Below are 144,179 nucleotides of genomic sequence, written 5' to 3'. Positions count from 1 at the left end.
TACTAGAAAAATAGTGAATAATTAATTGTTTAAAAGTTTCAAGCAAATTTAAAAAAGATATTTAAACTTTAAAGTAATTAAATAGAGAACAATGGGGAATGAAGAGTGATCACAATCACCCACATAATACAATTAAGTAAAATTATACTTTAATTCTCAAAAAGTGTACAAATAATTATCACTGTAATAATTAAAAAAATGCCTAAAGCACAATTTTTATAATTTTAATAACAATAAAATGATACTTTGCATTTCACATATATTTAAAAAATTTTTTTAATTGATTAAAAGTGATCCCAGGTTACGAACGGAAGATAAATAATAAAATTGGAATTGAAATGATAAGAGGAAATGCAAATGAAATTTACTGTTTGAATTATTAACCATATTGAAACGTGCATTGATTATTGAAATGTAAAATATTAAAATTTCAAATGAAATGCATTATATAAACTTGATTTTTCATCTATTCAAAATGTAGATAATGTAAAATATAATTACTTGCATTTTTCGACAGTTCGTAAATTTTTTATTGAATTCATAATTATTGTATATGATGACAATGATGATGATAATAGAATTTTTATTAACCTTGTTTTAATAAACTTAAATAAATTCTGTATATATAAAACGGAGAATTTTTTTCCCCCTTTTTTTAAAACAAGAGCAAAGAGAGTGCTGATTATGTGGCAAAATACTGCCAACATTACTATTGTATAGGTTTTGTAATGTAGAAATGTGTACGTATATAAAGGTGATGTCAGTTTAATTGAGGAATAAATTCCCGCTTCGTTCGAAATGTTTTCAGTAGTTAAACAATAGCATTACGTTTGTCTGCGCGTTTCAGAATTTTATATATATATATATTTAAAAGTACCATTGAGGGTTGCTAACGCACACAAATTTCTAAACAGATTGATGCTGAATTACTTTATACGTAACGTATTCGTTCGAATTTTCGATAATTCGTTCTCGTTATTCTAATTTTAAAGGGATTTTTATGTCACGTGCGGTATTTTTTTTTTGTCTTTTTATACCCTTTTCAGTACAGATTGCTTTGTCTTCTTAATTATTACCCGTTCAATTTCAATTTATCAACAAGAGCGGAAAAAAAAGTAATTGGCAAATATTTTTTTTTCCATTTATTTCACGATTTAGAAGGAATATTCTGCAAAAGTGTAAATTTTATTTTTTTGTTTTGTTAAACTAAATTTTTTTATATATTATTTTCTCTGCTAAATTTGAATTGTAGTAAAAAATAACTAATTGTTGCTAAAAATCTTCTCTCTAAATTTCAATTAGTAAAAGTTTTTACTAATTTGAATTAGTGATTGACTTTTTGTAATTAGTAAAAATTAACTAGTAACTGGTAGAAAAAAAGTGATTATTACTCTATAAAATTGAATTATAATTAATTAGCAGAATTATTTTATTCAGAAGGTGGAATTTATTCTTCTGTAAAGTTTTAAAGAAAAATTACTGAAATTCAAATTAATAGTTAAATTGTATTGCTTATAATTTTTGAGAGAAAAATGACTAAAATTAGAAAAACTTATTTGAATTAATGGCAAAAGTTTTTTTTTATACTTTTTTAGAGAACAATGACTGAAATTAGGAAAAGTTTTATAACTAATTTAAGTAAGTGAATTCAAAAGTCTTTTCTCCTGCATTTTTATGGAGAATAATTACTAAAAATAGTTTTGTTAAATTTTTAAAGAAATATTACTAAAAGCAGAAGAAATTTGAACTAATAGTTGAAAATTTTCGATTTCATAAATTTTTAGAGAAAAGTTACTAAAAGTAGTCAAAAATTGTATAACTAATTTGAATTAGTAGTTATAAAATTTTTCTTTTCTAAATTTTTAGACGAAAATTACTGAAAGTAGAAGAAATTTGACAACTAATTTGAAATAGTAGTGAAAATTTTTCTTTGGTAAATTTTTAGAGAAAAGTAACTAAAATTAGGAGAATTTTTATAACAAATTTCAATTAGTAGTCCAAAATTCTTTTTTGAAAAATTTTGAAAGAAAAATTACTAGAAAGTAGAAAAAACTTTAGAATTTATTTAAAATAGTAGTGGTATTATTTTGATTAACTTTGAGAGAAAAATTACTAAAATTAGAAAAAGTTTTATAACTTATTTGAATTAATAGCTAATCAAAAAGGAACTTTAACTAATTACTCTGCTAATGAAAATTTCTTAATACCATTTCATCTTTATTGAGAAAATATGCAAATATTAATTTAAAAATCTAAAAATTTTCTGAAAATAAAATTAATTAGAGTGAAATCGTAAAAAGTTGAGTTTTAAAATTAAAAGTTTATAAAGATATTTCTTTCTAAGATCCTTTAAAAAAAAGTCATTATTAGATTCACCAAAGGAATTTTTAAAAATTCTTTCCCTCAATTTTTACAGGAAAAAAAAACAATTAAGAGAAGGGAAAAATCAGCTAAAGAAAACCATCAAAGAAATATATTTCTAGGACTTCGCTTTTCTTTGCCTCTTAATTTTTTATGGAAGTTAATAAAAAAAATTCTAGTAGAATTTCCAACTATGAAGAAATTTGAAGACCGAAGGAAATAAGGTCCTTATAGAGCAGTAATTAGATGAAAGAGTGGTTCGAAATGGTAAATGCACAATTTCAAAGTCACTCTTTTTTTTAATCCCATTCTATTTATTGATGTTTATATGTATATAGATATAAATATATGCACCATGATGTTAAAAATACCGCGCACTTTTTTCACAGAAAAAAAAATCCAATTTATTTACACAATATGCACTTTTTTGTATTATATTTCCCCCATTTTTTTAGGGGGGAGGGGAAAATTATTAATTTCGAGCACTTGTCACATGTATATGGTAGTTTTTTTAAATTTACACTCACACATAGTCGGTAAAACAGATTCACAACTATATTCACACTGGATCACTTTATCGTTAATACACAGGAAACCCTTTCTGTAAGTACGTTCGAATTTGTAAATTAAAAAAAAAATTTATGTAGAATATTACAAAAAAATGAGAATGTAATAGAATTGAGGAAATTCGTTTTGGAATATTAATAATACGAAAAAAATGGAGAATTATAAAATACAATAATGAAAAAAACAATAATAAACAACAAACTAGTAAAAATAATAGAAACTACAAAAAAATAGTAAATAATAATAATAACAATAAAGAAAAAACCAAAAAAAAAAAGAAAATGAGAATAATAAGAATAATGAAAAACTATAATTGAAATTAAGATTAATAAAAAAATAGTGTAATAATAAAAAAACATAATAGACAATAAAATAATAGAAAAAAGACTAAATAATTTTTTTTTTTAATTATTCAGTATCAAATAATAATAAAAGATAATAGCAATAAAAAATAAAAAAACAAACTAAAAATAAAAGTTTGTTTTTTATTATTTTTTATTGCGATTATTTATTTGCTATTATAAATATAAAAAAATAATGAATAATAATGAATAATAATGAATAATAATGAATAATAATGAATAATAATGAATAATAATGAATAATAATAAATTAATAAATAATGATAAAAGTTAATACAATAGTAAAAAAAAATTAAAAAGGACCAAAAAGTTACATTTTTTTAACAAAAAATAATAAAAAAAAACAATGGAATTACAAAGAATGGAAAAGGAACAAGTTAATAAATAAACAATAATACAAAAATGATTAATAATAATTGCATTAATAACATTAGAAAAAAAATAACTCCAAAAAAAATCATTAATAACAAAAGCAAAAAAAAAAGGGAAAAAAATTAGTTGAATCGGAAGAAGATTAATGGGAGAATTTGATTTCTCGATCATTGAATCGGATGGAATAATAATTGAGTTTGTAATGATGAAATTGCGAAAATTGTATAAAAGGGGATTGAACGGTAAATATGAGGGATGAATTGGGGAAACGTACTTTTTTTCTTTTCTTTTTTTTCTCTCTTTCTCTCTCTCGAAAGGGTTCCTTACCTTCCGGACGAGATTATCCATTTGTTATTGAAGACGATTGACCGTGTCACTGAGAACGAATACAGAGGCTGAAATGTAGTGATTCTCAAGACCTTCGCTGTTCTTATATAGGAGCGAGTATTACTTGCGCAGCGGCTCGACTTCCTGTGTGAGAATATCTGGCAGTAGGTGAACTATACAGATATGGTTGGGATCATGAAGAAGATCGCGAGGGAGGCGCGGAAGCCGTAACTACATTCGAAACGATTGCAATTCACCAGAGGTACATTGTATACACTTGTATACATATATAAATTTTTTTTTTAATGTATACTACTATATATATATTTATGTATACATATATATTATATATACAGTGTATAAACATAAGCACCGCGCGGAAAGCCTACGCTTTATTCCCCATTGTCTTTTCTTGACGTGATTTTGGATTGAGGGAGAGAGAAGGAGAGATAAGTTGTGGAGGGAGAAAGAGAGAGAGAAAAAAAATTCATGGAGAGACAAAAACAGAGAGAGAGAGAGAGAAAAAAAAGAGACAAATAACAAAAGAGAAAAAATATAGAGAGACAAATAAAGAGAGAGAAAAAAATATATAGAGACAAATAAAGAGAGAAAAAAAATTCATAGAGAAAAAAAATTCATAGAGAGAAAAAATTCATGGAGAGACAAAAACAGAGAGAAAAAAAATATATAGAGGGCCAAAAAAAGAAAGAGAAAAAATATAGAGAGACAAATAAAGAGAGAGAAAAAAGTCATGGAGAGACAAAAACAGAGAGAGAGAGAGAGAGAGAGAGAAAATATGTAGAGAGACAAGTAAAGAAAGAGAAAAAATATAGAGAGAGGAGAGACAAATAAAGAGAGAGAAAAAATATAGAGAGAGGAGAGACAAATAAAGAGAGAGAAAAAATTCATAGAGAGACAAAAACAGAAAGAGAAAGAATATATGGAGAGACAAATAAAGAGAGAGAAAAAAAATATAGTGACAAATAAAGAAAAAGAAAAAATATATAGAGACAAATGAAGAGAGGGAAAAAAATATAGAGACAAGTAAAGAGAGATAAAAAATACATAGAGAGAGAGAGAGAGAGAGAGAGAAATAAAGAGAGAGAAAAAATACACAGAGAGAGAAATAAAGAGAGAAAAATATACAAAGAGAGTAAGGGAGTAAGACAGTAAAAGTAATAGAGTAAAAGAGTAAGAGTAAGAGCGAGAGAGAGAAAGAGAGTAAAAACTAGAGAGAGAGATGGTAAGAGAGTAAGAGCCAGATAGAGAGAGAGAGAGGAGCATGTGAGGGAGCATCCAAAGAGCGCTAACAGAGAAAGCTGATTACCTCACGTCGTGGGATAATTTTGTGCTCTGCACGCCTTTTTCGAGCGGACTAATTAGGTAATTGAGGCTTAATTAAACTATGTTCGGTTGCCTCTCGAGTCAAAGTGTTTGTTTCTATATATAGGTGTGTGAAATCAACGCAGAGAATGTGCATGCACAAGGGTTGAAGTGAATCAAGAGCAGATGCGTTCACGCAACAAACAGTGTCACAATGTCGATTATTGATACTGGAAAAATGTGTTTGAGGAAAAAGAAAATTGTTTTAAATTGTACTTTACTTCTTTTTTTTTCTACATCCAAAATCCAATATACTACAATTTGTGATAAAATTAGTTTTAATTTTTAAATTTTTATTGTTTATATTGTCAGAGCCATTTTTTTTTTTTATTGAATTAAAATTAATTATTATGGTAGTCCTAGTTATTTCTGAGATAATTATACCTTTATTTAACTCAAATAAAATATATTTGGATTGAATACAATTTTTCTCTATGGTGTAGTCAGGGTTGGACCACATTTTTAAATATGTAGATGTGTGTGTGTGTGTGACAATGTTTATTTGTATATTAATTTATAAACTGTGTGTCAAATTTATAATTAAAGGGGGTCCAACCCTGACTACAAATAAATTTTCTTTTTATATTGTAGTGTTATTCACAAGAAACTATACTTAGCTTGTCGACCTTAAATAAGGTCCAACCCTGACTATATGTTTCCTTACTAATTCATTTAATAAACGGTAATAATTAAAATAGCAACTTTACCAAACAAATTAATAGTTTTCTACTGTCAATTAGTAATTTTTATACTCAAAAGTATAGTCAAAACGTTTATTAATTTTATTTAATGAACGAATCGGTCTTGTTTCATTAGTCAAAAGTGATTAATTTAGATTTAGAAAGTAAATTATTTAGTTATTAGTAGTTATGTAGTATTACTATTTAATGGTTGGGGTGGAATTTTTCTAAAACGTATTTTCTAATTTTTTATTTCCTAAAAGTTTTTTTTTCTAATAAAGGTAATTTTCTAATTTTCTTTTTCTTTTCTAATTTTTAGTACTACTAATTTAATTTGTGAAAAATTAAATTATAGATCTTTCAAAATGTTAACTGACGCATTTAATGGACTTTTTTTTATTATTTTGCTATTTACTGGCAATTCACTAATTGACTAACTGATAAATTAGTTTATAAAGTGTTTACTTAGTAAAATTTCTCCTACTTACACGAATATTCAGTAACTTTTGTAATTATTTTCAACAATAAGAATTATTATTTTTAAGTTTATATAATATAGAAACATTAAAAAAAAATTTTTTTTAAATAAAATAATAAAAGTAAAAAATAATAAAAATAAAAAAATGCAAAAAAAATAAATGAAAATTATTAGTATTTAGTGTTTTTTTAAAACATTTTTTTCTACTTATAATTAGTTATCTTTCTATTAATAATTACATATATAGTTAAATTTTTCTAATGCAGATATAAACATAATTTTTTGGTCGTTTTTAAAAAACTTTTTTTATAAAAAAATACTACATGCAGAAGTTAAAAAAAATTGTTTGTAAGTTAAATTATATTCATTACTGAATCACTAAAAAAAATTCCAGTAAAAATTGATTTTATAATGCTCTCCAAAAAAGAATGTACTGAAAAAAGTATCATAAACGATTCTGAGATTCTATCTCGAATTGACTAACAACTAAATCCGATAATCATTTGTTTGAACAGTATATTAAATTCTTTTTCTTTATATTTTATTGTAGTTTACGTTTGAAAATGTACACAAGAAGAAAATTTAATTGAATATTTCTCCTCAGAATTTATTATTTTCTCTTGTTTTTTTTCCGCCAAAGTAAATATAAATTCTCTTATGTTTTTTCTCTCTGTTACAAATAACTAATGGAGGATGATGAGATTCTGCATCAGAAAATGGTTTTTTTTCTCTCCACAATTTTACGAAATAATGTGTATCTTTTATGTAATAAAGAAATTGGTTTAAATTCAACTTTCTAAACGTGTCTATCGTTTTACATCATATTTCTTTTTTTTTTTTGACCAAGTGAAGATGATATCACACAATAATAAAATTTTTTGGAATATAATTGTCTTGTTTTTGTTACACAGTTCGTTGAAATTGTCCCTTTTTAGTTTTGTTTGCGAAAAGAGATGAAAAAAGAGAAACAAAAAAAAAAGAAAGGAAAGTTTCAGAATATCTAAATAAATTTTCATGAAAGTGTTTTGTAATATTTTTGTAAATTTACAAAATCTTGGAATTAAACATACGCGCGGTCATTCATTGCGAAATGTGTAATACACTTAAAAGAGACTTGTGAAATTTGCGTATATAATTGCAAGTAAATAGGGAGTCAAATTTCAATTCAGATTTTATCTTGCGCGGGATTCCAGTTTACTCGGTGAGTTAATTTTTTCACGTTCCGCATCACACTAAAAAAGATTGGTGTGAAGCAAAAACACCCAGTGAGTTTCGAATCAAGAACGAAATGCTTTCACTTTTTACAACTTCCCTATTATTCTTATCGTCCGTCAAATTATCTATGATAATTTTTAAAAAGCGTTTTTTTATTGCTAGGTTATTTTTATTTTGTAAATATAAAAGAAGGTAACTTTTTAATCAGTGTAGAGATATTAATTAGAAATAATTTCTTACATTTAATTCAATTATTTTATAAAATTTTAATAAATTCTTGTAAACAATTCAATTATTTTTTTAAATAGTAAAATCTTTATAAAAATTTAAAATTATTTTCAAAACAATTTTAATTAATTTCCTCGGAAGAATTCAATTTTTAAAAAAAAATTTGACACATCTCGAAAAAATTCAATTTTTTTTTAAATTTTAATAAATCCTTCGAAAAAATTCAATTATTTTTATAAATAGTAAAATTCTTTACAGGAATTCAATTATTTTCAAAATTCTTCGCAAGAAATTCAATTAATTTTATAAATAGTTTACTATTTATAAAGAATTTGAATTTTTTCCAGGAATTCAATTATTTTAAATATACTTAATTTTAATAAAATTCTTTAAAGAAATTTAATAATTTTCAAAACAACTATAATTTGAATTTTTCGAAAAAATTTCATTATTTTCAAATATTTATACAAAATTCTTCATAAAAATTTAATTATTTCTTAAAATTTTAATAAATTCTTCAAAACATTTCTATTATTTAATTATAAATAGTAAAATTCTTCGCAATAATTGAATTATTTTTATAAATAGTAAAATCCTTTGCAGAAATTCAATTCTTTTCAAAATAATTTTAATAGAATTCCTCGAAACAATTAAAATTTTCAAATATTAACATAAAATTAATTTATTTTCTAAAATTTTAATAAATCCTTCAGAACAATTCAATTATTTTTTTAAATAGTACAATTCTTCGCAAGATTTCATTTAATTTTCAATACAATTTTAATAAAATTCTTCTTCATAAAATTTTCAATTAAAATTATTAAAGAAACTCTATTAATTTAAAAAAAATTCAAAGAAATTCTTTAGAATAATTTAATTAGAATTTTTCTGATAACAAATATTTCGCTCATTTGAACGTTCAAAATTTTAAAAGCATAATTTTTATTTAAATGAAATAAATTATATTTAAAACAATAATTTCAGTATATAATTCAAATATCATTTAATTGATTTAAACAAAAATTTTTTGATTAAAGGAAATATTTATTTGATAATACATAAATAATTAGTTAGTTCAATAAAAAAAAATTTTGTTTGGTTTATTTTATTGTATTTACGTATTTTTTCTGACATTTTTTACATTTTTCATTTATTTTTTTTTTAATTTTATGAAATTTGAAATTATTCTTTTGTTTATTTGATTGATTTTAATTTTTTACTTTTCTAAAAATTTGTGTATAAAAATTTTAATTCTTTATTTAAATTTTTCTTTATTTCAATTGCTCGAAAAAAATGTTTTGAACCATAAGAACATGGCTTTTTTATTTCTTCTTAAGACGAATTTTTTTTAAATAAAGAAATAAAATAGACAAAAAATAATAATTTAAAAAATTTTTTTTTTCGTTTTTTATTATCAGACTTTTTGTAAATAAAAAAGAAGATATTTTATTATGAATTTTTTTTAATCAGTACATTTATTATTAAAAAATAGTTTGTTACATTCAATCCTATCTTACTTATAAATTAATTAACAAAATTAAAATTATTCTTATTCTATTTTTTTTATCTCTTATTTTATTACCCGTATTTTTTCTGACTTTCTTCTCACTTTTTCGAAAATAATTTAATTTAAAATTATGTTTTTTTGTTTATTTGATTGACATTAATAGAAAACAAAATTTTTATTCATAACAATATTGGTATAAAATGTTAGTTTTATTATTAAAAATTTAATTTTAATATTTCGAATTCAATTTTAATCAGGATTTTAATTTAATTCTAATTTCAAAATTGATTTTAATATTTCTTTAATTTTAATTTTTCAATTATTCATTTAATTTATAAGAATTATTTTTCGAATCGGTAAGAAAAGTAGCTTTTTGATTTTCTTTTCTCGCATTTAAAAAAAAAGAGAAGCATTAGTTATATAAACTTTGGGAGAACACAGAGACGTCGTCGTCATTCTCCTCCGCAGATATACTAATTTTGTCTAGTAGGAATAATTATAGAAATTAATATGGAAAATGTCGGGGGATAGGGATATACCAAAGATGGCTTCACGATTCGCATCTTATAAGTTAAGGTCAATTAAAACTTTGCCAGGTGGCAGTCGACAGTTTACAAATCGGATAAGTTTCCCCTCGTCTTAGTCAGGGAGTGATATATCCACTTAACTAACAATAATTAACTGAGACGTTTAAGCTTTAATTAATCTTTGTTGCTAGTTATATCACCCGACTTTGACTCAACTCGATTCTCGTTAATACTTCTTATCAACCCTTTTTCCTTTTATATTTATCACTATAGACACTGACTAAACTTTTTTCTCTTCTACAATATATATAAATTCCTCCTCACACAGTTTTTGCTGTCACTATAGTGAAAATTTGTTCTTAGGATTTTTCTTTTTTTTTTTTTTTTGAGCGCAAAACTTTTGTTAAAACTTTTTTAGTTTTTTTTTGCTTTTTAACCAAATTTTTTAACTGAATTTAGAAACTAAATTTTGTAACTGAAATTAGGAACTAAATTTTGTAACTAAATTTAGGAACTAAGTTTTTTAATTCGGAACCAAATTTTTTAACTGAATTTAGAAACTAAATTTTGTAAGTAACTTTTGTAACTAAATTTAGGAACTAAATGAACTGAATTTTGTAACTAGGAACAAAATTTTTTAGCTGTTAAGAACCAAAGTTTTTAACTAAATTTTCTAATGAAATGTTTTAGCAATTTATAGAACAGTTATAAAACAGTCATTTCAATAAATGCCAATAAAATGGCACTGATTCAATATTAGATATATGCGAACCTTTTGCAAATTGATAGCAAAAATTTAAAAATAAATCCAATTCGTAAATGCATTATTAAACGTTACATGTACTACAATATAATGAATAAAACTGGCATAGAAGAATATCACAGAATCTTTTTCTGCCTTTCTCTCTTAAAAATACATAATCGCAGGTACAAAATTGCATGATTGATTGATTCATTCGGAAATCGATGACTTCCGCAATAATTAATGAACTCTATTAGTCTGCTATTATCATAAATACACTCAAAGATGAATTCCTTGTTGTCAAATTCATTTTTTTTATTTTCATTTCTTTTTCTTTTCTTTCTCTTCGTCTTGTGTTCACATTTTAAAGACGTCTCGTGACCGAGATATAAAAAAGTGTTTCTCACGACACAGTGATTGCGACATGATAGCATTTCTTTGTTAACTGCGTGTCGACTCGTCTACTTTATACAATTTTTTTTTATGTGAAATTTTACTAACAGCGATGATGATTCGACGGAGGAAAAAAAAGGAGAATCAGATCGCTCCAAATTATAATGCGTGTATACAATGATTACATGATTTAACAACAACACACTTTGAAAAAATTACACTTTGTAATTAAATAATGTGAATTTAATGAGCAAAATGCCTTGTGTGTTTCGAGAGATGATCGCGTTAAATAACATATATAATTATTGTAATTTTCAATTTGAAAAGAAAAATTTTTGTATTAAGAATATAATATTAATTGTAAAATAAATTATAATGTAATAAATTATATTCGCAAACAATTGCTCGATTATGGTGCTTTGTTAACACATTTTTACTGGCATTTTCACTTTCATTTTCACTTTGAGAAAATTTTTATTATTACTTCCATTTTAACAGTATTTTTGTATTTATTATATTTTTTTAACTTTTATTTTTACTTTCATAAATTTTCTTCAATTCCATTTGTAAGTGAGAATAAAATTGAAAATAAAATCAAAATTTCAATTATCTTTAGAAATAATTAAATTAGCCTTCGAAATTCAATTATTTTCAAAAATTTTCCTCAATTCAATGATTTTCAATATCTATTATTTTCATACAATTTTCCAAAAGAATTTAATTTATTGCAAAAACAAATTTAATAAAATTCTACGCAAACCTTAAATTATTTTTATAAAATAATAAAAATTTTACAGGAATTCAATTATTTATAAATTTTTGATAAATTTCTTCGCAATCATTCAATTATTTTCATGAAAAATAAAACTCATCGCAGAATTTCAATTATTTTTAATTCAATTTTAATGGAATTCCTCAAAAAGTGTAATTATTCTTAAAACTTTTATTAAATTTTGTCGAAAGAATTCAATTATTCAATAAGTTATTTTTTGTATTTATATAATTGAATTCTCGTAGAATTTTCTATAATAAAAATTGATTAAAAAATTAATTTCACTTAAAATTTTAGATTATAATTGAATATTAAAAGGATTATATCGTAAATTTTTTGAAAAAATTGAATTTTAAAAAAGTTTCATATTAAAATCTTTGAAAATTTTAATTTTTATACTAGTAACTAAAAATCCTCCAAAAATGTAATTATTTAAAAAATTTTTGTTAAAATTCGTCAAAAGAATTCAATTATTTAAAAATTTATTGATAAAATTAATTTAGAAATTAATTTAAAGAAATTTACAATTATTCAATAAATTGTTTATTTGTGTTTAAATAATTTAATTCTAATAGAATTTTCTAATAAAAATTGATTTAGGAATAGATTTGAGTTAAAATTTTAAATTGTAATTAAATATTAAAATGATTATAGCGTCAATTTTTAGAAATAATTGAATTTTGAAAAGGTTTCATATTAAAATCTTTTAAAATTTTAATTTTTCATACTTGTAACTAAAAATTCTGTAGAAGAATTAATTTTATTGAAAAATTTTATTTCAATTTTACTTGAAACAATTTTTTTGAAGTTTTTATTTTCTAAAAAATATTTAATTGAAGAATTTTCGAATAATTCAAATTTGGTAAAATTTACTTGAAAATAAATGAATTTGAAAATTCTCAAAGAACTTTTTTAAAAATTATTAAAAATAATTTATTTATAGAAGAATTTTAGTTTAAAATACTAAAAAAATTTAATTTTAAAGAAATTACAAATTAGCAGAAATTCAATTACTTTCAAGAGTAATAAAATTCTTTGCAGAAATTAAATTATGTTAAAAAATAATAAAATTCTTCTTAAGGGAATTTGAACCATTATGACGTCACGTATTTAGAACAAATGCTTTGAACAAACTGTGACGTCATAATGGTTCAAATGCCCTTAAGGATTCAATTATTTTCACAAATAATAAAATTCATATCAGAATTTCAATTATTTTTAATACAACTTTAATCAAATTTCTCGAAAAATGTAATTATTCTTAAAAATTTTATTAAAAGTCGTCAAAAAAAATTCAATTACTTAAAAGTTTGTTGATAAAATTTTTTATGAGAATTCAACTTTAAGGAATATTCAATTATTCAATAAATTATTTATTTTTGTATTTAAATAATTGAATTCTCATAGAATTTTCTATAATAAAAATTGATTAAAAAATTAATTTCAGTTAAAATTTTAGATAATAATTAAATATTAAAAGCAATATAGCGTGAATTTTTAGAAATAATTGAATTTTGAAATTAATTTTTTTGAAAAAGTGTAATTGAATTTTTTTTATATTATTTGAAGTATTTATTTTCTAATGTTTATTTAATTGAAGAATTTACGAATAATTGAAATTTCGTAAAGTTGAATCCTAAAATACAAAAATGTAAAGCCATGAAAACGAAAACAAAATTAAAAGTAAAAATACAATAGAAAATAGATGCGAAAATTTTTTTTTTTAAATAAAAATCTTTCAAAGTGAATTTGAAAGTGAAAGTCAAAATAAAATTTCGTAATCGACTCCCTGATAGTGAATAACTTTTTTCTTTGTTATTATTCAATTTAATTTTCGTATTTACTCTTTTTTCCTTTTTTTGGGAATATTTTCACCGGAAGTAGAGGTTTATTTTCATAAAAAAATCGATAGTGAATATTTTTTTCTAATTAATATTTAATTTAAATTTCGTCTTCACTATTTTTTTCTTGTTTCCTCTTTTGGTGTGAATTTAATTTTTATTTTCGAATATTTTTACCGGAAGTAAAGGCATAATTTGCATAAAAAAATAAAAACCGGTAGTGAATAATTTTTTTTTTCTTGTAATCAACGGAAGAGTGTTTATCAATGATCGTAATGATAGGATACTTTGGCGTGATATCCTTGATTATCAACGTGATACTTGACGTTTTGTATTCTTCCGTCAGGAAGCAACACGTGGTATCGTCCTCGGGTTAAATCGCCGTCCCGTTGCTCCTCATGCCCAAAGTCATTTCCTGTCTCGTGGTCACTCACTCTATAACCGAAATTGTACTTGCCGGCGTTCACTCCTGGCTGAAATAAAATCAGTAAATTTATATTCTCTCCTTCTCTTTTTGTTTGCGCCTCTAAAATGTCAAGATAAATAATTTACTTATAAATGTCAAGTTTCTTGAATATAATACAAAAATTTTATATATGTATAGAAATGTTTGTGTGTGTGTGTGTGTAAGAAATGAGATCTCTTTTTATCCCCCCGAGCCAACCATTTATTGTTAAACTTGACTCATTCATCATTTCAACTTCGCATTGCGTATAAAAACTCATACACACACAATGTTTAAATTCCTCGTTGCAAAATTTATTATTGTTTTCTTGAAAAATATTTTTTTAATATCACCCACAGAGAAAGAGTTTACTGATTTTTAATAGAAAATATTTTTTTGATTTTTCTTACTTTTTCTTGAAACAATTTTTTATTTAAAGATAAAATAAAATTTATAATAAATAAAATAAAAAAATTAAATTTATTAATTATTAATTAATAAATAGTGAAATTTAACGATCACTTCGAGTTTAATTATTAATTAAATCATAAATTTGATAATTATTAGAACTTAAAATTGATACTGAAAGAAATGTAGATATTTGAATTTTGAAATTGAAAAATTTGAAGAATATATTTATTTATCCTGTTGGGCTTTGTAATTTCAAATAAATAAATAAATTTTTTCTTCATTTTATTCCATTTTTTGTAAATCAAATAAAAAAAATATTTTTCAGTGTACCTCTTTTCGTCTCTCCTATAATCTTTACTTTGGTGTATTTTTTATAAAAAGAATTCAATTTTTAATCACAATTTTTAAAAGAATTTATTTATTTATATGAACTTACATTTTATATAAATTTATATAAAATTTATGTATTCAGAATTTATTTATAAAGAAGATTACAGAATCAACTAAAGAAATGAACGCTACTGAAATCAGAGAAAAAAGCTTTCGATTTGAAATGAAAATTTATATTTTAAAATTTTTATTTGTTACAAATAAAGTTCTGCATTTTAAATATTAATAATAATCATACATACGTATTATAGTCATGAATAAAAAATATTTTTTGAATTTGTTAAAAAGTACATTCGTAGCAAGTAAATAATATATTTGATTCCAGAGAAAATTTACTGGACTTAAAAGAAGTCAAATAAGGAAAAAAGAGACAATAAATAAATTTCTAAAAAAAATTAATAAATTTCTAGTAAATAAATATAAACTTTGAAAAAGTAAAACAAGAAATTTTTATTTATTCTTTTTATTTATTTAATAGAAATGAATCATTTTTTTGAGTGTATCTACTTTTTTGTCATCTATAATCTTTCCGGCAGTGTATTTTCTTTTTAAAAACTATTCAACTTCAATTAGAAGTTCAACAAAAAAGCAAAAAAAAAAAAAAAAAATAGTATAATAATATATTAATAAAAATAATTAGAATAAAACAGTAAAAATTATTAAATCCATTTAAATTAACAATAATCAATCACGGGGTCGATTATGTAATTTCATTTCTAGTATGACATTCATTTTCACTTTCACTTTAAAAGATTTTTTCACTTTTGTTCTCACTTTCATTTTCACTTTTATTTTTACTTTTAGATTTTTATTTTCACATTTATTTTCATTTTTAGATTTTTATTTTCAATTTCATTTTCATTTTGAAAGATTTCTATTTTTACTTTCATTTTCAGTGTTACTTTGAAAGATTTTTTGTTATTTTCACTTTTATTTTCACTTTGCATCAAAGTTGAAGTGAATAAAAAATTTATATAGCTGAAAGTGAAAGTAAAAATGAAACAAAAATAAAAGTCTATCAAAAATTGACTGGACAAATAAAAAGTTAATAGAAAAATCTATTAAAATGAAAACAAAAGTAAAAGAAAAAAATTCTCTCAAAGTGAAAGTAAAAATAAAAGTGAAAATAAAAATTTGTCAAAGTAAAAGTAAAAGTGAAAATTGAAAGTGAAAATTGAAAGTGAAAATTGAAAGTGAAAATAAAAGTCAAAGTAAAACAGAAATTACACAATCGATCCTCATAATTGCCTATTTTTAAAAATTTTTAATTCAAGATTCAAGATTGTTTTACTTACTTGGAATTTAAAAAATTCTTTTCTCAATTTTTTATTTTGAAAAAATTGATATTATATGACCAGATTATTTATATTTATGAATAGGGGGGGGATAAAGGAGAATAAAAGAAATAAAGTGCGTTAAAGACTATTTGTGTTTGCTTTTGAGTTATTACTGTGGACGTGAAGTTAGTCGAATCTCATCAGGCTCTGTCAATTTGTATAAATCGTGCAGTGACTCGTATTAGAAACCTTCTCTGGAATTCAGAGGAATTTCAGTGGCTGATGTTTCAGCAGCGTCCCAAGGGCGCTAGTGCAAATCTGGGTGAACCACAAATCCAGGATTTGAGAAAAGCTGATATATATATGTATATATGTATATATTGTACTCTCAGTTACATGACGTTATTCGATGCCAATATTACGTTTACCATACGCAACCCCCTATTGGATTTAATATATATATATACATACATATATATATGTATTTGTAAAAATAAAATTCTCTCACATAGATAGCGATAATACCCCTTTTTTAAGAGCTTAATATTTGTTCTTCTATTCCTTATTTATGTTAAGGAATTTTGTAAATTTTGCAAATTTCCCGTAAACATGATTTTTAAATTTAATTCTTAAAAATTCGATCACAAAATAGATAGAATTAAAATAAAATTTATGTTTACCATCATTTACGTCGATGCAAAAAGTATTCTTTTTTTAAGATCAAGAAGCAAATAATTATTGATAGAAAATGAAAATTAATATCCCCCATTACTTGCTTAAATCTTTTTAATTTAATCGAAAATGTACAATTTGATTTTAATTTTAATGTTGAAGAAAAAAAAGAACCTTTCAAGAAATAATCGAGTAGCAAAATTTTGTTGCAATTGCAAAGAAAAAAATTGTTGCAGATTTATAATTGCTTCTCTGCAATTCTATTATTTTTCGAAGGGTTTTTTTTGGATTTAAAAATAAGTAGTAAAAATAAGATTTCGTCAGACGTGTTTAAAATTTTTTAAATGAATATTTTACCAGTAGTAAAGAACAGATTACATTGTTTGCATAAAGTAGAACGAAATTTTAGTCAAAAAAAAGCAATTTTTAATGTTTTAAATTTACTATCAGTAGTAAAGTATAGATTTAGTCAGACAAAATATTGTTTGAATTTCTATGCTTATTGTATTAGTAATAAAAAACAGTTTATATCTTGATTTTTTTGTAGTCGATAACAATTTAAGTCAATCAAAGACTCTATAATTATTTTGAATTTAGTATCAGTAGTATAAAATATATTTAGTCGTACAACAACTAAGAACATTGTTTGTAGTATCAGTAGTAAAAAGTAAATTTAGTCAATCAAAACTATTCTTAAGTCTCATGTATATTTTACTAGTAGTTAAGAATAATTGAATTTGTTATCAGTAGTAAAACATAGATGTAGTCAGACAAAATAGCAATGCAAGTTAGCCAAAGAATTTAAAATTAGTTTGAATTAATATTTAGTAGTAAAAAACATATTTAGTCAGACGTAAATTTTCTCTATTTTTAAAAATACTGTAGCAGTAGTAAAAGACAGTTTAGGTCAGACATTAAAAAAATGTTCTAGTTTACTAAATTTATTTATTAAATTTATTAGCAAATGATTTGAGGACTAAAAATAATTCTAAGAGTGCCAGAGCATTATTAAATATTTTGAATTTAGTATCAGTAGTATAAAGTATATTTAGTCAGACAAAAAATGTTCTTAATTCTTGTACATATTATACTCGTAGTATAGAACAGTTTAATCTTTTTAAGTAGTAGAAGTCAATGTAAGTCAGACAAAAAGTTTAAAATTAGTTTGATTTTAATATTAGTAGTAAAAAATAGGTTTAGTCAGGCATCTTCTAAATTCTTGTAAATATTGTTCCAGTTGTAAAGAACAGTTAAAAATTAAAATCTTTTGTTAGTAGTATAAGTCATTGTGAGTCAGCCAAAGCATTTATTATTATTTTTAATTTAATATCAGTAGTATAAAATTGATTTTGTCAGGCAAAGCTATTCTCAAATCTTGTTCATTAATGATTAAATTATTCAAATGTTTTATTTAGTGTTCAGTTTTGTCACACGTAAATAATTTTTAATTGTTAATTTTAAGAATTCTTTATTTTTAATTTAATTATTTTAATTAATTTTCAATTAATTTAATTAATTTAATTAATTAAATTAATTAAATTCTCAACTTGATAATTCAATGAGTGTTGATAATTGGATGTCAGTTTTATCTTCTAAATAATTCATTAAATTAACAATTAATGAAGAAAGAATGAATAATTAAAGTGATGAAATTGAATATTTCAAGAGAATAATATCAATTACGCTTCTATTATTTTTCGGAAGGGTTTTCTCATTTTTTGTTTTGAAATTAAAATTAAATGCAAATTTTACTATAGTTATATGAAATAAATATTCATGCGGTGTATCAACTTACATAGGTGTTTCCACTGTTGGAATTGTGTATATATTCCTTTTGACTAAACTCCGATGTAACCCCGGTATACTCTAATTGAGCTGGAGTACCTTCCGTTTCGTCTACATTTTCATTGTGCAACTTGTGATTCAAAGGAACACTTTTGATAATCGGCAACGCTGCTTCATATCTATGATTGCTAATTTCGTTAGCGATAGACGGTAATGAGACTTGGAATGATGGTCCAGTTGTAAATGAACTCTCCATTTCGGGTGATTTTTCAGTAACTGGAATCTCATCTGTTAAAGAATAATTATTATTGCAAATAATCATTGAGATGAATTTTTTTTTCCTTAAAAAATCAGACTTCAAAATAGTAAATTTTTTTTCGAGATAATAAAAAGTAGTAGAAAATAGTTTTGGTCAGACTAAATTTTTTAGACTATTTTACTTTGAATAGTAGCTTAGCGAAAGTTAATTACAGTAAATCGGATCATAAAGTCGAAGGTGTAGCATAAATTATAGTAGTTAAGGACAGTTTTAGTCAGACAAAGAATTTCCAATATTGAATTTAGTATAAAGGCGGAGAAGTCCCTGTTGGTCAGATAGTTCTAAATTATTAGAAAATTTATTATAGTAGTTAAATATTCAGTTATAGTCAGTAAGAAAAATTTTTCTACATTATTTAACAAATTATTATATAGTAGTAAAAAGCAATTTTAGTTCATTATTAAAATATTGAATTCTTAAAGAAATTTCCAGTAGTAAAAGACAAATTGAGTCAGACAAATATAAATACTGATCATGTATATATTTTTTTTGCTTTCAGTATTAAAAAAAATTTTCTAATAGTAAAAAATTATTTTAGTCGCAAAGTGAATTTTTGGTCAATAAATTTAGTGGTAAAAGACAGTAACAGCCAGACAACGTATTTGAAGATACTAAATTTAGTATAAGTAGTAAAAGTCAATATAAGTAAAAAATACTTTAAAAAAATGTATTTTTAAAATTTCCACTAATTTTTAAAAATTAATAAGTATAACAGTAGTAAAAGTCAGCTTTGGTCAGACATTAAAAAAAAATTTTACATTCTTAAATTTATTTATTAAATTTATTGTCAAGTAATTTAAGTACTAAAAACTATTCTAGACTGAAAAAGCATTAAAGAATATTTTGAATTTAGTATCAGTAGTATAAAGTGAATTCAGTCAGACAAAAAATATTCTTAATTCTCATACATATTATATTCGTAGTATAGAACAGTTTAATCTTTTTCAGTAGTAGAAGTCGATGTAAGTCAGACAAAAAATTCAAAATTAGTTTAAACTTAGTATTTTCAGTAGTAGAAGTCAATGTAAGTCAGATAAAAAATTCAAAATTAGTTTAAATTTAGTATTAGTAGTAAAAAATAGGTTTAGTCAGACAGTTTGAATTTAGTATTTTTAGTAGTAGAAGTCAATGTAAGTCAGACAAAAAATTCAAAATTAGTTTAAATTTAGTGTTTTCAGTAGTAGAAGTCAATGTAAGTCAGACAAAAAATTCAAAATTAGTTTAAATTTAGTATTTTCAGTAGAAGAAGTCAATGTAAGTCAGACAAAATTTAAATTTAGTAAATAAATTTAAATTTAGTATTTTCAGTAGTGGAAGTCAATGTAAGTCAGACAAAAAATTCCAAATTAGTTTATATTGAGTATTTTTAGTAGTAGAAGTCAATGTAAGTCAGACAAAAAATTCAAAATTAGTTTAAATTTAGTATTTTCAGTAGTAGAAGTCAATGTAAGTCAGACTAAAAATTCAAAATTAGTTTAAATTTAGTATTAGTAGTAAAAAGTAGGTTTAGTCAGACAGTTTGAATTTAGTATTTTTAGTAGTAGAAGTCAATGTAAGTCAGACAAAAAATTCAAAATTAGTTTAAATTTAGTATTTTCAGTAGTAGAAGTCAATGTAAGTCAGACAAAAAATTCAAAATTAGTTTAAATTTAGTATTTTTAGTAGTAGAAGTCAATGTAAGTCAGATAAAAAATTGAAAATTAGTTTAAATTTGGTATTAGTAGTAAAAAATAGGTTTAGTCAGACAAAAATGTTTATAAGGCTTGTGATTATGAAAATTTATAATTATTTTGAATTTTGTGTTGTTAGTTGACAGTGTAAAGTAAATTTAGTCAGACAAAACTGTTTATAAAACTTGTGCGTATGTAACTAGTAGTAAGGAATATTTTAAGTATATTTTAAGTAGTAGAAGAGTAAAGTAGTAAAGAAGAATTTTTTAATTTATGTCAGTAGTAAGAAATAGATTCAGTCAGACAGAATATGTTCCAAATAATTCAGAGTACTGTACCAGTAGTAAAGAACAATCAAAGTCAGACGGAATTTTCACATTTTCCCTACAGTTTTAAAATTACTAAAAAACAAAAAAAAACGAATTACCTTTTATCGAACTCAGTGTACTCTGCTGACCATCAGAATTCACAAAATCAAAATCTCTCCCCAATTCTGGAAATTGTGTGAAAAAATTGGAAAATTCACCATAATTTTTTTTTTGCCCTTGATCATCAGTCATAAATGGCGCTGGTAATATTCGTGTCTCATAAATTATTTTCGGTGGAATAAATGCAACTTGTTTGTTTGGTATTTTTTGGAAATTTTCCTCTATCACAGAATCAATGTGACTTCCCTCTCTGATGTGATTAATTGGATTTGAATTAAAATTCAATTGTCGTTGATGATTGGGAACAAAGAATGATGGTATTTTAGTTGAATGATCGTCAATTTGTAATGATCTCAGTAGTCCTCTTTGATAGGCAATTGCCGCTGAATTTTGTCTCGAGAAACGTGATTTTCTCCTTTTCACTGATAATGGAGTCAGTAAATGTTTAGATTGTTGTCGTCGTGAATTAGATCGATAAAGGGGCAGAGCTTCCGGTGGACCGTTACTACTATTTTCTTCCCTTGAACTTTGTAAATGTTGAGTGCGAATTGGCTTTGAGTTTGTCGTTTGTTGATGCAATTCGAACAAATCGTTTGTTTGTTGTCTATTTTCCTTGATGTTTTTTTGACTCATTGTTTCTGGAAAAGTTGGTTTTTAATTTTAATTACTTATTGAAATATAAATAAAATTTTACCTTTTTAATAAATTTTTGTGGTGGCAGTAATTGTTGCTTCGTCTTTTTTTTCTATTAATTAACACTTATTGAAAAACTTTTTTCGTTTTTTTTTTTATTAACTTTCGTTGATAAACATTGTTGTGGACTTCAACTTCGTTTAATAAATTCAGTTTTTAGAAAGAAAGTTTTTCGACTTGTAAAAGTATTTATTTGACATATAATAAAAATTTTGATATTCTTCTTTTTTTCCTTATCGAGATGACTTAATCGAAATCTTGAAGGGATAACAAACAAAACGTTTCTTTTGAAAGAAAAAACGATTGAGAGAGAGAGTGAGCACGCGAGAGAGAGAGAGTGTAGGGTGAGGGGGGGGGGAGGGGAGATTCTTTAGAAATGTTACCTTTATCTTGAAGATCAGGAGTGCTGTGCGATCGAACGTCAATCTTCCGATTGAGTATTTCCGTCGTCTCCTTTCTACTGGAACTCTCTGGAGTAGAATTTCCGGTTGCTCTCTTTTTCAAGGACAGAGCTTCAGAGTGAAGAAGCTCTTTTCTATTTTCAGTGACGCTTCTCTCGTCGAGAGAAGACGTCAAGGGTCGTTCCTCATTCCTTTCGCGTTCGAGCATCTGGTTAACGAAGAATCTCGAACGACGATCATCAGTCTTTCTGTAGTTGGTATCGACTGTCGTCGTCGTCGTTGTCGTCGTGATTTCCTGCTTTTTCCCCTGATAATCAAACGAACTATTCGCGTTTTGCCTCTCAATTAGCAGTCGCTCCAGGGTCATCGAAATTGATCGTTGTTCAGGATTCATTTCTTCATTCCAGGACGATTCGATTATATTTTTACGTTTTTCCTTCGGATTTATGTAATCAAGAAACTCTAGGTCGCCGCCAACGCCGCCGGATCGGTTCGAGTGTTCGTTAACGAATCGCTGATTAGGATTCCCGTTAACAACCATCGTATTTAGTCGGATGGCAGCAGGTGTTGACGCCATCACGAGAACAATGATAAACTGGCACCCCAGCAGAAAATACATCGTTATCTGTAATAAGAGAAATTAACGTTAATTGATTGTTAAAAATAAAAAGGTTGGATTAAAAAAAAAAAAATTATAACGATTCTCTATACGTAATTGATTTTCATCCTTTAATTTCATCTTACTTTCTCTCTAATTTTTCTTTATGTGCAAAATTTTCCTCCATACAATTTATAAAATTTTATAAATTTTCTTATTACTCGAATAATTTTTATTGGGTTAGATTAAGTTTCATTTGGTTCAAGTAATTTTTATATTTACTCGGACAGCTTTTAAAGTAGTTTAACAATTTTTTATTTGGTTCGAATAATTTTTATTTAACCCAAAAGCTTTGTAATTAGTTTAAAAATTTTTTATTTGATTCAAATAAAAACTCTTGGTTCAAATAATGTTCATTTGCTTAAAATAATTTTTTATTTTGTTCGAATAATTTTTATTTAGTAAAATGAAAATAATTATTTGAATTAAATAACACTTTTTTGGTTCACATAATATTTAGTCGGTTTAAGAAAAAAGTTTTATTTGGTTCGAAAAATATTTTTTGGTTGAATTAAATGTTTATTTGGTTCAAATAATTTTCATTTGGTGAAAATAATTTTTTATTTGATTCGAATAATATTTTTTGGTTGAATTATATTTTTATTTTTCGTTGTTAAAAAAACGAAAATTTATAACGATCTTTTTACGTGATTAAGATTTTTGTCCTCTAATATCATCTTCCTATTTTCTCTCTAAGTTTTCTTTATTTGTCCCCATTTATTATTGTATTTGCAAAATATGGAAAAATAATTGATTTGTCTCCAGACAAGTTATAAAATTTTATGCAAATTATTTCTGGTATTTTGAGATCACTTTTTTATAAAATTTGACATCTTTCCGATAAAATGTTATAATTTACCTTTTCAAAAATATCCTTATAATGAAAATTCACTATTGGATAAAGAAATTTAATTTCTGCTTGTTTTAATATTGTTAACCTTAATTCTCCTCTTATTAAGAATTTTGTTTTGTATTTTTGCTTTCGATTATTTACTTTTTATAATGTAAAAAATTTTAATTAGTTAATTCAATAAATTATAATTATTCTCTTAACACAAACAATAAATTTGTAATTTAAAAAAAACTTTTAATCAGAAATAATTTAATAAAATGAATAAAAGAAAAATTATAAAGTAAAATTAAATTTTATTCAAATATTTTCAATGAAAAATAATAAAATAATATTTTGGGGTATTTAGTGTTTTGCTCGTCTGTATTTATTAAATAAGTAAATAAAATAAAAATTGTAAAATAGAAATTATAAAGTAGATAAAATTTCATTAAATAAAATTGAGAATATAGTGAAAATTTTTTGAAACTATTTTTAATGAGAAATAGAGATTATATATATATATATATATATATATATATATATATATACACACAATATTTAATTAAATTCAGCTAATTTTCCAATATATTAACTGCTGGTCTTCTTATATATTTTATTAATAGCAATTAGCAAATTCTAACGTGACAAGAGAAATCATTGTGTCACAATAAATAATATATTTTGAAATTAATTATGTAATTAATTTTACTTTATAATTTTATCAATAAAGGAAAATTATAAGTGATCCTTAAATAACTTAAATTGTCCTGTTATAAAATAAATAGAATCTGACAAGACCCGTTTAGTATTCAAGTTACAATTAGTCATTTTTTATTTATAATCACTGCAATACTGTCTATTGTCAAAATTATATATTTTCTATTTTCAGAAGAAACAGAAAATGTATTTTTGTCTATAACAATGTTACAAATAAATTTTATTTGGCTCAAATATTTTAGACTATTTAAAAAAAATTTATTTCGTTATATTAATTATTTCTAGATACAGATTTTTTTATATCGTTCAAATAGTTTTTATTTTCGTGAATAAAATTTTTATTTTGCTTGAATAATTTTTGCTTGGTTAAAACAAAAATTTTGTTAAATTAAATTTTATTTGGTTAAAATAAATTTTGATTTGGTTCCTGTAATTATTATTTGGTTCGAATAAAAACAATTGGTTTAAATAATGTCCATTTGCCAAAAAGTACTTTTTTTGTTTTGTTCGAATAATTTTTATTTAGTCCGAAAGATTTTTAATTTATTTAAAAACTTTTTATTTATGTACTTTAAAATTTAAATAATTATTTTTTTATTCAAATAATATTTATTCGGTTGCAAAAAAATTTATAATGTTTTCTGGTTGAATAAAATTTTTATTTGGCTGAATAATTATTTTTTTGGTTCACATAATGTTTATTCGGTTAAAATAAATTTTTATTTTCTTCGAAAAGTGTCTTTTGGTTGAATTACATTTTTATTTGGTTCAAATAATTTTGTATTTGATTGAATAGAGTTTTTATTGTGTTCGAATAATGTTTATCTCGTCGAATTAAATTTTCTTTTGCGTTGAATAATTTCCATTGGGTTAAATTTAATTTTTTTTCGTTTGAGTAATTTTCATTTGGTTTGAAATCATTTTTTTATTTTGAATAATTTTTATTTGGTTCGAATAATTTTGTATTTGGTTGAATAGAATATTTATTTTGTTCGAATAATGTTTATTTCGTTGAATTAAATTTTCTTCTGTCTTGAATAATTTTCATTGGGTTAATTTAAATTTTTTTTTGTTTTAGTAATTTTTTTTTGGTTTGAAAGCTTTTTTAATTTGTTCAAAAACTTTTTATTTGTTTGAAAAAATTCTATTGGTTTAAACTATTCTTGTATTTTATTCAGTATTTTATTCTTGTATTTTATTCAGTATTTTATTTAAAGAAATTTTATTCAGTCAAACAAAATTTCAATTGATCGAACTAATTTTTTTTTTTGTAGAAATATATTTTATATCGAACAAATAAGTTTCATTTGGGGTTTAAATAAAAATTCGTATTATTGGAAATAAGTTGAATTAGAAAAAAATTGGTCGTGTGATCAAATTTCCAAGTTTTCTCAACTTAATAATCATAATAATGCAATAACTGTTTTGTCTCTCTTCTTCCTCTTCATGCATATCCAGAATAAGTTATATGAGCTTATGATAGTTTTCCACAGCAGACCTCTTGCTGGTATAATTTCTGCATGTCTCTTGCACTTTACTTGCTTTAAGGCGAAATCTTGATGACAGTTTAAGAGCTTTACTCACGGGTACAGTTAGCACTGAGCATTCGAGATAAGACCGTTATGCTCACTTTTTTTTTTGTCTACACGTGTATATATATTACAAACATTCAGTTGATGATTTTTCTATTCAAATTTTCTTTCTTCTTTATTTTTTCTATTTTTATTCGAAAGATAAAAATTTCAGAGTTCATTCACTATTTTTCATATAATATTAGATAATAAAAAATTATATTTTCATTTTCAAATGGTTTGTATACAAAATATTTAAATTAAATATAAACATATTTAATTGAAATATAAACATATTTAATATAAATATATATTTTTATTTTTAAATAGTAAATAAATAAAAAAAGTGGATTTTAATGTTTAGGAAGAGAATTCTCTAAAATAAGGAGTAGCGAAAAAATAGGACACTTTCTGAAAATTTTCTTTTGGAAATATTCTCCCTTCTATTATCCACTTACATTATTAGTAAATAAATACAAACAAAATTTATTTGTAAATAAAATATTTCAAAGTAGAAAAACATCTATATTTCAAATTTTTTCAAAACGAAACGTAAACAAATGAAATGGGAGAAAATTTTCCCTTTTCATTATTATTATTATTATTAATATTGTTTTCAGTGATAAAAGAAAAATGAGTGCAATAACAAAAATGTGTTACTGTTATCTCCATGTCAGCTATATGTTTACATATGAAAATTATTTTGTAACTTTTGAAAAAAAATATTATACACAATGTATTATTTTTTTACCTCAATGTGTAAATAATATATATGAACTCATTTTCTCTTTGTGTTTTTTTTTTGTTCGTTCATTTTTTCGTTTGAAAAAAACTGTCATTATTCTCGACGTGGTGTCCTTAAGTTATTATCTGAATAACACTTTTATCAATAAACTGCAACAGCTGGAGTTTATGTACGTGCTTTTAGCAATGAACGTGCATTGCCTCGTTTACAGTGTTCGCAGAACGTGTCTATGGAAATAACTATCCCAGTTGTTGACCATTGTCGGTATGCTTGAGAACCACCTTTACTCAGGAAATTTGGTATTATTACACCTTCTGGACTGTGTTTCAGTCTTCGTATATATATAAAGCGTTGTTGCAAGGTGTCATCCTCAATTTTCAATATTAGCTTGTACTAGTTTCCGTCTATTATAGATTTATGGAAAATATGCGAGGGCACGTAGATTTACACAATTTATTATCATATTTGACAAAAAAAACCATTTTTTTTTGCCTCTCATTTTAATTTGTTAAAATAAATATTAATAAATTTTATATGATTTTTGTTTTTTTTAATAAATTAATAATTATATTAATAAATGTTAATAAATATTAAGATTTATTGATAATTATAAACACTTAATTATAAGTGTCTAAGAAAATTTCAATTTGTCAATATATAGAAGAAAAATATATTCGTAAAATGGAGAAAAATAAAAGTTGGTTAAATAAATTTATAAAAAAGATTTTCCGTTTATAAACTAATTCTCTAAGAAATGATATAGGTATATATAGAAATGATTAGAATTATTGATTCACGTAATGTGACAGATTATAACAATAATCTATGTTATTAATTCGATAAATTATACACAAATTACTAATGTTTCTATGGAAAGTGGGACTTTGGTGGAAATTACTTTACTGTACGTTAGCAGTTAATCATAGAATATAGTTGCTAATCGAGTAACAATACTACTTCATTACTGCACTTCGTATCCTGTTCAACTAGCTTTTAGCTTTATTGAAATTTTGTTTTGTAACTGCATTTGCAAGCGTTTTCTCAGTTCTTTGATCAGTAAAATTTACAAAAAAAAAAAAAAATTTATGTACTGTAGAGCGTAATTTTAGTGGAACAATTAAAATCTAGAGTTTCATGTCCCGATCACTAGATTATTTTATTTTTGTGAAAAAAAATTTGTATTAAAAACTTTTAAATTCTATTATTTTAATTAATTTATATTAATTATTTTAATTTAATTCTATTATTTTAAAATTGCTAATTTTATGTAAAAAAAAAGTAGGGAAGAAGTTAAGGAATTGTTGCTAGTTAATAAGAGTAGTGTAATAATTAATAATAATAATAATAATTAACCTTAAAAGAAATAAATAATGTCAATATAATCAATATATGAAAATTTTACTGTTAAATATTTTAGGACAAACTGAATTTTAATTCAAGAGTTGTATATTGTTTGAGAAGTAGAGAAATATTTTTGTAGGACAAATATTCCCTGATGGTATAAATTTCAAACAGAAAGAAAATGAGAATGTTGGGGAGAGAGGGAGAACAAGGAAATTCGTCCCATTTCAAAGTTAAAATTTTCTTGTTTCAAGTTGGATCTGGTGAGATAAGTCCAGTTAAATCAAGAAGTTGTCAGGTATAGGGGAGAGCATCACCCGAAAATGCACATTCGAACTTTCAGCACTTTGGCATGCTTCTCTTCTACCTATCTTTTCGTGAAAATCGTTTTCCTTCTCACACTCTCTTTCTCTCTCTTACTCTCTTTTCTTTACCTATCTATTGGACGTCAACTTAGATGCATTGACGGTTTACTCGACTCACCTCAGGCTGCATCAACGTCAGCCTTTGCTTCTCTATCTCTCTTCTCTAATATATATACGTCTAGAATTTGTAGCAAGTTCAATTTCAGGTGCAAGTCAAAAAGAACTTTAACATTGTTTCGATATATAGAGAAATATTTCCTGAGAAAATGAGAATTTATATTTAAAACACGTTCTTGAATTATTGTGTTAGATGGGAAAGTATTAGGAGTTATTTCTTTTTTATATTATATGTTATTTCTTTCAGGGATTTCTATTCTGGAAAATAAATTTAATTAAATAAAAATAATTAAAGGTAAAATAAAGTTAAACGAAATTCCCTTTTGTAGTACTCCTGAATCTCGATTTCCTCTCAAGATATACTCAATTTTAGTTCTATTTAATTTATCTTTTTTTTTTCTTTTCTCCCTAGCTGAAAAAGTTGTATAGAATTTCACAATTAAAAAAAAAAAAAAAAATTTTTCACAATTAATTTTTTAATTCTATATAAATTCTAGTGAATATTCTAAAGAATTTCACTAGAATGATTCTATAGAATTTCTACATGAATTCTACTAACATTTAGTAATTTTTAATTAGAAAGAATTGAAATAATATTTTTCAACTTTATATTATTGTGTAATTGAATTTTACATTTGATTTCTATGACAAATTTAAGGCAAAAATTGTTTATATCTTTTAAATATATATAATCCATTTAAAATTAGTAACAGAACTCGAACCAGTGAAAGTATTTAAAAATACGGATTTTACGGACCAAAAATGAAAAATTACGGACCAATTATTACTGACAAAAATATAACCAGTCCGAGTCAAATAAGAGAACATTTTACTTAAAACGTTAAAAGTATAAATTATATTTTTTCATAACTATAAAACATGAAGAAATCGATCACTCTGAGTCTTCGACTCGGAGTAATCCATTTCCCCATTTATACACTGTAAAAAAAGGGAAAAAATAATAATTAGTTACCATTATAGCTATTTTAGTAGGAAAATATTACTATTTGAATCAGTGATTGACTTTTTGTTATCAAATTAGTTATTTTAACCAATTCAAATGCAGAGAAGAATATTTATCAATTTGTAGTACTTTAATTAATGTATTAAAAAAATTAAATTTTCCATACAGTTTTTGGAGTTATAGTAGAGTCTAATTGGAACTAATTGTATCGCAAGTAGACCCTACGTTACGACTGCTAAAACCTAACATAAGACCTAAATTTTAGGCTGAAAGTAGGGCTTAAATTTTGACTCGGGTCTGTTTTCATAAATATTATACATCAATAAAAATTGAAGTAAAAAGCAATTTTTTAAAAGCGAATTAATATAATGAAACTTTTTCTTAATTTGATAGGAAAATTCCCGGTTCGGCATATTCCCAGCTTTTTACAGTTTTTCCCGTTTGGTAGATACCCAGTTAAATGTATTAGTATAAACAGAAAACTGTACGACAGCAAGTAATACAATCTATATTTATATGAACTTAAGAAACAGTATTTTCATAAAATAAGTAAATTTTTATAGCCATTTGTAGATTTATTTATGGATAAAATCAAGTAAATTTAAATTTGACAAAAAAGAGATAAACCGTGAAAAGTTTGGACAAAGCAGGGAATTTTGTTAAACAAAAATAGACACCGTGTTAACTTTTGTCTTTACATTGCTCAAAACATCTCTTAAAGTTAAATCTAGAGTTAAAATGAAAAAACGTTTTAACATGTAAGTTTTTGCCTAGTGGCATAATATGCTTGTATTGTATCACAGGTGACTTACAATTCTTGACATCCTGCGAAATCATTTTAATCATAAAAAATTTCCATTTTCAATATTTCTGAACTTCTTGAAAATATTAGATTGATTTGATAAATAATTTTGAATTGCACTATTTTGACATCAAAATATTAATCAGAGACTCCAAAAATACTACTGAATTATACTTCATATAGTAATTAGTATCGATTTTTTGATATATTGAAAATTTTTTTATATTTCTTGTAGGATAGTATTTTTTGCAAAATTATCATAAAATCTGACTAAATAACATATAATATTCATTTTTAGAAAGTTTAAAAGCTATCCATTAAAAATTGTGAAATTTGGAAATTTTCCATTTTTCAAGTTTTTGAAAATATTTTTATATTTACATCTTAGTTGTAGAATAGTATTTTTTGAAAAATTATGCTAAAATGTGACCAAATAACATGTAATACTCAAATATAGAAAGTTTAAAAGCAATCCATAAAAAAATGTAAAATTTTGAAATTTTCGATTTTTTGAAAACATTTTTATACTTACATATTAGTTATAGGACTTTATTTTTTGCAAAGTTATGCTAAAATGTGACTAAATAACATATAATACTCAAGTATATAAACTTCAAAAGCAATCCATGAAAAATAAAAAATTTTGAAATTTTCGATTTTTTGAATTTTTTGAAAAAATTGAATATCTCCCGTTCTAATTAATATTTTTTAAATCTGTAAATTTATAAACCTTCCTTGGGTCAATACCTAATAACCTACCAAGTTGGACTTAAATCGATTCACATGTTTTTGTGTGATTGGGGTACAAAGTTTTTGTGACAGACAAACATACATACATACATACATACATACATACATACATACATTAAATTTTTTAAGAACATTTTTGGAATCTCTGATGTCCATAATAACTAATCATGTTAACATTTTGAAGTTTTAAGCAATGTACAGACAGACATCTGATTTTATTAATAAGGATTTTAAATACAAAAAAGTAATTTATTGAATGTTTAAATGTTGCTTAAAATTAAATCTTCGACTCGGAGTGATCGATTTCTTCATGTTTTATAATAATTAAAAATGGCAAATTAATATTATCATTACTTTATATTATAAAAATATTGTACTTCTTCGAAATTATTTACGTCATTTCAATTTAATTATTATTTTTAAGAATTTTTCAATAAAATTTTCCTTTAAATCAATTAATTTTCGAAAAAGTTCTTCGTCAAAAATAAAAACTTCAAATAATATAAAAAAAAATTAAATTACACTTTTTCAAAAAAATTGATTTCAAAATTCAATTATTTTTTAAAATCCACGCTATGTTGCTTTTAATATTCACATAAAAGATCTAAAATTTTAACTGAAATTCATATTTAAATCAATTTTTATTAGAAAATTCTACTAGAATTCAATTATTTAAATACAAAAAAGTAATTTATTCAATGTGTAAATGTTGCTTAAAATTAAATTCTTATAAAGAATTTTATCAACATATTTTTAAATAATTGAATTCCTAAGAAGAATTTTGCTATTTTTGAACATAATTAAATTTTTGCGAAGGATTTTATTACTCTTGAAAACAATTGAATTTCGGCACTAATTTGTAACTTCTCCAAAATTAAGTTTTTAATTTAATTTTTTTAATTTTAGTGTTAATTAAAATTTTTCTATAAATCCATTATTTTTAATAATTTTTAAAATAGTTTTTTGAGAATTTTCAAATTCATTTGTTTTTAACTGAAATTCATTTTTTAATCAATTTTTATTAGAAAATTCTACTAGAATTTAATTATTTAAATACAAAAAAATAATTCTCGTAAAGAATTTTGTCAACAAATTTTTAAATAAATGAATTTGTTTGACAAATTTTAATGATAATATTATTTTAATAATATAATAATTACCTACTTTTATTGAGGAATTCGGTTAGAATTATATTAAAAATAATTGAAATTCTGAGATGAGTGTTACTATTTATTAAAATAATTGAATCCCTGTAAAAATTTTATTATTTCGAAAAATAATTGAATTATATTGCGAAGAAATATATAAAAAATTTGTAAATAATTGAATTTTTGTGAAATTTTAATTTTTTTATGAAAATAATTAAATGTTTTTGTAGAATTTTATTAAACTCATTGAATTGAGGAAAATTGTTGAAAATAATTGAAATTTTGCTAAGAATTTTATTAAAATTTTTGAAAATAATTTGGGGAAATTAATTTTAAAATTCAATTATTTCTAAAAATTCACGCTATATTGCTTTTAATATTGAATTATTATTATCTAAAATTTTAACTAAAATTCACTTTTAAATTAATTTTTATTAGAAAATTCTACTAGAATTCAATTATTTAAAATTTAAATAAATTTAAAATTAAATACAAAAATAAATAATTTATTGAATAATTGAATGTTTCTTAAAATTCAATTCTCATAAAGAATTTTATCATCATATTTTTAAATAATTGCATTCTTTCGACAATGTTTAATGAAATTTTTAAGAATAATTATATTTTCCAAAAAATTTAATTATATTGCGAAGAAATTTATAGATATAATTTGTAAATAATTGAATTTCTGTGAAATTTTTATTATTATATGAAAATAATTAAATGTTTGCGTAGAATTTTATTAAATATTTTTTTAAAAACTTGAATTCTTTTGAAAAATTTTATTAAAATAATAGATATTAAAAATCATTGAATTGAGGAAAATTTTTGAAAATAATTGAAATTTTACCAAGATTTTTATTAAAATTTTTTGAAAATAATTGAATTTTTGATAAGAATTTTATTATTTTTAAAGATAATTGAAATTTAAAAGAGAATTAAATTTTTAAAAATTTTTGAACATAATTGGATTTTTGTGAAGAATTTTATTACTTTTCAAAATAATTGATTTCTGCAATCATTTGTAATTTCTCAAAAATTCTCCCAATTATATAGTATAATTTTTTTTCGAAAATTCCCACTTGGAAATTGAATGAATATTAAAGTCGATTTCAAAAAAAAGAGAGATAAAATTTAATTGAAAGTATATTTTTTCTTTTACGATTTAATTTTGAATTTAACCTCAATCAAAGTGTTCAACGTGTTCACGAAATTAATATTATTTTCAAAACTAATAGTTGCGGTGAATACAGCGTGTAACAAGATCATTATATGCACGATGAACATGAAATATCCCCGGGGTATATTCTGTAACATTATCTAAATACTGCTTTGTATTTTTCTCCATTCAAAACCAAGAGATAAATAAATAATTTTCTTTTAATTAAATTTTACCACATTTATATAGAAAAAAAATATGCATTTTAAACTTTTGTGAAGTTTTAGTTCAAAAAAACATACATTGTAAAAAAATTATTTTAAATACAATTTCAGTAACGAAAAATGTATACAGAATTTAATTATTCGACTGAAATAAAATTAGGAAAAATGGATATTATATAATTTTCACTCAGTAATGATTTTTTATAAAATTATATTTAATTTATAAAAAACGATTTGAATTATTTAAGTTTCTCACAATAATTGCTTTATACTAGTAATGTAATTTATTAATCTTTAGATAAATTTTTTATGTTTAAACAATTTGTTATTGTTAATTAAATAACAATTTCAAATTTTTTAAATGAAACCAGAAATTAGTATTTTTATATAAAAATATCAACTTTTATTAATACTGCACTTATAGTAATAAATTAATAATTTATAAATAAGAGATTAAATTAAATTTATTACAATTACAAATATAGGTGACAATTGATTATAAAAAATTATTAATAAACAGACATTTATTTCTCAATGATTACGTGTATTTAAAGTCAGAATCGGAAAATTCAAAATGGCGGAACCAATATGGCGGCCGAATTTATAAAAACTCAACGGATTCGCTTGTACAGCCCAAATTTTTTTAATTTTATTACTTACGTGTATTATTTTCATTCTGTGTGTCACATAAACTTTAATAAAATTAACAGAAACTAAAATAAATAAAATTAACTGAAACTAATAAATAAATAAAATGAACTGAAACTAATGAATAAATAAAATTAACTGAAACTAATGAATAAATAAAATTAACTGAAACTAATAATTAAATAAAATTAACTGAAACTAAAAAATAAAACAAAAGTTCACTAAAAATGATAAACAAATAAAATATTAAAATTAATAAATAAAATTAACACTCGATCTTGTTAAATACGCAATGTTCTCATGCGACATTAGAACAAAATTCGCGACATTACAATTCCGCGTTTCCTGTGAAACTGAGATTTACGAAACAATCTTCTCCGTATAGATGCGAGAAGATGAGATGCAGTGTGTGACCTTGTAAAGATTTTTTTCTACTTTCATTTAAAAGAGAGGCACGCGATTCGATAAGAAATTTTTTTTTCTTAAAAACAAATGTCCACTCGATCATTGGTCGCGTTACACGCTTTCACGTAACCACGTGACAAAACGAATCATCAGAAAAAAAAATGAATAAGAAGAAAAGAAAAAAAAAACAACAAATGAAGATTCATTCGGTAAATGGACAAAATGTGTTAAAAAGATTTCTCCTTTTCTCTTTCGGGGATATAAGTCGAAGGAAGGAGCCAGACGCTAAGGTAAGGTTGAAGACCTTGGAGAGGAAACAGACCTTCATTAATATTTATGCCCCTCCTGCTTATTCTATTTGCAATGGTAATACCGGGAAATGAATGCGAGTGTGTCTGTAATAATATACTCTATATATGCAGATGCAGACTCCTTGGTTTTGTTTTATCACTTGGTTCATTTGCCCTGATGAATATTTCGTTAGTCCGTGGCTCTCTCTGTTTCATTTCGTGTCGGTCATATATACATGAAAAACGTTTACACTTTCATTCCCATATTTCTATTTTGTTATTAAACAGAATTTAGAAAAGTCAACTTCTACCCTTGTGAGAAAAAATACCACAATATTACTGCGTTGAGAAAAAAATAGTTGAGAGAATATCTATTCTTTTTTCTGTTTTTATTTTTTTTAATTTTAATTTTTAATTTTATTAATTTTTCATTTTTTTCATTTCTTTATTTTTTTAAAATTATTTTACAATTATTGTAGTTCTTATTTTCTTTAATTTCATTTTTGTACATGGAAAAAATATAAAGTAGGTAACTTCTACTATTTAATATTCTTTTTTATTTTTCTTTGCTTTTATTTTTGGCCTCGAAAAAAAATGTAAAGTCACTTGTACAAACTAGAGAATATTCTTTATATTTTTCTTCAGCTTAATTTTGTTAATATTTATTTCTATTTCTGTTAACGAAAAAAATAGTCATATAGGAAATTAACTATATTTTTTTTATTTGATTTTTTTTTCAATTGTATTCTTTATTTTCTAAATCCTTTAATAGTAAAAAAAATATAGGACAAATTTTAATATTAGCTATTACTTATGTTTATTATTTCTATTTTTATTTTATTTTTATATTTTTTGTTTATTTTCGTGCACGTAAAAAATTAAGAGTTAAAAAGTACAATAAGAATAAAGGAACAATTATTATAAAGAATAAAAATAAGAAAATAATTCTGAAATTGTTTTTCATTTCAAGTTTAACAGTAAATTATATAATTATTACTACTAAAGTATTTGCAATTGATATTTATTGCCAGTGTGGACATTTTTTATTTATTTATTTTTTTTTTAATAAACCTTGATAACAATTTGTCAACGGATAATTTACTTTTCTCGACAAAAATTTTCTATTCTGTCAATCATTAATATAAATCATTTAAATTGTAAATTTTGCAATATATATACATATAGTATAAATATAATAGGACAAGATAATTCCTTGCATTGTTTTCAGGGCAACATTGAACATTGATCTGGATTATTAATCTTGATAATTCACCCTAAATCGATCCATTGTTTTTGTCAGGAGCATTATATGTACGTATATACTGGTCAATGCTTATAGTGCGAACCTGAATGAGAATAATATTTGCATCCAATTAACTCTAACCGTGGTAGCATTTGGCGAGAGTATATTTGTTGAATGAGTATAGAGAGAGCGTGTGCTGCACAAATATTGTGAATGTTATTGAAAAATTATGTATTTTCAAAAAATTTAATGTTCTCTCGCACGCGGAAATTATGTGAGAGTTTGGAAAAAAAATTTTTTTTTTACAATTTTTTTGATATAAAATTATTTTAATTATAAATTTATGACGAATTTTATGATAGGTGAAAAATTCGCATCTACTGTTTGTGATAATTTAGTTTAGAACATTTTTTATCTGCGTTTCTAATTTAAATTTAAAATTCAAAATTTAAAATTCAAAATTTAAAATTCAAGATGAAAAATTTTAATTTTTGAATTTTTAATTGTGAAGTATTAAAATTCTACCACAAGGATGACCTAGTTCAGCCTGTTTACAAACAGGGTTTAATTAAGGCTCAGTTTGATTTTTTTTTTACTTTTTATTTTTAATTTGACAAATTTTCATTTTCACATTGATGGTTTTTTCTTAATTTTCAATTTGTCAAACAATTAAGTTTTTCATATTAAAAAAAAGGATAATATTTTGCAGGATTTACATTTGTTAATTACCTAAAAGGTTTGTTACAAAATGTCAATTTTTTTAGCTACAAAGAAATAATGAATAATAACATTAATAACTTTTTTAGATTTATAAAAATACCTTTGAATTATTTGAATAATAAAGATAATATTATTAAATTAAAAAATAGTAAAAAAAAATAAAGAAATAGGTATAATATTCTCTAACAAAACATATTAAGAAAACAAAAGCATGCACAAAAGTTTTGGGCCCAGTTTGTTCCCACTTTACCCCGATTGGTCCCAAAGAAAAATTTTCCCTCGGGATTTTCACAAAATCTACATAAATATTCACTATTGAATATGATAAATCATTTTAGTTTTCTCCTGAAGAATATTCTTAAAGAAAGGAGAGAATTTTTCTGCTCTTATTCAGTGAAAAAAAAAAAGATGGATACCGGATTAGACAAGCAAGTCATGTTCTGAATTCAGTTGAAGTCTTTTTTTTCTGTTTTTCCTTTTTTTTTTAAGAGGAAAAAGCAAGATATCTCTGAACGACGCATGGGGTATGTGTGTATAGTAACTATGGTGTAGTGAACATTTTGCATTGTACTAGTACCGACTTAGTTTTCCACCGAAACGTAGATTCCATTTCGTAGAGACGTGAAAATTGGAAAACGTGCTCACGATTCCATTAGGACGAAGGAGAAATGGGAATGAAATGAAACGGAGCAAGCGCAAGATGAGTAGTTCTTTTTTTTTTCTTTATTTTCGAATTTTCCAAGTCTACTTTTTAATATTGCGCTCGATAAGTCATTTTTGAATATGTGTTAATTTAATTATCACCATTACTTTTATTTTCGTACAAACGTTACATAATTACATCTATGATTGACGATATTAACTATCGTCATTTTTTTTGCGTTTCATATTTTTTTCTTCTTTATATTTTAATCAGTAACCAATTTTATTACAAAAAAAAACGAGGATACAATCTGAAATCTTTTTTTTTTGGCGATATTTAGAGAAAGTGATGTAAAATTAAATTTCGGGGAAAGTGAAGATTTCTCAAAGTGGTCTTTCTCTCGCTCTTATTGAAACAATAATGTCTTCAAACATCAAATGACCATCATTTGTCACCATCATTTATCGTTTTCAAAACATTTTATAGATACGTTTTTGTAAATTCTAAAATAATCGTTCATTCTTGTATTGTTTATCTATCTTTTTATGCAAAAATGTGCTTCAAAAGAACGAGTCTATAAAAAAAAATCGTAACAGTAATAAAGTGAAAGTACGATAGAACATAAAAAATTTCGACATTCATTATTTCCTTAAAAATGTCTTTGACTTCTGGTCTAATTTCCTTAATATGCGAAAAATATTTAATATTTTTTTTATAAATTAATAGTTATCAAATATAAATTTTTAACGTTATTATTTTTATTATTATTATTATTATTATTATTATTATTATTAATTAGTTTCTGCTGCTGTTATTAATTATTTTTATTGTTACCAATTAAATACTATTATTGGTCATTGAAAGGTATTAATATTAATTAGTTTAACTCTACTCAATTACTAATATTAATTAGTATTAATAATTATTACCAATATTAGTTCTGATTACTACTGTTAATTTTTACGAAAAATAATTATTACTAATAATAGTTATTTTACCACTATTAATTTTCATGATTCATAATTATTGTTGAGATTAATTATTACTGGTTACTACTAATTATTATTTTTATTAGTAATTATTACTAATAAGAATGATGCTTATTATGAACTAGCATAAACTATATATGTGCATAAATTTTTAGAGCCAATTGTTAGCTGAAAAAAATTTCTTTTTGAAAATTTATGAAAATATTTTAATTTTTTAAAAAGTACAATATTTTCGAAATATTATTCTTCAAAAATACGATTATTTTTTAAACTAGTTTTTAAAAGTAATAAAGTTACCTAAATTCTTTCAAATATAAAATTTATTTAAATTAAATAATTAATTAATTAATTATTTATTTAAATATGGCAAAAAAGTTTTGATTGTATCAATTATGAAAATTATTTTTGAAAATTTAATTTAAAAAAAAAAAAAATTATAATTACAATTTTTAAAAACCAAATTTTTTTTGGGATAAATTATTCAAAACTTCAATAATTTTTGTTAAAAAAGTATTTAAAAACTTATTGTTATTTATTTTAATAAATGAAATTTAAATTAATTTTAATGCAAATTTTGAAATTTAATTATTTTTAAAAAATACAAATGCAATTTTATCAAAAGTCAATTATTTTTAAAGGAATATAATATATTAATAATTCTTTTTTAAATAAACATTTAACTATTATTATATTTTTAAGAAGATTAAAATGTTAAAAATTTAAATTAAATTTTTTTAAAAAATTTTAAGAACCTTTAAAATTTTCATTATTTTTTAAAATTCTGTCGTAACGCTTCTAATATTCAATTATTTTTCAAAATTTTAACGATTATGACGTCACAGTTTGTTTAAAGCATGTATTCTAAAATTCATTTTAATAAAATTTGAGAATCCTATTTTCCAATTTTTTAAAACTATTTTCGAGAATTCAACTATTTTCAAAAAAATGTTAATTACTTTTTTTAGAAACCTTATTTTTTCAGAATCTCTAAATTAAATTAATCAAATTTGATTGATTTGATTGATTTTTGTTTAATTAATATTTGAACACTTATTGTTATTTATTTTTCCACCAGGAATTAGAATTTCAAAATACTTTTAATCGTAAAACTTTTTGAAAATTAATTATTTCTGAAAAATAGAACTTCAATTTTTTGAATTCTTCAAATATTTTCGAAAATTTTAACTGAAATTCTTTTTCAAATAAATTCTTATGAAATAGTTGTACGAAAATTCAATTATTTAAATACAAAAATAAATAATCAAATAATTGGTTATTCCTAAAAAAATATTGCAACTGTAACTATACTTATGGATTTTTGTTTAATTTGAGAAAAAAAAATTCATAGACTATTTTTAATATTAAATATTATTATATGTAATAATTATTACCATTTTAAATTATTACGTTGTAAACTACTCATTATTCCTATTATTAGTTATTGCAAGGTCCTATTAACGATTAAGTATTATTTTTCTTAGTAATTATTATTGATAGTAATTCCAAAATTTTCCATATATTTTGCAGTGATTTTTCCTGATATTAATTATTATTATTAATAAAAATTATTACTGTTGTTAGTAATTATTAATAGACGAACATAGTCAGGGTTGGACCGATTTTTTGATCTCATAACTTTTTTTGAAAAATAAATTTAGGTAATTAAGTTATATTGTTGAAAATATCTGGAGAAGAGGAACTTGATAAACATCGTAAAAATTGAGTTTTCTAAAATTAAAAAAGTTATAAACATTTAGAAAAAAAATGTGTTCAAAGTACAACCCCCAATATGTTTCCCTGATATTAATTTTTTTATTAGGTAATTTTGATTATTAATTTTTGTTTTTAATATTGATTATTAATTTTGACTATTAATTTTCATTATTAATTTTTAGGAATACTTGTGATTATAAAATTATAATAATTTTTTAATTATTATTCATTATTATTATTATTAATAAAACCATTCTGTAAATATTCTAATCATCGGTATTTATTTAAATATCAATTACAATTATGAAATATCATATTCAAATGAATTTTATCGAATACATCAACTTCTTAAGCGGACGTTCTCGAATGATATAAAATTTAAATGAGCTGAACGATGTTGAGTAGGGAGGATACAATTTTTTTTCCTGGTGAATTTTCTCTGGTAAAAAGGAGGAGAGAATCCATTTGGCGAATGACCCCCAGCGTAAAAGACTGATATTAGAGACGGTTTAACGACCTGAATAGGATCGATATGTGATAACATTAATCGAGAAAATGGCTCCAAACGATCCTGCCTCTTCTATTTCTTCATTTTTTTTTTCGGTGCTCAGCTATTTTTTTTCCGCCGACATTAATAATTCGTGATGAATCAAGATGACTCTCTTTCTCTCTCTCCCTCTTTCACTCACTCTCTGGGTTTCTTTAGAACGCAGGTATTTTTTTTTCCTTATACCCCATCCTATGAGAAACTCGCCCTTTTTATTTTTTGGAATGAGTATGCAAGGAGTCGTCTGAAAAATCAAGAAAGAATAGTGGAAAAGAATATGATCGAGAGCTTTGAGATGAAAGAGAAAAAGAAATGGAGACGCGAGTCTGCAATCAAAGTCCAATGAAATTTATATCCGGGTGGCGTATTTGAACAGAGGCAGGCAACTTAACTTGGAATTTATGATAATTTCATCCGCATCACTATCAGGCTACCATCCTCTAACCTCTTTTCAACTCTAACGCTCCCCCCCCTTCTCTCTTCCCCTCAAGACCCAAAGAGCTTTCGAAATTAAGTTTCAACCGCATCTTACCTGTCAGTCCTGCAAGCTCTAAATTCACTTGATCTTGTCTAAATCGATTTAGATGTTTGAGCAACCGCGAAATCCTTCTCTCTAAACTGCTGTTTAATCGCAAAATTTGAGTTTTTATATTTTTTTTAGGTTTTTTTTTTAATAAACTATTCTTTAAATACTTTTTAAATTAATAATAAAGTGAAAGAACGATGGAACATAAAAAATTTCGACATTAATTATTTCCTTAAAAATTTCTTTCACTTCTGGTCTAATTTTCTTATTATCTGAAAAATATTTACTATTCTTTATATAAATTAACAATTATCAACTACAAATATTTAATGGACCAAAAATGAAAAATTACGGACCAATTACTGACAAAAATATAACCAATCATAACATGATTTCTTCATGTTTTATAATAATTAAAAATGTCAAATTAATAAAATCATTATTTTATATTATAAGAATATTGTACTTTTTTCAAAATTATTTTCATTTCAATTCAATTATTATTTTCAAGAATTTTTCACTAAAATTTTTCTTTAAATCAATTAATTTTCAAAAAAAGTTCTTCTACAATTTTCAAAATTCATTTATTTACAAATTTCAATTATTCGTAAATTCTTCAATTAAAAATATATATTAGAAAATAAAAACTTCAAATAATATTAAAAATTTACGCTACATTGCTTTCAATATTCAATTATTATCTAAAATTTCAACTGAAATTAATTTTTAAATTAATTTTTATTAGACAATTCTACTAGAATTTAATTATTTAAATACAAAAATAAATAATTTATTGAACAATTGAATGTTTCTTAAAATTCAAATTCTCATAAAGAATTTTATCAACATATTTTTAAATAATTGAATTCTTTCGACTATTTTTAATAAAATTTTTAAGAATAATTACATTTTCCGAGAAATTTTATTAAAATTCTATTAAAAATTAAAAAATAATTAAAATTCTGCATTGAGCGTTTTATTATTTATGAAAATAATTGAAATCCAAAGAAAATTTTTTACTATTTTTGAACATAATTAAATTTCTGCGAAGGATTTTATTACTCTTAAAAACAATTGAATTTCTGCAATAATTTGTAACTTCTCCAAAATTAAATTTTTATTTAGTTTTAATTAAAATTTTTCTATAAATACATTATTTTCAATAATTTTTTAAATAGTTTTTTGAGAATTTTCAAATTCATTTGTTTTTAACTGAAATTCATTGTTAAATCAATGTTTTTTTTATAAAATTCTACCAGAATTCAATTTTATTTAAATACAAAAAATAATTTATTGTATATTTGAATGTTTCTTAAAATTGGATTCTCGTAAAGAATTTTATCAAAAAATTTTTCAATAATTGAATTTGTATGACAAATTTTAATAAAATTTTAATAATAATTACATTTATCGAGAAAATCGATTAAAATTTTATTAAAAATAATTGAAATTCTGCGATGAGTTTTAGGTACTATCTATGAAAATAATTAAATTCCTAAAGAGAATTTTATTATTTATAAAAATAATTAAATCTCTTGTGAAAATTTTATTATTTAAGAAAATAATTTAATTATATTGCGAAGAAATTTATAAAAAAAATTGTAAATAATTGAATTTCTGTGATATTTTTATTATTTTATGGAAATAATAGATATTGAAAATCATTAAATTAAGGAAAATTTTTAAAAATAATTGAAATTTTGGAGAAGAATTTTATTATTGAAATATTTATAAAGATAATGGAAATTTTGATAAGAATTTACAAAAATTTTTGAACATAATTGAATTTCTGCGAAGAATTTTATTACTTATCAAAATAATTGAATTTTGCAATCATTTGTAATTATTTTTGGGAATTCAATTAAATTAAAAAAAATTATAGTTAATTTTAACCTTCGCGCTACCGGATGGCCACCCAGGGTGGCCAAGCAATAAATAATGTTGTAAATCTGCTCGATTTTTGCATCAATCGAATCGCGACTTTAAGTCACTGAACAAAATTTTATCTACTTTCGAAAAATAAAAAAAATAAATTTTTTTTACATTTCTTCTTGTTTATTTATAACAATTAAAAAACTATGTTCAACACTACTGAAAAACGTTCGGATGTTATTTTGTATATTGCAAAAAAATAAAAATGAAATCATGAAAGTTTCACAATAAAATTGTTTTATGTCAATAAATACAACATATTTTGATGTTACAATGAATTTTCTATTTGTTTAAACAAATTATTGTTGTTATTTACCAACTTTTTACAGAATGCACTTAGAAAGTTGCGGTTTTTTTCTAATTTTGCAATTTATTAATCTTATATGATCACAAATAAAGAGTAAAAATTGAATTATTATTTAAACAATTTTTAAACAAATTATTGTTGCTATTTACCAACTTTTTACAGAATACACCTAGAAAGTTGCAGTTTTTTCCTAATTTTGCAATTTACTAAACCTTATATGATTATAAATAAAAAAATCAAAATTGAATTGTTATTTAAACCATTTTTAAACAAATTAATAATTCGTTTATAAATTGTAATATGTAATAATATAAGGTTTAGTAAATTGCAAAATTAGGAAAAAACTGCAACTTTCTAGGTGTGTTCTGTAAAAAGTTGGTAAATGGCAACAATAATTTGTTTTAAAATTGTTTAAATATTAATTCAATTTTTACTCTTTATTTGTGATCATATAAGATTTAGTAAATTGCAAAATTAGGAAAAAACTGCAACTTTCTGGGTGTATTCTGTAAAAAGTTGGTAAATAACAACAATAATTTGTTTAAATAATTTTTTCTAATATTTATGATTCGTTTCAATAAATATTTTCTTTAATTTATTGATTTAATACTAAGTAACGTTAAAAAAAGAAAAGTTTTCAAAAATTTTCTAATCTCTTTGTTTATTTGAAAATTATATGTTTTTGCAATAACAAATTTTTTAAACAATTGCAATATGCATAAAACCTTTATTAAAATAAAGCAATTGTATCAACACATAGTTATTTACAAAAAGTTTGATGAATTTTAATCGTTTTTGGAATATAAAAGTAAAAAAGCGTTTGGCCACCCCGGGTGGCCATCCGGTAGCCCGCGTATACAAAAATCTTTGGTAGCGCGAAGGTTAATTACATTAATAAATAGTATGTTATAATATAAATAATAATAAATAATTATTTATTACAAAAATTTTCTAAATTAGTGAGTTTAAAAAATTTTTTTTCGGTATTTTTTTATAAACTATTCTTCAAATATTTTTCTAAATAGTTAAAATCTGGACGAAAATTAATTCTGTTTAATATTTACATTTTGTATAAATTTTTTACAAAAATGTTTATGTTTTGTTTTATTAAAATTTTGATTTTTCTGTTTAAAAAATTTTGTTTTTTTGTTTTTCATGTTTTAGATTTTTTTATATAAATTGTTTTATATGGATTCTAATATAATTTTAGTGTGTGAGAATATTTATTGAAATCGAAGAAAATCGAGTTTAAAGTTATACGATGAATTGAATATTGTTCATTCAGTGGTGATTAATTTATTCGATAACTTTGCATTTTTGCTACTGAAATCTTTTTACAGACATTTCGAGATGAAGGGAATGTCGATGCTCTCTTTTAATAAAAAATATTCGATTGAATGACCTACGAAATTTTTATTGCGATTTGATCTTGACGAACACGTTATAATATTGAATTGAAAGAGGGTAAAATTTTTTTTTTTGACGTACAAATAAAATCTTTAAGAAAACTTTAGGAATTACTATATTTTAAAAAAATTATAGGTACTTAAAAACATTCTTTTTTGTGTTCGTTCTTATGATTGAAATGTAAATTGATAAAAAGCGGGTAGGAAATTATTTATTTATTTAAAAAAAATAAGTTCCTAGGACCTCAAAAAAAAAAAAAGTTAAATTTGATTAAAATTGTAAATATTGTGAATTTGTTTTCGATTTCAATTCAAATTGAGAATAATGTTTTACTATAATCAATTTTCGATTGTTGTGATCGTAAAAAAAATTTTTCCAACGCGCCTTACACTTTCGCTAATGATTTATATATTGTTGTTCAATTAGTTTATTATTTATTGACAGTGAAAATAAGGATACACAGAACTTTCCTTTGTTCTCAATGCATAAGAAAACAGTTATTATACGCACGTCGTGTTATAAATCAAAGAATGTGCTACAAAAAAGAAACAGAGGAAAAAAAGAAGGTAAAAATTTACAAAAGATAAAACCTCTGAATTAATCCACAAAAAAAATATTATTTTTACAATAAAGAGTATTTTCTTTATACACAGTATTTTCTGTGAGTATTTTCTGTGACTATTTTTTGTGAGTATTTTCTATATACAGACAGAGTGTATTTTACGTTTATTTAAAAGTAGATAAAAAAGACAAAGAGTAAATCTCCCTCTGGAAAAAAGAGTAAATTGTTTCATTTGCTCGACAAATTTTTGTAAAGCTCGGCAGATTTTCAGTGGAAAGCGCATGAAAAACAATAAGTTTTATTTTTTTTCTCTCTCTCTCTCTCTTGCTTGGTTGTCTTATGTAGTAAAAGAGGGTGACTTATCGTTATGGGCGGAAAACTGGGATAGAGTCAGGAAAAAGAGAGTAAGTTTAGTAGTTCGCTTGCGGCGAAGAATTCCCTGGTTACAGTATCGGTTATTTGGAAGTTTGGCTGCGATTTCTTTATAACCCACTTTCATTTCTTCAAGAGAACCACATTTTCGGCTATAAATTTCTCCTGCTACTCATTTGCTGACACGTGATCACTTTAGTTTAAGAGATATACTCTTCACACTTGAATATAGTCCATCGTGAGTCTTTCTCTTTTCTCTTTACTCCAAAACCTATTTTATTCATCTGTGTCCCTCAAAATTTCATTTCGATTCTAAAGGTGAACATTTTTTTTCTATTATTTTTACTGGTATTATTACTACTACTACTGCAAGTGCTACTCTACTACTACTGCTATTATTATTTTTATTATTATTTTTATTATTATTACTATTTTTATTACTATTATTATTATTATTATTATAACTATTATTATTTTTATTATTATTTTATTATTTTTATTATTTATTATAAGTTTATTTTAAACTCGAAAATATAATGCACAGTATTATTAGTAATTAAGAAGAAAAAATCCGGTCACAAGGAATCGAACCCTGGACCTTGTTACTACAAGTACAGTAAGAAAGCCACTGAGCCAACTAACATGCTCAATATCAAATCATTCGTCGACTGTACTTTTCATTTCTAAATCCTTTTTTTTCAAAGAATCATAATGAATCAGTTAATGATGATAACTGATAATGATCATAATTAATTATTAAGGAATTAATTTTAAGAAACAGTTTGAAATAGTACAAAACATTTTTTTTTTAAATTACATATTTACAATCTATACGTAAATTGAAAAAATACTAAATAAATAATTTTAAATAATTATTGATTAATACTAATTAAAAAAAATAATATTGAGAATTTGTTAAAAAATTGTGCTAAAGAAATAGAAATTATGCAAAAAATACCAAAAAATGTTGTGAAAACAATGTAATTGACAAATCAAAATTGTGAAAAAATTTTTTTCTTTTGTTAAAAAACACTTAAAATTCTCAATTTTATTTTAAATTAAAAAATAGAGATTATACACATTTTTAACTCTTTAAAAAAATACACTTTTGAGATTCTGTTAAAAATATTGGTGATAAAAAAATTGAAATTACGCAAAAAATGTAAAAAAATTTGTAAAAACAATGTGATTGACAAATCAAAATTGTAAAAACTTTTTCTGCTGATCTTAAAAATTAATTAAAATTCTCAATTTTATTTTCAATTGAAAAATAGAAATTTTACAAATTTTTTAACTCTTTTTAAAGAAATATACTGGAGCTTTTGTTAAAAATTGGTGATGAAGAAATATAATTTATGCACATTTTCTTTTATTTTTAAGTTATAACTAAAAAATTAAAGTTTTGATAAAAAAAAATGTGATGGATAATTATAAATGGCCCAGATTTATACTTTTCCTCTTTTTCAAAAAGAAGAATGAAATACAAGATTTTATATGAAAATTGTAATGATTAAATAGAAATTCTGCACATTTTTTTTTATTTATTTCTAAATAAATGATAATTTTGTTAAAAATTGCGATTAAACAATAGAAATTACAAATTTTTTTTCCAAAAGAAACTAAAAATTTTGTAAACAAAAAATATTGCAGACAAATCAGCATTATGGACATTTTTTATTTATATTTTAAAAATCTTTGAAATTTCTGTTTTATTTTCCAATAGAAAATATATTTTTTCCCTTTTTCAAAAAGAAAAATGAAAAACAAGATTTTGTATAAAAATTGTCATTATAAAATAGAAATTCTGCAAATTTTTTTTTATTTATTTCTAAATAAATGATAATTTTGTTAAAAATTGCGATTAAACAATAGAAATTACAAATTTTTTTTCCAAAAGAAACTAAAAATTTTGTAAACAAATATTTGTTTGCTGACAAATCAACATTATGGACATTTTTTACTTATATTTTATAAAAATCTTTGAAATTTTTCAGTTTTATTTTTCTATATAGAAAATATAAAATTGTTATTGACAAATTGGAAAACTATAATTTTGATCTGCCAAGCAAAATGGTTTAGAAAAAAAAATACTCAAAGACTAACTGCAAACTGCGAACAGAATGAATGAACGAATATTATTATACTCTGAAAAAAACTTTATTTGATTCAAATAACCGGTTACTTACCTATTATCAAATAAATATTTATTTAAAACTTAAAAATAAATTAAATAAATAATAATAATTAATTATTAATTATTGTCAATTAATATTACAAATTAATTAATAATTTATTAAACATCAAATTAAAATCATTATTAATCAAAATTATTTGATTATTATTATTATTATTATATTATTTATATTATTAATTATTATTAATCAAATCAAATTAAAAAATAATATTATTTTGACAAACTGCAAATTTTGTTTGTATTAAAATAAAAAATCTGTTAACACATTTTTTTTTCTTAAAAAAAATATTGTCCATGTATATAGAGAATAAAAGAACAAAGTTATCGATTTATTAAACGAAATAAAAGTGAAAGAGTGAAACAAATATATTTGGACACTGATATTTTGAAAACATGGAGAATTTAGAATAGAATTTGAAATAGAAATTTTTCCTTTTTTTCTGCGCTCGCGCGCGCGCATTCTTCAAATTGTTAACTTTTACGGCGGATGAAATGTGTCTCGAAAATTTGTGGGATTGTGCTTGACAAGTGACTCGAAAAACAGAGCTCTGGGTTTTTGATCTGAGGAAAAGAATTCCCAGGGAGTTGGAGACTCTCCTCTCGTTGAAAAGTAAAGCTCCATAAAAATCCATTGACCGCATTCAGTGTGAAGTTTTTTTTTTCTTTCTATTTTTTTTTTTTTTTTTGCTTTTTGCGAAATAAAAGGAAGCCAACCGGGTAAATATGCGTCCAGTGTAAAATAATCCGGGTAAAAATTCTTTTTTTCTTTTAGAGAGACAAAGTTCATGAGAGTCAAGTACTACGATATAGTTGGTTGTCTTTATTCACAAAGTTGGGTGCAAATGCTCTCAAAAGCGACTTCGTGCCATTGGCATATATGCTCAGATGGAGAGAGAGAGAGAGAGAGAGAGAAATTTAATGGCAACTCGACCCTCGAACATTCGTCACTCTTCGTCTTTCAACGCTGACATCGTATTGATTCGATTGTGTGCTTTGTATTTCTTTCACTGAAAATCTTCTGTTCCAATAAAGTCAACTTGACTTTTTTTTCTCCCCTTCAACTCCCTCTTTTTCTTCATCTTCACTATTTTTTTTCGAACCAAATAAAAAGTTTTTTTTCACCTATAAGCGTAGTGTTATACTGAAAAAATTTACGGAATTTATTAATTTATAATTTTCAATATAAGAAATTAAATTTCATAAATTTCATAAATTTAATAAATTTTATAAATTTCATAAATTTTATAAATTTCATAAATTTTATAAATTTTATAAATTTTTTAAATATCATATTATAGTAGATTGAAAATTGTTTCCTTATTGCGAATCTTTACTCTGACATGAATATTAAAATAGATATTGGAGTGGGGAGAGAAAAAAAAATCTTTTTTAATACGTCTCGAGTAATTTTATTCATGGAAGAGTTGATTGGAATAATAAAATCACGAAGAAATGGATAAGAATGCTTTCTTTTCTAATAAACTTAACGGGTCAAAAAACGCTTTAGTTAGACGTGGATAATAGGAAACGGAAATCCATTGTTCGGGTTTTTTTTCAATCTTGATTCTTTTTTCGTATACGAATTTTTTTTTTTAATGCTTCAAGTATTTGATTTAAGAAACGTTTACATGCTTTATTTTTAAATGCTGGAAAGAAATTACTTTCACTGAAATTTATATTTATTTCAAGATGTTCACTATAAACGAGTAGAAAAGAGGAAGTGTTAGTTTTTTGCGAATTTTATTGAGGCTGATCGGTCATGCTCGAATTGGAATCAACTCATGGGAATTCAGATATTGATTTGGGTGACTAGACTATGTGGACGGAGATGAATTGGTGGCCTTTACCCGCTCACCATTCAGATGATCCCATATACAGAGTTATGCATTTAATTATTCAATAAGGTTTCCACTTTGCTTTTCAATTTCCCGCAAACCTAGAAAAAAAGAGAAAGAAATTAGCAAAAAAAGGAATCGTACAAAATGAGACTGTCCTTTAGTGTTCTTTTTTTAATAACTTTGTTTTCTCTTCGAATTACGTGATTTTTTTGTATATATCATATCGTGTTTTGTATCATAATTTAGAATTAAATTTAATTTTAAACTGAAATGAAAATTTCGAACGACTTTTACTGCTGAAATAAAGTGTAAAAAAATAGTTTGTTTTATTTCAGGAGTAAAAGACAGTTTTAGTCAGACAATTTAAGAATTCTTTCCAATTTTCTATTAGTAGTAAAAAAGAAACAGTTGCGTTCATTTTTGAATTCTGGTAAAATTTCCTTAAGTGGAAACAGCAATTTTTAGTCAGACAACGAATTTTTGGATTTTTAAAACTAATTAGCAGTAGTAAAAATCAGTTTTGGTCAGACAGCAAATAATTCTATTAGTAGTAACAAACAAACAAATTCTATTAGTAGTAAAAAACAATTGTAATGAAACATTTCAGAGCTTTCAATAATTTCTTATGTAGTAAAAGAGATTTTTAGTCAAACGAAGCAGTTTTGTATTTTTAAAACTTGTTAGCAGTAGTAAAAGTGAGTTTTAGTCAGACAAAAACTTAAAAATGCTATCAGTAGTAAAAGACAATAAGAGTTGGACGTTTAAAAACTTTTAATAATTTCTGAAGTAGTAAAAGCCATAATTAGTCAGACAAAGCATTTTCTATTTTAAAAACTTATTAGTAGTGACAAAAGTGAATTTTAGTTAGAAAACAACTTAAAAATTCAATGAGTAGTAAAAACAATTGCAATTAAACATTTTAAAGCTTTTAATACTTTCTTAAGTAGTAAAAGTCATAATTAGACAGACAAAGCATTTTTTGATTTTAAAATACTTATTGGTAGTAGTGAAAGTAAATTTTAGTTTGACAACAACTTAAAAATGCTATCAGTAGTAAAAGACAATATCAGTTGGACATTTACAAGCTTTTCATATTTTCTTAAGTAGTAAAAGCGATTACTGTCCAGACAAAATATTTTTAATTTTTAAAACTAATTAATAGTAGTAAAAGTCAGTTTTGTATTAAGTGTTTAAAGCTTAAGTATTTAAAGCGACAATTAAGTCAGATAAATCATTTTTGGATTTTAAAAACTTATTAGCAGTAGTTAAAGTCAGGTTTCGGTCAGACAAGTAATAAAAAAATTCAATGAGTAGTCAAAACAATTGCAATCTAACATTTCATTGCTTTTAATACTTTCTTGAATAGTAAAATCCATAATTATTCAGACGAAGCAGTTTTAGATTTTAAAAACCTATTAGTAGTAGTAAAAGTCAGTTTCGGTCAGACAACTAATCAAAAATTCAATGAGTAGTAAAAACAATTGCAATTAAACATTTTAAAGGTTTTAGTACTTTCTTGAGTATTAAAATTCATAATTATTCAGACGAAGCATTTTTGGATTTTAAAAAATTATTGTCAGTAGTAAAAGTAAATTTTTGTCAGACAAAAACTTAAAAATGCTATGAGTTGTAAAAAGAAATAGTAGACGTTTAAAAGCTTTTAATATTTTTGTAAGTAGTAAGAGCGATTTGTAGCCAGACAAAGTATTTTTCGTTTTTTAAACATATTAGCAACTTTTAATATTTACCTAAGTAGTAAAAGTGACTATTAGTCAGACAAATCATTTTTCCATTTGTAAAACTTATTAGCAGTAGTAAAAGTCAGTTTTGGTCAGACGACTAATAAAAAATGCTATTAGTAATAAAAAAACAATTGCAAGTATACATTTCAAAGCTTTTAATATTTTGATAAGTAGATAAAGCGATTTTTAGTCCGACAAAGCATTTTTAATTATTTTAAAACTTAGTAGCCGTAGAAAAAAATTTTCCCTATTTGAAAAAAAACCCTTTTTTGAAATATATCCTCAATTAGAGAATATATTTTGGAATCAAGCGTTTCCAAAATCTAAAGATATTATACTAAATTATATTGAAGTTGAGTGTAATTTACAAGAATTTTTATCGTCGCGACTAACGACTCCTCATGCGATTTGCATGCCTCTAAGAGAGTCTCCTTTTTTTTAATACAAATTTTGTGAATTCACGTTTATAGTGAAAATTTTCTTATGTTAACTGTGCACTGGAGAGAAAGGAAGTTTTGTTGTGTCTCACATTTTGCTGTTATGTTTTACGTCACGCTTAATGAACTAAATGGGCGAGTGAGAAAGAGAGAGATAGAGATAGAGAGACTTGGCTACGCAAGTAAGTGTACAATGTAAATAAATCTTATAGATAATACAGATGTTTGCGGATTCTCACTCGCTATAAGCATTTCCGAGGAAACTTGCCTTAATAAGGAAAATGTCTGCCATGAACTGTGCAATTTGCACGAACACGATTTCCTCTCTTCTTCTTCTTCTTCTTCTTCTTCTTCTTCTTCTTCTTCTTCTTATTCTTATTCTTCTCATTCTTCTCAACGAAAAGTTAAAAGGCCATCTGGAAATTCTTATACATTCTTTTCGAATTTCTTTTTAAATTTTTGTTTTCTTTAAATAGGGGAAAATTGGGTGCGGTTGATACAAATATCTCAGAAATAGTCTCTGACTTTACGGACCCTTTTTTAAAAAAACTGACTTTTACTATTGTAGTCAGGGTCCAACCTTGACTACAATTATCATCTTCGAATTGTGCTATTTAAAAATATTTAGTTAAATTTTTTTATATTAAATTTAAAAATATTTAATATAAAAACTGAAGTAAGTTCTCTTTTCATCTCAATTACTATCATTATTATTATTATTATTTTTTTATCAAGAGAGAGAGAGAGAGAGAGAGACAGAAAGAAAAGAAACCTTTTCCTTTTCGTTTTAATATAATATCGACTTAGTCATTGCAGTGCATTAATCGTTTTATGAAAGCCGCATTTCATAAGTAAGTTTAAGTGCCAGAGCGGCGGTTTCATTCAAAACAAACGACTTGAAGCGAGAAAAGGAAGGAAATTCAACGGAAGGATCCGTAGATACGGGATGGTCTATGTAAGAAGACAGGGATGGAGTGCACGAGGGTGAAAGGTCGAGTAAGATGAGAGGGGGGGGGGTGAAAAGAGTGAGAGGAAGAGGATGAAATGGGTGGAGTATTATGAGTGCGGACAAAGAGGGAAGATAGGACTCTCAACCCTTTTTGCAAAGATAGGAAAAGATGTGAAAAGAGAGAAAGAGAGATGAAAAAAAAGAAAGAGAGACAGGGAGGGGAAACATGTTACTGCATTATTCAGACCAACAGTTTTCTCATGAATTTATAAAAACGGAAAAAAGAAATTTTTCCTCCGGATATAATAGTCAGCCACGTTTTAAGTTACATTTCATATAGTTTTTCACTATAAAACTATCACTATATACTGTATTTTTACTATGATTCTCTCCACTGATTATTTTTTACTAAGATAACTTTTTTAAAAATGTTTAATTTTTCTTAAATTCTCTATCTTTTTAATAAAAAGCTTGAAATTATTTCGCTAATATTTGAGCTAATTTTTTTTTTTAATCTCAAATTTAAATTTCAAATTTTTTAGTTTAGAAGCTGAATAATAAGTTTTAAAAAATCAATGTTTGTTCATTAATAATAGAAATAATGTAAAAAGACAAATAAAGTTTATTCTAATCAAGCTATTAATTACATTACGTTACAATTAAGTAAGAAAAAATATTTAAACACAAATCAATTTTTAACGATGTAGAAAAAATAAATTTTCTAATAAACATTAACACTTTTAGAGAAAATAGTAAATAATTTTCAAAACTCACTTTAATTGATATAAAAGAATTTTTTCCGCTTTTTAAAAAAACAGTGAAGATTAATTCTGTAAAATTTTGAAGCAGATTTGAAAATAATTTTTAAATTTCAAATAATGAACAGGGATGGAAAAGTGACCACTGAATTCATCCACATATTTTATATTTTGATCAAGTTTTTATTTTCTCTTCTTTAATAGAAAAATAAATTCAGAACAAATTGTCCAGAGGGTGGAGAAAAAGGGGGTGGGTATAGGGAAAAAATCCAAGTGTGCAACAAACTATGCAAATCACATTTTACTAAGCTTTTGCAGTAAACAACAATGTGCACTTTGTGAGAAAGACGAGAAACTATTTTTTTCTTCTTCTATGTGTATATATATATATATATATATATATATATATATATATTATTCTTCTTTTAGAAAACGTCTAGATGGCTTTTCTCTCATAGTACTCCTGTTTTATGTGGAAGCACGCCTGCTAAAAGCTCAAGAAAAGGTCTAAATAAAATAGAAATTTAGCGATTTTATAAAAATACCCCCGACAACGAGAAGATTTAAATGTTTTTCTTTTCTGTTTAAAATTATTATCACGTTGTTGCAAATATTTTGAAGAAAAATTGACATGTTTTTTTTCTCACATTCTCTAATATTTATAATATTGTATTTATATTATATTAATTATATTAATTTCCAATATTATAATAATGGTATTATTTTTATAATCTGTATACAATTATTTATTTATTTATTTGAAATTTCGTATCAGCTGAACGTCGTAAATGTTAATATATTTTATTTCAGTACTTAAAGCTGTTGTTTGTCAGACAAAGCATTATTGGATTCTTGAAAATTTGTCAGAAGTAGTAAAAGTCAGTTTTAGTAAGACTAGCACATAAAAATTATTATAAGTATCATGTTATTAGTTTTAGACAAACAACATTTTTAAAATTAAGTAGTAAAAGACAATCGCAATTAGCCATTTTGAATACTTAATATTTTTTCAGTAGTAGAAGAAATTATTAATCAGACAAAACATTTTTGTTGTTTTGTAACTATTATTATCAGTAGTAAAAGTAGTTTTTTAGATAACCTGATTTTTTTAATTTTTCTGTTAGTAGTAAAACAAGGTTGTTATCAGACATTTGAAATTCTTTTAATCTTGTCTTAAGTAGTAAAAGAGATTTTTAGTCAGACAAAGATTGTAATTTATTTTAAAATGTTGTGTAAGTAGTAGATCCTTAATTTATTCAGACAACAACTTAAAAATTCTTTTTAATTTTCTATTAGTAGTTAAAGACGATTGAAATCCGACATTTAAAAAAGTTTCAATATTTGTTTCAGTAGTAAAAGCGATATTGAGCCAGACAAAGAATTTTTGTATTTTTAAAGCTTATTATCAGTACTGAAAGTCAGTTTTAGTCAGAAAACAACTAAAAAATTCTATCAGTAGTAAAAGACAATTGGAATTAGACATTTAACAGCTTTTAATATTCTCTTAAGTAGTAAAAGTCATATTTAGCCAGACAAAGTATTTAAAATTTTTTAACCTTTTTTGCAGTACTTTATTGATATTTATTAATTTATTTTAATTTTTAAGCATCTATTTAGAAATTTAATATAATAAGAAAATTTATGATAGTATGTCAATGTCTTATTAATTTTGGTTGCAGTAGTAAAAGCCCTTTTTAGTCAGACAATAATAATAATCCATAGTGTAAATAATTGTAAGTTTCATGTAAGTAGTAAATAACTGTCTTATGGACAGACAATTGATTTTTAATTCTTTCTAAATTTTCTATCAGTAGTAAAAGACAATTATAGTCAGACATTCAAATAATATTTTACTACTTAAAAAAAAAAAAAAATATCTAATTATTCCCAATTATTTTATCCTAAGTTTTGAATAATTTTCCAAATTTTCACATTGAAATTCAATTATATTTATATATTGAAATGAGAATAATTTCTCTGAAAGCAGTTAAATAACGTGTTTTATGAAGAGAAAAAAAAGTAGAAGTTAACATAAACACTTTGAATTACTTTTTCTCAACGTATATTAACTTTATTTTTTCAAACTTTTTTTTTTCTTTAAACACATAAAATAAAATTACATGAAAGTTGTATTAATTTGTCGGATCAAACTTTTTATTTCATTCTATATGTATATATACATATATATATACGTTTAATGCATTTACATGGCTGCCTCGCATGTAAGTTTATGGCAGCCAAAGTCAAAATGGGAAACTATCTCAAAAGAGAATAGAGAAGTAGTATAATTACAAAGTTATACGATTTCAACTTACCCCATCTAATACTTTACATATACATGTATATATATATTTCTACAAAGTGAAAATGTCATAAGTGATTTACGTTAATCGGTGAAAACTCATAACAAAGATTAACAGTTTGTCGTAAGTCATTTTTAATTATCAACAATATCCAATTCATTATAAATATAGGTTGCATATGGCGTTTTCTCATTTGTCATTTTTCAAACAGAAATGAATACATAATTTTTTTATGTCCAATTTAATTTTTATTTTAATTCAATTAAATTTTCAATTTTCAATTTTTTAATTTTAAATTTAAATTTATTTTTATATAACTGTAAAAAATGAAATCATATTTTATTTTTTCCTCTTTGTTTATTATTTTATAGTTATTTATTTATTTATTTCTTATTCAAAAAAATACCAAATGCTTCTTTTCTTATCCTCTTCAAAATTATTTATTTATTTATAAACATAACGAGACAATATTATTGATAAAAAAAAAAGATTTTTTTTCATATTTCATCGAATTAATTTACTTTAAATATTTCTACCCGAAGAGAAAAAATTTTTTGTTTTAAATTTCTATATAGAATTTTATAGACAGAAAACGAGTACGAGACGGTATTTTGTTCATTTATTTTTGTGACTTTTCACATTCCACGTGTTATTGGAATTTAGATCTTAAAGTTTTGAACGTACGAATTATAATTTTAGGTTCAAAATTTTATTGTCGAGAATTTCTTTATACGTATATTGAAGTGAGAAAAATTTATTTGATTCAAATAAAACTGATTATTTGTCTGTTATTAAATAAATATTTAGGTACCTACTTGATTTAAATAACTTTTATTCAAATCAAAGATGCAAATTGTATTTGACACAATTATTTTTGTATTTGAAGCAAATATCATTTAATTGACATAAATTGTTTGATTTCAAAAATATATTGTGATTTCAATAAAAATTATATGATTTTAGTAAAAATTATATGATTTTTATTGTGAAATATAAATTATTATTTATTTGCAATTTATTTGTTTTAAATAAATATATTTTGTTTCTAAAAAAAGTTTTGAGTAAATAAAAACATTAAAATAAATTACAAAAAATAAAAAAATATATTTGGAGCAAATACCTACAGTATTCATTTGGTGAAAATAAAATATTCATTTATTCGAAATAAAATATTTATTCAGTCAAAATAAAATATTCATACGGTGAGAATAAAGGAATTTTTCAGTAAAAATAAATTATTTATTAATTGTCAATAAAATATTTATTCGAAGTAAATAAAATATTACTATAAATTAAATAAAATTGATTTGTTTTAAATAAATTTTCTTCAATTAAATAAAATTTATTTAATTCACATAAATTTTGTTGAGTTAAATAAAATTTATTTATTTTAAATAATTATTGATAAGTTAAATAATTTATTAAGAGGATTCATGATGTAATTTCATTTTTACTTTTATTTTAGTACAATTTTATTTTCACTCTGAAAAAGTGAAAATAAAATTGTATCAAAGTGCAAATTAAAATAAAAATCTATTAAAGTGAGAAGGGAAATAAAATTTTTTAAATCGAAAGTGAAAATGAAAGTAAAAATAGAAATAAAAAAAAAATAAATCCTATATATTAATATTTTTACTCTGATTTAGTTTATGAAATCACTTCACTGAGAAATTTAATATACAGATACATGTATAAGTAGTAGTTTTGGTTTAATGCTGAGTCACTAACATTGCTATGTAATTAATTCAGCGAGAGACAGAGAGAGAAATATATATATGTATAAATGAATTATCTCTCCTGAATTTTCCGAAAATTTCCAGAGGCCAAAGTTAACCGAGTGATGATACCTTTGAAAAGAGCCAACGACTCTAAATGTTTGCTATCGTTTTCAATTGAGAGTTTTACCAACAGATCGTTTTCCCAAAAGCTTATACCTTTATCTAATATTATTACAGCAGGCTTACTCTGCGTTTAAGTTTTGCGTATAAATTATTGCAAAAGGAGTAGAGGGGGTGGAGGGGATTAAAATCTAAATCCCTTTTAAAAGCCTCTGTCTACTGGAATTTATGCTTTTCGAACAATAACTTTAATTTGAGAATTATATCAAACTCAATTTTAATACATATTGACGGGTTCTTATTCGCAAATTTCTCTTGCACACGAAGTAATTTATTTGAATATTGAACAAAATTTAGTAGAATAAAAAAAAAATTATTTAAATTTAGTAAAATCTGTTCGAATCAAGAAAAATTTTAATTGGATTCAAAAAGAATTTATTTGCATATCAAATAAATTTTTTTTTCACCAAATAACTCTAATTATCCTTATGTAAAGACTTTTTCTTAAAATCAATGCTCATTATTTTAATAATTAATTAAATATTTTTTATAAAATTGATTAATTTTTGATGATAATTTATAAATTAGACTCAAATATTCTTAATACTTTATTAATGCGATTTTCACCTTATTTCAAGTCTAAGAATTTAATTTTTTGCATAAATAAATAAATAAACTTTTACTGAAGTCAAATATATAATTTTAGTTACTAGAAATATACTTTTAAACTAAATTCTAATATTTGTTTGTATTTCTGACTGAATAAGTATATGTTTTTAAAATAATTATTATTTTTCATTCATTAATTTAAATAAAAAATTATTTCCTTTATTAAGAATTCGCAAATATAATTTTTCAGTTAAATTCACCAATTTATTTTTGTGGGTGTATAGTTATCACATTTAAAATTAATATACCTTCAGTTCGAATGACAAAAAAATCCATAAATGAATAAAGAAAATCAATTTACAAATTGCCAATTGTGGAGTATATTCAATTTCAATAAATTTAATTCCATGAAATTTAAAAAAATCAGAGAAATAAGCAAATACCGCAAAAATATTTTTTAATATTTTACTTTTTTAATCAAGCTATAGCATTTTTATTTCAAAATTAATAAAATATTGAATGGGAAATATTTTAAAACGTTACATTTTTAATAATCAATCAAATGTACATTCTTTTTAGAAAGTGGAATTTTTTTTTTGTATTTTTATAGAATTCAGAAAAAGAATATTTAAATTTTCCAATTTAAATAAATATTTAATCATTAAGTATTATTTTTCGACAGGAATCAAGATTTTCAAAAATGTCAAATTTAAACCTTTTTGAAGTTTAACAATTTATAAGAATATTTATTATAAAACATGAAGAAAATGATTACTCCGAGTCTTCGACTCGGAGTGATCAATTTCAAAAATATTTTCATCATTTTAATTCAATTATTATTTTCTAGAATTTTAAAATAAAATTCTTCTTTAAATCAATTAATAATTAATAATTAATAATTTTTAAAAAAGTTCTTTGAGAGTTTTCAAATCCATTTGTTTAGAATTCAATTTTACGAAATTTCAATTATTCAGAAATTCTTCAATTGAATACGTATTAAAAAATAAGCACTTGAAATAATTTCAGAAAAAAAATCAATTTAACTTTTTCAAAATAATTAATTCTACAGAATTGTTATTGGTTGGTATGAAAAATTAAGATTTTTAAAGAATTTTATTTGAAACCTTTTCAAAATTCAATTATTTCTTAAAATTTATTTCTATAATGCTTTTAATATTCAAATATTATTTGAATATTTGAATAATTTGAATAATAAATATTCAAAAGTAAAATTTTAACTGAAATTAATTTTTAAATCAATTTTGTATTAGAAAATTTATCATTGTTATTGTTAAAGGAATATATAATATTAAAGGAATAGAAAATCTACGAGAATTCAAAGAATTTTGTAAATAATTGAATTCATATAAAATTGAGGAAAATTTTTGAAAATAATTGAAATTTTGCTAATAAATTTTATTAAAAATTTTTAAAAAATTGAATTTTGCCTAGAATTTTATTAAATATTTGAAAAATAATTGAATTTTGGAAAAGAATTTGATTTTAGCGTTATTTCAGCTAGTTGAATAAATAATTAAAAGGAAAAAAAATATTTTCATATCATTCTTTAGAAAAGAAATATTCCTTCAACAATAACAATGATAAATTTTTAAATTGAATGAAAATATGAGGAAAAATATATATACATTTTTCAAACATACTTTGGATATAGTGTTCGACTTGTCAGCAATAGACAAATTGGAAATTGAATTTTGAAATTGAATTTACGAATTGATAACACAAATTCCCCTCTTCCTTTCTCTCTCGCTCCTTTTTCTCTCATGGGAAAGCAGAGATCATTTCAATGAATATTATTTCTCTTCTTACCGTGGATAAAAATATCTTGAAGATATTTACCTATATTTTCCTGTATTCGCTTCTACCTCTCTTACCCCCCCCCCCCCCTCTTCTCTCCATTCTCATCGTCCTGTGTGTCGAATGAGTCTACGCACGAAACGCTTATATAAACTGGTACCGAGTGTTTTTTTGAATTGGCTCCTCTCCAGACGGTTTTCTATATAACCATGTGGATTCGGAAATTGAAATTTTCATACAACGTTTGCCATCGTTGTCAAATGAAATAAAAGTGTGAAATCAGACCAGGTGATAGCGACGGTTCGAGACAAATTTTACGCGGCTACTTTTGCTCTACCTTTTTTTTCGCGTTTCATTTGAAAATTGAAATCTGCTCTGCTGATATGGCAAAAAAAGGAAAAATGAATAAAATAAAGAAAAAAAAAAATATTGTTGAAGAAATTGACCCCGTTCGAGTACTCTCAATATGATAGTTTATTAATACCTAATCTGAAAAGTCTGCTTCAGTTTATTTTGTATTCTGTGCGAGAAATTTTTATTTTTTTCTGATTGTATTACAGGGTTGCCACAGAGGTCAGTGCATAGTCAGGGATTTTTATTTAAACTACGGGATAAAATTAAATTTTTAGAATTTGTAAAAAAATTCTGAATTTTGGTGACTTTTTTGTTTGACTTATAAATTGTGGAATTATCACAAATTCTAATACAAAAGTTATTTAAAAAGAAATTTTTGTCAAAAATAGAAAAAAAATCTTTATTTTTTTCTTTTTTTGACAAGAATTTCTTTTTAAATAACTTAATTCTATCATAACTGACTTAATTAACTATCATAAAATTATTACTTATACAAATTATAAAATAAATAATTTTACTTCAATATTTCAAAATTAATTGAATTTTAAAAGAGTTTCGTTTACAATTTTCATAAATAGATTAACTTCAGAAGGTTTCAATTTTAAATTTTATAAAATTTCAATTTTCAATGAATTTAATTAAAAATTTTAAATAAATTAGATATTTGAAAAATTTTAATGATTCAAATTTTTCTGAAATTAGTTAAATTTTTTAATGTATATTTAATTAATTATTAAAAATAATGGATTTATAGAAGAATTTTAGTTAAAGAAGCTAAAAAAATTAAATTCGGAGGAGTTACAAATAATTGCAGAATCAATTCAATTATTTTCAAACGTAATAAAATTCATTGCAGAAATTCAATTATGTTCTTCTCCAAAATTCAATTATTTTTAAAAATTTGAATAAAATTTTTCTAAAGAATACCTACAATTAAAAAAAATTTTAATAAAATTCTACGCAGACATTTTTAATTACTTTTATAAATAATAAAAATAAAAGAATTCAATTATTTAAATTTTTTTATAAATTTCTTCGCAACAATTGAATTCTTTTCAAGAATTAATATAATTCTTCTCAAGAATTCAATTATGTTAAAAAATTTTTTTAAATTCTCTTCAAAATTTTAATTATCTTTATAAATAATAAAATTCTTCTCCAAAATTCGATTCTTTTCAAAAATTTGAATAAAATTCTTCGCCAAAAAATTCTCTTCAAAATTCAATTATTTTCAAAAATTTGAATAAAATTCTTCTTAGAAATTCAATTATTTTCAAAAATTTTCTTCAATTCAATCATTTTCAATATCTACTATTTAAATAAAATTTTCCAAAAGAATTTAATAAAATTATACGCAGACATTTGTAATTATTTTCATAAATAATAAAAATTTTAAAGGAATTCAAATATTAAAAATTTTTTTAAAAATTTCTTCGCAATAATTAAATTATTTTTAAAAATTAATAAAATTCTTCTCAGAATTTCCATTATATTGAAGAATTATAAAAAATTCTCTTCAAAAATTCAATTATCTTTATAAATAATAAAATTCTTTTCTGAAATTCAATTATCTTTATAAATAGTAAAATTCTTCTCTGAAATTCAATTATTTTTAATAATTTTAATAAGTATAATTCTAGGCTGACATTTAATTATTTTCATAAATAATAAAAATTCAGGAATTCAATTCTTTATAATTTTTTTTATAAATTTCTTCGCAATCATTCAATTATTTTCATAAATAATAAAATTCTTTTTTGGAATTCAATTAATTTCATAAATAATAAAACTCAATGCATAATTTAAATTTTTTTTATACGATTTCAATTGAGTTCCTTGAAAAATGTAATTATTCTTCAAACTTTTCTTAAAATTTTCAGAAATAATTGAATTTTAAAAGAGTTTCAAGTTAAATCTTTGAAAATTTAAATTTTTCATACTTTTAACTAAGAATTCTGTAGAATTAATTTTTTTGAGAAAGTTTAATTGAATTTTTTTTTTCCTATGGAAAAATAATAATTGATGTTTTATGATTATTGATGTTTTCGAATAATTTTACAATTAAAGAAATTTGTAAAAAAAATGTAACAAAACATTTTTTTTAAGTAAAATATTTTCCTTTATTTTTTAAAAATTAAAAAATTTTTCATAAAAATTTATAAGTGACAAATAGAATTTATAAACATTTTTTTCCATTATTTTTAAAGAACTTTGAATTTTATTAAAACAAATTGCAATTAAGAAAATAGAAATTATGCAAATCAGAATCAGAATATTCTTCACGGTCAGGGAAAAAGTAAAAATTTTCACTAAAAATCAGGGAAAAGTAACTTTTTAAAAAAAAAATTAATTAATTTAATAATAATAATTTTTCGACCACTTTTTTATTAAAATATTAAATAAATTAAGTTAGTTTTTTGTGAACAACTTTAAAATATAATGAGGGGGCAGTGAGACGCAAAAAGTTTAATATTTAAAAAATTAATTATTATAAAACACTTTAAAATTAGTAAAAAAAAACATTAATAAAATGACCGTCACAATTGTTAATTTTCTGGTTTTATAATAATTAATTTTTGAAAATATTAAGACTTTTGTACATCACTGCCTTCGTTCATCATATTTTTAGACATTCACAAAAATTAGCTTTTAATTTATTTTTTAATTTAAGAAAAAAATGGTCGTGAAATTAACATTAAAGATCTAATAATAATCCCATGCTGTTAATGAAAGGAAATTTTTTAGTACTTTAGATATTTTATTTGAAAAAAAATTTATATAAAATCGTTGAACAGTGAGCAGTTAAAACAATTGAAAAATGAAATAAATCTCGGATTTCTTAGGATGGAAAAAAAATTAAAAAAAAAAAAAAATGGAACGAAAAATGTAGAACAAAGCGACGCACAGATTGTCTCATAAAATAAATAATTCAAGATTACAATGTCGGTTAAGAACATAAATTTTCTTAAATTTAAAATATCATTTCAGTTGCGCATCTTAAAATAAAGATTTTTCCCAACACAGTGACTAAAGAGATAAAAATATTTTCAAGATTGGACTCGAAAGTATAAAAGACTAGTACTTTAGATTTTATGTAAAGAGAGTAAATATGAATGGGGGAAAAAAAAAAAAGAAAAACAGTTGCGGAAAATAAGGGAAGAAAAGGAGAAGGGGAACCGCACAGTACGCGTTGCCAATTCGATTAAAGCTTTGGCGGATAAAACCTTAAGGGAGGGTGTGTGTAAAGGTTATTGACGGCAGTATTAGCTGAGTTTCATAGTATAGCGAGATGGCATACGTTTCATAAGATGGGCTTCACTTCCTCTATATGTCCTCTATATCTATATATACATGTGAGATGAGAGTGAGAAGAAATAACGTTGGAACACTAACAGATCTCTCGATATATACGACACAAGAGTAAACTTCCTATAAGCTTTGAGATATATGATACACACAAATACCACACGTTTCCTTTCACAGACAATTTTTTATCTGGACTTTTCTCCGGGGTTATTTCCGCAAATGAAAGTCAGGGCAGTTTATTTCCAAGCAGGTTGTGTCATCGATTCGTATATATATGTCGAAAATTTTCTTTACTTTTTTCTTGCTTGTGTCCTTTATGCGTGTGTTTATCATATCGAAACTAGGGTACGAGGTGAAATTTTTTATTAAAATACACAGAATAATAATATATAACAGTCGTCACATTGATTAAATCTTGTCGGATGAAAAAAATAGGGGTAAAAAAAATTTGATTCTTCATCCAAGTGAAACACTTTTTCTCCCTTCTTTTTTTATAGATAAGGAATAAAATCTGTTTGTAGTTTGTTTTATAAGAGAATATTTATCAAGTCACGAATTTACATATTGAAATCAATGTATTAATCTAGAATTTCAATCAGGAAGAAATATTTTTAACTAGGAGGAAGTTTTATTTTTTATTAACCCCTTAACTGTTTGAGGAAAATACAACATGACTGTCCCAAACTGCTCAGCAGAATTTGATACTTTTACAAATAGTATAATATATTTAAATTATAACTAATTATTCACTTATTGTAAAAAATATCATTAATGACCCTTATAATGTCTTATAATATTGACATAAAAAAAATATCTATCAATTTATATACAAATTATATTTATTTTGAGTGAAAATGAACACGACCCACGTGTTTAAGACTTTTTTCGACTTCTTTTTAAAAATTAAGACTTTTCGAATTTTTTTCCAAACATTGCAACAAAATACAACAACTTTAATAACTTTTTATTAATATTAATTATATATATTATTATAATTAAGCACAAGGGCTTCATGCCCGTATGCTTCCTATAAATATAAAATAAAATATAAAATATAAATAAAAAATAAATACATATTTTAAGTATTTATTTACAATTTTTAAAGAATTTTAATTACAAACTTTAAAAACAATTCTAAACTACCACAAATTTTGATGAAAAATCTTTAAAGCAATTTTTCAAAAACCATTTTTTAAACAATTTTAATTACAAATTTTGATAATAATTTTAAAATATCAAAAATTTTGATGAAAATTCTTTAAAGGTAAATTTAATATCAAAAATTAATGAAAATAAGTTCCTAATTTTTAAAAATTCAATATTTTCAGTATTTTCAATTACATATTTCTAAATATTTAAATAGATACAAAAATAATAACATGAAATGTTATTTTTGTAATTATAATTCTGAAAGAATTATTTTTAACATTTTGAAAAAAATACTCATGTTCAAAATTTTTAATAAAAATTCATCATAAAAATAATTAGTTTTTTTTGCCTTTAGACACTTTTCTGTAGAACAAAAATCAAAAAAGTTATCACAATTTTTGAAAAAAGGTACAAAAATTCGAGATATATTTGCTTTGAAGATTTCAAAGTTTAGTATTTTTCTCAATTTTCAATAAAATGTCTTTTTCTGCTTTTTTTCTTAAATTTTGTGCAAAAACAAACAACTTTGTCTAAACTTTGCCTTTAGACACTTTTCTGTAGAACAAAAATCAAAAAAGTTATCACAATTTTTGGAAAAAGGTACAAAAATTCGAGATATATTTGCTTTGAAGATTTCAAAGTTTGGTATTTTTCTCAATTTTCAATAAAATTTGTTTTTCAGAATTTTTCCTTAAATGTTGTGTAAAAAGAAACAACATTTCCTTTAAATACTTTTCTGTACAACAAAAATCAAAAAAATTATCACAATTTTTCTAAAAAAATACAAAAATTCGATATATAGGGTAAGTGCGGGTATAGTCGGACAGTACTAGTAGTCGGACACTTTCGTGTTTTTTGTCAAATAAATAATAATGCATTGTGATAATTACTTTTAAAAGTATACTAGACGAATGTGTGAAGTTTATATTTTATTAAAATAGTGTTATTTTCGAAAATAATTAAACAAGAAATATTTTATTTAATGTTTTAAAAATCATGGTGTCCGACTATAGATACAACCATTTTCGAGTAGCGCGATGAGTGGCACAAAGTTTTGTTGATAATTAATCATAAATATTAAAACTTATAGGGTTTAAATATTATATTAATAACTTCTAATTTGCTTTAATTCCATTTTCCAGCAGATAGCAATTAAAAAATTATCTGTTTTACTTTATAAATCCAAAATATCTGACAGATGTCCGACTATAGAAACAAGGGGAAAAAGTGTCCGACTACTAAAGCATTCGTAATTTTTTATTAAAATGTTTATATTTTATTAAATACTCAACTATTTGTAACAAATTTATATGATTTTTAATCCTGAAGAACTCCTTTAATTAATAATGTGCTTATAAACACAGTAGATATTTGCTATTTCAAGAAAAAAAGCATAATTTAAGATTGTATCCTTAAGTGTCCGACTACTAGTGCATTTACCCTATTTACTTTGAAGATTTCAGAGTTTAGTATTTTTCTCAATTTTCACCAAAATTTCTTTTTCTATTTTTTTCCTTAAATTTTGTGCAAAAACAATCAACTTTTCCCTTAGACACTTTTCTGTACAACAAAAATCAAAAAAGTTATCATAATTTAACTGTTTGGAAATTTTGCATAATTGAACAACTATTATCTTGAAAAAATTATTTTAAAATAACTTAAGAAAAAACTACGTAGAGTTTTATTTATTACAAAAAAATTGGGTTTTTGTATTTAAATATTTTTCTGGGAATTGTCAGGGAAATTGATAAACTGAAACTTGTGACCACCCAGATTATTATTATTATTATTATTATTAATTTTATTATTATTTTCAAAAATTCATTTTTAATTTAAATAATATTAAAATAATTTCTTTATAATAAACAATAATATTGAGATTAAAATTAGCTAATACTTTTCGTTGAATATGGTGAACTAAGAAAATATCTCTCTTAATAGAAATGGAATTATTAAATAATATTTGGGAATTATTTTTTACTAACTGCAATGGATATTGAAACTTGAAAGTATATTTGAAAAGAAATTTGGTGTAAATTTATTGTTTTTATTAATAACACTTATACAATTTATATATACAATTAAAAAATAGATCGCCCTGTATAATATACGTGTTGTCATAATACGACTCATACAAAAATATTAGTTTTTTCTAAATATTTATACTCACTTTCTTTTGTTTATTATATAACCACTATTATTCATAATTTTGAAATGCAAATGAATTTTTATAACAATATTTTTTTCCTTTTAATTTAACTCTAAATGTAGTTGAATTTTCAATTCAAATGCTTCTTTGCATGGAAAATTTCACATAATTTAAAAAATTTCTATTAATTTGACAATTTGTAAAAATTTGTTCATTAGTTTGTAATTTAATTTGTTAATTGGTTTGTAAATTAATTAATTAATTAATTCATAAACTGATTTATTTATTAATTTGTCAATTAGTTTTTGAACTGATTTATAAATAAATTTTTCAAGTCACTTGTTCCTTAAGTTATTAATTAATATATTAATAAATTTATGTACATAAATTAATGAAAAAATAATGTAAAATTATTATTGCAAATATTATCGAGAATCCAGAAAAAGAGAAAATTGTTTAAAAATTCATTTGTTAATTAGTAAATTTAAATATATGAAGAATAATCATAATTTACAAACTAAATTAATACAAGTTATTGTGTTTTATTGGAAAATTTTATCTCAATGTTAAATATAAATTTACATAACCGAAGAAATTGGCAGTATTTACTGTGACATTAATAGAATACTGTATTGTCTGAGGCGCATATTTTCATTTGCCTTTCAATTAGAAAAATGAAATTATTTGAATAATTGATTCATATTTTGTGATGTCAAGAATATTAAATTGACTCTTGTTTGAAAATATAATTGTAGTATTTCATTTTTAATGAGAGAGAATGTATAAATATTGTTTTATTAAAGGAACTATTATTAAATTAAGAAACAATGGTTTATGAAGTATAATTTTAAAAATTTCATTAATAAGTTAAAATCTTTAAATATATAATTTTTCAGAATATTATTTTTATTCGATGAAAATCCTTTTTTTCAAGAATTTCTTTTTCTTATTTTTAGAATATTTTTTATTATCTAGTTCATTATTTATGACACGCATTTTGCTAGAAATTAGTAAAAGATTTTACTAACGTCTAAATTAAACTTTGCTAAGTTTTTATAGTAAATTTCGTTGCAAAAATTCAGTCAATAATTCTAAATTTAGTTAAAGTTTTTCTTAAATCTGACACTGAACCCTTCAGTAAAAAATACGAACATTAAATGTATAATTAAACATTATTTTCTTTACCAAAAAAAATAGTAGTTCTAATTTTTTTTACTGAACAGTTTAGTGAAAAACTTCCACTAATTTCTAGTTAATTTTCATTAAAACTTTTAGTAAAAATATTGAGTCGTGCAATTTTTACATTATTTCTAGAAATTTTTCACTAAAATACCTTTAGTAAAAAAATTAAACAGTAAAAATAATCAATTACAGAAAATTATTTTCATTATACTGAAAATTATAGAAGAAGCAAAAATTTTCCCCAAATTTCCACATGCGCCTCCATTATTTATTAGAAAAATAAATCTCTTCTAGATAATTAGAAACAACAACAATTAAAATAGAGTATATATAAATTTAACAAACAAAAATAATCTCTCGTTTTCTTAATATCAGTCTCACAATTCCTTGTCCCTATGGAATTTGACGAATCATTTTTAGGAACTGGGACAATAAAACCACTGTTTTGTTCGCATTCAATCTCTACATATAGTATATATATCTTCTCGCTCTATCACTCGTTTTACGAATTCCCCCCTAATACATTACAAATCTCTTTCATATAATTCCAATTTTACTAAAATTTTTAACGTTCAAATGAAAAAAAATATTTCTGTTTTTTGTAGTGTTTTTGCTTTCGTTATTTAACTGTTTCAATATTTTCAAAAATTACTGTTTTTGGGTAATTGAATTTGAATTTAAAGTAAAAATTCAAAATGGCGGCTTTAAGATGGCGACCGAAAAAATTTTGAATTCAATCAGATTAATTGAATTTAAAATTTTTTCGGTTATTATTTTGAATATTTAAATTTTAACCAAAAATTCAGATTCACAGACACTGAAAACCATCGAGCAAGATTTTTTAATAATTGTTTTAATTTTAAACTATTGTTAACTATTATTTATATTCATTAACTTTTGACAACAGATTTGGATCTAATGGAAAAAAAATCCTCAAGAAAGAATTATTATCAATTTTTTAATTTTAAACTATTTTTAGTCGACATTTTGAATTTTTGAATTTTGACTAAAGATTCGGATTTAACGAGAAAAGAATCATTTTTTATAATTTTAAAATAGTTTATCCAACAGGATTTAGACTTTAAAATAAGAATTAATTAACACTTAAATAATTAAAATATTAGTAATAATAGTATTTTCTAGAAAAAATTCTTTTGTTTATACAATTTATTTATCATCCAAATTTCTTATTCTATCGCTTCTTAAAAATTTTTAAAAAATGATTCTATTTTAATTTAATATGACTTTTTAAAAAAAATAGGTTTTTACAACGTCAACGTTCAGATTTTTAAATATTAGAAAATATGCTTATTTGTTTAAAGGAAAATTAATTTTTTTTTCGGTATATTAGAATTTAATTAATATTCTGAATTTCTGATATAATTTTACTAAACTTCACATAAGTTTTTTTATACATATTCCGTTTCCGTGTATATCGATATAATTTCATCTATGTCAAGAAATTAATTTAAATATATAAAATAAAATCTCGTCAGAAAATATTTTGACCATTTTTATTTATTCCTAAAAATTTGTAGATTTTGAAATCCATGCGTAATTTTATAGAAAATATGTATTTGAATACAAAAATAAATTGAAAAAAAAATTTTTTAATGAAAAAATTAATTTTTATCATTTTTTAAGCATTTAAAAAAATCTTTGTTTTTTGGCTGAAAATGCCTTAAAAAAGTACTATAATTATTCAATGTTTTATTTGAAAATTAATTTATTTATTTTTCTACCTAATTTTAGTTCATAATTTTTAATATTTTTTATTTTTTATATATAAAAATTATGATCTGAAATTAGTTAGAAAAATAAACAAATGAATTTTCAAAAAAAAGATTGAATAATTAGTATTTTTTAGCATTTGCATACGAAAAGTAGACTTTTTGTCAAAAAAGGCTTCAAAAAATTAAAATTAAAGGCAGATTAAGCATGGGTTGCAAAAATTAACAAAAAAAAATAAATAAAAATTCAAAAGACGCAGACGGTCACTTAAAGCCTCTTTTGTTAAAACAAATTTTATAAAATATTTATAAGGATTTTTCTAAGGATACCAAATTGAGTCAAAAAACGAATAAAATATGTTGCGAGGCAACACTTTTGATTCATTTATTTGTCTCAATTTGATATCCTTAAAAATACTGTGATTATAAATTTAGAAATTCTTATAAAATCTCAGCACAATTTAAGAAAAATAGTTTAAAAAATAACCATTGTATTAGTCAAATGCTAGAAATTAAAAGTAGTAATACAAAAATATCAGCATTTCATTTCAACGTTAAAAACTTAAAAAACATTAATCACCAAAAAAAGGAATAAAAAAAAACGATAATCAACTCTCGACCTTAGAGGCAGTTTCCTCATCATATTGCACTGACGGTATCATTGGTGGTTTAAATCCATATTCCATTTTTGATTGTCGAAAACTCCCCTTACCAATTGGATGATATAAATCCTGTTGCTTGACTTTTCTCAATGTTGTTATTGGTGAAGGTGAACGAGTTGCGATAGTTGAATGAAAGTTGGACGCTTTACTTTGAAAACCATGCTGTTGACCTTGGCTGTGATGGGGAAGATTCGATGTATGCTGCATTGGAACTGGACCAATGTACCCGTCCATTTCCGCTTTCTCTTTCGTCGTCAGCCGATGCAAAGCGTGCCTCCGGCGATTATTTGGATTGTAGATCGAATACGTTGGTTGGGCGGATATTGTAAAATGTGAGATAATTTGCTTTTTAGGATTGAAATTCTTCATGAAATAAGGATTTGTTGTTAGGGGTAATTTTTGTTCAAGTAGGCCAATGAAGGGTTTTTGGTAGATAAATGTCTGCTGTAGAGGTTGGGTTAAATTATTCTTGATTATAGATAAACCGTAGAGAGGTAGGGAATTTGTAGTTTGCGTTGAGTACAAGTTGTGGTTTTGAGGCTTCATTATCTGTTGGTAACTGACACCGTACTGCACTCCATAAGGTACATGAATCGGTACAGGCTTTTCCAAGTACTTAGCAACCTCAATCGGTATTTTTCTCTCGACTATTTTTTCAATTTCGATTGGATAGGGTATTTTCTTTTCGACTAATTTCTCGACTGGTATTAATGGTACGTGCAGTTGTTTCTCGACAATTTTTTCAATAGCGAATGGTTGTCCCATTATTTTTTGATATAGTGGTATTTTTTTCTCGACTAATTTTTCTAGCGGTAGGGAATACATTTGGTGGGAATGCTGCTTTTCTATTTGTGGCATTTGATAGGGGGACTTCTTTTCGATTTTCGAATAGTGAATTTGTTTTTTGTCGGTAGATTTTTGTGATGGTGGTTGAAAGTCCAAATTTTCGGAGTATGATGGGAGAATTTGTTGGGTATGATGATTAGGGTCTGGGAGTTTATTGCCCGGTGATCGATAGGTTTGAATTGACTCGTCGACTTGTTCATTCCCGGTGCGAATTGCATTTATGGATTGCTCCTTCATTTCGATGTTTGCTTTTAAATCACGACTCTCGAGTTGTTTGGGATAAATGTATAATTTTGGTAGTTGGGATTGAAAAATATTCTCGTTGAATTCTTGATTAATTAGATAGACATGAGACTTGTCCTCGGGGATGTTTTGGTAAATTGTTGCATCGTGATTGATTTCATAAGGAGAGTTGGTGGCAGAGGAAGCATCGGAACGTGGAAGGTGTTTCGAATTCTGTGCATTCTCGGCGATATATCGTTGCCCCCCGTGGAGTTGATCGATGTGAATTACCTGCGAGAACATTTGAGGTGGATAATGTATTTCTTGAATCGGTGCATTATGATAAATCTCAATGGACTTTTGAATTTCAATTCCGGATTTTTCTGTTGTTGTTGTTGTTGTTATTTGTTGATTCGTTTTTTGTGTATCGGCCTCGATATTGTGATCGACTTTTTTCTCGACAATTGGTAAATTATTTGCTGTACGACTTATGAAATGTTCTTTACCAGCATTAACGAGAGCAACTCCGGCTTGTATTGGATTCAATACAATGGAGGATATTGTATCGTAAGGCTTATTTTCAAGATTTGATGGGGCAATTATTTCCGGTGCTCGTAAAGTTGTGGGATATAGGGGCATTGGTGTGCTGGACGTGATATTATCTTCGCATTCAAAGGTTGTGCTGTACTCGAATGGTTTATGATTGGAGACTTCCGCCACTACAATTGGTTTTGAAAAACCGTCGAGTGCTTTTGGTATTGGTGTCATCCATTTTTTGTCGGGGAAAAATTTCGAATCACTAATCGAAGGGGATGATCCATGGGTTTTAAACTGATTTTCACTCGACTGTAATGCATAATTTATTTGCTGTGGATTTGATAATCCGATTTCCGATTCCTTATGTCTGGGATTTTCAGTGCTGGGGTAAACTGTCTTTTGACTAGTTTCAATGGCATTGCTGAAAGCGGGCAAGACGCTTGAGTATTGATTTGTCGCTGTCGTCACTATTGGACTGAGTGTAGTTGAGGGAAATGCATTAAAGGCACTTTGGGACGGTAGTTGTTGAGTTAGGTCCAAGTGACCTGAGAAACCGACATTGTACAAATCGACACGATTCTTTTTTACAATTGGCATGCTCTTGTAGCGTTTTGGTGATAAATTATTGGGTAAAATTTCTTCCTGTTGATGAATCAATGAATGTTGATTCATTGATTGTGGCAAATTTGGTGGGGAATTAATGCCAAGTCTTTGGCCAAAAGTACCGGAATTTTCGTTGAACAATTGTTCTTCAGTGATTTCTGATGATAAATCGTTCTTGTTGTCTCCGGAATCATTGACATATGAGATGTCGACGGGCGACGTTTGGGCTGTTGCAATGGCAGCACTTTGGACGATCACTGGTAATGTTGTGGAATGGCTGCTTGTGAATCCGTCTCCGGAGGGAATTCCATTCGACGAGATTACTTCGAAACTCTGTCGTTGCGGAAGATTTACGTAATTTATGTTACGAGACTCCTCCGAGATGTTTGACTCGAGTAAACTCCCTGGTTTGACATCCCTGTTGTCGCCCAGTATTGACTGATCGTGCTTTACGATTTGCAAAGTTTCCCCCCCGCCACCACCCACTTCGCCCTCCTTATGTAACATGTACGGCTGAATGATCTGAACTGCTTGAATAGTCTGTCCTTCCCTCACAGTTCCCGATGCACCAATCTAAAAGCAATTGTTCATTCAAAAATTTATCATCATCATTTTATTGTTTTAGCATAAAAAAATTTATTTCTTACTAATTTGGATTCGCACAAAAGAAGCGATAAATTTCTTTATCCTTTAAGTGGAGATTTTTTTCTCTTTCAAACACTTGTAGTTAAAAAACAGTAGGCATTAAAAAAAAGAGCCGCAAAATACTTACGACATCGTCATCATTCTGTAGTCTCTTGAATGCCTCTTCGCCAATAGTAAAGAGCGCTCCTCCTGCAGTGCTCTGCTCGTTTGAAGACCTATACTTCACGAGCGGCTGGTAACCTAACTCGTCAGCAAAATATTTGACGTCTGTTTGAGATTGGTCGGAATTCACGTTATACCGACCACTAGCCAATTCGTCATATCTTGCTTCGATTTTTCCCTGACTCTTGCCATCATCATTTCCAATATCATAATTCTGATATTGATAATCTGGAGAATTCTGAAAAAATACGAGAAAATTTATTTTTCACAATAAACAGAAGTATATCATTATTTTGTCGAGGATAAATTTTCATGTTTTAGTTGGGGAAGAGATGCATTAAGGATGTGAGAAAGTGTATCACATTATATCATATTATACACACGATTGTGTGTATGCGTGAATGTAACACTCTTTGACATTGCTCTCGTTCCTTTTCCTCTATATAATTTACAGTGTGTGTCTGTGCAAATGCAGGAAAATTGAGATCATAGTTCTCATATTACAATTTACATTTTAGTACATAAAGTCTACTGCTATACTGGGGCACTATATGATTACATAGAATAATTTCTAGATTAAAAGAACGGATATTTTTAATTTAATTGCTATAGTTTTGTATTTTAATTGAAAACCGGTTATTATTCTAATTATTTTCATTTGATAACATATCATTATTTTTAAATTCATTGTAATTAGTTTTTTTGTACTTCATCACCTTTTGTAGAAACTGCAATTAGAGGATTATCGCACAGATGTGAAGAAAATGTTTTCTTTCTTTTTTTTTTTTGAACGGTTGTGGAAGATTTATTCCATAATCGAACATTTGTCACATATTTTGTATTCCAGCAGTAAAATATGAATTGAATATTATGAATAAAATAAAGACAGAAGAAGAAAGTAGCTACACGATTGGAATATCTGCCTATACAGTTAAAAATGTCTGGGGAAACAATTGCAAAATTTTTTATCGAAATTGGTTTTCTATCGAATATGCTTATCGGAAAATAAACTTCCTAAATCCCATTGTGCTATATCATTGAAAGTCTCCAATGGGAACGCTATTAATGTTCCATGGACTAAGAAGACAGTAAGCCACCGTTAATAATATCTTATAAGTGCACTATTAATCCTCCTTCGGTGTGGCAATAAATCATAACGTTGCGTCGGTTGGAGGTTCGGGTATGAGAAACTCGATCCCCCTCTCCTCTCCTCTCCTTCACTCTCTCTCTCACTCCTTCTTGTAATAAACGTCTTGATAATAAAACTTTGTAGAACTTGCAATAGATAAAAAAAAAAAAAAAATTGCGAATTTCAGAACGTAAATGACGCTTTACGTGTACCGTTTAACAAACAAGTTTCTCGATCGATTTGATCTTTCTGAATGAAAAATAGTTCCGTCTTCCCCTGAGTAAATCAAATTTTTTATGACCTATTTCTATATATTTTTGTATCCTGTGTCAATTTTTAATTAATTTGAAACCATGTCAGGTGTATTTATGTTTCTTTTTTTATTTTTACTGGTTACAATTTTTATTTCGTACTTTAAAACTCGTCGTATTGATTTCGTTTATTTTTATAATTTTCGGTGAGCGGAGGAAGTAAGATATGTATTTTCAATTTTTGAATAACGGGACTTTGGGACAGTTGTTTGTTTACAAAATTTTTGTCTGTAATTTCTTAGTGAATTTTCTAGATGTCTTAAAAGTGGTTTTTGAAATATTTTCCCGGACTGATATTATAAAGAATGTCTTCTTGAGTATTTTCTTTGAGAAAAATGACTTTTTTAAACAGTTTTTGGATAGAAAAATTTTGTAATTTGTTTGAAAGAAAATTTTTTATCTGCACTTTCTTTTAAATTTTGTGTTGCATTTGTTTTTGGACAGAAAATTTTTGTTCTTTCTAGACAAAAATTTTCTTTCCGCGTTTTTTTAATTTTGTAAATTTTAATTTAATACTGAATAGAAAATTTCTACTATTTTTTAAAGACAATTTTCTTCCGGGTACATTTTTACTTTCGTATTTGCATTTGTTATTGGATAAAAGAATTGTAAAATTATTTTAAAACACCAATAAATTTTTTATAAAATAAATATTTAGTCATTATTATAATTCCATATAGGAATTAAGATTTTCAAAAAATTTCAAATTCAAATCTTTATGAAATTCAACAACTTATAAGATTATTATTATAAAACATAAAGATATCAATTACTCCGAGTCTTTGACTCGGAGTGATCGATATCTTTATGTTTCATAATAATTTAAATTTTTATTAAATTTTTCAAAAAAAATTAAATTATTTACAAAAATTTTAATAAAATACTTCCTAAGAATTCAATTATTTTTTACAAATAATAACATTTTTCACATGAATGCAATTATTTGAAAAAAAATTTAATAAAAATTCATTGCAAGAATCCAACTATTTTCATAAATAATAAAATTCTTCACAGGATTTCAATTATTTAAAAAAAATTTAATTAAAATTCTTCACAGGATTTCAATTATTTTCAAAAATATTCAAAATTCAATTATTTTTTTAAATTCATACTACAATGCTTTTAATATTCAATTATTATGTAAAATTTTAACTGAAATTTATTTTTAATTCAATTTTTATTAAAAAATTCGACGAAAATTTAATTATTTAAATACAAAAATGAATAATTTATTGAATAAATAAATGTTTTCTAAAATTAAATCCTCATAAAGAATTTCATCAACAAATTTTTAAATAATTGGATTTTTTCTTCTTTTGAAAAATTTTATTATAAAATAGCAGATATTGAAAATGATTGAATTGAGGAAAATTTTTGAAAATAATTGAAATTTTGACAAGAATTTTATTAAAATTTTTGAAAATAAGTGAATTTTTGAGAAGAATTTTATTACTTTTAAAGATAATTGAAATTTTGACGTGAAATTTTTAAAAAATTTTGAACATAATTACATTTTTACGAAGAATTTTATTACTTTTGAAAATAAATTGCATACTTCAATAAAAGTTTCCAAAAAAAATTAAATTATTTACTAAAATTTTAATAAAATCCTTCCCAAGAATTTAATTATTTAAAAAAATGCAATAAATTTCGTTCTAAAAATTCAATTATTTTCATGAATAATAAAATTTTTCATAGAATTGCAATTATTTTTAATACAAATTTAAATAAATTTCTCAAAAAATGTAATTATTTTCAAAAATTTTTGACAAAAATTCAATTACATTTCACAAATAATGAAATTCATCGCTGAAATTCAAATATTCAAAATTCAATTATTTCTTTAAATTCATACTATACAATGCTTTTAATATTCAATTATTATGTAAAGTTTTAACTGAAATTCATTTTTAATTCAATTTTTATTAAAAAATTCGACGAAAATTCAATTATTTAAATACAAAAATAAATAATTTATTGAATAAATAAATGTTTTCTAAAATTGAATCCTCATAAAGAATTTTATTAACAAATTTTTAAATAATTGAATTTTTTCTTCTTTTAAAAAATTTTATTATAAAATAGTAGATATTGAAAATGATTGAATTTTATGAATTTTAAAGATAATTGAAATTTTGACGTAGTATATTTAAAAATTTTTGAACATAATTGAATTTCTGCGAAGAATTTTATTACTTTTGAAAATAAAATTGAATATTTCTGCAATCACATTTGTAAATTCTTCTAAATTTAATTTTTTTTCAGTACTTTTCTTTTTTTACAGCCTTTTCCCTGATTTTCCTGACCTATGACAACACTGGAAATGTTAAAATATTTTTAAAATAAAAAACTTGCAGAATTTCCATGGAAACTCCACGGAAATTTCATGGAATTTCCAGGGGGTACTTCAATGGAATTTTTTGACGTGGGAAAAGAAAACGAATTTATACATTTCTCCATTTTTACATTTCGAGTAAAAATAAAAATTTACTACGAAAAAAAAGAATAATTCACAATTTAACAAAAGAAAAATTGCAAAAGAAAAATCTACTCTAATTAAATTGACAATTTTGTCTTTTTGCTTTTTATATTTTAACGAAAAGATAAAGTGCATTTAATGAAAGAGTAACTTCCCAATCAAGAAATTGCCGTTCTTTGTAAATGTTTTTGACTAGTAATTGTAAAATTATAGAGCCGACTCTTTCTCCCTGTCTCTCTCTCTCTCTCTATATATATATATAAAAGACGATAAGGTGAGTGTGGTTATTGGTTCTATATAGAATGACCGATTTGTAATTTTCTTACATTTACTCTTGTTTCCGTTACTTTATTGACTTGGGTCAGAATCAAGCCCGATGCAATAAAAGCAAAAGCGAATTGAACATCGGAAAATAAAGGCGTGCCGCGTTCGAGATGAGAGAAAGGTGTATATATAGTTATGGGAGTATCGTTGTTTCGAGTTGAATGACGCAGAAACATATATATATATATATATATAAGAAAAGGACCGAAAGAAGAGAGATGTTCTGAAACTAAGCGAAAAATAAAAAAGAGATAAAAAAAATAAAGAAGTAAATAGAGAAACGGGAGAAGAAAAAATGAAGTTCTATATAAGAATCCTGTCATCTTCAGCAAATTCTATTTGTTTATCTGCCATCTTTTAGAACATATTTTTTTCACAATTTTTTATTTTTGCTTTTTTCTTTCTTTTGGAAATAATGTTTCAAAAAGATACCGAGACTTTAAATGAAAATGTTGAGATTTAATCCAAGTGAGATTATGGGATTTATGGATATAATTGGATATTTTATCGTGATTTGAAAATCTCTCTAAAGTTTATACACACTTAACAAAGAATTTTTATGATAGAGGAAAAAATGAAATTTTAAATAGATCATAAAAAATTGTATTTCATGCTTCTGGATTTTTTTTTTCTCAAGTTTTATTGTCGATTTGAAAAGAAAACAGTGTATATAGAAACGCGGTAAATTGTACTTATGTCAAATTTCCTTTTTGGATAAATTTCAAAATTTTTTAAATTAAAATATAATTTATGCGTGAAATATAATGTAAGAAAGAATTTCATTTCTTCTGTATTATTAATTTCCTAAATGGTGAAAAATGACATATACTTTTGATTTAAATTTTTTTTATTAATTTCCAAAAAAATTGATCAAAATGAATTTTTTTTTACCTTACAATTTAGTTTTATTTATTCAAAATCAATTTTCTTTTTTTTCTCCTTTCTCCAAAAAAAAAAAACCACATTGAACATAAATTTTTCAGTCAAATTACGGTCTGACTCTAAAATGTACGTAACTCACTCCCCTCTAACTCTATTTTATAAGGAAATTGATCTAATAAATCTAATTTATACTTGGGATAGAAAATTATCTACCAGTCGATAGCACTAAAATAGAAAATGACGAAAGGAGAATAGAGCTCTACAAAATTTCGTTATTGACAACCGGATACATTTTATATATTTTAATAATAAATAACCAATAGAGAATAGACTTATTGTGCTGTAAATAGAGAAATTTGTCAAGCAAACCAAGTGGTAAAATTAAACCAATTATTGGCAGTTATTGACTGAAACTTCCATAGAGAAATTTATTTAAAGGGATAGTGAAGGTAAAAAATTGCGCAAACTACCGGAGATAGTGAAAATGAATTTAATTAAAAATTTTATTAGAAAAATGTATGAAAAAAATTTCTAAAAAATAAAAATTAATTATAAAGATAGAATTTAGATTTATTTAAAAAATAATAAACCGCCATTTTGAAATTTAGTTTTATAACTAATATTTCTTGTTCAAAAATTTTTTCCATTTAGCGGGAATTGAACCTCAGACTTTAATGACGTGAGACGTTGAGTATTTCCTCTCAGCTAAATCATTTTTACATTTAAAAAATACTTTTACAGATATTTTTGTCGTATTTCCATGTTTTTCATTAGCCGTTTCTGTATTTTTAACTTTTTTTTCTACATTCGACAAAATTTATCTCTAAATATTAATTAATAGTTTTCTACTAAAAATAGTTTTAAAATTAAAATTTCTTTTCTACTATTAATAAGTGCTAATATGTTTAAAAATTAAATTGTAAAGATTTAACTCACTTCAGTCACTACTAATTAGTAAACTACTAATTTAATAGTAAGAAACCACTAATTCGATAGTAAAATATCTATTAAATAAAATAGTAAAATAGTACTATTTTTATTAATGGATATTTTACTCTCAAATTAGTAGAATCCTTACTATTTAATTGTTAAACGAATCTACACTCTTTTGATTAGTAGAAAATTAATATTTCTTTAGATTTAGAGTTAGAGAATGAGAATATTCAGAAAAGGTGTAAATCTCTAAATTTGAATTAGTTAAAAATAACAAATTTGATTTTTAAAAAAATAAGTCTCTAACTCAATTAGTAATATTCCTACTAATCAAATAGTAGTAACTAATTTTTAGTTAAATTTACTTTTACGATACGTCCAAATAACTAAAAATTTTTATTAACTTTCACTGTCATTTCTATACTAATAGTGAAATGTTTCTTTGTAATTAATTATTTTTTAATTAGTCATTAGTCATTTTCTACTGAAAATTATTTATTTTCTCCCAATAGTTGATTATTTTCTACTAAAAATAAATTTTTTTCTACTAATCATTAGTTATTTTCTACTAACACATTATTTTCTACTAAAAAATATTTAGTTGAAAAATATATTTATTTAGTAGTAGAAAATCGTTAATTTGGTAGTAAAATAATAATTAAAATAGTGAAACTTTACTATTTTAATTAATATATTTTACTGTAAAATTAGTAGTTTTCTACTTCTAAATTAGAAGAATCATTACTTATCAATTAGTAAACGAAATTCACACTAATTTAAATGTTAGTAAACTACTAATTCAGATTAACAGTGTTTTAATAATTAATAAATTAATAATTAAATTTGTATTATTAATTTTTATTATTAATTAAATTATTAAATTTCACCTTTAATAATTAAATTATTAATTAATAATTATTTTCTACGAAAAATTACTTACTTTCTACTAATAATTATGTATTTTGTATTAATTAGTTATATTTAAATTTTCTACAAAAAATTTGTTATTTTCTGCCAAAAATAATTTATTTTCGAATAAAATGGCGACCAACAAATTTTTAAATTCAACGAATCTGGATTAAAATTTTTACTTGGGGGTTTTCGGGGTCGCTGAATACGAATTTTTGGTCGAAAAGACGCAATTCAAAATGGTGGCTCCAAAATGGCTACCAAATAAAATTTCTAAAGTTAAATTAACTATAATAATTTGAATGTTCTTTCATTGATTCACTTTTTCTGTCCCTTACACTTTTTTCACTTCTTTTCATTAAAAGACTAAAATTTTGTTTTGTCAAATTGAAATTATGCAGATTTTTGTTCTTTACTTCTAAACAAAATTAGAAAATTGTTAAACAACTGTGATTAAGAAATAGAAAATTTATTTATTTTGCATTATTTTTCTTTATGAATCACAATTTTTTTAACAAAATTATTAATTTGTTTTAGAAAAGAAAGAAAAATATTTGTACAATATTACATTATAAGAATATTGTTACTGTAACTTCATCAAAATTATTATTACCATCATTTTAATTCAATTTAATAAATAATTTTTTATGAAAATAATAATTGAATTCCTTAAAAATATTTTGTTATTTATGAAAATAATTGAAATTCCTGTGAAATTTTTATTATTTATGAAAATAATTAAATGTTTGCTATTTGCTTACAATTTTATTAAAAATTTTTTAAATAATTGGATTCTTTTGGGGAATTTTTTCCATTAAAATAGTAGATATTGAAAATAATTGAAATAAGGACAAGAATTTTTTTGATATTTATGAAAATAACTGAACTTTAGAGAAGAATTTTGTTATTTATAAAGATAATTGGAATTTTTTTTAAATTTTGAACATAGTTGAATTTTATAAGAAGAATTTTATTTTTGTTTAAATAATTGAATTTCTGCAATTATTTGTAATTTCTCCAAAATTGAAATTTTTTAGTGTCTTCATCAAAAATTTAAATTAGAAAATTTTTTAAATTCTATTATTTTTAAAATTGCGAATTTTATTAAAAAAAAAGGTAACAAGGAAGTTAACCGCACGCTTTAACGCGCGAATTGTTTATAGTTTTTTTTTAAAGTTAAGTTTTTTCATACAGAAATTTTTTTTTGAACATTTATGGTACAAAAAACTTCATTAATTTCTCAAAAATTGGATTTTTTAGTGTTTTCAACAAAAATTTAAATTAGAAAATTTTTAAATTCTATTATTTTTAAAATTGCTAATTAACCGCGCGCTTTAGCCGGCGAAATTTTGATAGTTTTTTTTTTAAAAGCTAAGTTTTTTCATACTGAAATTTTTTTTTGAACATTTTATGGTACAAAAAACTTCATTAATTTCTTATAAAAATTGGATTTTTTTAGTGTTTTCAACAAAAATTTAAATTAGAAAATTTTTAAATTCTATTATTTTTAAAATTGCTAATTAACCGCGCGCTTTAGCCGGCGAAATTTTTATAATTTTTTTTTTAAAAGCTAAGTTTTATTATAAGTTTATTCATACAGAAAATTTTTTTTGAACATTTTTGTCACAAAAAACTGAATTTTCACTTGAGTGTGAAGGGGTTAATTATTTGTGTTCTATACTAATTGGTTGTTTTCTACTAAAAATTAGTTACTTTTTACTACTCACATTTAGAGAGAAGAAGAAATGAAAACGAATTGAATTAAATTTGAATTGTGATTGTGAATCTAGGGCAAAATTCAAAGTTTAGAACTACAAAAAGGAATTGGGTGGAATTTAATTTTTTTTTAGAATAAAAATTAATGCCTCGTGATAGTTGTATAGAAATGAAGGTGCGATACGAGTCACTTGGTACACGGCAAATATATATAAATATACACATACACACACACACAAACGCCCTCGACCTTCGGGCATAGAAATCTTTAACCCAGATCTACTTGCTCCAGAACCGTTCAAGCTTCCTATCTATACCACGTGAAAAGACGTCGTCGGCGTGCAAAGAGACGAACGAGATACATCAAGTATCACGCGGAAGAACGTTAGTAAGTACACAGAATGGGTGAATGTTGTATTTCGCCTGAGAGAGAAAAAGAGAGAGAGAGAGAGAGAGAGAATTTCACTTGCTCGTTCCCTGCCACAACGCGCGCGAGTTCCTCATCGTCTTCGTTTATTCCTCTCTTAGGAACATTTGCGAGAGAGACAGAGAGAGAGAGAGAGAGAGAGAAGCGCCTCTCTTTTCTTTGGGTGCGGCGAGAAAGAAGAAAACCTGTCCCGAGGCAGTGGTTCTCAGGAGGCGTCAATTCGCGACATCTTATCTAAGTACATATACGTACACATTGCATTGAAAATATAGTCTCTTTCATCTTTTTTTATTTTCAAGAAAAAGAAATTTAAAATGCTTTCATGAGAGTTGATGCGCCTCTCTCTTTCTCTCTCTCACTTTTTTCCACACTCACTCACTCTCTTATTATGAGGTTTGATGATTGTATTTAAATCAACCTGTCAGGATAATATATATATCGACCAAATGTTATTATGAAACTTGAGAATTTAGTCTAGTGAGGTTGAAATAGATTCAAAGGACTTGGAACAATCTTAAATTATCCTACATATATTTATACAAAACGTGGGGGGAAAATTAACATAAAGTGTCTTTGCATATATTAAATGAGAAACTCTTAATGCCTCGCGTACTACTTGGGATTAAACATTGATACACGATTTTGTTTTCTGCACAAGATTATTGAATGTTTGCAAAATAGGGAAATAATTTTTTCAACATAGAAAAAGAATGTAATTAATCGAATTTTTTAACTAAACGGAATTTTAATTTTACGAATTTTTCATTTTTACTTATAAATTCCAGAAAATAATAATAAAATTTTTCAAAGGATTTTAATTATATTCAAAAATTTTAATAAAATTCTTTCTAAAAATTCAATTATCTTCATAAAAAGTAAAATTCTTTTGAAGAACAGCGATAAGTTTCTCTAGAATAGCGAAAGTCTTACCTGAACAAATAAAAATTTGGTTAATGTAGCAAAATTTGTAGCCGTTCCAGGTGAATATTTTTTTCCGTATAATTGTTGGTAACAAATTAATTTGAGAGCAAATAAGAAACAAGTTGTAGTCGTAAACTAGTAATTAGTTAGAGAAGACTGTTAATTAATATTAGCTAATTAATTTGATAGTAAATAATAAACAATTTGTATAGTAGTAAACTACTGATTAGTAATAAGAGACAATGAATTATCAGTAGCTAATTAATTTGTTAGTAAATAACAAACAATTTGTAATAGGAAACTACTAATTAGTAATAAAATAAAAAACTACTAACTGATAGTAGGTAATTAATTTGATAGCAAGTAGCAAACAATTTGTAGTAGTAAATAATAAAATTCAAGTTTAGTAATAAGAAATTAGTAATAAATAGTATCTAAGTAATTTTACAGCAAATAACAAACACTGTGTAGTAAAAAACTACTAATTAGTAATAAGAAACTATTAATTGATAGTTGCTAATTAATTTCTATTTATTATTATTACTTTCTTTTTCTCTATTTATAATTTTAATTTTTCTACTAATAATTTAAAATTAGTTTCTTCCAATTTTTACTAATTCAAATTTAAACGAAAATTCATTATAGTTTTAGCAAAAAAGAAAAAATAAACAAACAAAATTTTTGTAACTAATTGAAATTATAAAATAACATTTTAAGAGAAATTTTTAATAATTCAAATGCAGAGAATTGTCTGTATTTTTTTCGCTTAAGTGAATAATTCCTTTTTTTTTGTTATATATAGCGATATCCAGTGGATGGGAGAATGAGATTCTGCATCTGAAAATGGTGAGTACTTTATTTTACGCAATTATTAATATTGTAATTAATAGAAAATCGATGAAACTTCCGCAAATGAAAATGCACGCGATTGAAAATAAATTCTACCCGACAAATTTCATTCGAGATTTAATAGGAGAAAATAAACTGAAAATTTAATTTCAAAAAAATTTACTGTTTTACATACATTTTTTAATTGAAGAACAAAGAACATGTTCTTCAAATTTTTAAATAATTTACTAATATATGTTAATAAATGAATGAATGAATTAATTAATAATAGATAATTATAAAAGTAGAGAGAGAGAGGAAAAAAGAGACGAGAATATTTAAATTAGAAAATATAATATATTCAAAATATATATATTTGGTGCTCTATTTTGATGAATTTCGATTTACGGAAACTAGGAAGCCTCTCTAGGAAGGTGACAATCTATACACAAAGAGATTCGCGAGCTTGTTAATATGCAAATTTTCGCGAAGCATCTCGAGTCATGCAAATTAAATACTCCTTAACGCAGAGAGTAGACGAGAGGAACAAAAAAGAAACTATCTGTTCCTTAAGACAATGCGTTTATACCGTTTCCTTTTTTTTCTCCACTTTGTTTGAAAAAATAGTTTGAAAGCAAAAAAAAAAAAAAAAAAAAAACTTTCCTAACAAAGTTCATTAATTATTTCTCAATATATTTGTTAATTTAATTTTTAAAAACTGTTCTTGGGGTCGCCGAATTTGAATTTAATGTCCGTTTTTTAAAATTCAAAATGTCGGACAAATTTTGTTAATGTTGACGGATTTTTTCAAAATGTTTACTCAAGAGTTTATGGGGTTTCTAAATTCTGAGGTCAGCATTAAAAAATTAAAAATTGGGACTTCAAAATCATTCGAGTAAACATTTGTAGACAAATTCGTAAACTATTAAAAAATTCGCTCGACATATTGAATCCGCCATTTGTAAAATTGAGTAATAATAATATTATAATAATTCTGTATAAATATAAATTATGCGAAACATTTTTTTCAAGTAATAAAAATTCTGTCAATCGGTTAAATTCGAAAACATTTCGAAAAAAGTTTTTTCTATAAATTAATATTTCGTTTAAAATAAATTATACACAATTTTCTTATGAGATAAAAAGAATTTCGGTTAAAAAATTTCAAAAAAGCAAAATTGGGCTCTATTCATATGCGCCTCTCCTTATTTCACCGATGAAAGACCATTTAAGTAAAATTTCTTTCATCGTTGAAAATTCAAGAGACCCAACATCTAAGATTATCCTCTCCAACGTTTTTTTATATATAAAAAAAAATAGTCCAGGAACTAAAAAAGTGTTCCTTTTAAAACAGAGAAAAAGAACATTTTTCCCAAACGATGTGAAATTTAATTAAAAAGCTCACTTCATTTTACATTCAGTCAAGGGGGATATTTTCAAATCCGGCAAGAGATAGGAATTTCTTAGATAATAAGAAGAGAGTGCCAAATCACCCTTTTCCATGCGGCTTATAAACATTAGACATTTTATGAAATGTATTCTTTCACTTAATTAAAAAAAAAGAAAAAAAAAGAAGAAATTGAGAGGAAATAGAGAAAGGTTGATGATAATTTTCACGTGAATAAAATATGTGCATATATATATATTAAGGGAGTGAGGGAGAGAGAAGACTTGCACTTCGTAATAGATACCCGAAGAAAATAGCATTGCAGCATATTTGGGAAGTTCGCTATATAGAAATGTCGGTGAACTGCGGTAAGGCTTCGAGTTAATTGAAATGGAAAATTTAATTAAAACCGGGATATCAAGGATTTGCATTCTGCCACAGTAAGTGGGTTGGATATGCATGTGCACATTTTTCTCTACTGCAGTCCCTCAGTTCTCGCCATTTCTACTTTTCACAAAAGAAAATCCAACGCACAGCACGCCACACCGAAAATTATTATTATACCTATATATGTATGTATGTACAGTTCGTTATAATTTTTGAACAAAATTCGTAATATTATTTACGAGAATGCTTTTCTTTCTTTTGTCAAAAAAAAAAAAAAAATGGTCTATATTTCTCTTGAAAAGTAAAATAATATCCTTCTTTTTTTTGGTAAAAAAAAATTGTCTAATTATAATTAATTAATCTAAATACAAGGTGTACTTTGTAAATTTTTGAAAAGTGTGCATGAATTTAGAGAAAACTTGTTGCATTTCATTTCAGATTTTCTTAACTGGAGTGAAAAAAAATTTATTTTATTCACACCAAAAGAAATGTTTTAATTTCTGACGGTGTGAGTTTTTCTAAGGATATCAAAAACTAAGACAAAAAAAAACGTATCAAAACTTTGCTTCGCAAACTATTTTGATACGTTTTTTGTCTCAATTCAGGACTCGAACCAGTGAGAGTATTTAAAAATTAAAATGCGGACTTTACGGACCAAAAATTATAAATCAAATTTTTCATAACTATAAAATATGAAGATATCAACTCCGAGTCTTCGACTCGGAGTGATCGATTTCTTCATGTTTTATAATAATTTAAATTTTCATAAAACTTTCAAAAAAAAAATTAAATTATTTACTTCCCAAGAATTCAATTATTTTTACGAGTAATAAAATTTTTCACATGAATTTAATTATATAAATATTTAATAATTTTTGAAAAAATTCTTTGACAATTTTCAAATCCATTTATTTACAATAGTCAATTTTACGAAATTTCAATTATTCGTAAATTCTTCAATTAAATAAATATTATAAAAAATAAAAACTTAAAATAAAAAAAAACCAATTAAAATTTTTCAAAAAAGTTGATTTCAAAATTCAATCATTTCTCAATATTCACGCTTTTAATATTCAATTACTATCTAACATTTTAACAGAAATTCAGGTTTAAATAAATTTTTATTAGAAAATTCTACTAGAATTCAATTATTTAAAAACAAAAATAAATAATTTATTGAATAATTAAATGTTTTTTAAAAATTCATATCCCATAACGAATTTTAACGACTAATTTTCGAATAATTGAATTCTATCAACGAATTTTAATAAAATTTTCAAAAATAATTACATTTTTGCAATAATTTGTAACTTTTACTAAATGAATTTTTTTTTCGTGTTTTTAATCAAACATGTTTTATAAATCCATTATTTTTAATAATTTTTGAAATAGTTTTTTAAGAATTTTCAAATTTATAAAAACTTTAAATAATTTTAAAAAAATCTGCAATTAAAATTTAAAAAAAAAAAAAATAAATTCCACAGAATTTTTAGTTAAAAATATGAAACATTCAAATTTTCAAAGATTTTAATTGTTATTAATACAATTTTAAATAAATTCCTGAAGAAACGTAATTATTTTTAAAATTTTTTGCAAGAATTCAATTACATTTCACAAATAATGAAATTCTTCTCTGAAATTTAAATATTTTTAAAATCTATTATTTTCATAAAATTTTTTAAATGAATTCAATTATTTAAAAAAATATAATAAAATGCGTGCAAGAATTCAATTAATTTCATAAATAATACAATTCTATACAGGGTTTCAATTATTTAAAAAAAATTTAATCAAAATTCGTTGCAAGAATTTAACTATTTTCATAGTTAATCAAATTCTTTACAGGACTTTAATTATTTTTAAAAAATGAATTAAAAATTCTTTACAAGAGTTCAATTATTTTTTAAAATTATTTTTATTATTTTTATTATTTAATTATTTTTAATAAAATTTTAAGTAAATTCTTCGAAAAAAGTAATTATTTTCAAAAATATTCAAAATTTAATTATTTTTGAAAATCCATTCTATAATGCTTTTAATAATAATTAATAGATCAATTATTACATAAAACTTTAACTGAAATTTATTTTTAAATTAATTTTTATTAGAAAATTCAACGAGAATTCAATGATTTAAATACAAAAATAAATAATTTATTGAATAAATGAATGTTTTTTAATATTGAATCCTCATAAAGAATTTTATCAACAAATTTTTAAATAATTGAATTTTTTCGAAGAATTTTAATAAAATGTTCAAGAATAATTTCATTTTTCGAGAAATTCGATAAAAAATGTATTAAAAATAATTGAAATTCTGCAATGAGTTTTAGTATTTATGAAAATAATTGAATTCATAAAAAGAATTTTATTATTTACGAAAATAATTGAATCCCCATAAGAATTTTATTAAATTTTTTTTAAATAATTGAATTCTTTTGGAAAGTTTTATGAAAATAATAGATATTGATAATTATTAAATTGAGGAAAATTTTTAGAAAATAATTCAATTTCGGAGAAGAATTTAATTATTTCTAAAGATAATTGAAATTTTGATGAGAATTTAAAAAAATTTTTGAACATAATTCAATGTTTGCGAAGAATTTTATTACTTTTGAAAATAGTTGAATTTCTGCAATGATTTGTAATTTTTCTAAATTTATCCAAATTATATCGTACAATTTACGAACTTTTTGTCCTTTTTGAATTAAATTACGAACTTTACGTACCTTTTTTCAAACAATCAGAATTTTACGGAATTTACGGACCTAGTTCGAGCCCTTCTCAATTTGATATCCTTAGAAAAACTGTGAGTCTAGGAACTAAAAGTGTCTACCAATTGATTTTAGAAATCAAATATTTTTTATGTAGCTGAAATTGTCACCCAGTTAATTTCTCAAAATTTTATGGTTTAAAATAAAATATTCATTTCCGAATGTTTTCGTTTAATTTGCCTTAATTTATAAAGGATCTCGGACGTTAAAGATTATTTAACTGAAATAAACTAGAATTTCCAAAATTAACTAAATATACTGATAACTGGGTGTCAGTTTCTCGGCTTTACCGACATTCTTCTTAACTGCAATAAAGAACAAGTTTTCAAATTTACAAATATTGATATTGTTACTCAAATTTTCTACAAAGAAAATTAATTATCAAGTGACAATGCTCATCACTTGATGTGTGATCGATACACGTGTTTGAAATTCATACCTTGTCGTTGCCCGGTTGTTTAATGTAGCCAGGAGGCCGGGTAGCTATTGAAGTTGCCACCAATGTGATTACTGCAACCTGTAATCAAATTGAAACAGTTCCCTATAAACAGTAATTGATTTCATATATATATACATATATTACAAATTACAAAATCGTCAAATAGACATTTTCAATTAAAGTTTTGTTCGAAATGAAAAAAAAAAAAAATTTGCAAAAAAAGAAACAAAAAAAATCTATTTTTATCACTTCCTTTTTTTCCGATATTATTTCTTTTCTTTTTTTTCTTGTCGACAATTCATTTTTTATTTAATGAAATTCTTATTCTCAACTTGAGAATTTAATTATTCATTGGACGTTTTTCAAGAATTTCTTATATTACTAATCGAGAGAAAATATAAAAGCTGAATATTTAGTCGAAGACGAAAGCTGTGTTGCGCTTTATAGTTTGCAATTTGAATTTGCGCATGATAAGCAAGAAGAATATAAACAGCTTATACTTTCAATCCTCCATTACGTTCACTCTAAGCTTGCAACTTACACCAGATAAGGTCTTTGAAAACTTAAAACTGCCTTTTTCCAATCATAATAAAAATCTATCCGCGTTAGTTCGATTTGAGCAAAGTATGCAATAATTGGAAATTTTACAAATTCTTCACTTTTTTACGGATAATTTTCATAATTAGAAATATTGCAAAATATTATTTTATTATGAATTAATAATTATAACTAAATTATATTTATATTTAAATACCAAATATATTAATTATTTAGACTAAATAAAATATAATATAATATTTAATGAATATAATATTAATATAATGTAGTCATTATTATAGTTACAGTATAGGAAAATATTAAAGTAGAACCATTATTATCCGTATGTTACTTAATTGCTAATAAATTTTTTAATACATTACATTTTATATTATAATTATTAAGAAAAGTTAGACACTAATTAATTATCGATAATTACATCAATACGTGATAGTTTATTATATTAGTTCTCATAACATGTATATTATTAAAATAATTACCCAACGTTAGTAGTTTGTTTCTACCCCTTGTCCAGTTAAATTTTTGCTTCGGAAAATTTCTAACTTAAAATCTAATTACTTCTATTATCTATATCTAATTACTATTATGCAAAAAGAAGAGAAAAAGCACCAACTGACTAAATTTATCTAGACTTTGAAAGTAAGAGCAAAAAGAAACGAAGGAGATGAAAAACCCTCCGGTCCGTAACTAACTTTCTTCCTTAGTCTCTTGCGCATATAAAAGTACAAATTACAGTGTAAAACCAAAATTAAATTAATTACGTTATTTGTGCATCTGTTTATACTCGACAAGAAAAAGAATATATAATTTTCACTGTGTAAACTTTTTTATTTCATTTTATAATGTATAATTTTCCCTTATATTAAAAACAGTTAATTATTAACAATTATAAAATGGTTAATTAAAAAATAGTTAATTAAAAAATAGTTAATTAAAATTTAGATACTAATTCACATTTATTAATTAAAAAATTTTTAAAATGATTAATAATTATAACATTAAATAATTAATTTTAAATAATTAACATTTTTTAATTCTTAAATAATAAAAAAAATTGTTTTTTAATTTAATAAAAAATTCTCTTTTCTAATTTGTAATTAAAAATTTAATCTTTCCTCTCAAAAAAAAAAAAAAATTAGTATAGTTTACGATTAAAATTTCATCATCTTGAAAAAAATTTTTGCAGATTTAAAAGTTTTTCAACATTTTTTCAATTTAATCAGTTTTGAGAGTAAAAGATATGTATAAATTTAATGAAGAAGGTTAAGACAAAACAATAGAAAAAGGGGGGAGGATGTCTATCAAATATATAACTGGGAGAAATTCTATATATAAAGAGCTGTGAGTTTGTAATCGCTACCAACACTCATATCAACGATATCAAAGAAGCGTTGGTCTGTGGAGAGCTGGCCAACAAGGAAATTGAGATTCGTCGGGAATTTGGGAGTACAACCGCGATTTGCATAGCGACCTCCTCTCCCCCCCCCCCTTTGCATAGCCATAATCTCGTCGAGGTTTTGCTTTGTGGCAGTGGGGCACGTACATTGGATATATAATATTAGGCGCTCTCTCTCTCTCTCTCTCTCTCTCTCTCTGCACGGTTCGTTTCTGAACTGCACTGTTATGGAAATTTTCAAGGGATATTCTTTTGGGTAGAATCGCTCATCTCTCCTTGGAAAATCTCCGAAGAAGCACCCCCACCCCTCCCTTCACCAAAGTATTCCATCGCAATTCTGTATATTTCTTGAATAATGTATAAAAAAAAATTTTTTTTTTGAGTGTATATGCTTCCCTTGGTATATTTATTTGATCTAAAAAGAAAGTGGGAGAAAAAATTTATTCCTTGTTCCTTTGGTCAAATTTTTTTTTAACCTTGTAGGACGATTTTTAACTAGAAGTAAAAAATAATTATTAAATTATTATTAATAATTTATTAATATATATATTATAAAATTAAAAAAAAATATATTAAATTTTAATAAAATCCTGCCCAAGAATTCAATTATTTTAACAAGCAATAAAATTTTTCACATGAATTCAATTATTTAAAAAAAATGTAATAAAATTCGTTCTAAGAATTCAATTATTTTCATAAATAATAAAATTTTCTATAGGATTGCAATTATTTTTAATACAATTTTAAATAAATTCATCGAAAAATGTAATTAATTTCAAAATTTTTTTACAAGAATTCAATTACATTTCACAAATAATGAAATTCTTCGCTGAAATTCAAATATTTTTAAAATCTACAATTTTAATAAAATTTATTAAATGAATTTCATTTAAAAAATGTAATAAAATGCGTTGCAAGAAGTAAATTATTTTCATAAATAACACAATTCTTTGTACAAGATTTCAATTGTATGAAAAAAAATTTAATAAAAATTCGTCGCAAGAATTCAACTATTTTCATTAATAATAAAATTCTTCACAGGATTTCAATTATTTAAAAAAAATTTAATCCAAATTCTTCACAAGAATTCAATTATTTTCCTAAATAGTAAAATTCTTCCCAGGATTTCAATTATTTTTAATACAATTTTAAGTAAATTCTCCAAAAAATGTAATTATTTAAAAAAATATCCAAAATTCAATTATCTTTTTAAATTCATGCTACAATGCTTTTAATATTCAATTATCATGTAAAATTTTAACTCAAATTCTTTTTTAAATAAATTTTTATTAGAAAAAATAAAAATTCTAAAAATTTAATTGAATTTAATTTTTTTTTTCATTTTAATTTAATTCTCGACGAGAATTTAATTATTTAAATACAAAAATAAATAATTTATTGAAGAAATAAATGTTTTTCAAAATTGAATTCTCATAAAGAATTTTATCAACAAATTTTTAAATAATTGAATTTTTTCTTCTTTTGAAAAATTTTATTATAAAATAGTAGATATTGAATATGATTGAATTGAGGAAAATTCTTGAAAATAATGGAAATTTTGACAAGAATTTTATTAAAATTTTTAAAAATAATTGAATTTTGGAGAAGAATTTTATGATTTTACAAAATATCAAAAATTCAATTATCTTCTTAAATTCATGCTACAATGCTTTTAATATTCAATTATTATGTATTTTTATGATTTTTAAAGATAATTGAAATTTTGACGTGGTATTTTTAAAAATTTTCGAACATAATTTAATTTATGTGAAGAATTTTATTACTTTTGAAAATAAATTGAATATTTCTGCAATGACATTTGTAACTTCTTCTAAATTCAATTTTTTCCAGTACTAAAAATCCCCGCCTTTTCCCTGATTTTCCTGACCTATGACTTACACTTGATATGTTAAGATATTTTCAAAATAAAATTCGTTCTAAGAATTTAATTATTTTCATAAATAATAAAATTTTTCATAGGATTTCAATTATTTTTAGTACGATTTTAAATAAATTTATTCGAAAAATGTAATTAATTTCAAAATTTGTTTACAAGAATTCAATTACATTCCACAAATAATGAATTCTTCTCTGAAATTCAAATATTTTCGAAATCTACAATTTTAATAAAATTTCATAAATGAATTCAATTATTTAAAAAAAATATAATAAAATGCGTGCAAGAATTCAATTATTTTTGCAAATAATACAATTCTATGCAGGATTTCAATTATTTAAATAAAATGTAATAAAAATTCGTTATTGCAAGAATTCAACTATTTTCATAAATAATCAAATTTTTTACAAGAATTCAATTATTATTCTTTTAAATAATAAAATTTTTCACAGGATTTCAATTATTTTTAATACAATTTTAAGTAAATTCTTCGAAAAATTCAAAATGGCGTATCCAATATGGCGGATAATTATAAAATTGATGCGTTTCGACCGAAATTTATTTGTCGTGGGTTTTTGATGACACTGATAACGAATCTGAGGTCAGATTTTCAAAATTCAAAATGGCGGATACAATATGGCGGATAATTTTGAAAATTGATGCGTTTCGATCGAAATTTGTTTCTAATAAAATAAATTAATTCAAACGGACTAAAATTCGCTAATTTAGATTTAGAAAAACAGAGCTAGTTTTTATGCTAACTTTTATTTATTTAATTCGATTTTAAATTTCCCGCCATTAAAAATCTCCAGCTGTCCAAACAGATGGCAAGAAAACAATTTGCTCGTAAAGAAAATTTAGTGGACAGAGTATATATAAGAATCAGTACATCTCGTCAACATTTAATTATTTCTCCTTTTCTTCTTAATTCAGTTGTACATTATAATTTTTTTTAACTCTTACTTTTATCATCACTATTCTCAATGCTATTAGTTGAGAGTACATATAATTATTAGTTAGAAAATATTAACAGAAATTAAGAAAAAAATTGTATATATATAAATTTAAAACGATAATTTCCAGGAAGTATTATTTACTTCTTCTCAAGGTGTTGTTTCTTTGCCGTTAAAGCAACTATACTAAATACCATTAGTTTATGGCACTCGCTCAAATAACCATAATTTATCCAATTATATAGCAAAACTTAAAGTTCAAGTTTCACGCAATTTTTAGTGAAAGTAATAATATGTATTTATGTTTCACTTTCAATTAAAAAGTTTTCGAATTTTTTTTTTACTCCGCACTTTTTCCCACGGTTTCTGTGTCTAGTTCATAAATTAATAATTACAAAGAGGCAAAACACATTTGATAATTATTTTCTTTTAAGCACCTGCCTTGGAGTCTGTAATTGAATCTTAAAAATACGACTTTGTTCATTTAGTTATTTTCTCTAAAGAATTTTTTTTCGAGACTTTTTTTTCTATTTTGACGTAAAAAAATTTTTTATTTCTTTCGTTTATTAATTCTTTATGGTTACGATTTGAAATTAAAAAGGAGAAGAAAACAAGATTATTAATTTTTTTTTTTGGTAGATTCTTAATGCTATTTTCGAAAATTTTTTTCGTGAGAAAGAAATTTTCTTTCACAAAATTATTTCATATCCTTTTGTTGATAATTCTTTATTCTACAAACAAAAAGGGCAAAAGTTAAATAAAAGTTTGAAGAATTATTTTATAATAATTCTCTGATAGATTCATAACGAATTTTGTGAGAGAAAAAATTTTCTCTACTAATTAAATTTATTTCCTTTGTTGTTAATTTTTTATTGTACCTACGATTTACAAAATTTATTTCCTTTGCTGTTAATTCTTTGATGTACGATTTACAAACGAATTTGCAAATTTTTATTTTTATTTACAAATTAAATAAAAGATTTAGAAATTATTTTATAAATTCAAGATTTTTTTCGGTAAAAAATTTCATTTAATTTATTATTAAAGTTTATAAGTAATATTTATTATTGATATAATTTATTTCCTTGATTGGGAATTATTTCTATTCAACCATCAAATTTTCAACAAAAAATGCAAAAGAAAAAAGGAATTTGAAAATTATTGCTATTTTTTTCTTGATTGATTTTCGTTCAATAAATATACATAGTTGATATCGATATAAGAGTGGATTGCTTGTGTGAATAATTGACATGAAAAGTTAAAAGGGGGAAAAAAAGGGCAAAACCTGTGCGAGAAGTCAATTTGAAGGAACAGGATATAGCTTTAGTGAAATAAAAAAGAAAAAGTAAGGAGAAAAATCTCTCTTGGGTAGGGCGATTGGGAAATGTAATCAATCTCAGTTTATTTTGCGGTGCCAAGTCCTCTTACGGATGCCTCAAGTTACATTTCATTTATACTGTTATAGATCACTCTTACTGATTACAAATCGACATTAGTCGAGACTTCTCATTCCTTGGGACGATCGACATTAGGTACTGGACCAATAAATACTTGATAGCTTTCAAACGGACAGTCGCGCGCACTGCTAACGTTTATTTCCCTTTACGACGCGTCCGATTTGCCATTAAATCCAGATGTACAGTCATAATTTTTTCCCCCCCTTGGACTTGAAGTGATTTTCCTGAACAAATCGACAAGAAACCCCCACACCCTTCTCATACTCTTCCAGCACCCTTTACGTCCTTTACCCTTCTCAACCGTGTAATAGTTTTTCAAAGAACGGATATCAATTCTTTAAAATTGCAAATTTACGACTGACATTATATTTCCCTTTACTTCTTTTTTTTTATAAATCTTTTATTTCAAAATTTATTGTATGGACAAAAGATTCGATTTTTTTCTGGCAATTGTGCGAATAATTGTTTTCGTTGAGAATTCGCAGAGAAAATTGTTTTTTTTTTTTGTTAAATAAGAAAATATTAATTAAATTCTTAATACATTTTTGTGGGGAAACATTTTTAGTTTCTTGATCAAGTAAACAATACCTATTGCTTTCCATAAAATTTGAATATGGCTGTTTTTTTTGTTTAATTGTTTATTAATCACTTAGACAATTTATTTATTAATTTGCTAAATTGTATGCTAGTTTATATATTAATCAGTTGGTTTAATTGATTGTTAATTACTTAGTTCGTTTGTTAATTAAATTATTTGGTTAGTTTGTTTCTTAATTAGATATACTAGTTAGTTTATTAATTTGTTTATTAGTTTATTTTATTGTTTATACATTTTTTAGTTCGTTTTTTCGATAACTTATTTGTCAGTCAATTTGTTTTTTCTTAATTAGATTGTGTGATAATTAGTTTTATAATTAATTTGTTTGTTGGTTTTTTTGTTAATAATTTATTTATTTTGGTTGTTAATTTGCTTGTTTTGAAGATTGTTTATAATTTTTTTTTTGTTAATTGATTTCTTTTTTAATTTATTTCTTTGTTCAATTGGTTGTTTATTTGTTAATTTGTTTAATAATTAATAATTTTGTTTGCTAGTTTATAAATTATCTATTTGTTTGTTAGTTTGTTCATTAGTTTATTTTATTTGTTTATTTGTTTGTTCATTAATTGGTTGGTTTTATTTGTTTTTTATTTATTTAATTTGTATATTTATTCATTTATTTATTTATTGTTTATTTATTAATTTGTTTAATGGTTTGTTTATTAGTTTGCTTGTTAGTTTGTTTAATAACTACTTAGTTTGTGTATTTATTTTTTTGATTTATTGGTTGTTTGGTTTCAAATCTGTTAGTCTTTTGCGGTTGTTCTTTAGTATGTTTGTTTATTAATTTGTTCATTAGTTTGTTTGTTAGTTTGTTTATTTGTTTGTTCGATAGTTTATTTAATAGTTTGTTTGTTTGTTAATTACTTATGTTGTTTGTTAGTTTGTTAAGATATTTGTTTGTTAATTGGTCTTATTATTAATTTCTTTATTCGATTGGTTGTTTATTTGTTTAATAGTTAATTATTTTGTTTGTTTATAAATTCGCTATTTGTTAGTTAATTTTTTCGATTGTTAATTAGATTGTTTATTTATTAGTTTAATTGATAATTACTTATTTTGTTTGTTTGTTTATAAATTAGCTATTTGTTTATATAACATATTTGTTTAACTAATCAACATTAGTTTGTTTGTTAATTACATACTTATTTTGGTGTTCAATAATTTGTTTTGTAGTTTGATTGATATTTTATTTTTTAAATTGTTTAATATTTTGTTTATTAGTTTGCCCATTATTTCTTTGTTTGTTTGATTTCAAATTAGTTATTTTTCATTTGTTCGTCAGTTCCTTTGTATGTTTGTTTGTTAATTAGTTTTTTTTTAATTTAATTGTTTCGATAATATTAATTTGTTTGTTAATTTTCCCTATATTGATTTTTTAAATCAATTTTTATTTCAATTTTTATTCTATTTTTATTTTGTTTTTATATTGTTTCCTTTCCCCTGATAAGAAAATTACTGAACAGTGTAGTTTAGCGTTTTAGCGTTAAAATGAATAAGGATAAACAATTGATATTAATTAGCAAACTTAATTAAATTTTGCTTCAGGAGAATAATATAATTAAATGGATACAATCAGGAAAGTGCGTCGATTATGAAAACATAGTGAGACCACAAATTGATCCCTTCAAATCTTTGGCTCTATGTACAGGTATATATATGTATAGTGGTCCAAAACAATTACTTTAATTACTTTGTATATAGTTGGTAGGGAAAATGGGTATTCTATGACACGATCAAATTCACTCTAATCATTGGAAGTTTCCCTCCCTTTTGTTTCGCGAAACTGTAATTTGTAATTTAATCAAAGAGGCATACTCATGTCACACCTCAGAATTTCATCGATCTTATTTTATCTATATAATCTATAGAAAATATTATAATTTATGACAAATTTTTATTGTAACAATAATTTTAAAATATTTTTTGTATTTTCGAAAATTTTTTCCACTGCAAAATTGTTTATTTCGAAGTTTAATATAAAACAAAAGTTGAAATATTTATCAGGTTTTCAACTACATTTTATTTTAATTCACATTTTCTTTCTTCAGACGTAGAATTAAAATTAATAATTTTTCCCTATGAATTCAAATATAGAAAAAAAAAAAATAGAATTTATAATTTGAACTTATTTTTTTATAACCAAGAGCCACTTAACGGATGAAAAGAAAAAAATGTCTGATAATAAAAAAAAGAACAATTTGAAAGTGTCAATTCAATGGAACATTGAGTTAATTTTTTGCGGGTGGTTCTTTTCTTTATTACTTGTCATTTTCCTGGCAAGTGGCACTTGACTTTTTTCATGACACTATCATGCTAACAAAGTGAAAATTGAAACCACGAATAAACCGCAGCACGAGAAGTATCTATATATATACCTATGGGAAACGCGAAGCCTTTCTTTCGATGGGTTTAGGAAAGTCAGAATGTTTCTGATTCCTGACATACTTTCCGCTTAGTGTGTAAGTAAGTGTACTTGATTCATTGTAACGCTTCATTTTATATTAATATATTATTTAAGAGTCTATTGAACACGCTTTATATACATACACATAGAAAGTGATCATTATTGTACATTATATCGACACATTGTGTGATGTTGAGTTTTGCGGTTAAAATTCTTTTAAACACGCAAACACTGGTAGCATATTCGAGATGGAAAGTTCATCATGCAATTTAAGCGAGAGTGATGTTAGATAATTTTTTTTTTTTGCTGTAATATTATTCCTATATTGCAATTTTATCTATTTTATGAATAGGTGCATTTCATCTTTATATCTATATGGCAAGGAAAGTTTTTTGCTTAAAAATTTTTTTCCTCATGAGTTTATTTGAAATTATTTGCAATTTTTTTAGTACCATGATAATTATATTTAGGATATCCAATAGTTATTATTTTTCGATTAATTGTTATAATAATAATTGTAGTACATACATTTCTAATTTAAAGTATTAAATTGCAACGATTTGATACCAAAAATGTGTATTAAATCATAAATTGATCTCAATTTTGTTGTATCAATTTGATCCACTTTAATTTCAATTACATACTTTTAGGAAACCTCTGATATTTAGTATAATACTAATAATTAATAAATTATTCAGTAATAACAAAAATAATAATAATACTAATAAAATATTAATAATAATAACAATAATAATAAAAATAATAATTTTTCAGAAATAACATTTTCCCCTATTTCTTTGTTCAGAATTCGAATTTTCGGTTCAATTTTTTTCTACACTTGGTTTAAAAAAATATATTTTGCGAAATTAAATAAATTTTTTAATTTTTATTCTCACTTCCGCTTTTCCATGTTAGCTATAAAACTGGGTCTGGCGGATTGATCTCAAGATTCTTGATCTTCATTTTACAAATCGGGATATTGCGATCAAGAGAAGAGATGACTTTCTCCGCATTGGGCACTGGATGTTCCTCAAACCGAAGCTTGTTTGCAATGGCAGAAAAGAAAAATAATCGAAGAAAACGAGGTTTATCTAGTCGAACAACTTCGATATAGGTAGGCAAGAACAAAAAAAAAAGAAAGAAAGAAGAAAAGAAAAAAAAATTCCTGCTAGCACAAAGTTACTCGAGTAAAACATACGTACCGAACCATTTATGTTTCAATGATCGGAGTGATGAAGGTGTGTGGGGGGAGGAGGGGGAAATCCATCGAAGTAGATCAATCACAATTTTTAATTACTTCCGTTAATGGTATTTTAATTTTTCTTCTTTGCATGAATTAAATTCCGTTCAGGTGGATAATTATTGTTGCTTTTCTTTTTTTTAGTGTTGTATTTTTATTACGAAATGCGTTAAATCTTTGTGTTTTTTTATGCAATTTATGGATTTGCAATGAAAGGAAAAATTTTTTTTTTAAGTAAATTTATTTATTTGTTTATAGAAATAAATTTAGTAGTCTGAAGACTAATTAGAAGTAATAAACAATAAAAAATTTTTATGAATTTTTTTGAATTAATTTTTTATTAAAATTATTATTAATTTTTATGAAAAAATAAAAACTTTGCATACTATGGGGCATTTTTCCAAAATTGTGGACAAAATTCAAATTAAATTTAAAATTACATGAAACTTGTAAACTCGAGGGTTTCTGGGGAGACTGATCACGAATTCGATGTCAGTTTTGAAAAATCTAAAATGGCGGATTTAATATGGTGGAAAATTTTATAAAAATTCATTTTATAAGACTATTCAAATATGAATAACTATACCTAAACTTTTATTATTTTTTGTTTAAGTTAAAAATATCATGTTTATTTGTTTATTAAACTTAAACAAATATCATATTTACATAATGTATTTACTGCATTTATTATTTTACTCATTTTTAAACAATAAATTTCACTTTGCAACTTACTTTTGGTAGACACTTTTGTCTAAAAATTTAAGTATTCAAACATTTGGTAAGTTTGACAGTAAATATAATAACAAAAATAATTGCTTTTCCAAAATAAAACCCGATTTCTGTTACTCTAATATATATATAAACAACCAATTTCCAATGGGAAAAAAATTTTTAAATCTATCGAAAAATTTGAATTTTGGCCACAATTTAGGGAAAATACCCCATAGTGTTTTACAATGACAATAGTTTAACAAATAAGAATGAATAATTTATGAAAAAAATTTATAACAATCTTTAAATTGTTTAAACAATTAATTATTGTTATTTCTTTATAAACTGTAATTCAGATTAGAAATTTCTAGTTTTTTCTCAATTGTGCAATTTGTCATGAGTAAAACTTCTACTAATGATAAAAAATTAATTAATTAAACATTGTTTAAACAATTAATTGTTGTTTTTTTCGAAAACTAAACTTAGGACTAGAAATTTCTAGTTTTTTTTCAACTGTGCAACTTTTCAGAAGAAAAACATCTACTAATAAGAAAAATAAAAAATAAATTATTTAACATTGTTTAAACAATTTATTGTTGTTATTTTTTTAATAAAATGTACCTAAGGCAAGAAATTACTAGTTTCTTTCAAATTAGTCAATTTTTCATAAGTAAAATATGTACTGATGATAAATAATTAAAAATTACTCATTTAGAAATTGTTTAAACAATTAATTGTTATTTTTCTCGTAAAGTGTACTTTTTGTTAGAAATTTTTTGCTCTATTGTGCATTTTCTTGTAACTACAACGTTCAAATATAAAAACAATTTAAAAATTAATTGTTTAAACTTTGTTTAAACAATTTGATTTGTTAATTTTTGAATTAATTGTTTAAACAATTTAATATATAAATAATTTTTTATCATCAGTACAGGTTTTGCTCCTGAAAAATTGCACAATTTTGAAAAAACTAGAAATTTCCAACCTTAAGTACAATATTTATGAAAAAAATTACAGTTAATTGTTTAAACAATTTAACAAATAAATAATGTTTTATTTTTTATTATTAGTACAGGTTTTGCTCCTGAAAAATTGCACAATTGAGAAAAAACTAAAAATTAGGTCTTAAGTATTGTTTATGAAGAAAATAACAATAATTAATTGTTTAAAGAATGTTTAATTAATTTGTTATCATTAGTAGAAAAAAACTATAGAAATTTCTAGTCTTAAATATAGTGTATAAAGAAAATAACAACAATTAATTGTTTTAACAATGTTTAATTAATTTTTTATTATTAGCAGAAAAAAATTAGAAATTTCTAGTCTTAATTATAGTGTATGAAGAAAATAACAACAATTAATTGTTTAAACAATGTTTAATTAATTTTTAATTTTTTATCATTAGTAGAAGTTTTACTCATGAAAACGCTTGCACAATTGAGAAAAAAAATCGAAATTTCTAGTCTGAATTACAGTTTATAAAAAAATAACAACAATTAATTGTTTAAACAATTTAATAAATTGTTATACTTTCTTTTCTAAATGAGAAACACTCAAACATTATTTTAATAGATTTTTTGATTAATTTTCGCTGATAAAAAGTATTTTTTATGATTTTATGAGTTTTTTAATACCTATAGTTAGTAAAAAAAATGTTTAAAAGCAAAAATTCGAAAATCGGGCTCGAGAGATCGATAGAGAATTTAATTACGAAGATTTAGAAAAGAAGAAAAGTCGTTTTGTTAAAAAATTGTGACATGTAGAGTGATTTGAAACGAAAAAGTACATAATTTCGCCACTGTGAGACGTATTTGTCGGCGGGAATTTATTTTTGGACCATTGTGCATTCGGCAATGAAGAAAATTGACTCACTGAAGAAATAATAAGAAAAGTTTACTTTTCTTCCTTTAAAGTTTAAAATTTACAAAATTTTACTTTTTTCTCTAAATTAAAAATTGAAGTTTCGAACATTTCGAAAATAAACATTTTTCAGCGGCTGGGATTTAAATTATAAACTATATACACACATAGGTGGTTTTGGAAACTTACAGAGTGGAGTAGCATATCTTCCGCCTTAATGCATGAACGAGTCTCACTTGTGATACGTTTTAACAGGCAGAGAAGATGTATGACCTCGCGTATATTTCCTTCTCTCTCTCTCTCTCTTTCTCTCTTGCTCTTTTCTCTCACGATCTTATGGAGAAACAGGAAGATGTGCACTATCTAAGTTCCCTTGCCGAGTGAGGTGAGGCCTCTTTACGCGAGATTCAAACCGAGAAGAGTCTTTGTCGTTATACGCACTGGGGAGAGAAACAGTATACACTGTTTCGCCCTGACGCGATCCACTTGACTTAACTCAAAGCTCCAGTTATCCCCACACACACACAATCTCTCTTTCTCTCTCTTACTCTCTCTCTTACTCTCTTTATGAAGAGAGTCTGTTTCAAGACTTCTCCCCTTCCATCAGTAACAATATATGTCTCCGATCTTTCCCTGAGAGTGTATTTGTATGTGTTTATAATGCACTTTGCAGCACTTCTGTGCATTTACAAACACAAAAGTGTCGTTGTCGTTGTATTGCAGCCAAAAAGCCAATTCCCCACCTTTGGAAAACAATGCTTTCGCCTATAACATCGTCACAGGATCAGAGAAAGTTACTTTGCAATTGCTTCCTTATGGAGGATACTTTGTGGTATTTTTTTCTCCTTCCTTTTTTTTTTTAATTTCTTAAACGACAATATTATCTATACTCAATATTTATAATTTTCTAATAAAATTTGTTTGTTAGAAATTTAACGGGTTTCGTAATAATTTAGAGGCTGGTGTGTTTTTTTTTTTGTGAGTTTAAACTCGAGATTAGTGGAAATTGCTTCTTTTAAAAAAAAGAAAAAAGGAATTTAGTTCAATTTTGCTGATTTATTCTCAACTTGTTTATAATAAGTGGCTTTTTATTATGGAACCAATTGAGAAGATTTTTGTCCGTTTATCTTTAAATTGCATGCGAGGGAATTTGTTCCTTATTTCTAAAAAACTTTTTTAAAAAATCGTGAAATGATCGGTACTTTGAATTTAGTAAAATTTCTGCAAATTTTTTGGTCATTTTTAGATTAAAATTTTTTTTTTTATATTTAAACTTTTTTGATACCGTAAAAATTTTTTTTAAATTTCAAGAAAGAATTCGATTATTTTCTAAAATTTTAATAAATCCTTCTAAACAATTCAATTATTTTTTTAAATAGTCAAATCTTTACGAAAATTCAATGATTTTCAAAACAATTTTAATTGAATTCCTCGGATGAATTCGAATATTTTAAAATATTTCCATAAATTTCAATTATGTTCTAAAATTTTTTAAAATTCTTCGAAACAATTCAACTATTTTTATAAATAGTAAAATTCTTCACAAGAATTCAATTATTTTCAATTCACTTTTAATAAATTTTTTCTTCATAAAATTCAATTGCTTTCAAAATTTTTAATTAAAATTATTAAAGAAACTCCATTAGTTTAAAAAAAATTCAAAGAAATTCTTCAAAAGAATTTAATTAGGATTTTTAAAAATTTTAATAAAATTCTTTGCGAGAATTTAGTTATTTTCCTAAATAATAATAAATCTTTGAAGGAATTCTATTATCATCAAATTTTTTGATAAAATTCTTTGACACAATTCGATCATTTTCAATACATTAATTTTAAAGTTGAAAATATTTGAAAAAAAAAATTATAAAAAAAGTTAAGAAACAAAAAGCAAACAACATCTAACTTCAAACTGCAATCAAATTACCGGAACATGTACTTTATTATTAATAATTAAATAATGTTATAATTATTTTTATTTTATAATTAATTCAAAATTGTAAAGACAAATAGAAATCATCAGAATTTTTTTCACTTCTTTTCATTAAAAGACTTAAATTTTGTTAAATATTATGTTTTGTCAAATTAAAATTATGCAGATTTTTATTACTTCTTAAAAAAATTAGAAAATTGTTAAACAACTGTGATTAAGAAATAGAAAATTTATTTATTTTGCATTATTTTTGTTTAGGAATCACAATTTTTTTAACAAAATTAAATTATTTAAATTAAATTATTTCATCATTTTAATTCAATTATTATTTTCTAGAATTGTAAATAATTTGTTATAAAAATAATAATTGAATTCCTTAAAAAAATTTTATTATTTATTAAAATAATTAAATGTTTGCATACAATTTTATTAAATTTTTTTTTAAATAATTGAATTCTTTTTGGGAAATTTTATTAAAATAGTAAATATTGAAAATCATTGAAGTTAGAAAATTTTTTGGAAATAATTGAAATTAGGACAAGAATTTTTTTGACATTTATGAAAATAATTGAACTTTTTAGAAGAATTTCGTTATTTATAAAGATAATTGGGATTTTTACGACATTTTTTTTTTAAATTTTCTAAATAGTTGAATTTTATTATTTTTTTCAAATAATTAAATTTCTGCAATTATTTGTAATTTCTCCAAAATTGAATTTTTTTAGTGTTTTCAACAAAAATTTAAATTTGAAAATTTTGAGACTAACACCTAACAGACTGCCAAGTAAGGAAATTACTTACACAAATCTTTTTAATGACATTTCTGAATTTTCTTTTGTTCAAAACGATAAATTATGATAGGAAAAATTAAATTTGTACAATGTTCACACAAAAGTATAATTTTATTAATGTAGATGATAAATTACAAAGTATGAAGTACATTGAGACGCATAAATAGACACAAATTTCGGTTTTCCAATTAAATATTTTCACACTAAAACGTTTTACATAAAATGCAAATAAACTAATTTCTAGAACGTAAAATAAAATTTAAATTTTGTATACAAATTATTTAGGAGCATGGAAAATAATAAAAATCTTTAAATATACGACAAAAGGAAAAAAATTGAAGAAAATTATTATTAAAATTACTTATCATTTACAATTATTAAATAATTATTGCAATAGTTGTGAAACATAAAATTTGTTGAAAACTTTTGTAACTGGCAGAAAATTACAACTTTTGCAAAGAACCGACAAAATAGACTCATCATCATTTCATGCTTAACACCAAAAAATATTAACTTTTTTAAAGTAGCATTTCTTCAGTTAAATAATTTTTGCTTTGAAAGAAACAATTTGGTAAAACAAATGCAAATTTTTTGTTCACCGAACAATGATTCAACTAAAAATTACAATTACAATAAAAAATCCAAACTTAACATGAAAAACACAGAAGAAAGAACTGTATAGCAATGCAGTTAATTTAATTGTATCAAACAAAATTTGGTTGTTAAAAAAAGTTCTTGCTAAGTGAGATTTGTTTTTATCTTTTTTCAAATTCGCTACTCACTTATACTCGCATCATTTTTACGCGGTTGTACTGATTAAAATATTTTATTTCTTCTTTTTCATACTTTTCGATATTATTCGCCATTTTTGCAAGCCATTTTGAAGTTTCACGAATACGTACAGTTTTTACTTTAGAAAATGCTACTAATCCAAAGATTGTGTTGTAAACTACTGGACCATTTACTATCTTCAATTTTACATCAGGAAGAAAAAAGTAAAGCTTTTTATTATTTCTTTGTATGATTTTTTCTAAATATACTATCAACTTGCGATCAGTTATTACATATTCATAAAAAGTCCAGTATAAAGTAGAGTTATTCAAATCAGCAATAGAAGAACTTGAGCTTATTTCTGGATGAATCTTTTTGCTACTGCACAACGAAAAGTTTCCTGTTTTAAAAATTTCTCCCTCGACTTTGTCGTAAATGACACTCGCGTCTACTAAATGTCTAGAATAGCAAATAATTGGTGAAAAATTGAAATCTAAATTTTGATTGTACTGTCGAAGAGCCAAACTATATAGTGCTCTTCTCATTCTCCATCCTACGGGATTTTCTTTTCTAACTTGATTAAAATTTTTTCCTAGAATCTGAATAGCAAAATAATTCTCCAATGAAATTAGTTTACAAAAATTTTTTTTTGTATAATCTTGACATGTTCGTAGAATTGAAACGTTAAGTGAATTTTGAAAGATTTCGTTTTGAAGTTTGGTTAAACCTTTAATCATTTTATCCATTTTTAAAGGAATTGATTCGACATAATTACTAAATCGCAATAATTTATATAATTCTGGATTTTCCAGTCTATGCGACTCAATCCATTTTGGTTTTTGTAGAGTTTCGTTTACATATTCAGCATATTTATATATTTCCTCCTTGTTAAAAACAAAATCATTCAACATCAATATTTGACCTTCATTAAAATAATTATTTTTTATTTTAAGTTTTAGATTTTCTTCCTCCAAAAACTCAAGTATTCGATCATCATCGAAAATTGTTATAGATTTAAAAATTGGCAATGTAACAAGTGTAATTGTTATAATGTTTCCAAGAACAACAATTAATTTCATTTTTAATGAATAATGTTACAATTTTTTTCAATATAATTAATTTCGTATAATAGTATATGTTAACGAAGTAATTAATAGACGTTAATTAATTTACTCTTTGTGCTGTTGCAAATTATTTTTCTTTGTCTTAAGAAACCTTTTCTTCTCTCGAGCATTCAATTAATGATCTATAATATAATATTTAAAATACATTTAAAAATTTTTCTTAAGTTTGCTTGCTCTTTATGGTATAGTTTCATTAATTTGAAATATCAGTTTAGAGAATAATAATTCTTTTAAAAAATGCTTATTTTTAAAGTTTATACTATCTAATTGTAAATTATATAATATAATTCGAGAGCATAATTATTATGATAATTAATAAGAGAATTAAAACATTATTTAGTACCTATATAATTTCGATGACGAAGAAACTGTACAAAATAATTTCGCGTAAAATAAAATTCAAAAAAGTGGTTTTTATATACTGAACAAAAAAAGTATAAATAGTTATTTAGAATGATAGAAATGTTAATTCGATATAATAATTAAGAGAAATTATAGTTCAGTTAATTATAAATTTTGAAAAATTACAAATTAAAAAATATACAAATTATAAAAAACTAAAAAATATAAATAAATTTAATTTTTTAAGAATTGATATTTCGTTGATAGGAAAGTTATATTAAATAATAATTCGTGAACATAATTATAATAATATTACTCAATGTTAAATTATAATAATATAAATAAAATAGTTGAATTATATTTTATTATAAACGATTATAAATTATATTTAAAAAAAGAAATAATTCATAAAAATCAAGTGGAATACGATTTCATGCTTTGTTAATAAAAAAATATATATTGACGAACATATGTTAGTTTGCAAGATAAAGAACAATTCTGAAAAAAAATTATGCGCATGTAATAAAAAATGAAAAACGAAAGAACAGTTTTTTTTATTATACTTTTCTTTGTAAATTGATAGAATGTGAAATAAAATATAAATTTAAATATGATAAAATCAATATTATGCGAAGAATTTTGTTTTTAGAGTGCTTGAAATATTTTGAAAAATATATTTTGTTTTTCAGTTTAGAAACAATGAAATTAATTTCTATAACTGTACAAGATTTTCTCTTTAATTTCCGAATGTCTTTTTTTTACATAGTTTCCGAAATTAGAAAAAAAATTTTTAATTTCAAAGAAATTAAATGTTTTTCCTATTCAAAAAAGAGAGTATTTCGTACTTCATATCAAATTTTAATTAAATATTTAAAATATTTACATCGTTAAGAATTATTTAACCCCTTAACTGTTTGAGGAAAATACAACATGATTGTCCTAAACTGCCCAGCGGAATCTGATACTTTTTCAAATAGTGTAATATATTTAAATTATAACTAATTATTTAATTATTTTCTAAAATATCATTAATGACCCTTATAATTTCTTATAATATTGATATAAAGAAAAATGTCTATCAATTTATATACAAATTATATATTTTTGAGTGATAGTGAACACGACCCACGGGTGGGTCGGAAACAGTTATGGCCATACTTTTTCACGACCCACCCGTGGGTCGGAAACAGGCAACGGGTTAAAAGAAATATTTTCTAATAAAACTAATATAATAAATAATAATTATTACCTTAATTCATAATTTCTATTATAATCAATTTTATTGTTATTATTAGTAGTAATAATAATATTATTATGTTTAATAAAAATGTTATATTATAATATTATTTACAAGAAAGGTATTGTTTCAGAATGTTTTACCTCTTAAGCCAGTGATATTTCGTCCACTATTGATGCGCAGTTTATGTCAAAGATTATAAAGAAATTGTCGGCAATAATAAAAAATTATTTTCAATTTGTTGTCGATAATATTGATTTCAAACTCATTTTTTTTCAAAAAAATATGAATATAGTCATTAAATTTAAAGAAGATAAAAATAAATTTTCTTCTATGAAAATTCAGAAAAGGAAACAATACTTTTTTAAAAATATTCTTTTTGTTTAAAACCAACATTAAATTTTGAAAAATTAACTTCAGAAATTATGTTAATTTTAATAAAATAAGGCAAACTCGAGAATTTTTTTGATATTTCTAGTAAATCAATTAAATTTTATTGTTTCATATTTAATTTTTAAAAAATTCTAATGTAATTATATCTGAAAGAGAAGTAATTTTTTAATACAAAATACCGGTTCAATTTAAAGTTCCAATCGATTTGAATTTCTGTACAATTTCCTTTTGATTATGAATTTCCTCTCATCTATCTTGAGTTAATTAGCTGGACTCAGTTTGTCAAAGAGTGACAAGAGGAAGATAAATAACCGAAATGGCTATCATGCGAAATGAGCGAAGCAGTGTGTTGTCTCAGTGTTGACAACTTTGGATATCCATGTGCATCAGTCAAACAGATAAAAATTGCAAAATTTAAAAAAATAAATCAAATTTTATATAAAATAATATAAAAATAAGTAATAATTTAATTCTTAATAAAGATAATAGTATAATTCCATCTAATAATATTGTATACTTTTTTCTTACAGTAATTGACAGTGTCTTAAATAGAGAGTGAGAGGAGGAAATTTACAATTTGTAAAAAAAATAATTGTATATTTTAAGGAAAGATTAAATAATACAAATACGGTAGAATAAATACTTAATGGCGCAATATTATATAATTGGAAATTACCATAAAAGACTAAGGAAATAAAAATTTTATTTTAACACATATTCTTTAAAATGTTTATCTACTTTAAAATATTTTTCAATATAATTACCAATTTTTCAATATAAATTTACTTTTAATTTACTTTTTGATTTACTTTTTACTAATTTACATTTACTTTTTACTAATTAAAATTAAAAATTAGATTTTAGAGAATTTAAAAATGTATTTTTTAAAAATATTTAAAAGTATTTAAAAACGACTTACAATTCAGTGAATTTTTAGAATAATTTCCTTAATTTATTAAATTTGAAATCTAAAATATTTGTTTTCTCAAAATTTTCTCACGGTTGAAAATGATTGTCCTTTTGACTTGATCTTGTAGCATTGTCCTTTTGTCTAAATCAAATATTCTCTCTGACGGGACAGTATAGAAACGTTCTCTCCATAGCCAAACATTCAATCAAGAGAAACATCAGACACATGTTTACTACCATTTACAACTGTGTTTAGCTTGGACTTTGAACACAAATATTTGCATCATATAGACGGTAACAGGAGGCAAGAACAAATTAGAAGCATATGTTTTCAATTTTATTACTTAAATTCATATCATATGAATGTCAACCGAAATATTTTTCTTTTCATCATCCCTTATAAAATTGGTTTCGATTTTTAATTTTTAATTTATTAATTTCTGATTTTAGGTTCTTAAAAAAATCAGTAAAAAAGATCGTTTTCAAGTCAAAAAACAAATAAAAAAAAATTTTCCAAATTAATAAAACTTAAGGATTAATGAATTTGATTCTTTTTTTATTAGAATATTTTTCCCTTGTGAGTTTCTTTACAAACTTTCTTAAAATACAAAACGTAGAATGGAATTTTCAACAAAATAAGAGAAGACATGCCAATAATTTGCCGAGGAACTTTAATTTTCTAATTTATTGTATAAAATTGTCATTTGTTACTTGACTCACAATTGAATTCTTGATTTGAAATTGTACTAAATAGCATTTTATAAAGAGAGAGATAGAGATGGAGAAAAAGAGATCAGAAGAAGACAATTGTTTCTGCATACCATGAGAAGAAATTGCTTTATCGAAATGCAGTAATAAAGGATATAAAAGACACCTATTTATATGTGTGGACTTAAACTGTGAAAGAGTGAGAAAAGTATGTGCACATAGCTGAACGAGAAAGTGACAAAGCCATCGGTGTGGAAATAGGGGGGAAAATATAAAAGAGAAAGAAAGAAGAGTGATGAAGAAAGAGAGAATGTGATTTAACAACGGAAGATAAATATTTTCTTTCTTTTTTACTAAATTAATTTTTAAGGTACTAAATCGAAAAAAATTTGCAAATTAGAACAAAATTGGTTAAAGAAAAAAAAAATTTAATTGACGAGCAAAATTATTTAAAGTTTAAGCAGAAGTTAATTTTGTACGATTAAGAAAACTTGTTGCTTCTAGAACTACGCTAAGGATTAATTTTTTAAAGTTAGTTTTATTAAATTTTTGAAGTTAATTTTATTAAATTTTGAATTTGAATTTCATTAAATTTTGAATTTTAATTATAATGTCAGATTCGGATACAGCGATCCCGAAAACCCCCGAGAAACTAAATTCGTTCGAATAGCTTCTATTCTGAAATTATCCGCCATATTGGATCCACCATTTTGAATTTTGAAAATCTGACCTCAAATTCAAATTCAGTGATTCCAAAAATCATAATATGATAAAATCATATTTTTAAAACTTTTTTTTCCGACCGTTTGGTAACTAGACTGCGAAAGCTTTCATTATTTTACCCGAATAAAAAAAAATAAGTAAAAGAAACTAAGAAAAAAATAGAAAATACAATAAATAGAAAAATTAGTAAATAAATAGAAAATACAAGAAATAGGAAACCAAAAATATATAAAATGTTATAAATAAAAAAATAGTAAATATAAATATAAAAAAATAGAATGCAACAAATAAAAATTAAATAATAATAAATTGAAAAATAGTAAAATATAAAATACAATAAATAAAAAATTGTAAATGAATAAAAAATATAAATACACAATCAATATCAATAATAAATAAATAAATAAATAAATAAATTCAATTAAAAAAAAATTTAGAATAAAAATAACAATAAAACGAGAAAACTTTAAAAATCTATGAAAAAAATGAAAGAGTTAAAAAGCAAAGAATCAACAGTAACTGAATATTATTGATTTTTACTAAAAATTAATTTTGTCTATTAATAATAAATAAGTAAATAAAAAATCCAAGTGATTTAATATTGAAACATTGATTTCCTGTCCCTTAATGATTTTATATCAACTTACGTGTATTTGTACTTATTACGTAAAAAGTTGATTTGAGAAAAAAAATGATTGCAATACGTGACTCGGTGATTTAATAAGCTTGGAAGGACACTGTGGCGACAGTAACGGATATATAATTTTTTTTTTTGATAGTAACGATAAAATAAACTCGATTTTATAAAAATTACTTATTGATAATGTACCATTCTTTTTTGGGGAAACATTTTTTTTTATCATCAAAACTGCTCTTTTATTTACCTTCTCTTTTTTCGAAACCACTTTTTTTCATCCTCAGAACAGACTTTTTAACTTCTTTTCCTTCTTTTTTCGGAAAACAGTTTTTTATCATAAAAACTGTCTTTTTTTTAGAAGAAAAGTGTTTACCTTTAAACATAGAATATTAAATGAAAGCGAAACATTTTACCTCTTTTCACAGAACTCGCAACATTTTCATAGCGTGGAAATATTCAAAATCTCCTGGAAATTATTAAATGACTAATATAACGGAGCAAATTAGTGAAAGTCTATAATAAGAAAGTATGAAATTCTCTGCAAAATTAGATACATCAGTATAGTTTTGTCAAAATTGACACAAAGAATAATGATGATTCGTCTCATTGGATTATTAAAAATAAATGGGAAGGAATTAGTCTACTTTTTTGTTGCTTTCAATATAAAAAAAATAAATAAAAATTTATAATTTTATAATTAAAAGTTACTTAATAGTAGATTAGAAATTAAAAAGTAGGTATTTAATATTAAATAAAAATTTGATATTAATTTATTAATTATTATTCATCAATACAAGAACAAAAAAATCTTTACTCTATTATTTATCAATATTTATTATTTATTAGATTATTAGATATTATTTAATTAATAATTAATTAATAATTAAAGTGCAATAATATAATATTAAGAAGAAAATAGAATACTAATTAATTAATAATACTAATACTATAGTCAATTAAATATTTTTTAAAAATTCGTTACTAAAAGTGAATATTATGTAAACATTATTCAAAAAATAAATACTAATTAAATACTTCCACTATCAGGAAGCAATAATTATCAAAAAAATTGCCGTATTATTTAAATATTATTTAAATATTAATTTAAAACTGAATAATAATTATTGAATTTTAATTAAAAAGTGAACTCAATTTCAGGTATAAATTGAAAAGTAGTTAAATATTACTTAAACACTGAATACTAATAAAATTTTATTTCAAAACTTAATGCAAATGAAATCTGAATTAAAAATCGAATATTATAACTTCATTGACGAATTAAAAATTTTCAATCTGAAACTTGAGAAGACTTTAAGAAATAAGGAACTAAATGAATAAACTATAAAAATAAGAATGAAAAGAATTAAATTAAAAAAATAAGTAAATGAATAATATTCGCTAACATCCGGCGATTGACACAATTTCTAAAATGCAGACAGATAAATTATCTTTCGCGAAGACTTTATACCTCTTCTATAAAGTGACGCCCAGTTAATTATTAATGCTCGCCGAGTTTGTGTGCGATAAATTCGAAAATTTATTACCGATATCGCGCATCGCCTCTAAATAAATTGACGTGAAGAGAAAGAAAAAGGTGTATTTTCATCATCAGACAAAAAAAAAAAAAAGAAAAAAAAAATCTTCAAATGAAGTATAGAAAATTAGAAAATGAGATTTCCTATCATTTCCGCATTACTCAATTAAAATTCACGTCACTTATTATAAATTTTAACTTGACTTCTCGAACAACCAATTAAGACATATATTCGCTAATGGATATTGTAATTGATTAGGTCAGTCCTCTAAAATATGCGAAATAGACAATTTTATCATTATTGGTATGGACAAAAATTGCATGAGATTTTAAAATTGACGGTTTCTTGTTTAAAATTATCCGCTTAAGAAATTGTGTAATTATATATACATAGGTACGTAGAGAGGAGATTATGGTCGTTATTTGAAAATTGGTTTCCGAACAACCAGTTGAGTTTGAGACGTGAAACCTTGTGATTACCGCAGAGGAGTTTCAAATCTCTTTTTAAAGAGGAAAAGAATTGCTCACTACAGTCATTGCTGATTGCAATCCATTTCAATCAATTATTGTAATTATTATTAGTTACAACAATTGCAATTATTATTGGTTACTGTCAATAATAAAAAAATAATAATAACAGGCGCTTGAATAGACCCCAATTTTTCTTTTCCGAGTCATTTTTTTACCGAAATTTATTTTATCTATACCAAGAATTTAAGTATATTTCCTCGTATCTGAAATATTAGTTTATAAAATTTTTATTAGTGCGAAAGAATATTTTTTACTCTTCCAATTACTGAATTATCATTTTTCTAAAACTTCTTATTTTTTATAATTATACTTCGAAAAACTGTAAATTAGAAAATTTAATTCTTAGAAGAAATGAAGTTATGTAAAATACAAATTAGGAAAAGTAAATATTATAATTATTATTTGTACAAATAAATATTAGAAAAAATGAAAAATCGATAAATAAAAAATTATTTAAAATAGGAGTTCGGTAAGGAAAAAATTATGCAAAATAATTATTCGAAGAAAATATTATTATAAAAAGTGTTTATTGTATACAATAAAGAAAATCGTATAAAAAGTTTTGAAAAATACTTATTCGATATAATAATATTTATGAGAAATGATAATTCGGTAAATTTATAGTTAGAAAAAATACAGATCAGAAAATCTAATCATTAGAAAAAAAGAATGATTAGGAGTAAAGAATATTAAAAGAAATGTTAATTCTATAAAGTGAAAATTAGTTTGAGAAACATTTCTAAGAAAAAAGTTTTATAACAAATGATTTTTCGATAAATTAAAATATAGAAATCTTAGTAATTAGAGAATGTACTAATTATAAAAAAAATATGATTAGAAACAAAAAATTTTATAAGAATGTGTAATTCGGTAAAATTTAAATTATATTGAATAATAATTCGAGAACATAATTATTATAATTATTATAATTATTAACAAATATATAAAATAATGTTTATGAAAATTGACAATTCGAAAATGTAAACAATAACATAAATAATAATTTTAAAAAATGAAAATTTTTATAAATGATTATTTGGTGATTTGAAGAAATTACAAAAATTATTCTTTCGCAGTTTCTGTAAATTATTATTTCAATTAAAAGAAATTATAATTAATTCTTATAAGATTAAAAAAAGTTCGGTAAAATAAAAATTTGGGTCTATTCATGTGTCTCAAAAATAAAAATTAAAGTTTTTTAAAAATAATAAAGGAAAAAATGTTTATAAATTATATTTGTCAATTAGAAAATTTAATTGAAAATGAAAGTGAAAATTTATAAATTTTTAGAAAAGAAAGAAAAAATTTTATTGAAAAAAAAAATGTTCTATTAACTTTACTTACGAATATCTTTAATTGTAAAATTATTCGAAAACAATAATTTCTTTTTTAAATATTTAATTATTATTATTTTTTCATAGGAATGAAAATTTTCAAAAATTTACTGTCACTTCTTCAAAATTATTTTTATCTTCTATTATTATCTAAAATTTAAACTAAAATTCATTTTCAAATAAATTTTTAATAGAAAATTCAAATAGAATTCAATTATTTAAAATTTAAATACAAAAATTAATAGCTTTTTAAATAATTGAATGTTTCTTAAAATTTAATTCTTATACAGAATTTTATTAACAAATTTTTAAATAATTGAATTCTTTTGACGAATTTTAATAAAATTTTTTAGAATAGTTACATTTTTCAAAAAATTCGATTAAAATTGTATTAAAAATAATTGAAATTTTACAACGCTCTAATACTTTTAATATTTAATTATTATTTAAAATTTTAAATAAAAATTTATTTTACAATTGAATTGAATTGAATGTTTCTTAAAATTAAGTTTATAAAAATAATGGAATATCAGTAAAATTTTCATCATTTATGAAAAAAATTAAATGTTTGCGTACAATTTTATTAAAATTGTTTTTAAATAATCGAATTCTCTTGGGTAATTTTATTAAAATAGTAGTTATTGAAAATCATTGAAATGAGGAAGATTTTTTATAATGATTAAAAATTTAACACGAACTTTTTTAAAATTTTTAAAAATAATTGAATTTTCAAGAAGACTTTTTTAATTTATAAAGATAATAATGGGTATTTTGTCGAGATTTTTTTGTAAATTTTGAACATAATTGAATTTTGTGATAAGAATTTTATTACTTTTGAAAATAATTGAATTTCTGCAATCATTTGTAATTTCTTTGAAATTCAAATTTTTTAGTGTTTTTAACTAAAATTCTTCTATAAATTCATTATTTTTAATAATTAATTAAATATGTATTGACAAATTTAACTAATTTTAGAAGCTTTTGAATTACTCAATTTTTTCAAAAATCTAAGTTCATTAAAATTTCTAATTAAATTCATTCAACATTGAAATTTTATAAAATTTTAAATTGAAACCGTTTGAAATTCATTTATTTATGAAAATTGTAAAGGCAATTGAATTAATTTTGAAATATTATAATAATAATTATTATTATAATTTATTATTATGATATGTAAAATTATTTATTAAATAACTTTTGTCAGAAATTGAAAAAATTGTAGATTTTGTATTCGAATTCGTGGTAACTTTATATTTTATGAGTCAAAGAAAAAAAAAAATTTTTTTTTACGTTTTATTACCTATTTTTAAAATTGCTAATTTTATTTAAAAAAGTGAGTGAGAAATCAGAGTGTTAGTAATAATAATAATAATACTTATTTGTATAATAAGTAATTTACATTAATTTATTATCTCTTTTTTAAATATGTATTTTAATTTTTTTGTTAATTTCTTTTTTACTGTAATAATTATTTGAAGCCGGAATTATTAATTGAAATTCCAGGAATAAAAAGTTTCTTTCTCTTTCTCCTAATGTACCAAATTTAATTAAAATAATTTCGCTGTAATTTCGATTCGGTTGATTAAAATCTTCATATATATATAGAGTGTATATGTCCGTTATATTAAACAGTTTTGATTGCCGCTATGTATAAGAGTCAAAATTATAGGTGAATTTGATAGGGATTCACAGCTGGTGAAAGTGTAACGTAGATGTGTGGTATATGACGTGAGTTTGTCGATCTAAATTAAAGTTTCTGATGAGGAAGAGATTTAAAGCCAATTTCATCAAAATGAAAGTGTAAGTAAAAAGTACCAATCCTCCAGCATCTTACATTTATGTATGAATCGTTGGCGAGCAAGTGAACGTTGCAAAATCATTGCTAAGAAATTTATATTTTATCAAAACTGTCAAGTTTTCTTAATAATCTAATTTTTTTTAATTTTTTCCTTTCTTACTTTTTATTTTTTTAATATTAAACTTTTAATTTTAATAATTTTTGAATCTTTTAATACTTTTTAAATCACTTTTTATCTCTAATATTCTTTTATTCATTAAAAATCAAAATCGAATCTGAATAAAATAGAAGCACTAACAAGATAATACAATTAAGTAATTATCTTTTATAATTTTCTTTATAAATAATCTTTTCTAATTATAATTCATTAATAATTAAAAATGTTACTGAATATAATTTAAAATTCTGCACTATGGAGTAAAATAAAGTCAATTAATTTATTTTAATAGGAACAAATGTAATTGGACTTTTTCCTTTCTTTTTTCTATATTTTATTATTAGGATTTAATTTAATTATTGATGAGGTAGTTATGTAATTAATCTCGTTACGTTTAATTAAAGTAATCATCAATTAAAAAAACTGGAGGTACGAACAACTGAAAGTCATTAAAATATTTATCAATAAGATTATTCTTGTGAGTCTTTGCTTCCTGTGTGAAAAAATTAATACTAAATTTGATAATTTTGCATCATAATTGGTCAATTTTTATCATATTAAATACGAGTTAATTAGTGTGACATGTTTAAGAATTGGAGCAATTAAAGTTGCATTAGAAAACAGAAACTCTATATTAATTTCAGTTTGGAAAAAAAAACTCAATTGTAATTGTTAAAAAGGAAAAAAAAAAGAAAATAGAAAAAAAAGAAAAGGGAAAAAGAAAAAAAAAAGGAAATTGAAAAGAAAAAAAGAGAAAGTAAAGAAATTGAAAAAAATAGTAAAAAAATTATAAAGAAAAGAAACAGAAAATAAATAAAAGAGAAAGAAGAAGGGAAACAAAGAACGGAAGAAAGAATTGCAAAAAAAACTGAATTTTTAATTACCAAATTGTGTGGCAAGGATAATTATTATTATACGTATATATACAATATGCTAATGTGAGAATTAGAATTGCTGAAATTAATTTGTTCGTTACTTTTTGAAATGACTTTGAAATGAATTGAAATGAACTCTCTTAATCAAAGAGACCACTTGTTTTCAAGGTTGAGAGAATTTCTTAGTTTTGCATCATGTCGAGCATAAATGTGGAACTAAAGACCTTTCCCGACATCTATTTATACTCAAGACTGCACAAAGGAATAGAACTCTCCTAGTTCATGTGTGAATTCACTCTGGTGGGTGGTATATTTCATTACTAAGTTTCATCAAAATTCAGAGTAGGGTCTAATGAACTTTCGAAAACGTGTACGAGACAGCAACATAATCTTCAAGACTATAAATTTGTTCTGGCAACATTGAATCTAATGCTCGAAATAATTATTTATTCAACTCCGTGACCCCCTCCACCCGACAATTTTCATTGTGTTTAAAATGAAAATTCATAAATAAAAATTCAAAAATGTAAATTCGAAAATAAAAAAAAAATTTAACTCCAAAAAAATATTCAAAAACAAAATCTCCACATTTTTCTCTGTATAAAATAAAAATTCAAAAAAAAAAACTGTAACTCTCCCAAATTTTCACTATATATTATAATATTAATAATTTAAAAACAACAAAATAAAAATTTAAAATAAAAATTCATAAAATAAAAATTCCTCACCAAGTATTAAATTTTAATTAAATTATTAGTAGAATTGTTAGTTGACAAATGACGTAAAAAAAAGTCGTTTGTCATTTTTATTACCTTTTTTCAATAATATCTGCCTTAGCCAATTTTCCATTTTTTTTTATTATGTACAGAAATAAAAAAAAGGAAAAAAAATTTTTTTTAGTTTCTTCCCTTTAAACGAATGAAGAAAATATGTTTATTTGACGATTTGCCAAATTGCTCTCGAATCAACTGTGAGATTAAGTTGTTGACTCAGAAGTACATTTCATTTTCTCTTAGTTCCTAAGTAACTAAGTGGAGCAGTGAAAATATAAATTCCAGGATTACCTACATAATGTGCAAGTCGGAAACTTTAAACGTTGGTACTTAAGCCTTTCGATCGATATTCCCATGCCAACCTTGTGCTTTAAGAATTTGAATTAAAATTTTCAGACAAGAACAGCATGAAAAAAGTTTCAGATTACAAAACGTGATGCAATTTATCGTAATTTTCATCTAGATGTTGAAAATGAACACTCGAAAGATTTTTATTTTTCTTCCCCTAATTAAATTTATCACACACCGCAGAGAATGTCTAATTTCAAAAATAAAGGAAATAAAAAATATGTATGTGTGTGTTAATAGGTCAGTTGAATTTATAGAAGAAAAGTTTTTGAAAAAATAACAATTTAATTTTAAAAATACTCAAGAATTCAAAAATAAAAGTTCAAGTCCAAAAAATTCTTAAAGTAATGATAAATAATAAAATTTTTAAAACTGAAAATTCAGAAACAAAATTTGAAAATAAAAATTGTAAAACAAAATTTGAAAATAAAATTGTGAAATAAAAATTTAAAAACAAAAAGTCAAAAATGAAACTTTAGAATGAAAATTTTTAATACAAAAATCTAACTTCCAAAAACCCCCTTTTTGACTGTGTAAAATTGAAAAATCGAAAAAATTAAACTCCATTAACTCTCTAATATATATTATTTAAATTATATTTATATAATTTAAATACTAAAACAAAAATTCAAAAAAATTTTATAAACTTGTTTTTTTATGTAAAGCAAATTAAAAAAATTACTTTTCTCTAGAAAAATTTTTTAAAATATAAAAAATCAAAATTTAAAAATAAAAATAAAATTCCAAACCCCCCCTCCCCTTCCCCCTCTCCTTCTTTTATTTTCAGTGTATAACATAAAAGTTCAAAATAATAATTCAACTCTAAAAACAGTCAAGAATTAAAAAATAAAAATTCAACTTCATAGACCTTTTAAATTAATAATAAATAATAAAATTTGGTATAAAAATTCCGAAATGAAAATTTGAAACTGAAAATTCAAAAACAAAATTTGAGAATTGAGATTATAAATTTTATAAGAAAAATTTAATTTTAAAAATTTAATCTATAAAAATACCTAACAATAATTATTAATAAACTTCAAAAAATTAATTATGCACGAAAAAACAGAGTTTTAAATTACTTTTACATGAAAAGAATGACGAAAAAAATTATTTAATAAAAACCTTTTTTTTGAATAATAAATTATTTGTTTAAAATACTTGAGTAAAAAAAAGTTTTAAATATAAGTTAAACACAAATTTTTTTTTTGATTAACTTCTTTTTTTGACACAAACGAAAATGTTTAAAGAAAAGTTTTAATTACTTTCATTATTTGAAAAAATGTTTTAAAAAATTACTTTTATACATACCTAATTATGTAACATTTTTTTTAAAGATTAAATTTTTTTTAGAAAAAAGAACATGATGTATACGTAAATAAAAGAAATATAAACTCAATTAAAATCGGTATTTTAAATTGAAAACAAAATAATATTTAAAAATTTACTTTACTTTTTCGAAACATTCAATATTTATCGTATTGAAAGTTAGCGATGTAAATTAAACATTGTTATCATATTTTACGGTTTGTCAAAATGCAGAAAAATAAAAAAAAGCAATAATTTTTATATTCTCTTTATTTCATGCACATAGATAAAAGTTCGTGACTGACTTTTAGTTAGTAAACTAACTAATTTATGAATTTTTGATAAATAAAAATATGCTTTTGTTAAAGAATTTTAAAAAGTTGAAAAAATTAATTGTGTATGAAAAAACAGAGTTTTAAATTAATTTCACATGAAGAGAATAATAAAAAAAATTATTTAAATAATAAAAACCTTTTTTTTTTTTGAATAATAAATTATTTTTTTAAAGTACTTGAGTAAAAAAAAAAAAATTTTAAATATAAGTTAAACAAATTTTTTTTTTGGTTAACTTGCTTTTTTGACACAAACGAAAATTTTTGAAGAAAAGTTTTAATTACTTTCATTATTTGAAAAAAAGTTTTAAAAAATTACTTTTATATGTAACATTTTTTTTTAAAGTTTAAATTTTTTTAGAAAAAATACGAATTTGATCTAAATTGAAAAATAATTAGAGTGTGAAAAAAGGAAGAGGGGGGAGGGGGTGGTAAAGCTTATTTGGTTAAGTTTTATCTTGATTTTTTGTTGGTTTACTGACTTCTCTGTCTCTCTCTTTTTTTTTTGTTCTTTAATCGCCCAAAGAGGAAGTATAGCCTTAGGCGCGAAAAGTTGCCCGACCACCGAGACTCTCATTTCACCCACTGCTTGTTTGCTCAGCAAGAGTCGACAAATCAGAACCTCATCGTCTCACACGTGCGCGATGCGGGCTTAGATTTTTCTCGAATTGCCCTCCATTCAAGTCGTTTGGTGCTTCAGCACACGTCGCTCTCTCTCTCTCTCTCTCTCCCTTTCTCTCTCTTTTCCTCCTCTTTTGTATTCTCTCACCGGAAATTTGATTTTTCGCTTCACAATTTCATTTCCTTATAAAAATTAATATCCCGAACAATGTTTCAGAAGGGATCGAAAAAAAGCATCTGTCTCTCTCCCTCTCTCTCTCTCTCTCTTTATCCAATACACAAAGAGGAGAAATTTTTAATGTCATCTGTTCTCTTTAATAAAAAAAAATTCCTTAACTCAATTTCCCATTTTTCCATCTTTTTCATTCTTTTCCAACAAATCTTTATGAAGAAAAATAATTATACGGTTGAATTTTAAAGACTAAATGTGTCAAACGTAAAGTTTAAAGAAAAATTAGATTACAAAATAATGAAAAAAAAGATGATTAAAGAAAATTCTAAAAATTAAGAAATAGAAGATAATTAAAAGAAATAAAAAAGATGATAATTAAAGAATAATTAAAGAAAAATTAAATAAAAATTAAATAAAAATTAAATAAAAACTAAAATTAAAAATGTAGTATATAATTAAAAAATTTGGTCTTTTAAATATAAAAATATGTATATATGTTCATTTTAATTATGCATGCCTATGTTTTTAATAATGTATGAATTTCAAAGTGGTTTGCTTTAATTAATCAACGTATGCATATGCCACCTGAAGTATATATAAAATTATGAGAAAAGATCAAAGTAAAACGGAAATGGGACACCTCAAGTGTTGTGATTTACCCAATAATTAAGCGCTACATAGTCTAACCATTCTACGTTTACATTGGGCTTTGATGTGACCATCGAGTTGCTTCAAGTATTTAAGGTAATTAAAATCTTACTTTAATTACATGACTCTGTGGTCCATATATTTATCATAAAAAAATAAATTCTTTAAAAATTTGTCTCTCAAGTTTTTTCTGTTCGTTTTTTTATCAAAATTTCTCAAAACTATTATGCATTTTGATCGAAACTTTTTTTCTCTTTCATTTAACGGAATTTTAATACAAATAGAAAAAAAATTCAGTCGTAAAAATTTCTAGTTTAATATTAAGGAAAATCTGATCTAACTTTTACTACTTGACACTGAAAGTAAACAATTTTCTACACTTTTGAGTAATTTAACTCCTTCTCTTTCTTTTCCTCTCTGCCTTATATTAAATTTCATTAAATCTGAAAAAAGTCTGACTAAAACGTCCCTTTGCTACTGATTTCGAAATAATCCTCACTTATCGTCATTATTTGTCTGTCGACAACTGACTTTCACTACTGAAAATAAAAGTCTTGGTCTGACTAAAATTGGTTTTTGCTACTTGATGCAAAAGAAGGTTTACAGAATCTCATTGAAAGGAAATTTTTTTTTTACTATCGTAACTTTTTGCACAATTTACAACTGATTTCTTATTGGTTTTATTCGGTTGTCAAAGAACCAGATAAACTTTGTCTGACTGAAATTTCATTTTACTACTTAGAGGAAAAATTAACCATTTCTGGAGTCTGACTAAAGAAAACTGTAACTACTGTCATAGAATTTTTTCAAAATTTACGCCTGACATCTCAGCAGTTATGATAGTTTCAAAAAAAGATGAAAATATTTGCCTGACTAAAAATGTTTTTACTACTTATAACAAAAGACAACTGTTTCAGTGTCGGACTAAAGCTTACTTTAACTACTGCTGAAAAATTTTTTTTCAGTATTTTTCCTAATTAATTCTTATAAGCTGAACTAAATTAACAAAATCTAAGGAAACATCACCGGATTAAATTTAAAATCTTATTTGTTAATTTAAAAATTTATCACACTTAAAGTTTGCTAAAAAAACGTAAATATTATCTTAATATTTTTGTATGTTAAAATAAAAAAAATATATAAAATTTTTGTAACACGCATAGATAACAGTGCATGATAACATTTAGAACATTAAGATTAAAGTAGAAAATTATAGCTTTTTTTCAAAAAAAAAAAATAATAAATCGTGAAAATAGAAAAAACATTTATTTATCAATAGAAGGTTTCAAAAAAATTACAGTTCCTCTTAAACTGTAATTTTGTACTCAAAAAGATAACTTTTAATTAATGAAAAAATATGTGCAACTTAAATTAAATTTCAATAGAAGAAATACAACTCCCTGAAAAAGTAAGAGTTCTTTTATTTTATTTTTAAACAATAAAATATTTGTAAATACAAAGAAAAAACAGAGTAAATTATAAAACCAAACTGTCTCTAAATTAAATGCAATTTTATCAAACTATTTCCAGAAGTTTTTTGCTACTTTCAAAGAATAATTTTCTTTATTTTTACTAAAATTTTTTATGTAATTGCAGACATTTAAATTTTTACTTTACAATTAATAAAAGTTGCACTAATTTTATTTTGTGTAGTTTCGAGTTACTTTATTCGGCTTTAAACATATTTTAATAAAAGCAAGAGTCCTTATTGAAAAATTATATTATTCTTTAATCACAATGAATAAATTTATTGTTCTTGGAATTATTATCACAACTATATTTGTCGTGAAATTAGAATCGACAAGAATATCTCAAAATGAACGAATCAATGAACATGAGAGAATAAATTTTCTAAAATACAAAATAATAATGGAATATTTTCAACATTATGATCTAACAACAGCTTTGGAAATTTTAAGTCAATACATTATGAACGAGAGTGAAATGTATGAATTTGCTGAGAATTTTAACAAAAGTGGAAATCCACCAGACTGGAGCATTAACAGACAACTGAAGAATCCAAAATTTTATGAAACCTTACGATATGAACGAAATTTGGAATCACTTCCAGCGGAATACTTGGAAATATATATACATGGCATTATCGTAAAATTACAAATTATTTTTAATATACATAATTTTCCCATCAATGCACTATTAGAGCGTTATCTAGAAAGAAATCTTGAGGAACTAATATCGTTTGAGGATTATTTAGCTATTGCAATTTTACTACAAGATGAATCGCAAATTTATTTGGAGAATCCCGCAGCTTGGAGAATGAGAAGAGCATTATATAGTTTGGCCATTCGACAATACAGTTCAAATTCTGAATTAAATTTTAATTTTGATATATGTTTTTCTATGCATGAAGCAAAAAGGAATTTTATTGATGATATTAAGATTGGAGATACTTTCGAAATGAGATACTTCAGTATTTGCAGCAGCAAAAATAAAAAATCATTTTCATATTCTTCTGTATATAATAATGATACTATGTTTTATACGGTAAGATGCAAAACAATAATCACAGATTTTCTCCTAAGAGTAAGTTTGGAAGACATCGTGGATAATGTCGAAGGAATAATTTACGTAATATTTCCTAAAGTAGAATTTTCTATTAGAAGAAATCCATTGATAAAAAAAACTGAATATGGCGACACTGTATTTTTAATAACAAAAACTTTTCCATTTGATGAAAAATCCAATTGGATAACTGCAATGGCGAATGAAATTGAAAACTACAAGCAAAAGGAAATAGAATATTTTAATAACCAAGAAAATTGACTAAAAGATTATTTTAAGATTTTTTTTTCATTCTAAATGAGAATTTTGAATAATTTTAATAATGTAAATTTTAAAAGTTGAACTTGAATAAAAATAAAATGATTTAACAAAAAAAAAAAAAAACTAAATTTGTCTTCTTTATTTTTTACATGCAATTATATTTTGATCATACAATTTTGAAAGTTAGCGATGAAAATTAAACATGTTATCATATTTTACGGTTTGTCAAAATGCAGAAAAATAAAAAAAAGCAATAATTTTTATATTCTCTTTATTTCGTGCATAGATAAAAGTTCATGACTGACTTTTATTTAGTAAATTAACAAATTTATTCGTTTTTTGATAAATAAAAATATGCTTTTGTTAAAGATTTTAAAAAAGTGCTTTTAAAATTGAATAATTTTCGAAAAATTTTAATATTATTGATTAAAATTATATTTTTAATAATAAATATTATTCAGAAGATCGATCAATTGAAAATGAAGCAAAAAAACGATGTTTTCTTCTTAACAAATTTATTTTGATTTTTAAAAATTTTTAATAATATTTATATTGAAAAAAAATTCCATTCATATGAACGTTCAGAACTTGTGAATATGTAATTAATTTTTAATCTACGCAAATGATATTTATATATTATAAAAGAAGATGAATAATTTTTTAATTATAAATAAGAAAAAAATAAGAACATTATTTTAAATATAGAAGTTTTCATGATAATATATTAATTATATTATCATGAATTATATTTAAAATGCTTTTCTTTCAATATTTTTAAATGCTTTTTTATTGCTTTAAATATTTATCATATTGGAAAAGTTTTCTTCAAAAATTAAAAATTGTTATCATATTTTTTGAATTACCTAAACGCGAAGAAATAAAAAGACAATTATTTTTATTTTCTTTTTTCACAAAAAAATAAAAATATTTATGGTTAAAATAGATATTTTGGTTGAGATATGTAAAAAAATGCACAATTTTTTATCAGCGTAGAAATATTTTGTTGAAAATAAATTTCAGTGGAAGATACGAACTTCCTGAAGTGGTAAGATTTTTTGAAATGTTTCTTTTTTTTGTAAATAATAATAAATTTTAATTTTTAATTTCACTTTTACTTTGCTGATTTTTTTGCACTCTCATTTCTATTTTTGCTTTGACAAACTTTTATTTTCTTATTCATATTGATTGGAATGTTACTGACAATTTCACTTTCATTTTGAGTGACAGGTTTTTATTTTCACTTTCTATTAAAGTGAAAGTCAAAATAAAAATTTTTCCACCTGAGAGTAAAGATAAAAGTAAAAAAATTTTTATCAAAGTTTGTCCCCCTCGATTAGTAAAAGTTACTTTATTATTTGATTCTGAGAAATAATTGTTACTTTATTCTGTTTTTCATATATATTAATTTAGTCAATTTAAATATGTAGGAATTTCGACATTTTTATTTAATGTATGCATTTATCTGTTGAAGAGTAAAATACTGAACATGAAAATAGCAAATATCTTTTAATTTACCTGCAAAAAAGATTTTATAATTTTATGTAGAGATAGCAAAAAATTATTGAAATGTAACTCTTTAAATTAAAATTTTATTCTAAAAATATTGCGTTCTGTATGAAAAAATGAATTATAAAGTTGGTAACTGCATGGATTTAGGTTTTAAATTTTTAATACGGTAAGTAATTTTTCATAATATTTATATTAAAAATTATTTTAAATATAGAAATTTCCGTGAAATACGAATTATTTTTTAAAACTTTTTCTTTCAATCCTTTTTAATGCTATTTCGATGCATTGAATTTTTATTACATTGAAAGTTAGCTTCATAAATTAAACATTGTTATTATACTTTATACATTTTCTAAAAGCGGCGAAATAAAAAGAAAAACATTTTTATTTTCCGTTTTCACGAAAAGATAAAAATGCAAAATTTATTTTTATTGAGTTAAATAATAAATGTTGGCAATTTTTTGTAGATAAAAATAGATGAAATGTTCAAAAATGTATAAAAATGTATAATTTTTTATGAATGCTATCATTTTTGGCTTAAATTAAATTTCAGTGGAAGAAATACAATTCCCTGATGAGGTAAGACTTTATTAAATTATAATTTTTTTGCTCAATAATAATGCATTAGTAAATACAATAAAAAAATATGGAGTTAAGTAAAACCAAACTTTCTCCAAATTAAATGTAATTTCATTAAATTCAAATATTTCCACAACTTTTTTCCTATGTTCAAAGTGCAATCTCATAATTTTTACTAAAATTTACTTGAATTTATTTTCTATTTTGACATTGTTAGACTTTTATTTATAATATTATTATTATTATTATTATTATTATTATTTATTATTATATCAACATATTATGTTGAATTTTGCTTTGACAAATTTCTATTTTACTTTCTATTAAAGAAATAAAAATTTTATTAATGAAATAAAAATTTATCAACCTGAAAGTAAAAATAAAAGTAAAAATAAAAATTAATCAAAGTGTAAGTGAAAATGAAAATGAAAATAAAAATTAAGTTACATAATTGACTCCCTACCGAAGTTCAGAGTGTGCTCCTTTAATTAGTAAAAGTTACCCTATTATATTATTCTCTGTGATAATTGTTACTTTATTCTGTTTTTCATGTATATTAATTTATTTAATTTTAAATTTTAAATAATTTGTAAAACCAAATTTTTTGACAGTTGTCGGATTTGTTTAGTTAGTTTATCCCCTTTTCGTCATGTATATTAAAAAAATAGTAAAAAATAATAATTTACAGACGTAGATAGATGAAAATATTGTTTGAAACAAAAAAGCCAAAACACCGAGAGTAATTAATTATTAGACAATAATTATTACAATAATTGTAACACTCTTTAATCATCATGAATAAAATAATTCTTCTTGGAAATATCATTACAATTATATTTGTCGTGAAATTAGAATCAACAGGAATATCTCCAAATGAACGAATCTTTGAATATGAGACATTAAAAGCTCTGAGATACCAAGTAATAAAAGAATATCTTCAAAATTATCATCCAACAACTGCCTTCGAAATTTTAAGTAACTACATTCTGAACGAGAATGAAATGTATGGATTTGCTGAACATTTGAATAGAACTGGAAATATCCCAGAATGGAGTATTAAAAGACAACTAAAGAATCCAAAAAGTTATGAGCAATTACGATATAATACTTATATGGAAATAAATTCTCTTCATTTCCTACAAACGCATAAACGTACAATTGACTATGCTTTAAAAATCTTTCATAACTTACAAAGATTTTCAGTTGGTGAATTATTTAAAAAATATATAGAAAACGATGTAAAGGACCAAATATTGTTTGAAGATTATTTAGCGATTGTAAATTACTTACAGGATGAATCACAAATTGATTTTGAAAATCTCGCATCGTGGAGAATGAGAAGAGCATTATACACTTTGGCTATTCGACAATACAATTATAATTCTCCATCAAATTTTATTCCTGAAAAGTGTGTAATTAGCTATAGAACTATAAAAAGAAATTTCGCTGATGATATTAAAACCGGAGATATTTTCAAAGGAACAACTTTTAGTATTTGCGGGGTCAATAACAATTCAACAGAATCTTTGATAACATACTATGCAATAATTATAGATCCTCTTGTAAGAGTTAGATTGGAAAACTTTGTGAGTCAAGCGTACGGAATACTTTTTATAATTCTACCTAAAGTTGAATTTTGTATTGTAAATAGTCCATCGCTAGAAAATTCTGCATATGAAGTCAAAGAATCTACGACATTAACATTTTCTCCTATTTTTGAAAGATCCAACTGGCTAACTGCAATTGCGAATGAAATTGAAAACTACAAGCAGAAAGAACGAGAATATTTTTATAACCCAAACCTTAATTAATGACTAATTGTTTCAAGATTTTTTAAATTTTTTCTTCTAGTTCTATAGAGAAATCTGTTAAAATTTTCTTTAAATAAAATACTTTAAAAATAATAATAATAGTATAATTAACTTTAATTTGTTAATTAGTATAATTAACACAAAATTTGTCTTTTTTATTTTCTATATGCATTTATATATTGAACAATAAAATACAAATAATGAATAAAGCAAATTGTTTGTAAGTACCATAGAACAAATTCTTTAATTTTATAACGGTTATGAAGATAATTTCTGAATCTGTGCTTATGGTTTTTTTTAATTTTTGTCATTAATTCCATATGATACATGAAATAATACAAAAAAGCAATAATTATATATTTGTTCTAACAATTTTATTATAATAATATTGCATTAGGTATTGAAAAATAGATTATAAAGTTGCTAAGTGCTCAATTTAACTTTTAAATTATTAATAAAGTGAATACTTTTTTAAATATTTGTATCGAAAAAAGTTTTCGTTTCTTTGAACAATGGAGATATTGTGATTATGTAATTAATTTTTCTATTACGCAAAACGATACTTCTGACATTATTCAACATTAAAAGTTATAAATTATTATCAATTATTAAAAGTTATAATTGATAATCTCTAAATTTTCAATTGTAAATATAAAAGCCATCTTATCTAAAATTTGTAGCTTATAAGTATAAGAAGTATATATAAAGAAAATGAAACTCAATTAAATGTAGTATTTTCAATTGAAAACAAAATAAGATTTAAAAATTTTCATCAATTATTTAAAATAAATTTTCGATGCGTTGAATATTTTTCATATTTAAAGTTAGTTACAAAAATTAAACAATATTATCATATTTTATGGATTGAAGAAACTTAGAATAATAAAAAGACAATTTTTATTTTCTTTCTTTTCAGAAAAATATACAGATACGGAGTTGATTTTTATTGAGGTAAATAAGAAATGTAGGAAATATTTTTATAGTTAAAAAGATATTATTGTTGAAAAAATAAATAAGTTTATAATTTTTTATCAATGCTCAAATATTTGTTGAAATTAAATTTTAGTGGAAGATACGAACTCCCTGAAGTGGTAAGATTTTTTGAAATGTTTCTTTTTGTAAATAATAATAAATTTTCATTTTTACTTTCACTTAATTACTTTGGTAGATTTTTTTGCACTTTTATTTTTATTTTTGCTTTGACAAACTTTTATTTTCCCATTCATATTGATAGATTGTTACTCACAATTTCACTTTCATTTTGACAGATTTTTATTTTCACTTTCTAACATATTGAAAGTGAAAATAGAAATTTATCAACCTGAAAGTAAAAATAAAAGTAAAAAAAAATTTAACAAAGTGTGTCCCCCTAGATTTAGTAAAAGTTACTTTATATTATTTGATTTTGAGAAATAATTGTTACTTTATTCGGTTCTTTATATATATATATTAATTTAGTCAATTTAAATAATTAGGAAAAAAAAGAGATCAGAAATAGAATTTTCCTGAAAGGATAAAAAAGCCAAAGTACCAAGAATAATTAATTCAATTCAATTAATTGAAATAGTCGATTCAACCAAAGTATATTGAAAAATTTTATCATTCTTTAATCATAATGAATAAAATTACCATTCTTGGAATTATCATTACAATTATATTTGTCGTGAAATTAGTATCAACAGAAATATCTCCAAGTGAGCGAATCAATGAATATGAGACATTAAAAGCTCTGAGACAAAAGGTAATAAAAGAATATCTTACAAATTATGACCTAGCAACCGCTTACGAAACTTTAAGTCACTACATTCTGAACGAGAGTGAAATGTATGCATTTGCTGAACATTTGAACAGAACTGGTAATATTCCAGAATGGAGTATCAAAAGACAATTGAAGAATCCAACATTTTTTGAGATATTACGATATGCTCCTTTTCTGGGAAAATTAACTGATTACGTTCATACACGTAGATATAACATTGACCTTTATTCAAATAGGTTGAATTATTTTCTTAAATTTCCCATCAATAAATTACTCAAGAGTTATATGAAAAAAGATATTAAGGATATAATAGTGTTTGAAGATTTTGTAGCTATTATAGTTTTTCTGCAAGATGAATCGCAAATTAATTTCAACAATCCCGCAGCTTGGAGCATGATAAGAGCATTATACAGTTTGGCTATTCGACAATATAGTTCAAATTCGATTTTAAATTATAAACCAGAAAAGTGTTTTTTCAAGAGAAAAGAAACAAAGAGTTACGGTGATAATATTAAGATTAACGATATTTTCAAAAAAGTAACCTTCAGCATTTGCAAAAGCAATTACACAGAATCATATTCATATTATTCATTGCTCAAAAATAATTCTTTGTCTTATTTAATGACATACGAAACAATAATTACAGATCCTCTCGTAAGAGTAAGTTTGGAAGATATTTTGGAGAATAGGGACGGAAAAGTTGATGTATTATTGCCTAAAGTAGAACTTTCAGTAATAAGTAGTCCAAAAATAAAAAAAAGTATTCGTGAAAGCACTGTATTTGTGACATTAGCATGTTCCCCTATTTATGAAAGATCGAACTGGCTAACTGCAATGGCAAATGAAATTGAAAAGTACAAGCAGAAAGAAAGAGAATATTTCCATAACCTAAACCTTAAAAATTAACTAATTGTTTCAAGATTTTTTGAATTAATTATTTTAGTTCTATGGAGAAATCTGTTGCAATTTCCATTCTTTGTATTTGATGCGAAAATTATTTATTTTAAATAAAGTAATTTAACAATAGAACACAGAATTTGTCTTTTTTATTTTGTTACCTATGCATTTATCTAATGAACAATAAAATACAAATAATGAATATGTGACGCTTCACGAGAAAAGGGACCTTATTTTACTCTTGTCATAAGGTCCCTTTTCTCGTGGAGCGTCACATATAATAAAATATTCTTTATGTATAGAACAAATTCTTTAATTTTATAACGGTTATGAAGAAAATTTTTGAATCTGCGCCTATGGTTTTTTCTAAACTTTTGTCATTAATTCCATATCGTACATGAAGAAACGCAGAAAAATAAAAAAGACAATAATTTTTATTTTCTTTCTATGCACGAAAATATAAAGATACGGAATTGATTTTTACTGAGGTAAATAAGAAATGTAGGAAATTTTTTTATAGATAAATTTTATTTCTAACTTAATATTTTATTATTGTAAGTAACATTTTATCAATATTAGGTACAAATTACAATACTGAACATTGTGTATAAAATAAATGTCAAAAATCCGTCCCTTGATGTTAAAAAAAAGACATTAGGAAATATCATGAAATCGATAGAGAGAAACAATTGAATTTGGACTTAAAAATAAATTTATAAATATTATCAACATTATTTGACAGGAGAAGATTTATTTAGAGCGAGTGGGAGCAGTTAGAGGACAATGGTGGTAACTAATAAAGACTTAAAGTGACATTCAACCCAAACGATAACAGACGCGAAACAGTGAAGCGAAAGACAGTCGAAGTCCAATAAGACTTTTGCCTGCGATAAATAACTACCTAGGAGTTTGTAACTCTAGCTTCCCGTTCGGTCTTTTTTCAAAAAAAAAAAAAATAAAGAAAAAGAAAAAGAAACAGAAGAAAAGAAAAAAGCCACCTTTGTCCCGTTCTCAGCTATTTCTTTCTCCTCACATTTTTGTTGTTCTTCCTTTTTCATTGAAAAGTTAAAGCGACGCCGTTCGTGTCAGCGGCGCCACGGCGATGACAAATACAACTCTATATTAAATGCGCTCATCTGAAATAACAGCACTTTTGTTTCGCTACTTATAATACCCGTCAGAGTATCACCTAGTTGTTTATCATCAAGACGCTCTCTCAGCAGTTGTCCTGAACATTGAAACTTGGTAACAGCTGGACCCCAACCAAAGCTATTTCATAATTCTACCGGAAGTAAACTTTCGAGCATATTTCCGTCAGCTTCGTCTGTTAAAGTCTCGTGAATAACCCTTTTGCACTGTTTCTTCTTCTTCTTCTTCATCATCATCTTTATCTCCATCACTCTCTTCTTCTACTTCTTCTTCTTCTTCTTCTTAACTTGCGGTTAACTTCTTAGTCTTTTAAGAAGATTCTACCATCAACGATAAATTAAGGATGAGCTTTGTTTTAGGCTGAAAATGTTGTATACGAAACCAAAAGCTCTGTGAGATTTGTCAGATTCAACGGATTGAATTTCTCTCCTATTTACGAAAACTTTAAGGAAAATCCCAATTCTCTCTTACTTCTATTAAGACAACTGAGTTTACTAAATCCCACTGCTTTTCTTGGAATTTAAAAATATCCAAAATATATTGAAAATATTTACTTACCTACAAGGAATTAATTGTCAAAAAAAATAGTAAGGTTCTAAATATTATATACAATTTTTAATCACAAAAAAGTCATCCATGCAAATTAAAAAAATATAATTTAAGGAAAAGGAGTTTCCAAGTTCTGGTTATAATTTAAGTTTAAAACAAATTGTATGCAAAATTTTTATTAATTTAATTTTTTTTTATTAATAAACTAGCAAAACTATACGCGCTTAAGCGCGGGTGAAATTTTCTTCCCATTGTTGCTTTACAATATTTTCTTTTTGAAATTTCATAAAAATTTTTTATTTTTTGAAAAATATAATTTTTCTAACACTTTTTGTTTAAAATTTAATTATTTAAACAACTCTTTCTATGGAAATCGCCAAGATGTTTCTAATAACAACTTGAACAGTTGAACGTAAGATATTTTTGATTAAATAATTGAACTTTCGAGTACCACTGGAACAATTTAGTGAAATCCAATGAAATTTGACAAAATTTTCAAATGTTTCAATAATTTTTTTTAAAATTATTTTCGGAAATGCAATTATTTATAAAAAATTTTTAATTGTATTTTTTAAAAAAACAAATTGTTTCTTTAAATTTAAATACTTTTTCTTATTTATTTTTCAACGGGAATTAAAATTTTAAATAATTTCAATTAAAATTTTTTTGAAATTTAATTATTTCTAAAAATTGGAACAGTAATTCTTATAAAATTCAATTTTTTTTAGAATTTTTGAATAAAATTATTCAGAACATTAAGAATTTTTATAGAAAAATAATGTACGTAATTGACAATTTTCTTAAATAAAAATTTTAATATTTTTATACTTTTGCTTCCCTTAAATTTTCAAAGAATTTAATTTAAAAATCTTTTAAAATTTAATTTTAAAGATGGAAAAATTAAGTTTTTTATTATAAAATTTTACAAAATTTCATATTGTTTCATTTTTTTAAAAATATTTTCGAGAATTCAAGTACATCTTCAAAAAAATTTTAATTACTATTTATTAAAAACCTAATTTTTTCAGAATTTCGAAATTTTATTTTTCAAATTTTAATCTTTCTTATAAAATAAAATTTAAATATATTGTTATTTATTCATTTAAAATTTCGAAATACTTTCCATGTATAACCATTTGAAAAATTTTTTATAAAAATTTGAACTACTAGTCTTTCAAAATTTAATTAGGGGAATGTAGTCAAGGTTGGCCTACTGTCTAGGTAGGCCACTCGCGTTTTTTTGTCAAGTTCACTAGCGCCACCTACGCGCATTTTTGTCGAAGCTTGTCTTAGTGAAACCTAACTTTTTGTTCAATTACATTTTCGGAAAATCGAAAATTGTGTTTTCTGTGACGTCGGTACAAAAAAAGCTCAAAAAAAGTTTTGTGCATAATGTGAAAAACCATTAATAAAAGATAAAAAACAAATTGAATCGTCAAGGCAAGTATGCAGAAAATTTGTGGGACTCATGGTTGAAAGGAAAACAAAGTAAAAAATCGAATCCCGAAACGTATTTCTTTATGGTTACAACAATTCGGTAATGTTACTTACTGTCAAGGTCGGCCACTATGTGTTTAAAATGCGCAAAGATGAGGACGAGCTACTTCATTTGCAAAAACTGCAATTCTGTATAACTCATAATATAATTGATCATCTTATTAATATTTTTATTTAATTTTATTAATATTTTAGTGCAAAATTTTTTTTTATTTATATTTATTTTTTTATATTGTTTATTTTTATTATTTTGTTATTTCATTAAGTTACAAACTGTAAACAATAAAGAATCAATTTTCCGTAACTCCAAACATGTTATTTTATTTTTTAACGATTAATGCCCTTTGAATTTTAAACATGGCCGACCTTGACTGTAATGGCCAACCTGGACTACAAATTTTTTTTTTTTTAAATCTTTATAACTTTTTCATTTTTAAACCTGTCAATTTACTTTGTACAGAAAAAATGTTCCTATTAAACAGGACTTTCCAACCATATACTTCAATTGTCCAAATTTATTTTTAAAAAAAAGTTATAAACAAAAGTCAAAAAGGTGGCCGACCTAGACTATGTTCCCCTATTATTTAGAATTTTTGAATAATATTATTCATAACATTTAAATTTTAAGAAAGCTAACAAATTAATAATTTGTTATATTTAAAAGCTATTCAAAATTTAATTATTTCTAATTTCTATAAAGAATTCTACTGTAACACTTCTAATTATTTTCTAAGGTTCGCACTAAAATTCTTTTTTAATTTAATTTTTATCAGAATTTAACTACGAGAATTAAATTATTTAAATACAAAAATATGTAATTCATAAAATATATAATTATTTTTAATAACTTCAACTTTGCCTCTTTATTGGGTTTTTGAAATTGAGGTTAAATTCTCTTTCTCCACTTATTTTATTATTTACCACTTCACTGTCAAACTTTTGACATAACAATTCGAACTATAAAACAAAAAAATGGAAACAAAAAACACTAACTTTACGTGAGGACAGATTATGTCGATTATTATTATATAATTAGTTATAAATAACCTAAAATGATGATAAAAAACAACGATGGAAAAATAATATTTCTCAAAAGGTCGTCGTGGGGTTTTTGCTAGATTTCAAAAAAATTTTTCTTTCTTCGTTGTAGAAACTTTCATTAATTAATAAAGAAAACTTTTTTTTTTGAGAATCAAAACAAGAAACTTTCCTCTGTATCAAAGAAAGTGTTTCTTTTTTTCATTATTTCTAATTACAGTAAATATTATAAAATGCTATTTTAAAAATAATTTCTTTTGATCTGAATAAAAGTTGGAAAACCCAATTTGATTTGAATTTACAGATAGAGACAATGAATTTTAATATTATACATTGGTATTAAAGAAAGTGTAAAAGTATTTAAAAAAAAAAAAAGAATTCTCTGAGGGAAAATCTACTTGCGATATTAAGATTTTAATGAAATTCGAGAAATTTGAAAAATTCAATTATATAATCAAACATTTGTTTTAAAATTTAAAATAATTTCAAAGAAAGAGAGATTTTTTTATGTAATAGTAATACTGTTATTAATAAAATTATTACAATTATAAAAAATTATTATTAAAATGATTTTTTGTAACTTTTTCTCTATTTCTATTTTTTCTTTAAAAGATTCATTATCCAATGAGAATAGAGAATATTTGCAAAATAAGACGAGAAATTTATTTGATTTCTTTTGAAATTTTATTCTGTACTGAAAAGTACCAACGATAACATTTGAATTGCAAAATGTTGTGCTTCTTTCGAGGATAAGTGCAAATTGCTGCAAATAGTGAAAATTAAGGAAAGGAAAATGGAAAAAAGAACAAGAAAAGGAAAATACTATGTAAAGTGAAAGTTAATTAAAGTTAATTGTAAGATTTCGTTCTTTTTCTGTACCAAGTGAAAAATTTAATTATTGAATTTCAAAAATGATTTCTCATTGTTATTGCTTTATCTATTTTTTCTCTTATATCTTACTTTTTACAATTTTGACATTTAGTATATAATTTGCGAAAATTATTAATTTCAGATTACAAATTTTATAATTGAATTTAAATTTATAAAAATATATTTTAACTTTTAACATATATTTTTGAATGAAAAGGACTTGTTTAAAATTCATGAAAAAAAAGTGATACAATAAATTTTTATTTTGTTGCTCGTAAAAAGAATATTTTTCACATGAAAGATTAATTTGGATTGGTTTATATTTTGTGATAGTATTTTATTTCCAAGCACCATTAAAAATATTTCTATCTTTTGATGTTTGAAAAAGCAATTACCATTTACATCATAAGGTTTATTGCAAAATCGTAAAAAAAAACAATGATCGACTTGATTTTTAATTTAACAATTAATACGAATTTTACCATTTCTGTGTGTGCGTTGGAAACAATATACAATGAAAAATATTTTAAAAGCATTTTTTGAAATACTTTAAAAAATATATATTTTTTATTTCCTTTTTGTAATAAAAATTACATTTTTATAACTTTATTGTGAGAGGATATTTATTTCGGAAAAGAAAATTATTTATTTTAAAAAAAGAAATACAAACGTGGAATTGATGAATTTAAAAAAAAAAACGATGATATGTCTGACCAAACTTATTTTTTACTACTTAACGAAAAGGGAGATTTAATGAGTCTAACTGAAACTGACCTTTACTACTGTTATCAAATTAATGTAAAAAATTTAATACTTTTTTAAATTTAAGGAAAAATTTTGTCTGACTAAATTGATTCTTACTACTTAAAAATCTAAAATAAAGATTGATGAATAAAAAAGCGTTTGTCTGACTAAAATTGTTTCTACTACTTAAAACAGAAAAAGTCTGACTAAAAAGGATCTCTACTACTGTTATTACGTTTATAACAATTATCCACTGATTTATCACTATTTACAATAAATTGATGAATAAAAAAGAGTTTGTCTGACTAAAATTGCTTTTTCTACTTAAATCAAAAAAAAAGAAGTCTGACTAAAAGTGATCTCTACTACTGTTATAAAATTTTCATGAATTATCCACTAATTACTTTCCACCTTTAATAATTTAAACTGTAAATAATACCTTTAGTCTGACTAAACTCGCCTCTCACCACTGAAAACGAGAACAAAATTTATATCTCGTCCAACCAAAACTGACTTTCACCACTATTATCAAATTTATACAAGAATTAAACTGATTAATTCAAAGATTTGAAAATGTACTTATCGTAGCATTCAAGTAATACGTAATCTTCAAAACATACTTATACACATTCGTAATTTCATTTCGTCGGTGTGTGGTAATGAAGACATTAAAGTGCAGCTTTGAAATCATTATCCCTTGCGGTGAACCTTAACCAGTCACTCACGTGAACAGGATGAGGAGGATTACACGGTTTGCAAATCTAAAAGCTCACACATTTAGTCGGACATTAGATACATATATATATATATATGTAGTAAAAAGAGAGAGAGAGAGAGAGAGTAACGAATTCTCTCACGTGCATTTTAACGGATCTTTTAATAGAGAAAGAAGATATAGGAAGAAATACTCATTAATTAAAAGTACCGCAGATCTTACTTATGTATATCCATTCGTTGGCACACATCCATTCTACGACTTTATGCGCGGTATGCATGCAATCTTCAATGAGCATCATGTGCAAGGGAGAAAGGGGGGCAAAGGGGGGCAAAGGGGGGGGGAGGGAAGTTGGGTAGGACGCTTGGGACAAGGAAATACATAGATAAACCTCAACGTCCGATCTTTATCACCAAAAGCATTAATTCCTCGCTGGCAATCTTGTCACGCGTGCTGGGTACTATCAGTTTTGCTTGCGACTAAGCACACTACCGATAATCGTCACGATTATCCCGAAAATTACATTTGACGATTTCTCTTTGTTGACGTCTCCTCTCTTTCTCCCTCCTTTCTTCCCCCCTTTCTTCTTTTTCTCTCTTACGTTTTCTAAATATTCAAATAGAAAAACTTTTCTTCAAATTTTTATAAAATAATAATAATTTCGGTATTTTTTTCAAGGACCTTAATTTTTGTCGAATAAAATAATAATAAAAACGAATACATTTGGAAAAAGTGATTTTCAAGAAGAATTTTCCTTCTAACATTTCAAAATTTAAATTTACTAAATTACTATTATTTTATTATTTACTAAATTTACTATAGTCATAGTCACACATAGTAAGTCATAAAAATTATAAAAATTTCTGTAAAATAAATATTTTTCTAAAAATATGTCAGTGAAAGTATTTAAAAGTACGGATTTTACGGACTAAAAATGAAAAATTACAGATCAATTAATGAAAAAAATATAATCAGTCTAAGAGAAAATAAGAAAAGAAATAAGAGAAGATTTTACTTAAAAGTATTATATAAATTTTTCATAACTATAAAACATGAAGATATCGATAACTCCGAGTCTTCGACTCGGAGTGATCGATTTCTTCATGTTTTATATTAATTAAAAATGTCAGATTGATAAAATCATTATTTTATATTATAAGAATATTGTACTTCTTCAAAATTATTTTCATCATTTCAATTCAATTATTATTTTTAAGAATTTTTCAATAAAATTTTTCTTTAAATCAATTAGTTTTCAAAAAAATACTTCGACAATTTTTCAAATCTATTTATTTATAATATTCAATTTTACAAATTTCAATTATTCCTAAATTCTTCAATTAAATATATATTAGAAAATAAGAACTTCAAATAATATAAAAGAAATTCAATTACACTTTTTCAACAAAAAAAATAATTTCAAAATTCAATTTTTCCTAAAAGTTCCCGCTATATTGCTTTCAATATTCAACTATTATATATAAATCTAAAATGTTGCCTGAAATTCATTTTTAAATCAATTTTTATTAGAAACTTCTTCTAGAATTCAATTATTTAAATACAAAAATAAATAATTTTTTGAACAATTGAATGTTTCTTAAAATTCAAATTCTCATAAAGAATTTTTTCAACATATTTTTAAATAATTGAAATCTGTCGACGATTTTTAATAAAATTTTTAAAAATAATTACATTTTCCGAGAAATTCGATTAAAATTGTATTAAAAATAATTGAAATTCTGCATTGAGTTTTATTATTTATGAAAATAATTGAATTCCTAAGAAGAATTTCACTATTATTGAAAATAATTCTATTTCTATGAAGGATTTTATTACTCTTAAAAACTATTGAATTTCTGCAATAATTTGTAACTTCTGCAAAATTAATTTTTTTTCAGTGTTAACTAAAATTTTTCTATAATTCCATTATTTTTAATAATTTTCGCAATAGTTTTTTGAGAATTTTCAAATTCTTTGTTTATAACGGAAATTCATTTTTAAATCAATTTTAATTATAAAATACTATTAAAATTCAATTATTTAAATACAAAAAATAATTTATGGTATATTTGAATGTTTCTTAAACTTGAATTCTTATAAAAAATTTACTCAACAAATTTGTAAATAATTGAATTCGTTGAACGAATTTTAATAAAATTTATAATAAAAATTACATTTATCGAGAAATTTGATTAAAATTGTATTAAAAATAATTGAAATTCTGCATTGAGTTTTATTATTTATGAAAATAATTGAATTCCTAAGAAGAATTTTACTATTTTTTAACAGAATTAAATTTCTGCGAAGGATTTTATAACTCTTGAAAACTATTAAATTTCTGCAATAATTTGTAACTTCTGCAAAATTAATTTTTTTTTAGTGTTAACTAAAATTTTTCTATAGTTCCATTATTTTCAATAATTTTCGAAATAGTTTTTTGAGAATTTTCAAATTCTTTGTTCTTACCTGAAATTCATTTTTAAATCATTTTTTATTATAAAATTCTATTAGAATTCAATTAGGTATTTAAATAGAAAAAATAATTTATTATATTATATTTGAATGTTTCTTAAAATTGAATTCTCATAAAGAATTATTTAATTAACAATTTTTCAAATAATTGAATTCGTTTGACGAATTTTATTAATAATTATATTTATCGAGGAATTCGATTAAAATTTTATTAAAAATAATTAAAATTCTTCGATGAGTTTGACTATATTTATGAAAAAAAATTAAATTCCTAAAAAGAAATTTTATTATTTAGAAAAATAGTTGAATCCCTGTAAAAATGTTACTATTTATAAAAATAATTGAATTATATTACGAAGAAATTTAGAAAAAATTTATAAATAGTTAAATTTCTGTGAAATTTTTACTGTTTTATGAAAATAATTGATAATGAAAATCATTAAATTGAGGAAAATTTTTGAAAATAATTGAATTTTGGAGAAGACTTTTATTATTTATAAAGATAATTGAAATTTTGACGAGAATTTTTAAAATATTTTAACAGAATTGAATTTCTGCAAAGAATTTTATTACTTTTGAAAATAATTGAATTTTGCAATCATTTGTAATTTCTCTAAAGTAGTAATCATCAATTTATAGTCAGACAGAATTTTTCCTTAAGTTTGAGTTCAGTTTTAAAAGTATATTAAAATTTTCTACTCATACAAAACATCTTTTATTTTTTAGGTTTTATTTTAAGTAGAAAATGTCTATTTAGTCAGACAGATGAATTTTATTCTTTAAATTTATAGCTTTAAGTAGTAAATAGTGAAAAAGACTTTTTATTATTCTTGAGTTTAGTTTTGAAAGTAGTAAAACTCAATTCAGTCGGACAAATATTTACATTCCCAAAAATTTATAGATTTAAGTAGTAAAAATCAATTTAGTCATACAGAAATTTTATTATTCATTGAATTTAATTTTAAGTAAGTAAAAATACATTTAGTCAGACAAATATTTTTTATTCTATAAATTTATAGATTTAAGTAGTAAGAATCAGTTTAGTCAGACAGAATTTCTATTATTCAATGAACCTAATTTTAAGTAATAAAAATCCATTAAATCAGACAAAATATTTGTTATTCAGTTCTTTAATTAAATTTTTTAAGTAGTAAAACTCAATTTAGTCAGACAAATATTTTTTATTCTATAAATTTATAGATTTAAGTAGTAAGAATCAATTTAGTCAGACAAAATATTTGTTATTCAGTTCTTTAATTTAATTTTTTAAGTAGTAAAATTCAATTTAGTCAGACAAATATTTTTTATTCTATAAATTTATAGATTTAAGTAGTAAAAATCAATTTAGTCAGACAGAATTTCTATTATTCAATGAAGAAATCAATTTACTTAGACAAATATTTGTTATTTTTTTTAGTTTAGTTCTACAAGTAGTAAAAATTAATTTACTGTCACTGAGAAAAAAATTTTTTTTTAATTCAAAAATAAGTAGCCAACAAAAGAAATATGTTCGAATTAAATATATTTTATAATTGAATTAAACGTATACTTAATTAAATTTAATTTATTTATTATATTTTCCTAAAATTTGAATAAATAATAAACTCGGAAATTAAAGTTCAATTTAATAAAAAAGAAACTTTTATTAACAAGAAAAAAGCTCTTTTCTTATTTCTCTTCACTGCGGTAAAGAAGAAATGAATTTAATATACGCACGATACGATTTACTTCAGGCAAGTTTATTCGTTCCTGCAAGTAGATAATAGGGAATGAGAACAATTTGCTTAGTGAGAGGGTTGACCCACACTGTAAACATCCTGAGCTCTTTAATTTAAACACCTTTTCGCCAATTTATCGGACAGGGTAATTTCACTGCGATGAGAATTGCGAAGCGGCTGCAATAGTGTATAAATTTACATAGTATAAGACTATACACTATCCGGAGGATAAGATACTGCTAATTCTATGTGTCCAAGATCAAAAGAATGTTGCTTTTAATGAAAATGTGTTTTATATAAACGAGTTCTCTCTCCGTCTTTCTAATTTTATTTTAACCAAAAGAGAAAGAGAGAAAAATTGTTCTTTTTATAGTGAGAGAGTAAAAAAAAGAAGGTGTCTCTCAGAGAATTGAGAGAAGATGGAAAATTTTTTTGAATCATCATTCCTACCTGGAAAAAGGGAATAAAGTAACTTTTACTACTCTCGTAGTTAAATTTAAACTGTCTGGAATTTCATCGTAATTCTGGTTGGGAATTTTTACTATTCTCCACATGAGAAATATTCTAGTATGTTCGAATAAATAAATTTACAAAAACAATTATGTAAATTAATAATATTAAATTTTCTTTTCTATTACTTTTTTTAATTGTTTTTCGATTTGGAATTAAATCCTAAATCCCTGCTTTGGGGAATCAAATTGTTATTATTATTTTGTAATTTGTAATTCGAGAATTTAAGTTACAAATTAATTAATAAATTAGAAATTAGAAAAAATAAGAAAGGACATTTAAATTATAATTTAGTATATTTTACTATTTTATATTATATTATAAAATATTATTTTTGTTTATTTCTAAATTTATTTATTTAATTTTAAGAAAGTAAAAGGTTCACTGTCGCTTTTTGTTGTTTTTCTGTGAAAAAGAGAGAGAGAGAGAAAGATAAGAGAAATTTACCATTTTCTCTATCTGTAAGAAAGATTAAATTTTATCTTTCTTTTTATTTGAAAAGATAAAAGAATGTAATCTAGTTTTCACTTTGAAGGTTCTAGCTGAAAAAAATATATATTTCAAACTTTTATTTTAATGAATTTCTGTTCGTTATTTGAAAAAGTTTAATTTCTTTTTGCAATTAAAGAAATTTTTTTTTCTTTTTATATAGAAAACTTTTTCAACGAAAAAGTATTTTTTTTAATG

The 144,179-nt window shown here is 23.5% G+C and overlaps 6 protein-coding genes across 15 annotated transcripts in view; 2 read left to right on the top strand and 4 right to left on the bottom strand.

The window, feature by feature from the left end:
* Nucleotides 1-4,270, bottom strand: part of LOC122512912 (pro-resilin-like) — a 20,073-nt gene extending 15,803 nt beyond the window's left edge. The window contains exon 1 of the mRNA XM_043629057.1: nucleotides 3,990-4,270. Within this exon, the coding sequence (XP_043484992.1) occupies nucleotides 3,990-4,010 (21 nt within the window). The 5' untranslated portion in view covers nucleotides 4,011-4,270. The remainder of the gene's footprint in view (nucleotides 1-3,989) is intronic.
* Nucleotides 4,271-13,681: 9,411 nt separating this feature from the next.
* Nucleotides 13,682-34,432, bottom strand: LOC122512897. The gene is made up of 5 exons (XM_043629032.1): nucleotides 34,300-34,432; nucleotides 22,229-22,871; nucleotides 21,152-21,790; nucleotides 18,746-19,023; nucleotides 13,682-14,228 (listed from the first exon to the last, which is right to left on the bottom strand). The coding sequence occupies exons 1-5, from the start codon at nucleotides 34,312-34,314 to the stop codon at nucleotides 14,019-14,021; spliced, it is 1,785 nt and encodes a 594-aa protein (XP_043484967.1). The 5' UTR covers nucleotides 34,315-34,432; the 3' UTR covers nucleotides 13,682-14,018.
* A 36,007-nt stretch (nucleotides 34,433-70,439) lies between these two features.
* On the bottom strand, nucleotides 70,440-103,388 carry LOC122512895. The gene is made up of 4 exons (XM_043629029.1): nucleotides 103,085-103,388; nucleotides 89,819-89,896; nucleotides 73,939-74,211; nucleotides 70,440-73,739 (listed from the first exon to the last, which is right to left on the bottom strand). The coding sequence occupies exons 1-4, from the start codon at nucleotides 103,097-103,099 to the stop codon at nucleotides 70,905-70,907; spliced, it is 3,201 nt and encodes a 1,066-aa protein (XP_043484964.1). The 5' UTR covers nucleotides 103,100-103,388; the 3' UTR covers nucleotides 70,440-70,904.
* A 2,320-nt stretch (nucleotides 103,389-105,708) lies between these two features.
* LOC122512902 lies at nucleotides 105,709-109,282 on the bottom strand. 2 transcript variants are annotated; one of them, XM_043629037.1, is made up of 2 exons: nucleotides 109,103-109,282; nucleotides 105,709-107,633 (listed from the first exon to the last, which is right to left on the bottom strand). In XM_043629037.1, the coding sequence occupies exon 2, from the start codon at nucleotides 107,464-107,466 to the stop codon at nucleotides 106,399-106,401; it is 1,068 nt and encodes a 355-aa protein (XP_043484972.1). In that variant the 5' UTR covers nucleotides 107,467-107,633; nucleotides 109,103-109,282; the 3' UTR covers nucleotides 105,709-106,398. The 2 variants fall into 2 exon arrangements, with proteins under 2 accessions (XP_043484972.1, XP_043484973.1); XM_043629038.1 differs by having other exon boundaries at nucleotides 109,234-109,272.
* Nucleotides 109,283-124,161: 14,879 nt separating this feature from the next.
* LOC122512905 lies at nucleotides 124,162-125,768 on the top strand. The gene is made up of 2 exons (XM_043629050.1): nucleotides 124,162-124,299; nucleotides 124,545-125,768. Exon 2 carries the CDS (start codon nucleotides 124,629-124,631, stop codon nucleotides 125,673-125,675), a length of 1,047 nt encoding a protein of 348 aa, XP_043484985.1. The 5' UTR covers nucleotides 124,162-124,299; nucleotides 124,545-124,628; the 3' UTR covers nucleotides 125,676-125,768.
* Nucleotides 125,769-126,686: 918 nt separating this feature from the next.
* LOC122512903 lies at nucleotides 126,687-132,356 on the top strand. 9 transcript variants are annotated; one of them, XM_043629040.1, is made up of 6 exons: nucleotides 126,705-126,720; nucleotides 127,332-127,350; nucleotides 127,738-127,763; nucleotides 130,491-130,525; nucleotides 130,641-130,665; nucleotides 131,050-132,356. In XM_043629040.1, the coding sequence occupies exon 6, from the start codon at nucleotides 131,190-131,192 to the stop codon at nucleotides 132,237-132,239; it is 1,050 nt and encodes a 349-aa protein (XP_043484975.1). In that variant the 5' UTR covers nucleotides 126,705-126,720; nucleotides 127,332-127,350; nucleotides 127,738-127,763; nucleotides 130,491-130,525; nucleotides 130,641-130,665; nucleotides 131,050-131,189; the 3' UTR covers nucleotides 132,240-132,356. The 9 variants fall into 9 exon arrangements, with proteins under 9 accessions (XP_043484984.1, XP_043484981.1, XP_043484983.1 ...); XM_043629042.1 differs by lacking the exon at nucleotides 127,332-127,350 and having other exon boundaries at nucleotides 126,697-126,720; XM_043629046.1 differs by lacking the exons at nucleotides 127,332-127,350; nucleotides 127,738-127,763 and having other exon boundaries at nucleotides 126,689-126,720.
* The last annotated feature ends 11,823 nt before the right edge of the window (nucleotides 132,357-144,179 follow it).

This window comes from Leptopilina heterotoma, unplaced genomic scaffold (genome assembly GCF_015476425.1).
Source record: "Leptopilina heterotoma isolate Lh14 unplaced genomic scaffold, ASM1547642v1 Lhet_13, whole genome shotgun sequence".
Classification (NCBI taxonomy): Eukaryota; Metazoa; Arthropoda; class Insecta; order Hymenoptera; family Figitidae; genus Leptopilina; species Leptopilina heterotoma.
Note: the sequence above shows the minus strand (reverse complement) of the source record. Positions and strands in the feature narration are given on the sequence as shown.

Coding starts and splice junctions, on each gene's coding strand:
- LOC122512897 (XM_043629032.1), bottom strand. Junction 19,024..21,151: donor TACACTGAGTTCGATAAAAG/GTAATTCGTTTT, acceptor ATTCTTTAACAG/ATGAGATTCCAGTTACTGAA. Junction 14,229..18,745: donor CCAACAGTGGAAACACCTAT/GTAAGTTGATAC, acceptor ATTTTATTTCAG/CCAGGAGTGAACGCCGGCAA.
- LOC122512895 (XM_043629029.1), bottom strand. Junction 74,212..89,818: donor AACAACCGGGCAACGACAAG/GTATGAATTTCA, acceptor GTATTTTTTCAG/AATTCTCCAGATTATCAATA. Junction 73,740..73,938: donor TACAGAATGATGACGATGTC/GTAAGTATTTTG, acceptor AATTGCTTTTAG/ATTGGTGCATCGGGAACTGT.
- LOC122512902 (XM_043629037.1), bottom strand. CDS start 107,466: ATGAAATTAATTGTTGTTCTTGGAAACATTATAACAATTACACTTGTT.
- LOC122512905 (XM_043629050.1), top strand. CDS start 124,629: ATGAATAAATTTATTGTTCTTGGAATTATTATCACAACTATATTTGTC.
- LOC122512903 (XM_043629046.1), top strand. CDS start 131,190: ATGAATAAAATTACCATTCTTGGAATTATCATTACAATTATATTTGTC.